General features: G+C 37.1%; 1 protein-coding gene across 1 annotated transcript; it reads right to left on the bottom strand.

The window, feature by feature from the left end:
* Positions 1 to 74,093: 74,093 nt before the first annotated feature.
* Positions 74,094 to 130,675, bottom strand: LOC145669087 (sodium channel protein Nach-like). Its single transcript, XM_081737438.1, has 6 exons — positions 130,654 to 130,675; positions 127,964 to 128,242; positions 121,585 to 121,650; positions 92,830 to 92,920; positions 90,451 to 90,557; positions 74,094 to 74,239 (listed from the first exon to the last, which is right to left on the bottom strand). Exons 1-6 carry the CDS (start codon positions 130,673 to 130,675, stop codon positions 74,094 to 74,096), a joined length of 711 nt encoding a protein of 236 aa, XP_081593564.1.
* Between the last annotated feature and the right edge of the window lie 13,504 nt (positions 130,676 to 144,179).

Below are 144,179 nucleotides of genomic sequence, written 5' to 3'. Positions count from 1 at the left end.
CCACCCAACAGAGGGACCCAAAACTAGCGCCAAATAAAAATGCTAAAAATGTGCTCCCAGAAAAGCATCAAAACAAAAAATGTGCTCAATTATTTACCGCCGAAACAGGGTTGCAAATTAGGGGGCCAGCGTAAAGCTAGCCCCGCCCACCCAACGGAGGGACCCAAAACTTGTCCCAAATAAAAGTGCTAAAAATGTGCTCCCAGAAAAGCATCAAAACAAAAAATGTGCTAAATTATTTACCGTCAAAACAGGGTTGCCAAGTTGGGGGCTAGCGTGAAGCTAGCCCCGCCCACCTAACGGAGGGACCCAAAAGTAGTGCCAAATAAAAGTGCTAAAAATGTGCTCCCAGAAAAGCATCAAAACAAAAAATGTGCTAAATTATTTACCGCCAAAACAGGGTTGCCAATTTGGGGGCCAGCGTGAAGCTAGCCCCGCCCACCCAACGGAGGGAACCAAAACTAGTGCCAAATAAAAGTGCTAAAAATGTGCTCCCAGAAAACAATCAAAACAAAAAATGTGCTAAATTATTTACCGCCAAAACAGGGTTGCCACGTTGGGGGCCAGCGTGAAGCTAGCCCCGCCCACCCAACGGGGGGACACCAAACTTGTACCAAATAAAAGTGCTAAAGATGTGCTCCCAGAAAAGCATAAACACAAAAAAATATGCTCAACTATTTACCACCAAAACAGGGTTGCCAAGTTGGGGGCCAGCGTGAAGCTAGCCCCGCCCACCCAACGGAGGGAACCAAAACTAGTGCCAAAAAAAGTGCTAAAAATGTGCTCCCAGAAAACAATCAAAACAAAAAATGTGCTAAATTATTTACCGCCAAAACAGGGTTGCCACGTTGGGGGCCAGCGTGAAGCTAGCCCCGCCTACCCAACGGGGGGACACCAAACTTGTACCAAATAAAAGTGCTAAAGATGTGCTCCCAGAAAAGCATAAAAACAAAAAATATGCTCAACTATTTACCACCAAAACAGGGTTGCCAAGTTGGGGGCCAGCCTGAAGCTAGCCCCGCCCACCCAACGGAAGGACCCAAAACTAGTGCCAAATAAAAGTTCTAAAAATGTGCTCCCAGAAAAGCATCAAAACAAAAAATGTGCTCAATTATTTACTGCCAAAACAGGGTTGCCAAGTTGGGGGCCAGCGTGAAGCTAGCCCCACCCACCCAACGGAGGGACCCTAAACTAGTGCCAAATAAAAGTGCTAAAAATGTGCTCCCAGGAAAGCATAAAAGCAAAAAATTTGCTCAATTATTTACCGCCAAAACAGGGTTGCCAAGTTGGGGGCCAGCGTGAAGCTAGCCCCGCCCACCCAACGGAGGGAACCAAAACTAGCGCCAAATAAAAGTGCTAAAAATGTGCTCCCAGAAAACCATCAAAACAAAAAATGTGCTCAATTATTTATCGCCAAAACAGGGTTGCCAAGTTGGTGGCCAGCGTGTAGCTAGCCCCACCCACACAACGGAGGGACCAAAAAATAGTGCCAAATAAAAGTGCTAAAAATGTACTCCCAGAAAAACATCAAAACAAAAAATGTGCTCAATTATTTATCGCCAAAACAGGGTTGCCAAGTTGGTGGCCAGCGTGTAGCTAGCCCCACCCACACAACGGAGGGACCAAAAAATAGTGCCAAATAAAAGTGCTAAAAATGTACTCCCAGCAAAGCATTAAAACAAAAAATGTTCTCAATTATTTACCGCCAAAACAGGGTTGCCAAGTTGGGGGCCAGCGTGAAGCTAGCCCCGCCCACCCAACGGAGGGACCCAAAACTAGTGCCAAATAAAAGTGCTAAAAATGTGCTCCCAGAAAAGCATAAAAACAAAAAATATGCTCAATTATTTACCGCCAAAACAGGGTTGCCAAGTTGGGGGCCAGCGTGAAGCTAGCCCCGCCCACCCAACAGAGGGACCCAAAACTAGCGCCAAATAAAAGTGCTAAAAACGTGCTCCCAGAAAAGCATCAAAACAAAAAATGTGCTCAATTATTTACCGCCGAAACAGGGTTGCAAATTAGGGGGCCAGCGTAAAGCTAGCCCCGCCCACCCAACGGAGGGACCCAAAACTAGTCCCAAATAAAAGTGCTAAAAATGTGCTCTCAGAAAAGCATCAAAACAAAAAATGTGCTCAATTATTTACCGCCAAAACAGGGTTGCCAAGTTGGGGGCCAGCGTGAAGCTAGCCCCGCCCACCCAACGGAGGGACCCAAAACTAGTGCCAAATAAAAGTGCTAAAAATGTGCTCCCAGAAAAGCATCAAAACAAAAAATGTGCTAAATTATTTACCGCCAAAACAGGGTTGCCAAGTTGGGGGCCAGCGTGAAGCTAGCCCCGCCCACCCAACGGAGGGAACCAAAACTAGTGCCAAATAAAAGTGCTAAAAATGTGCTCCCAGAAAACAATCAAAACAAAAAATGTGCTAAATTATTTACCGCCAAAACAGGGTTGCCACGTTGGGGGCCAGCGTGAAGCTAGCCCCGCCCACCCAACGGGGGGACACCAAACTTGTACCAAATAAAAGTGCTAAAGATGTGCTCCCAGAAAAGCATCAAAACAAAAAATGTGCTAAATTATTTACCGCCAAAACAGGGTTGCCAAGTTGGGGGCCAGCGTGAAGCTAGCCCTGCCCACCCAACGGAGGGACACCAAACTAGTACCAAATAAAAGTGCTAAAAATGTGCTCCCAGAAAAGCATCAAAACAAAAAATGTGCTCAATTATTTACCGCCAAAACAGGGTTGCCAAGTTAGGGGCCAACGTGAATCTAGCCCCGCCCACCCAACGGAGGGACCCAAAACTAGTGCCAAATAAAAGTGCTAAAAATGTGCTCCCAGAAAAGCATCAAAACAAAAAATGTGCTCAATTGTTTATCGCCAAAACAGGGTTGCCAAGTTGGGGGCCAGCGTGAAGCTAGCCCCACCCACCCAACGGAGGGACCAAAAAATAGTGCCAAATAAAAGTGCTAAAAATGTACTCCCAGCAAAGCATTAAAACAAAAAATTTTCTCAATTATTTACCGCCAAAACAGGGTTGCCAAGTTGGGGGCCAGCGTGAAGCTAGCCCCGCCCACCCAACGGAGGGACCCAAAACTAGTGCCAAATAAAAGTGCTAAAAATGTGCTCCCAGAAAAGCATAAAACAAAAAATATGCTCAACTATCTACCGCCAAAACAGGGTTAACAAGTTGGGGGCCAGCGTGAAGCTAGCCCCGCCCACCCAACAGAGGGACCCAAAACTAGCGCCAAATAAAAGTGCTAAAAATGTGCTCCCAGAAAAGCATCAAAACAAAAAATGTGCTCAATTATTTACCGCCGAAACAGGGTTGCAAATTAGGGGGCCAGCGTAAAGCTAGCCCCGCCCACCCAACGGAGGGACCCAAAACTTGTCCCAAATAAAAGTGCTAAAAATGTGCTCCCAGAAAAGCATCAAAACAAAAAATGTGCTAAATTATTTACCGCCAAAACAGGGTTGCCAAGTTGGGGGCCAGCGTGAAGCTAGCCCCGCCCACCCAACGGAGGGACCCAAAACTAGTGCCAAATAAAAGTGCTAAAAATGTGCTCCCAGAAAAGCATCAAAACAAAAAATGTGCTAAATTATTTACCGCCAAAACAGGGTTGCCAATTTGGGGGCCAGCGTGAAGCTAGCCCCGCCCACCCAACGGAGGGAACCAAAACTAGTGCCAAATAAAAGTGCTAAAAATGTGCTCCCAGAAAACAATCAAAACAAAAAATGTGCTAAATTATTTACCGCCAAAACAGGGTTGCCACGTTGGGGGCCAGCGTGAAGCTAGCCCCGCCCACCCAACGGGGGGACACCAAACTTGTACCAAATAAAAGTGCTAAAGATGTGCTCCCAGAAAAGCATCAAAACAAAAAATGTGCTCAATTATTTACCGCCAAAACAGGGTTGCCACGTTGGGGGCCAGCGTGAAGCTAGCCCCGCCCACCCAACGGGGGGACACCAAACTTGTACCAAATAAAAGTGCTAAAGATGTGCTCCCAGAAAAGCATAAAAACAAAAAATATGCTCAACTATTTACCACCAAAACAGGGTTGCCAAGTTGGGGGCCAGCGTGAAGCTAGCCCCGCCCACCCAACGGAGGGACCCAAAACTAGTGCCAAATAAAAGTTCTAAAAATGTGCTCCCAGAAAAGCATCAAAACAAAAAATGTGCTAAATTATTTACCGCCAAAACAGGGTTGCCAAGTTGGGGGCCAGCGTGAAGCTAGCCCTGCCCACCCAACGGAGGGACATCAAACTAGTACCAAATAAAAGTGCTAAAAATGTGCTCCCAGAAAAGCATCAAAACAAAAAATGTGGTCAATTATTTACCGCCAAAACAGGGTTGCCAAGTTGGGGGCCAGCGTGAAGCTAGCCCCGCCCACCCAACGGAGGGACCCAAAAATAGTGCCAAATAAAAGTGCTAAAAATGTGCTCCCAGAAAAGCATCAAAACAAAAAATGTGCTAAATTATTTACCGCCAAAACAGGGTTGCCAGGTTGGGGGCCAGCGTGAAGCTAGCCCCGCCCACCCAACGGAGGGACCCAAAACTAGTGCCAAATAAAAGTGCTAAAAATGTGCTCCCAGAAAAGCATCAAAACAAAAAATGTGCTAAATTATTTACCGCCAAAACAGGGTTGCCAAGTTGGGGGCCAGCGTGAAGCTAGCCCCGCCCACCCAACGGAGGGAACCAAAACTAGTGCCAAATAAAAGTGCTAAAAATGTGCTCCCAGAAAACAATCAAAACAAAAAATGTGCTAAATTATTTACCGCCAAAACAGGGTTGCCACGTTGGGGGCCAGCGTGAAGCTAGCCCCGCCCACCCAACGGGGGGACACCAAACTTGTACCAAATAAAAGTGCTAAAGATGTGCTCCCAGAAAAGCATAAAAACAAAAAATATGCTCAACTATTTACCACCAAAACTGGGTTGCCAAGTTGGGGGCCAGCGTGAAGCTAGCCCCGCCCACCCAACGGAAGGACCCAAAACTAGTGCCAAATAAAAGTTCTAAAAATGTGCTCCCAGAAAAGCATCAAAACAAAAAATGTGCTAAATTATTTACCGCCAAAACAGGGTTGCCAAGTTGGGGGCCAGCGTGAAGCTAGCCCTGCCCACCCAACGGAGGGACACCAAACTAGTACCAAATAAAAGTGCTAAAAATGTGCTCCCAGAAAAGCATCAAAACAAAAAATGTGCTCAATTATTTACCGCCAAAACAGGGTTGCCAAGTTAGGGGCCAGCGTGAATCTAGCCCCGCCCACCCAACGGAGGGACCCAAAACTAGTGCCAAATAAAAGTGCTAAAAATGTGCTCCCAGAAAAGCATCAAAACAAAAAATGTGCTCAATTATTTATCGCCAAAACAGGGTTGCCAAGTTGGGGGCCAGCGTGAAGCTTGCCCCACCCACCCAACGGAGGGACCAAAAAATAGTGCCAAATAAAAGTGCTAAAAATGTACTCCCAGCAAAGCATTAAAACAAAAAATGTTCTCAATTATTTACCGCCAAAACAGGGTTGCCAAGTTGGGGGCCAGCGTGAAGCTAGCCCCGCCCACCCAACGGAGGGACCCAAAACTAGTGCCAAATAAAAGTGCTAAAAATGTGCTCCCAGAAAAGCATAAAAACAAAAAATATGCTCAACTATTTACCGCCAAAACAGGGTTAACAAGTTGGGGGCCAGCGTGAAGCTAGCCCCGCCCACCCAACAGAGGGACCCAAAACTAGCGCCAAATAAAAGTGCTAAAAATGTGCTCCCAGAAAAGCATCAAAACAAAAAATGTGCTCAATTATTTACCGCCGAAACAGGGTTGCAAATTAGGGGGCCAGCGTAAAGCTAGCCCCGCCCACCCAACGGAGGGACCCAAAACTTGTCCCAAATAAAAGTGCTAAAAATGTGCTCCCAGAAAAGCATCAAAACAAAAAATGTGCTAAATTATTTACCGCCAAAACAGGGTTGCCAAGTTGGGGGCCAGTGTGAATCAAGCCCCGCCCACCCAACGGAGGGACCCAAAACTAGTGCCAAATAAAAGTGCTAAGAATGTGCTCCCAGAAAAGCATCAAAACAAAAAATGTGCTAAATTATTTACCGCCAAAACAGGGTTGCCAATTTGGGGGCCAGCGTGAAGCTAGCCCCGCTCACCCAACGGAGGGAACCAAAACTAGTGCCAAATAAAAGTGCTAAAAATGTGCTCCCAGAAAACAATCAAAACAAAAAATGTGCTAAATTATTTACCGCCAAAACAGGGTTGCCACGTTGGGGGCCAGCGTGAAGCTAGCCCCGCCCACCCAACGGGGGGACACCAAACTTGTACCAAATAAAAGTGCTAAAGATGTGCTCCCAGAAAAGCATAAAAACAAAAAATATGCTCAACTATTTACCACCAAAACAGGGTTGCCAAGTTGGGGGCCAGCGTGAAGCTAGCCCCGCCCACCCAACGGAGGGACCCAAAACTAGTGCCAAATAAAAGTTCTAAAAATGTGCTCCCAGAAAAGCATCAAATCAAAAAATGTGCTAAATTATTTACCGCCAAAACAGGGTTGCCAAGTTGGGGGCCAGCGTGAAGCTAGCCCTGCCCACCCAACGGAGGGACACCAAACTAGTACCAAATAAAAGTGCTAAAAATGTGCTCCCAGAAAAGCATCAAAACAAAAAATGTGCTCAATTATTTACCGCCAGAACAGGGTTGCCAAGTTGGGGGCCAGCGTGAAGCTAGCCCCGCCCACCCAACGGATGGACCCAAAACTAGTGCCAAATAAAAGTGCTAAAAATGTGCTCCCAGAAAAGCATCAAAACAAAAAATGTGCTCAATTATTTATCGCCAAAACAGCGTTGCCAAGTTGGGGGCCAGCGTGAAGCTAGCCGCACCCACCCAACGGAGGGACCCAAAACTAGTGCCAAATAAAAGTGCTAAAAATGTGCTCCCAGGAAAGCATTAAAGCAAAAAATGTGCTCAATTATTTACCGCCAAAACAGGGTTGCCAATTTGGGGGCCAGCGTGAAGCTAGCCCCGCCCACCCAACCGAGGGACCCAAAACTAGTGCCAAATGAAAGTTCTAAAAATGTGATCCTAGAAAAGCATCAAAACAAAAAATTTGCTCAATTATTTACCGCCAAAACAGGGTTGCCAATTTGGGGGCAAGCGTGAAGCTAGCCCCGCCCACCCAACGGAGGGACCCCAAACTAGTGGCAAATAATAGTGCTCCCAGAAAAGCATCAAAATAAAAAATGTGCTCAATTATTTACCGCAGGAATAGTGTTACCAATTTCTAGCCGATCCATCTAATACCAAATTGTAATGCTAAATTGACTCTCAAGTTAGATATCAATTTTTCTAGTAGAAATATTTAGAGTGTATGTAGGTATGTACATTTTGAACTCGAATGGTTTTTCATTGGTTGTCGGGAAATCTTGATGCAAAAAACTTTTTTTCCCTCTGAAATTAGTTTGAAGGGATATATTGGCAGTGCATAAGTTTAATAATTATTTTTGAATTTTTTTTATTTTTTTTTACCACGTCATTTCACGCTTACCACGTTTAACATAATGCATACATGCTACAGTGATAATTTGTTTATAATAACTAGTTAATGGTAGTATCTGTAAAACGTTAATTTAGTCATCTTTGCTACTGCATGTAGTACATCGTGTATTAAGAAATTCTTTAAATGAATATTCCTGAAAACGTCTTAACATTTACTTATCGTACTTTTCAGTTTCATTGTTGAAAAAAAAATGCTTTTTCGTTCAATAATCCCTTCACAGCGGCTCACCCTCCACTTATCTAAGTGTCTCACTCCCCTCTGAGTTATTTTTTCTACTGTAGGCCCACTTACAACAATTCAGTTTATTGGAAGAAGAAACTTGAACCTCAATGTATATAGAGTATTACAGGTAGCACATTTTCTGCTATCCAGAGAAAAAATTACCCAGAATTCTTGCGCGACGTGACGTCACGTGGAAGAGAGCACGAAACAAACACATTGTAGGGAATACAGTAAGCGGTGTCGATGCGTGAAATTTTTAAAGAATGGGTAATTATTGAGACAAAAATGAATAAAAATAACTTTGTTGTTGCTCAATGTCCGAATTGAGAAAGAAAGAATCCATGTATAACATAGCACCCCTTTCCAAAAATGTTGATACAACGACAGTGAGTTTCTTGGTGTAAACGCGCAGACAGAGTCGATGTAAACAATGCTAATATTTATTTTATTCATTTCTTACCGAAAGATTGTGAGACAGATTTACAACACGAACTTCATAAACTACCTGTAAGAAAAAAAAGTTCCGCCCTCATGCAATTTCTTTTCTGCATATATCGAGGTGAGGTGACTTTAGTTTAGCGTCCCGTTCAGCAGCGAGGCTATATGAGACGTGGACCTACTGATTAACGTGGAATCCGAACCACATGAGCTCCCGCCGGAAATTGAACCCGGGTCTCCCATCTGCATATATCGAATTGGTATGGAATTGTTAAGAACGAACACACAGGAGCATCATTTAGGGGGGCAGGAGGGGGAAAATACCCCCCCAAGAGTTTGAGTAATACATATAATTTAATCGATTGCAGGGGCGGATCCAGGGGAAAGATCGGGGCGACTAGACTGCTGGAGGCTCGTGCTCACTAATTTCATTGGGGGTGGAGGCGCGGTGGCTCAGTGGTAGAGCGTTCACCTCCGGTGTTGAGGTCCCTGGTTCGATCCCAACTCGCGCCGTGTGGACTTTGTGGTGGACAAACACCGTGCTCATGGGTTTCTCGGGGTTCTCCCGGTTCCTCCCACTTTCTTCATTCCACCATTTCATTCATTTTTCATAAACAGCGTCTCCTTTACCTTACCGGCAGAATCGTGGGACGTAAAACTTAAAGATTTCATTTCATTTCATTTTCATTTTCATTTCATTGGAGTACACGTTTATTGGGTTTAGGTTCATTACACTCAATAAAGCTCGGGCTTACTAATCTGAATTACAGTAAGGGTCACTACCATTAATGACCTCGTGTTCAATAACGTCAGTGGGGCTTGCAATGAATTTATTACTTTCAGTGGTCACTATTCTCGTTAAGGCTTGCTCTTACTCAAGCTCAGGCTCATATCCGTCAATGAGGCTCGCGTTTACTCGGTCTCGGTCTCACATCCTTCAGTGAGGCTCACTCTCACTAACCTCCTTGGAGATCGCGCACCCTAATCTATTTCGAGCGAGCACGCGATTAGTTAGGTTCGGGGTTACTGATCTTAATTAGACTCTTGCTCACTCGCGCGTGCTATCTCCCGTCAACTGGGCTCGAGCTCACTCATCAATGGGGCTCAAACTCACTGACACCAGTGTGTATTAATGTGGGCTCGGGTTCCATATTTTCAGTGGGGTTCGCGCTATTGAGGCTTGCGCTTTCTTGGTCTAGGACTCACATTCTTTAATGAGGTTCGAACTTACTAGGCTCCTTGGAACTCGCGCTGTCTAGTCTCCTTTGGTCACGCACTTGCTTGGATTCGGACCCACTAATCTGGATTGGACTCGTGCTCACTTGTGTTGGCTCACTTCCGCCAGCTGGGCTCTTTCCCACTACCATCAATATAACTCGAGCTCACTGATACCAGCGCGGTTTTCACTAATGTGGTTCATTACATTTGGTGTGATCATGCTCATTATTCTCGTAGAACCTCGTGTTTATTTGGCCCCGGGCTCATATCTTTCAATGAGGCTTACATTAACTAGATTCCTTGGAGCTCGTGCTCTCTGATCTCTTTCGGGCAAGCGCTTACTTGGGCTCAGACTTCAACACTCAGTGGGACTTGAGCTCACTGGCGTTGGTAGGGCTTGCACTCATTTTTGCTTCAGCTCACTTTTTCATTCAGGCTCGTGCTTAGTCAGGTTCTGGCTCAGATCCTTTAATGAGACTTACAGTTATTAGCCTCCTGGCACTCGCGCTTACGAATCTTATTCGGGCACATTTTCCGTGAACTAAGCCTAAAATATAGTAGAAACACATGTAAAAACAAGAACATTTATTTGAGCAATCTCAACCTAAAAAAATAAAGCCCAAACAATGAAGAAACACAGTGCAAGGAAAAACAATTAATGCGTTCCGGGTTCTGTGACTTCTGAGGGCTGCAATTAGAATTATCACTAACATTTCCTATCAATATCCATAAAACAATAACAATGAGTGGATGATAACATTAATATAAATTTATTATAATATAGCAATTTACCCTGCGTATTTGTAGTGTTAGAATTAGTAATATTTTTGTCTCTATGTAGTTTCAACAATCAAATGAAGTTAGAATATGCTCGGAATATACAAAAAGTATATGCTAAAAGCAGAAGACGCGATTTCCTCTCTTCCGCTTGACGTCACACTTCCAGCGACCAATGCCAGTTCGAATCGCATATTTAGCAGCCCCTGCTTGAACCTCAAAGGTACTTCGTGAGTGACTTGCAAGAGTTCTACACGGTTTGCATTGGTTGCTCTGTAATAATTTATCGTAAATTGGCATTGGCAGTAATGAAATTTATATTCTTTCCTGGATAGCTTAACAATTTAATAAAATATAATCTTATATACCCTGAGAAATTTTTCATTATGATAAACAATAACGATACTACAGGTTAACCGGTTTAGGTTCGGTTTAAGGTTTAAACAAATCTGTCGGTTTATTTCAGAAACCAAACCATATTTCGATTCGACTAGAAAACGGACACACGATTGAAACTTTTCCTGGATATTCTTAAATCTTTAGAAAAAAAAAAAAGAACTGAAAAATGTAATGATTTCGTTCAGGTTAAGTAACTTTGAATCTTTTGTTTCATTTTGGAAACGAAATTACGATTTCTCAGTTTTTTTAAAGAGTATTTTTGCTATAACACATATCAAGAAAAAAAATAAAACCTTTTTTCTGGTTTTCGGTTACCTCTTTGAAACAGGTTCATATTAGAAAACTGCACTGTGGTTTACGATTCCAGGAACCATCCAGGAACCAATGTCGGGACCATTTGGTTGTAGTGCGACATCTTCAAATCTGAATTTTAACTAGCTTAGAATTTGGTCCAATTTTTGACCATTTTTATCCAAACCAACTAACATTTTGAACCATTCAAATAAACGAGGGAGGACCATTTCAAAATTTGGCCTTTTCGATACCTGTTATAGGACATCTTCAAATTCCAATCTTAACCTCTTCGGTCCTGAGCATATTTTTGATGATAATTGCATGTATTACTGTATTTGCTCCCATCTATAGCTTTGGCTCGCATACATGTGATGGCAAGAAACGTGTGGCGGTGTTGTGAGTGTCGGGGTTCTATGTCTCCTGTAGGCGACATTGGGACTCAGTGACTCAAAATTATCTCCTACTATGGTTATGTCTCCTACAGGAGACGTGGGGAACGAAGAGGTTAACCAGTTCAGAATTTAGTCCAATTTTTGTCCAGTTTTGTGTAACCAAGAAAAAAAATACTATTCAAATTAACCAAGGAGGGCAATTTCATAAATTGGCCACTTCGTTCAGCTGTAGCGCGACTACTTCAATTTCGAATTTAAACTAGCTCAGAATTTTGTTTAGTTTTGTCCAACCAAGAAAAAATATCATACCACTGAAATTAACCGAGAAGGATCATTTCAAAATTTGGTCACTTCGATTACCTGTAGTGTGGCATCTTCAAATTCGAATTTTTCTAGCTCAGATTTGTGTCCAATTTCTGTCCACTTTTGTCCAACCAAGGAAAAGAATTGAACTATTCAAATAAATGAGAGAAGGTCATTTCAAAATTTGGTCACTTCCATCACCTGTAGTGTGACACATTCAAATTCGAATTTTAACTAGTTCAAAATTTTGTCCGTTTTTGTTCACTTTTGTCCAACCAAAAAAAAAATCGTATCATTCAAATAAACGACGGAGGGCCATTTCAAAATCTGGCCACTTCGATCATCTGTAGTACATCTTCAAATTCAAAATTTAACAAGCTCATAATTTTGTCCGATTTTGGTACATTATTGAACCATCAAGAAAATGCTTTGTACCATTCAAATTAACAAAGGAGAGGTATATCAAAATTTGGCTACTTTGATCGCCTGTAGTGCGACATCTTCAAATTTGAATTTTAACTAGTTCAGAATTTAGTAGTCGAAGTGGCCGAAATTTTAAAATAGTACTCCTTTGATAATTTGAACGGTAGGTTAATTTCATGATGGTACAAAAATGTACAAAAATTGAACAGAACTCTGAACTAGTTAAAAGTCGAATTTGAAAATGTCGTAAAACAGGTGATAGAAGTGGCCCAAACTTTGAAATTTCCTTCCCTCCTTTCTTAATTTGAATGGTACAAAATTGTTTCCTTGGTTGGACAAAAATGAGCAAAGACTGTACAAAATTCTGATCTAGTTAAAATTCAAATTTGAAGATGTCGCAGTACAACTAAATGGACTTCACAATGTCTTACAAAGTTGGTGTGGAATAATATCCACTTATATAAATCAATTCACCAATAATAAATACTTCTTAAAAAAAGAAGTATACATCACACAGGGTGAGCCAAAAGTCTTAGGGTAGTTGAATTAATTCCAAAATATGCAACAGTTAGGAATGAAATGTCACTAGTCATGTTACCTTCAAAGGAGAAAACGTCACAGACCATATTGCGTTTCCAGCGGCCATTCTTATATTCGCGATCTTGGATTTAACTTCAAAATTTCAAAAAGGAATGGATGTGTGTAGCACTAAATTTTCATCTTCCTTCACCTTCCTTCATCTAGTACCAGAATTTTCTCAGAAATTCAGATCTGTAATTGTTTTTTGACTAACTCTAACGGTTTTTACGATATTTAATGTTTGTTTCGTTTTCTCTCGTTTCAGGTTCACTAATTGAAGATTGTCCTCACCAAGTCAGAATGCATAGAGATTGTAAAGTTGCACCCGCACAAACTGCAATTATTTCAGCATCTTACTGAAGATGACACTGATCGTCAAGTACAATTTGCAGAGTGAGCCACGCAACAAATTCAAGAAACACCGGGTTTCGCACATCACATAATTTTGTCTTAAAAACCTGTTTTGTACGTCAATGGCGAAGTTAATAAGGAAAACCATCAATATTCGTCCTATGTCAATACGCATTAGATTTATTCCAGCAAAATGGTAGTAACACCGAAGGCAATGGTATGGTGTGGAATTTGGGGAAAACGAAGGGTCCTTTTTCATTGATAGGACTAATGCAGATGGCTATCTGCTATTACTGCAAGAGGATTGCTTCCATCACGGTTATCCGAAGATGGTAATTTTCCCACATTCTTCCAACAAAATGGGGCTCCGCCTCGTTAGAATTTATCTGGATCAACAATTTCCGTGGAAATGGATTGGACGGAGGGAACTTGTTGAGTGGTCCCCACGTTCACCTGATCTTGACGCCTTTAAATTTTAATCTCTGAGGCCACGTAAATTCGACGGTTTACGCAGTGAAGATATGGGATGTTGATATCTGAAGAGCCGAATCCGTAAAACCATATACTCTTTCCAGATTGAAGTGTTATTCAGAGTTCATACAGAGAGAGAGCACTGATTAATATTGACGATTGAACAGAATAAGCAGCATGTGAAACACATATTGTAACGACAAGTGATACGTGTTTCTCATAAATGTCTCAAAAACAATTAGAAATAGTCAGTGGCGTATTCAGAGGGGCTTCCGGGCTTAATCCTCCCCAGAAATTATATTTACTATATCAAAGTAAATTAAATATCTTGCAGAATTTTCACATTTCCAGAAACAAAGTTAGCAGAGCCCCCTCGAAACAAAATCGTAAATACGCCACTGGAGATACTAAAAACAATATCTGAATTTCTGAGAAAATACTAGAGCTACATAATGTGTCTTACATACCCCTTCCCATTTGAAATTTTGAAGTTGAATCCAAGATGGCGGATATCAAGATGGCCACCAGGAACACGGTAAGGTCTACGACAATATCCTTTGTATATAAAATGCGTATCTGTTTCACCCCACTATGTTAAAATTTAAAAATTTACTCCACTGACTTAAGAATTTTGGCCCATCCTGTACAAGAATTCACTCTAGATACAAATTGTTGCTAGCGCTCTTTCTACCGCAAACAGCTCGGAGAATAGTCAAGTGGTTAGGATTCTTCGTTAGCAATCGGGGGTCCATGGTCCCGAGGTCGGCGATACTGACCTGTTTCTCCCAGACTTCTTCGTTACAATAGGCGAAATCTTTAGCGGTACTAGAACTAAAGAACATTGCCGCCTCCTCTCCACTTCCTGAAATATCATCATTTGCGCAGTGTTCTAGTATAAAATGGCCACTGAGCCTATATACGTATATTAGCTCAATTCAAGCATTACATTTAAATATTAGCATCTTACCTCTCAGTTAGGTAGGTGAGGCTATTACACACTGACCCACAATTTGACGAACCTTTTTGTACAGTAAAAAACTGAGCACATTTTTTGTTTTGATGTTTTTCTGGGAGCACATTTTCAGCAATAATATTTGGCACTAGTTTTGGGGCCCTCCATTGGGTTGGTGGGGCTGGCTTCACGCGGGCCCCCAACTTTGCAACCCTGTTTTGGCGGTAAATAATTGAGCACATTTTTTGTTTTGATGCTTTTCTGGGAGCACATTTTTAGCACTTTTATTTGGCACTAGTTTGGTGTCCCTCCATTGGGTGGGCGGGGCTAGCTTCACGCTGGCCCCCAACTTGGCAACCCTGTTTTGGCAATAAATAATTGAGCACATTTTTTGTTTTGATGCTTTTCTGGGAGCACATTTTTAGCACTTTTATTTGGCACTAGTTTTGGGTCCCTCCGTAGGGAGGGCGGGGCTAGCTTCACGCTGGCCCCCAACTTGGCAACCCTGTTTAGGCGATAAATAATTGAGCACATTTTTAGTTTTGATGCTTTTCTGGGAGCACATTTTTAGCACTTTTATTTGGCACTAGTTTTGGGTCCCTCCGTTGGGTGGGCGGGGCTAACTTCACGCTGGCCCCCAAATTGGCAACCCAGTTTCGGCGGTAAATAATTGAGCACATTTTTTGTTTTGATGCTTTTCTGGGAGCACATTTTTAGCACTTTTATTTGGTACTAGTTTGGTGTCCCTCCGTTGGGTGGGCGGGGCTAGCTTCACGCTGGCCCCCAACTTGGCAACCCTGTTTTGGCGGTAAATAATTTAGCACATTTTTTGTTTTGATGCTTTTCTGGGAGCACATTTTTAGCACTTTTATTTGGCACTAGTTTTGGGTCCCTCCGTTAGGTGGGCGGGGCTAGCTTCACGCTGGCCCCCAAATTGGCAACCCTGTTTTGGCGATAAATAATTGAGCACATTTTTTGTTTTGATGCTTTTCTGGGAGCACAATTTTAGCACTTTTATTTGGCACCAGTTTTGGGTCCCTCCGTTGGGTGGGCGGGGCTAGCTTCACGCTGGCCCCCAACTTGGCAACCCTGTTTTGGCGATAAATAATTGAGCACATTTTTTTAATACTTTTCTGGGAGCACATTTTTAGCACTTTTTTTGGCACTAGTTTTAGGTCCCTCCGTTGGGTGGGCGGGGCTAGCTTCACGCTGGCCCCCAACTTGGCAACCCTGTTTTGGCGATAAATAATTGAGCACATTTTTTGTTTTGATGCTTTTCTGGGAGCACATTTTTAGCACTTTTATTTGGCACAAGTTTTGGGTCCCTCCGTTGGGTGGGCGGGGCTAGCTTCACGCTGGTCCCCAACTTGGCAACCCTGTTTTGGCGATAAATAATTGAGCACATTTTTTGTTTTGATGCTTTTCTGAGAGCACATTTTTAGCACTTTTATTTGGCACTAGTTTTGGGTCCCTCCGTTGGGTGGGCGGGGCTAACTTCACGCTGGCCCCCAACTTGGCAACCCTGTTTCGGCAGTAAATAATTGAGCACATTTTTTGTTTTGATTCTTTTCTGGGAGCACTTTTTTAGCACTTTTATTTGGCACTAGTTTTGGGTCCCTCCGTTGGGTGGGCGGGGCTAGCTTCACGCTGGCCCCCAAATTGGCAACCCTGTTTTGGCGGTAAATAATTGAGCACATTTTTTGTTTTGATGCTTTTCTGGGAGTACATTTTTAGCACTTTTATTTGGCATTAGTTTTGGGTCCCTCCGTTGGGTGGGCGGGACTAGCTTCACGCTGGCCCCCAACTTGGCAACCCTGTTTTGGCGATAAATAATTTAGCACATTTTTTGTTTTGATGCTTTTCTGGGAGCACATTTTTAGCACTTTTATTTGGCACTAGTTTTGGGCCCCTCCGTTGGGTGAGCGGGGCTAACTTCACGCTGGCCCCCAACTTGGCAACCCTGTTTCGGCGGTAAATAATTGAGCAAATTTTTTGTTTTGATGCTTTTCTTTGAGCACATTTTTAGCACTTTTATTTGGCACTAGTTTTGGGTCCCTCCGTTGGGTGGGCGGGGCTAGCTTCACGCTGGCCCCCAACTTGGCAACCCTGTTTTGGCGATAAATAATTGAGCACATTTTTTGTTTTAATGCTTTTCTGGGAGCACATTTTTAGCACTTTTATTTGGCACTAGTTTTGGGTCCCTCCGTTGGGTGGGCGGGGCTTGCTTCACGCTGGCCCCCAACTTGGCAACCCTGTTTTGGCGGTAAATAATTGAGCACATTTTTTGTTTTGATGCTTTTCTGGGAGCACATTTTTAGCACTTTTATTTGGTACTAGTTTGGTGTCCCTCCGTTGGGTGGGCGGGGCTAGCTTCACGCTGGCCCCCAACTTGGCAACCCTGTTTTGGCGGTAAATAATTTAGCACATTTTTTGTTTTGATGCTTTTCTGGGAGCACATTTTTAGCACTTTTATTTGGCACTAGTTTTGGGTCCCTCCGTTAGGTGGGCGGGGCTAGCTTCACGCTGGCCCCCAAATTGGCAACCCTGTTTTGGCGATAAATAATTGAGCACATTTTTTGTTTTGATGCTTTTCTGGGAGCACATTTTTAGCACTTTTATTTGGCACTAGTTTTGGGTCCCTCCGTTGGGTGGGCGGGGCTAGCTTCACGCTGGCCCCCAACTTGGCAACCCTGTTTTGGCGATAAATAATTGAGCACATTTTTTAATACTTTTCTGGGAGCACATTTTTAGCACTTTTTTTGGCACTAGTTTTAGGTCCCTCCGTTGGGTGGGCGGGGCTAGCTTCACGCTGGCCCCCAACTTGGCAACCCTGTTTTGGCGATAAATAATTGAGCACATTTTTTGTTTTGATGCTTTTCTGGGAGCACATTTTTAGCACTTTTATTTGGCACAAGTTTTGGGTCCCTTCGTTGGGTGGGCGGGGCTAGCTTCACGCTGGTCCCCAACTTGGCAACCCTGTTTTGGCGATAAATAATTGAGCACATTTTTTGTTTTGATGCTTTTCTGGGAGCACATTTTTAGCACTTTTATTTGGCACTAGTTTTGGGTCCCTCCGTTGGGTGGGCGGGGCTAACTTCACGCTGGCCCCCAACTTGGCAACCCTGTTTCGGCAGTAAATAATTGAGCACATTTTTTGTTTTGATTCTTTTCTGGGAGCACTTTTTTAGCACTTTTATTTGGCACTAGTTTTGGGTCCCTCCGTTGGGTGGGCGGGGCTAGCTTCACGCTGGCCCCCAAATTGGCAACCCTGTTTTGGCGGTAAATAATTGAGCACATTTTTTGTTTTGATGCTTTTCTGGGAGTACATTTTTAGCACTTTTATTTGGCATTAGTTTTGGGTCCCTCCGTTGGGTGGGCGGGACTAGCTTCACGCTGGCCCCCAACTTGGCAACCCTGTTTTGGCGATAAATAATTTAGCACATTTTTTGTTTTGATGCTTTTCTGGGAGCACATTTTTAGCACTTTTATTTGGCACTAGTTTTGGGTCCCTCCGTTGGGTGAGCGGGGCTAACTTCACGCTGGCCCCCAACTTGGCAACCCTGTTTCGGCGGTAAATAATTGAGCAAATTTTTTGTTTTGATGCTTTTCTTTGAGCACATTTTTAGCACTTTTATTTGGCACTAGTTTTGGGTCCCTCCGTTGGGTGGGCGGGGCTAGCTTCACGCTGGCCCCCAACTTGGCAACCCTGTTTTGGCGATAAATAATTGAGCACATTTTTTGTTTTAATGCTTTTCTGGGAGCACATTTTTAGCACTTTTATTTGGCACTAGTTTTGGGTCCCTCCGTTGGGTGGGCGGGGCTAGCTTCACGCTGGTCCCCAACTTGGCAACCCTGTTTTGGCGATAAATAATTGAGCACATTTTTTGTTTTGCTGCTTTTCTGGGAGCACATTTTTAGCACTTTTATTTGGCACTAGTTTTGGGTCCCTCCGTTGGGTGGGCGGGGCTAACTTAACGCTGGCCCCCAACTTGGCAACCCTGTTTCGGCGGTAAATAATTGAGCACATTTTTTGTTTTGATTCTTTTCTGGGAGCACTATTTTAGCACTTTTATTTGGCACTAGTTTTGGGTCCCTCCGTTGGGTGGGCGGGGCTTGCTTCACGCTGGCCCCCAAATTGGCAACCCTGTTTTGGCGGTAAATAATTGAGCACATTTTTTGTTTTGATGCTTTTCTGGGAGCACATTTTTAGCACTTTTATTTGGTACTAGTTTGGTGTCCCTCCGTTGGGTGGGCGGGGCTAGCTTCACGCTGGCCCCCAACTTGGCAACCCTGTTTTGGCGGTAAATAATTTAGCACATTTTTTGTTTTGATGCTTTTCTGGGAGCACATTTTTAGCACTTTTATTTGGCACTAGTTTTGGGTCCCTCCGTTAGGTCGGCGGGGCTAGCTTCACGCTGGCCCCCAAATTGGCAACCCTGTTTTGGCGATAAATAATTGAGCACATTTTTTGTTTTGATGCTTTTCTGGGAGCACATTTTTAGCACTTTTATTTGGCACTAGTTTTGGGTCCCTCCGTTGGGTGGGCGGGGCTAGCTTCACGCTGGCCCCCAACTTGGCAACCCTGTTTTGGCGATAAATAATTGAGCACATTTTTTTTAATACTTTTCTGGGAGCACATTTTTAGCACTTTTTTTGGCACTAGTTTTAGGTCCCTCCGTTGGGTGGGCGGGGCTAGCTTCACGCTGGCCCCCAACTTGGCAACCCTGTTTTGGCGATAAATAATTGAGCACATTTTTTGTTTTGATGCTTTTCTGGGAGCACATTTTTAGCACTTTTATTTGGCACAAGTTTTGGGTCCCTCCGTTGGGTGGGCGGGGCTAGCTTCACGCTGGTCCCCAACTTGGCAACCCTGTTTTGGCGATAAATAATTGAGCACATTTTTTGTTTTGATGCTTTTCTGGGAGCACACTTTTAGCACTTTTATTTGGCAATAGTTTTGGGTCCCTCCGTTGGGTGGGCGGGGCTAGCTTCACGCTGGCCCCCAACTTGGCAACCCTGTTTTGGCGATAAATAATTGAGCACATTTTTTTTAATACTTTTCTGGGAGCACATTTTTAGCACTTTTTTTGGCACTAGTTTTAGGTCCCTCCGTTGGGTGGGCGGGGCTAGCTTCACGCTGGCCCCCAACTTGGCAACCCTGTTTTGGCGATAAATAATTGAGCACATTTTTTGTTTTGATGCTTTTCTGGGAGCACATTTTTAGCACTTTTATTTGGCACAAGTTTTGGGTCCCTCCGTTGGGTGGGCGGGGCTAGCTTCACGCTGGTCCCCAACTTGGCAACCCTGTTTGGCGATAAATAATTGAGCACATTTTTTGTTTTGATGCTTTTCTGGGAGCACATTTTTAGCACTTTTATTTGGCACTAGTTTTGGGTCCCTCCGTTGGGTGGGCGGGGCTAACTTCACGCTGGCCCCCAACTTGGCAACCCTGTTTCGGCAGTAAATAATTGAGCACATTTTTTGTTTTGATTCTTTTCTGGGAGCACTTTTTTAGCACTTTTATTTGGCACTAGTTTTGGGTCCCTCCGTTGGGTGGGCGGGGCTAGCTTCACGCTGGCCCCCAAATTGGCAACCCTGTTTTGGCGGTAAATAATTGAGCACATTTTTTGTTTTGATGCTTTTCTGGGAGTACATTTTTAGCACTTTTATTTGGCATTAGTTTTGGGTCCCTCCGTTGGGTGGGCGGGACTAGCTTCACGCTGGCCCCCAACTTGGCAACCCTGTTTTGGCGATAAATAATTTAGCACATTTTTTGTTTTGATGCTTTTCTGGGAGCACATTTTTAGCACTTTTATTTGGCACTAGTTTTAGGTCCCTCCGTTGGGTGAGCGGGGCTAACTTCACGCTGGCCCCCAACTTGGCAACCCTGTTTCGGCGGTAAATAATTGAGCAAATTTTTTGTTTTGATGCTTTTCTTTGAGCACATTTTTAGCACTTTTATTTGGCACTAGTTTTGGGTCCCTCCGTTGGGTGGGCGGGGCTAGCTTCACGCTGGCCCCCAACTTTGCAACCCTGTTTTGGCGATAAATAATTGAGCACATTTTTTGTTTTAATGCTTTTCTGGGAGCACATTTTTAGCACTTTTATTTGGCACTAGTTTTGGGTCCCTCCGTTGGGTGGGCGGGGCTAGCTTCACGCTGGTCCCCAACTTGGCAACCCTGTTTTGGCGATAAATAATTGAGCAAATTTTTTGTTTTGCTGCTTTTCTGGGAGCACATTTTTAGCACTTTTATTTGGCACTAGTTTTGGGTCCCTCCGTTGGGTGGGCGGGGCTAACTTAACGCTGGCCCCCAACTTGGCAACCCTGTTTCGGCGGTAAATAATTGAGCACATTTTTTGTTTTGATTCTTTTCTGGGAGCACTATTTTAGCACTTTTATTTGGCACTAGTTTTGGGTCCCTCCGTTGGGTGGGCGGGGCTTGCTTCACGCTGGCCCCCAACTTGGCAACCCTGTTTTGGCGGTAAATAATTGAGCACATTTTTTGTTTTGATGCTTTTCTGGGAGCACATTTTTAGCACTTTTATTTGGTACTAGTTTGGTGTCCCTCCGTTGGGTGGGCGGGGCTAGCTTCACGCTGGCCCCCAACTTGGCAACCCTGTTTTGGCGGTAAATAATTTAGCACATTTTTTGTTTTGATGCTTTTCTGGGAGCACATTTTTAGCACTTTTATTTGGCACTAGTTTTGGGTCCCTCCGTTAGGTCGGCGGGGCTAGCTTCACGCTGGCCCCCAAATTGGCAACCCTGTTTTGGCGATAAATAATTGAGCACATTTTTTGTTTTGATGCTTTTCTGGGAGCACATTTTTAGCACTTTTATTTGGCACTAGTTTTGGGTCCCTCCGTTGGGTGGGCGGGGCTAGCTTCACGCTGGCCCCCAACTTGGCAACCCTGTTTTGGCGATAAATAATTGAGCACATTTTTTTTAATACTTTTCTGGGAGCACATTTTTAGCACTTTTTTTGGCACTAGTTTTAGGTCCCTCCGTTGGGTGGGCGGGGCTAGCTTCACGCTGGCCCCCAACTTGGCAACCCTGTTTTGGCGATAAATAATTGAGCACATTTTTTGTTTTGATGCTTTTCTGGGAGCACATTTTTAGCACTTTTATTTGGCACTAGTTTTGGGTCCCTCCGTTGGGTGGGCGGGGCTAACTTAATGCTGGCCCCCAACTTGGCAACCCTGTTTCGGCGGTAAATAATTGAGCACATTTTTTGTTTTGATTCTTTTCTGGGAGCACTATTTTAGCACTTTTATTTGGCACTAGTTTTGGGTCCCTCCGTTGGGTGGGCGGGGCTTGCTTCACGCTGGCCCCCAACTTGGCAACCCTGTTTTGGCGGTAAATAATTGAGCACATTTTTTGTTTTGATGCTTTTCTGGGAGCACATTTTTAGCACTTTTATTTGGTACTAGTTTGGTGTCCCTCCGTTGGGTGGGCGGGGCTAGCTTCACGCTGGCCCCCAACTTGGCAACCCTGTTTTGGCGGTAAATAATTTAGCACATTTTTTGTTTTGATGCTTTTCTGGGAGCACATTTTTAGCACTTTTATTTGGCACTAGTTTTGGGTCCCTCCGTTAGGTGGGCGGGGCTAGCTTCACGCTGGCCCCCAAATTGGCAACCCTGTTTTGGCGATAAATAATTGAGCACATTTTTTGTTTTGATGCTTTTCTGGGAGCACATTTTTAGCACTTTTATTTGGCACTAGTTTTGGGTCCCTCCGTTGGGAGGGCGGGGCTCGCTTCACGCTGGCCCCCAACTTGGCAACCCTGTTTTGGCGATAAATAATTGAGCACTTTTTTTTAATACTTTTCTGGGAGCACATTTTTAGCACTTTTTTTGGCACTAGTTTTAGGTCCCTCCGTTGGGTGGGCGGGGCTAGCTTCACGCTGGCCCCCAACTTGGCAACCCTGTTTCGGCAGTAAATAATTGAGCACATTTTTTGTTTTGATTCTTTTCTGGGAGCACTTTTTTAGCACTTTTATTTGGCACTAGTTTTGGGTCCCTCCGTTGGGTGGGCGGGGCTAGCTTCACGCCGGCCCCCAACTTGGCAACCCTGTTTTGGCAGTAAATAATTGAGCACATTTTTTGTTTTGATGCTTTTCTGGGAGCACATTTTTAGCACTTTTATTTGGCACTAGTTTTGGGTCCCTCCGTTGGGTGGGCGGGGCTAGCTTCACGCTGGCCCCCAACTTGGCAACCCTGTTTCGGCGGTAAATAATTGAGCAAATTTTTTGTTTTGATGCTTTTCTTTGAGCACATTTTTAGCACTTTTATTTGGCACTAGTTTTGGGTCCCTCCGTTGGGTGGGCGGGGCTAGCTTCACGCTGGCCCCCAACTTGGCAACCCTGTTTTGGCGATAAATAATTGAGCACATTTTTTGTTTTAATGCTTTTCTGGGAGCACATTTTTAGCACTTTTATTTGGCACTAGTTTTGGGTCCCTCCGTTGGGTGGGCGGGGCTAGCTTCACGCTGGTCCCCAACTTGGCAACCCTGTTTTGGCGATAAATAATTGAGCAAATTTTTTGTTTTGCTGCTTTTCTGGGAGCACATTTTTAGCACTTTTATTTGGCACTAGTTTTGGGTCCCTCCGTTGGGTGGGCGGGGCTAACTTAACGCTGGCCCCCAACTTGGCAATCCTGTTTCGGCGGTAAATAATTGAGCACATTTTTTGTTTTGATTCTTTTCTGGGAGCACTATTTTAGCACTTTTATTTGGCACTAGTTTTGGGTCCCTCCGTTGGGTGGGCGGGGCTTGCTTCACGCTGGCTCCCAACTTGGCAACCCTGTTTTGGCGGTAAATAATTGAGCACATTTTTTGTTTTGATGCTTTTCTGGGAGCACATTTTTAGCACTTTTATTTGGTACTAGTTTGGTGTCCCTCCGTTGGGTGGGCGGGGCTAGCTTCACGCTGGCCCCCAACTTGGCAACCCTGTTTTGGCGGTAAATAATTTAGCACATTTTTTGTTTTGATGCTTTTCTGGGAGCACATTTTTAGCACTTTTATTTGGCACTAGTTTTGGGTCCCTCCGTTAGGTGGGCGGGGCTAGCTTCACGCTGGCCCCCAAATTGGCAACCCTGTTTTGGCGATAAATAATTGAGCACATTTTTTGTTTTGATGCTTTTCTGGGAGCACATTTTAGCACTTTTATTTGGCACTAGTTTTGGGTCCCTCCGTTGGGTGGGCGGGGCTAGCTTCACGCTGGCCCCCAACTTGGCAACCCTGTTTTGGCGATAAATAATTGAGCACATTTTTTTTAATACTTTTCTGGGAGCACATTTTTAGCACTTTTTTTGGCACTAGTTTTGGGTCCCTCCGTTGGGTGGGCGGGGCTAGCTTCACGCTGGCCCCCAACTTGGCAACCCTGTTTTGGCGATAAATAATTGAGCACATTTTTTGTTTTAATGCTTTTCTGGGAGCACATTTTTAGCACATTTATTTGGCACTAGTTTTGGGTCCCTCCGTTGGGTGGGCGGGGCTAGCTTCACGCTGGTCCCCAACTTGGCAACCCTGTTTTGGCGATAAATAATTGAGCACATTTTTTGTTTTGCTGCTTTTCTGGGAGCACATTTTTAGCACTTTTATTTGGCACTAGTTTTGGGTCCCTCCGTTGGGTGGGCGGGGCTAACTTAACGCTGGCCCCCAACTTGGCAACCCTGTTTCGGCGGTAAATAATTGAGCACATTTTTTGTTTTGATGCTTTTCTGGGAGCACTATTTTAGCACTTTTATTTGGCACTAGTTTTGGGTCCCTCCGTTGGGTGGGCGGGGCTTGCTTCACGCTGGCCCCCAACTTGGCAACCCTGTTTTGGCGGTAAATAATTGAGCACATTTTTTGTTTTGATGCTTTTCTGGGAGCACATTTTTAGCACTTTTATTTGGTACTAGTTTGGTGTCTTTCCGTTGGGTGGGCGGGGCTAGCTTCACGCTGGCCCCCAACTTGGCAACCCTGTTTTGGCGGTAAATAATTTAGCACATTTTTTGTTTTGATGCTTTTCTGGGAGCACATTTTTAGCACTTTTATTTGGCACTAGTTTTGGGTCCCTCCGTTAGGTGGGCGGGGCTAGCTTCACGCTGGCCCCCAAATTGGCAACCCTGTTTTGGCGATAAATAATTGAGCACATTTTTTGTTTTGATGCTTTTCTGGGAGCACATTTTTAGCACTTTTATTTGGCACTAGTTTTGGGTCCCTCCGTTGGGTGGGCGGGGCTAGCTTCACGCTGGCCCCCAACTTGGCAACCCTGTTTTGGCGATAAATAATTGAGCACATTTTTTTTAATACTTTTCTGGGAGCACATTTTTAGCACATTTTTTGGCACTAGTTTTAGGTCCCTCCGTTGGGTGGGCGGGGCTAGCTTCACGCTGGCCCCCAACTTGGCAACCCTGTTTTGGCGATAAATAATTGAGCACATTTTTTGTTTTGATGCTTTTCTGGGAGCACATTTTTAGCACTTTTATTTGGCACAAGTTTTGGGTCCCTCCGTTGGGTGGGCGGGCCTAGCTTCACGCTGGTCCCCAACTTGGCAACCCTGTTTTGGCGATAAATAATTGAGCACATTTTTTGTTTTGATGCTTTTCTGGGAGCACATTTTTAGCACTTTTATTTGGCACTAGTTTTGGGTCCCTCCGTTGGGTGGGCGGGGCTAACTTCACGCTGGCCCCCAACTTGGCAACCCTGTTTCGGCAGTAAATAATTGAGCACATTTTTTGTTTTGATTCTTTTCTGGGAGCACTTTTTTAGCACTTTTATTTGGCACTAGTTTTGGGTCCCTCCGTTGGGTGGGCGGGGCTTGCTTCACGCTGGCCCCCAAATTGGCAACCCTGTTTTGGCGGTAAATAATTGAGCACATTTTTTGTTTTGATGCTTTTCTGGGAGTACATTTTTAGCACTTTTATTTGGCATTAGTTTTGGGTCCCTCCGTTGGGTGGGCGGGGCTAGCTTCACGCTGGCCCCCAACTTGGCAACCCTGTTTTGGCGATAAATAATTGAGCACATTTTTTTGTTTTAATGCTTTTCTGGGAGCACATTTTTAGCACTTTTATTTGGCACTAGTTTTGGGTCCCTCCGTTGGGTGGGCGGGGCTAACTTCACGCTGGCCCCCAACTTGGCAACCCTGTTTCGGCGGTAAATAATTGAGCACATTTTTTGTTTTGATTCTTTCCTGGGAGTACTTTTTTAGCACTTTTATTTGGCACTAGTTTTGGGTCCCTCCGTTGGGTGGGCGGGGCTAGCTTCACGCTGGCCCCCAACTTGGCAACCCTGTTTTGGCGGTAAATAATTGAGCACATTTTTTGTTTTGATGCTTTTCTGGGAGCACATTTTTAGCACTTTTATTTGGTACTAGTTTGGTGTCCCTCCGTTGGGTGGGCGGGGCTAGCTTCACGCTGGCCCCCAACTTAGCAACCCTGTTTTGGCGGTAAATAATTTAGCACATTTTTTGTTTTGATGCTTTTCTGGGAGCACATTTTTAGCACTTTTATTTGGCACTAGTTTTGGGTCCCTCCGTTTGGTGGGCGGGGCTAGCTTCACGCTGGCCCCCAACTTGGCAACCCTGTTTTGGCGAGAAATAATTGAGCACATTTTTTGTTTTGATGCTTTTCTGGGAGCAAATTTTTAGCACTTTTATTTGGCACTAGTTTTGGGTCCCTCCGTTGGGTGGGCGGGGCTAGCTTCACGCTGGCCCCCAACTTGGCAACCCTGTTTTGGCGATAAATAATTGAGCACATTTTTTGTTTTAATGCTTTTCTGGGAGCACATTTTTAGCACTTTTATTTGGCACTAGTTTTAGGTCCCTCCGTTGGGTGGGCGGGGCTAGCTTCACGCTGGCCTCCAACTTGGCAACCCTGTTTTGGCGATAAATAATTGAGCACATTTTTTGTTTTGATGCTTTTCTGGGAGCACATTTTTAGCACTTTTATTTGGCACTAGTTTTGGGTCCCTCCGTTGGGTGGGCGGGGCTAACTTCACACTGGCCCCCAACTTGGCAACCCTGTTTCGGCGGTAAATAATTGAGCACATTTTTTGTTTTGATGCTTTTCTGGGAGCACACTTTTAGCACTTTTATTTGGCACTAGTTTTGGGTCCCTCCGTTGGGTGGGCGGGGCTAGCTTCACGCTGGCCCCCAACTTGGCAACCCTGTTTTGGCGGTAAATAATTGAGCACATTTTTTGTTTTGTTGCTTTTCTGGGAGCACATTTTTAGCACTTTTATTTGGTACTAGTTTGGTGTCCCTGCGTTGGGTGGGCGGGGCTAGCGTGAAGCTAGCCCCGCCGAAATTAATCTTCTAATTTCTTGGTAATTTGAAGAGCACATTTTTTAAAATTTTGTGTTTTGTGAAGCACATTTTTAGCACATTTTTTTGGTACTGTTTTTAAAAAATGTGCTCAATTGGGATGGGCCAGCTTCACGCACGTAAACCATAGTAGTTCTAAGTAAACTCCCTCCTTATATTAAGTTGCAGTCTCTCATACGGTGAATTTCTTTCACGACGCCAGGCGCCCTGACAATTCTTTAACGTAACAATCGGGTTTTTGATATTATTGGACTATATCCACTGGACATCCACTATCGCTGTTACATTCCAGTAAACGTCGTGCGTTTCCACAGTTCCGAGAGCTATAATGTAGTATCCAAAATTTCTCGGTTCTCTCTCTAACTCTCTCACTAAACTTCAGCAATGGTTTGGCTTCTTTTACCTTGGATGTCAGATAAAATAGCGTTTTGAAACCATACTATTACAAATTAGAGAACTGTGCTTTGATAAGTATTTACGAATATGAATTTTCAGTCCCCTTGTACGCTGTACACTTTTGTCACATATCATTTTGTTAAAGCCCAGAATGGAAAGTTCGATCCTTCAAGTCTATGGCTGTAACTTGTTTCGTACAGATCGTTGTCAAAGGGAGATGGGGGAGATGTGTGCATTTGTAAGAAATGACATAAAATGCAAAGTCATAGACAATTCTACACCTGAACACAACAATATTGAATATTTGTTGCTTAAATTTAATATTAATCATTACAAAATAGACATATGCATTACCTATAGATCTTCTAGTGCTCGCATGCTATCTATGATTGAACAAGCCTTTTCCATCCACTTTCTAGCCTATGAAGATATCATAATTTCAAGTTATATTAATGCAGACATTAATAAGATAAACGATGCGGAAAGAAAACATACATTAGCAATGGAGGAATGGATCAACCTTTTAACACTACACATCACACTAAAAGTCCACATTCCTCGATAATTCACATTGCAGTAAAACCAAGCAAAGTAATGTAAACGGTGTGTTAGTTGGATTCCTTCCTGTTTTGCCTATTCCCGTTTTGCCTACTAGCCTTCCAGCAATATTTATCAACATTTCTAAGTTATCAAGATTGTAGGCGAAACAGGAATTCCTGATTTGCCTATTCCTGTTCCGCCTACTGTTAAGACAGAGGGAAATTTTTGAGTTACGGACTTCTAGCTTTATATGAATTCAGGATATTGATTTAATGCAAGTCACCAAAGGGAAGTAGAAACATTTTAGCATGAAATAAAACTAAGTGATCACGTTAAAAAAAGGAAAAGTAGAGAAGTATTATGTTATTACTATAAACATGTTCATTTATTTGAATATTTTTCACTCATACTCAGTTTTCCAAATGTATGTAATAGGATATAGTATCAACGTAATCCATTAAATCAATAGCTCTAAATTTTAACTTCTACTTCAAAGTATTAATTCGCTGATCTAAGCATTTGTGCTTCAACTTCTGTACTTTTGGCCGGTTCTTTACCTGCAGCAAGAACATTAGACTTTCATTCTCCTGCTGTTCTTGCTTCAATAAATCCAACAATGTATATAAATATATTGGGATGATAATGAGACAATTTTCTATTCAGTTTTGAATGCTATCCTTCAACACTTAGTCGTTCTTGACCATTTGTCACATTTGTTAACATTCCATACAATGCAGTAAAAGTAAATTAGGAGTAGGGTGACTATGAAATTTTCTTCCCTCTTCCACTTGGCTGTTTCACTGTTCATTTCTGAAATCTGACAAACCAACTCTGTGCTTATTATACTACGTTAATCTGTGGCTTGCACTACGATAGCAATGACCCCTCGAAATAATAATAATAATAAGAAGAAGAAGAAGAAGAAAAAACTAAATGCCACTGTGTTGTGCCTTACAACAAAGAAATGAACCCGTAAATTTTTTGAAATGGTTGAATTGGATCCTCGATTACCCTGTTCGTCATCTTAACCACGAAACGTCTGGCTTCAATTGACTTTCAATGCGGCTCGTGCGAATGTATACACCTACCTGACAATTTTATGGGCAAATCTCCAAGATTAATGTTGACTTTGCATCTGAGTGTACATTTTAGGTAAGTCTTCTCACCATTACGCCTGCCAATTCGTAATGATCTTTATACTCAAACAGTTTGTTTCCACACTTAACAAAGGGTTAACAAAGTTCGATATATCTGTCAGGATGAACAACTTGTTAAAAAAATATTCTGACAAAACACTCAGAAGGCAATTCTATCTACAATTGTAAAAGATGTGCGGCACGAGCCCAGGAAATTTCCGAGCTTCAAAAATTCTGAGCTTTTATGCGTCCGGAAAAGGTTAACAGCACTATATATGGAAGTAAGTGCATTAACTCAGTTTTTAATTGCTATACGTCATATCTTAAATCACAACGGAATAGACTAATCATGATGCATAATGTTGCTAACACTACAGGTTTACCTCCTGATAAGGAAAAATATAAAACTGCTAAAAAGATATACAGAAAAAAAGAGATAAAAAGCAAAAATTACTACAAATGAAAACCTCATAAAAAATCAAAGAATACATGTGCAGCAGATTGGTCTATAATTAAAAAGGAAATTGGAAAACACGCCAAGGCGCCATGTCAATGTTCTTAAACGAATTTAATGAATATTTTGTGAATAACATAACAGAATTAAATGATTAATCAAAAGATGAAAACTGTTTCTCCGAAAATCAGAATGAAGTAACATTTAGGCAATTCTTTCATGGACTGCAATTAATGCCAGAACAGTTTTAACAGTCGGTAGTAAACTGAAACCTTCAAACTGAGGATTCCTAAGGACTTTCTAACAACTTGTTTAAAAAAAAGTAGTTGATTTTATAATTGAACCTTTAGTTTACCTACCTAGGTATAAAGATAAAAGTAGTACTTGCATGACCTGATCGCGTTTTGGACTTTGACCCCGAAATTTGCGACGTCATAGGGTAAAGGTCAATGACCTTGGGCCGGGGTCTATAACCTAGTAGTACTTAGGACCACCCCCTATAGATTTTGGCAGGGGTACCTTCGTTCACACCCTAAAATTTCGCAGGGGTACATAGGAAAACCCCTTAAATTTTGGAAATAGCCAAATCTAAAAATTCGGTATGATAGCCTACCACCAGGGTATGTACCTTTAGTACTGAGGTTCATCTTGATCCCTTTTATGGATAAAAAGATTGCCAAAAACATAAATTTCGGGGGTTTTGACCTAATTCAACCCCTTTGTGTAGGTTTTATCACCCTATATAGTTATATGGGAGTGTACAGCGGTCAATTCCCTTTCATACGATATGGTTATATTAACGCACCCCTTTAAATTTTTGGGAGGGGGTACCTTGGCCCACATTTAAATTCTGGAAATTCTCCAATTTAAGCATTCGGTATTATAGTACAGGACTTCAATATCTATCATGATAAATTTGGATGGTCCACCTCGTTCCCTTTTACGGGTATAAGATTGTCGAAAATTAGTTCGCTCACGTGGTTGGTTTTGACCTAAGTTATCCCTTTTTATGAGATCCAATTATCTAATATGATTATATAGGTATGTATAGGGGTCTATTGTCTTACATAAGACGTAGGATTATTAGTGCACCCTTTTAAAATTTGGGAGGGGAACTTGGCCCACCCCATTAAGTTTTGGAAATTGCAAAATATAAGCATTTGGTATTATAGTATAAGACATCAGTACGTATCACTATAAATTTGGGTGATCCATCATGTTCCCTCTCATGGGTAAAGAACTACCAAAAATCAAATTTCGGAGGTTATTGACCCATTTTATTTCATTTGATATTACCTTATATGATTATTTGAGCATGTATAGGGGTCTATTCTATTTCTTAAGATATAGATACATTGGTGCACCCGTTGAAAAATTTGAAGGAGAACATTGCTCCCCCCACCTTAAATTTTGGAAATTGTCAAATGTAAACATTTAATATAGTTCTATAGGACACTAATATCTATTAGTGATCTATTTTTCTCTTTTATGGAAAAAATATATTAAAAATTCAAATTTCGGAGGTTATTGACCCCCTTTGATGCGGTTTTGTTACCTTATATGAACATATGAATGTGTCCAGGGGTTTATTTTCTTTTGTAAGGCATGAAAACATCGATGCTTTGATCTTAGAGTTTGGTAGAGATACATTGGCTCCCTCTTAAAGATAGTAAATTGTCCAATTTGGTATAATAATATAGGTTCTTATAAATTTTGTTCCTTTCATGGGTAAAAATTACCAGAAATGACCACGTGACTCAATTTATTCCCTTTGATAAGGATTTAGCACGTTATATGGGTATGTACAGAGTTTTATTACCTTTATATTTTTATGTTCCCTTTTAAATTTTGTTGGGGTAAATAGAACCATTCCTTAAATTTGGGAATTATCAAATAACAAATTTCGGTAAACGTTTTCTAGGACCCTTTGAAAAATGTTGGTGTCCCTCTTATGGCAAAGTATTCAAATTTCGAAGGTAATTGACCTATTTTATCTTCTTTGATACTGTTTTATCATTGAATGAGTACAGGATTTATTACTTTTTCATAAGACACAGGTGTATTTGTGCGCTAATCTTAAATTTTGGGAGGGGTTCATTTTTTATTGTTAACTCAATAATTGGTAGTTGTTCTTAGAATTGGGTGGTATCTCATTCTTTGGGTAAATCATTGTCAAATATTAGTATGATCACGTGGTCAGTTACTGACCTAGGATGGGATTAGGAATCCAGGACACTGATACATTGAAACTGTGTAGGGTAATTTGAGAATTGTCCAAATGAAATTACGTCATTGGTTTTGATTATTCAACCCTATGGGCCAAATATAAACGTAAGCAATACGATGTACCACGTGATTGACCTTGATGAGGTAGTGTACAAGGATTCATTTCCTTTGTTGTGGTATTTCTTAAGTTTGAGTACACACTTCTAGAAAACAGTTGGTTCTGCTAAGGTAAACAATTGACTGTCATTATTGACCTTGTTGAACATATAATGATATGGTTAATTCTAAGACTTAGATATATCGAGAGAGGTACGTAGGACCATTCATTAAATTTGTGAATTGTGATAAACATAATTTTAACCTAATGCGCGAAATTTGAAACAATATTTTGAGCTTTAGTCACAGCTCATAGTCTAAGAACATTGGTGGTGGTTGATTCGCCCTTGAGGTTTAGAAATGTGGTAGCTAACTTTATTGAACCTTATGACATAGTCTAAAGGCAATACTTGCTACAAGACTGAAATTTAATCACAAGGTGATGTAATCTCACACTAGCAAAGTTATTGTTGATGCAATTTGATTGGATGATCACTATCTTTCGTGCAATCTGATTGGTTGATCACTATCTTTCACGCAATCTGATTGATTAATGATTTTCAAATCTTGGCTGCATTCAGTTTTAAGTTTTGTTTAACATTTATCGATTACTGTTTAAAAATTTTGCTTTCAACATTTTCGTTCAACATTTTGCACTCACTGATAACTTTGATCAAAACCGTTTATTTGTAAATCAAATAGTTTAAAACCAGATAAACTATGACGGTTAACCGTGAAAGGTAAAATTATTTGTTTGAAAATATTTTGCTTGAATTTTTTGAATTTTTTTCGTTTATCAATTTTTGTTCGAATTTTTTGTTTAATTTTTTCGTTTCAAAATTTTTTTTGAAAATTTTGTTTCGAACTTTTCTGTTATAAACTCTCCTGTTTCAAAATTTTGATTGAAATTTTTTTTGTTTGAAATTTTTTGTTTGAAATTTTTTCGTATCCAATATCTTAGTTTGAAAATTTTTTGTTTAAATATTTTTGTTTCAATATTTTGTTTCAAAATTTTGTTTGAATTTTTTTGTAAACTTTTTGTTTGAAATTTTTGTTTGTAAAATTTTCGTTTAAAATTTTTAAATTTGTGCACTCATTGGTGCACTCATTGGTCCGTGTAACGTGGGTTCCTGTCACCACGGCATGGCGCGTCCTCAGGTTGCGGATCGAGGAGAAGGCCTCTAGATATAGAGGTTAGCTGCGAATATACTGAATAAGCAGTCGCGGACAGACGACTAGGAGTGGTCCTCCAGCTTGGGGGTTTGGGTAAGGCTAACACCCTATTCCTGTAAAAAAAGGTACTTGTTCAGAAACATTCACAAAAGCCTCGGACAAGGACTGATAACTTGGCACGACATCAGCAAAAGAAAATGGACATGAGATTTGGAACATGGAATATTAGAAGTCTTTATAGGGCAGACGCGTTAAAATCTGTAACGAGTGAGTTAGAGAAATACAGGATGGACTTAGTAGGAGTTCAGGAAGTTAGGTGGGAAGGAAATGGATCTGAGAATTCCGGAAATTTTACGTTCTTTTACGGGGAAGGAAATAAAAATCACCAGTTAGGAACAGGGTTTTTCGTTCACAAACGAATATTACCAGCAATTAAACGGATTGAATTTGTTACTGACAGACTTTCTTTTATTACTCTTAAGGGACGGTGGTGTGATATTATTGTTTTAAATGTACATGCTCCAACTGAAGATAAGGATGACGATATAAAAGATAGTTTTTACGAAGAACTGGAACGGATATTTGACCAACTCCCGCGATACCATATGAAGATTCTATTAGGGGATTTCAATGCGAAGGTAGGACGAGAGGATATTTTCAAACCGATTATAGGGAACGAAAGTTTGCATAAGGAAAGTAATGACAACGGTGTTAGACTCGTGAACTTTGCAACATCCAAAAACCTAATCGTGAAGAGTACAAAATTCCCACATCGCGACGTTCATAAATACACTTGGACATCACCAGACGGAAAAACACATAATCAAATTGATCACGTTTTAGTAGATAGAAGAAGACAATCTAGCATAATTGACGTCTGGTCGTTTAGAGGGGCTGATTGTGACACTGATCACTACCTGGTAGCAGCGATAATACGGGAGAGATTATCGTTGAATAAAGGGAATACTCAATGTCCGAAAACGGAGAGATTTAATTTAAAGAAATTAGAAGAGAGCCAGGTAAGAGAGGAATACCAGATTGAAGTTTCGAATAGATTCTCGGTTTTAGAAGACTCGGAGTGCACTAGTGTTGAGGATACTTGGATTGAAATTAGAGATAGCATTAAAAGTTCAGCAATAGAAAAATTGGGACACGCGGAAATACGTAGGAACAAACCATGGTTCGACCAAGAATGCATTAAACTAGCAGAGAAGAGAAAACAGGCAAAATTACGGTGGCTACAAAATCCGAATGAAATAACTACACAAAATTTCGCAGATATCAGGCGGGATACTTCCAAAACTTTTAGAACAAAGAAACGGGATTTTTTGAAAGCTAAAATTAAGGAACTTGAAGATAATAGTAAAAATAAAAATATTCGGGACATGTATAAGGGGATCAGCGAATTTAAGAAAGGCTATCAACCTCGTGCCTATATATTAAAGAAATCTGACGGGACAGTTCTCACTGATACGAATAGCCTCTTAAATAGATGGAAAGATTTCTTTGACGATTTGCTGAACACGCAGCCAAAAACTAATGTGCGTGGAGAAAAGGAGATACACACCGCAGAACCGTATATTCCAGAACCCAATAGAATAGAAGTGGAAGCCGCTATAAAGAAATTAAAGAAACACAAATCTCCGGGTGTAGATGAAATTCCGGCTGAGTTAATTTTAGCTGGAGGCGAAAAATTGTGCAACAAGATACACAAACTCATTCTCCTTATCTGGAACAAGGAAGAATTGCCACAAGAGTGGAAAGAGTCAATCATTGTTCCAATTCACAAGAAAGGCGACAAAACTGACTGTAATAATTATCGAGGCATTTCTCTTCTGTCAACATCCTATAAAATCCTTTCAAATATTCTGTTAGCAAGATTGACCCCATACGCAGATGAAATTATTGGAGATTATCAGTGCGGATTTAGACGAAATCGATCAACTATCGACCAAATATTTACCATTCGCCAAATACTCGAAAAGATGTGGGAATACAATACCCCGGTACATCAACTATTTATTGATTTTAGAAAGGCATACGACTCGGTTAGGAGAGTAACATTATACAACGTTCTTACAGAGCTTGGAATACCGAGAAAGCTAATTAGATTAATTAAGATATGTTTAAGTGAATCCCAAAGTAAAGTCCGGGTAGGAAAATTTTTGTCCACGAGCTTCCACGTCGAAAATGGCCTGAAACAAGGAGATGCGTTGTCGCCATTATTATTTAACTTTGTGCTGGAATACGCCATAAGGAAAATCAAAGATAGCAACCAGGGCCTAGAGTTGAACGGCATTCACCAGGTTATGGCATATGCTGATGATGTAAATTTAATAGGGGATGATAGGAGAACAGTAGAAATAAATGCAGAGATCTTATTAAACGCTTGCAGGGACATGGGTTTAGAAGTAAATGCAGAGAAAACTAAATACATGGAAGTGCGTCGGGACCGGAATACGGCAAATTGTGGAGGCGTTAAAATATTAAATAATACTTTTGTTAAAGTGGATACTTTCAAATATTTAGGATCAATATTAACAGACGAAAATCATATTCACGAAGAAATTAAATGTCGACTAAAAGCAGGGAATTCGTGTTACTATTCGGTTCAAAATCTCTTGTCGTCGCGAATTCTGTCAAGGAATTTGAAGCTTAAAATATATAAAACGATAATTATGCCTGTTGTTCTGTATGGTTGCGAAACATGGTCGCTTACTCTGAGGGAAGAACATAGACTGAAAGTATTTGAGAACAGGATCCTGAGAAGAATATACGGGCCCAAGAGGAACGAGAATGGGGAATGGCGGAAGCTTCATAACGAGGAACTACATAGTTTATACGGTTTACCCAACATTGTTAGGGTCGTCAAGACTAGGAGGCTTAGGTGGGCAGGTCATGTAGCTAGAATGGAAGACAGTAGAAACGCTTTCAAAGTCTTGACTGGAAGACCAATCGGAAAACGACCATTAGGAAGACCTAGGCGCAGATGGGAGGATAATATTAAGATGGATCTCGCAGAGATAGGAATACACAGTAGAAACTGGATCCAATTAGCTAAGGATAGAAGTCAGTGGAGAGCTTTTGTGAACGCGGCACTGAACCTCCGGGTTCCATAGGCCATAGAGTTAGTTAGTTAGCACTCATTGGTAAAGAACCGTTTCATAACTGTTTACAACGAAAACATCTGGCACCACTCTTTATCATAATGTAATAGTACACGTCAGAACATGGGGTTAAACTTGAAATGAAAAACACAATTCATTGAAATGGATCATTTTATTACACTGCACTGATTAATCACATACATCCATACAAGATAAAGGATCTGGATATTGTCGATAGAATGTATTTTGAACTTCTTGTACTAGTTTGTCTTTAGCGTATAATTTTAATTCCAACTGAAGTCTTTTAAGGTCTATTGCAATGTGAATTGGTGGAAACTCAATGCCCATTTGATCACAAATAAACTGTTTATCAATACATGTATGCACCCACGAACGATGTTGACAACCATCACACCATTTATACATATGCTGTACAATATGCATAACACATTTCTCAAAATAGTACTTTTTCATGAATATACTTGTTTTGTTGCATACTTCCACTGCATGTTTAACACACTGGAATACATTGATGAATTTGGTCAATTCCGTTTTAGATACACCACGTTGCGGGCTTCATGCAATGTACTCTTTTTATGTAACAGCACAATCTTCTTCTCGAGGACTCTATGTAGCACAACTTCATGATTTGAGCCTAATGATTTGACTATGGTCACATTTAGCTCATCATGAAAATAATCATTCATTTTGTCGACTCGTGAATATATTTGCCATTCTTCAAAGTACAGTTGTACACCAAATTGTTCTGCTTTGCCCAATCGTACCACAGGTTCAAACGTTGTAGCACAGATACCAACCATGACATGCTTTGTTTCAAATATATTTATTGGATAATAGCTTGCGAAGAGGAATTCTTTATCGTTAGAAGTACACATCTTTCCTGCTGATACCCACTTGCTCGAATGATTTCATGGGCTAACACGGTATTTGCTGATTTCATAGTTATTGCTGACGTCATTGGAAAGAAATGTGCTAACCAAACCAAATTCATAGATCGCATTCAGTGATTAAAGATATCGACATACAGCTACGGCTGACGTCATTGAAAAGGAAAGTGCTGACGTTTGAATTCATGATTTCATCACAATTGCTGACGAAACCAAATTCACAGATCCGGCTGTGTACTAAATTCAAATTGATGACTTCGACCCGAAAATCCTTTTAGCATAAAGATACAGATCCAATGTTTAAGAAGAGTAAGAGATCTTTTTTTGAAGCTTCTATGGGTAAATGTCTTTCTGGTAATATAATATCCTTATCATTTTCAAGCTTCACTACGATTCTTAATCCAAACTTTGTAGGGATCATTTGGCTAGCTAAGAATCTATAAGGTACATTCTGTTGTAAATCGGTAAATGATTTCATCACAACAAGTGAGTTTAGAAACTGCAGAAAAGTAGCCATGATGACGTTATGAAGAATACTATCTCGAACGATGATGCAAAACTGGTCACATTGCATTACCATGTTCTGACGTGTACTATTGCATCATGATAAACAATGTTGCTAGATGTTTTTGTTCTAAACAGTTACGAAACAGTTCCTTAGCAATGAGTGCACAAACTTAAAAATTTGAAACAAAAATTTTCCAAACAAAAATTTCAAACAAAAAGTTTACAAACAAAATTTTTTTAAAAAATACCAAAAACTTTGAATCAAAATTTTTAAACAAAAAGGTTAAAACAAAAAAAAATTCAAACTAAAAATTTGGGAAAAAATTTTCAAGCAAAAAATTTAAAATAAACTTTTAAACGAAAAATTTAAAAGGAAAAATCCAAACAAATCTTTAAACAAAAAATTTCAAACAAAATTTAGAAGCGAAAAAATTTTAAACAAAAATTTTTATACGAAAAAATTTCAAACCAAAAATTTTCAAACAAATAGTTTTACGTTTCACGGTCGATCGTCAAACTTTATCCGGTTTTTAACTATTCGAATAACAAATAAACGGTTTTGATCATATTTATCAGTGAGTGCAAAATGTTGAACGAAAATGTTCAAATCAAGACTTTTAAACAGTAATCGATAAATGTTAAACAAAACTTAAAACTGAATGCAGCCAAGATTTGAAAATCATCAACCAATCAGATTGCGTGAAAGATAGTGATCAACCAAGAACCTATATTATTATACCAAATTGGACAATTTACTATCTTTAAGAGGGAGCCAATGTATCTCTACCAAACTCTAAGATCAAAGCATCGATGTTTTCATGCCTTACAAAAGAAAATAAACCCCTGGACACATTCATATGTTCATATAAGGTAACAAAACCGCATCAAAGGGGGTCAATAACCTCCGAAATTTGAATTTTTAATATATTTTTTCCATAAAAGAGAAAAAATAGATCACTAATAGATATTAGTGTCCTATAGAACTATATTAAATGTTTACATTTGACAATTTCCAAAATTTAAGGTGGGGGGAGCAATGTTCTCCTTCAAATTTTTCAACGGGTGCACCAATGTATCTATATCTTAAGAAATAGAATAGACCCCTATACATGCCCAAATAATCATATAAGGTAATATCAAATGAAATAAAATGGGTCAATAACCTCCGAAATTTGATTTTCGGTAGTTCTTTACCCATGAGAGGGAACGTGATGGAACACCCAAATTTATAGTGATACGTACTGTCTTATACTATAATACAAAATGCTTATATTTTGCAATTTCCAAAACTTAATGGGGTGGGCCAAGGTAGCTCTCCCAAAATTTAAAAGGGTGCACTAATAGTCCTACGTCTTATGGAAGATAATAGACCCCTATACATACCCATATAATTATGTAAGATAATAGGATCTCATCAAAGGGGATAACTTAGGTAAAGCCAAACACGTGAGCGAACTAATTTTCGACAATCTTTTACCCATGAAAGGGAACGAGGTAGACCATACAAATTTATTATGATAGATATTGAGGTCCTGTACTATAATACCGAATGCTTAAATTGGAGAATTTCCAAAATTTAAGTGGTGGGTCAAGGTACCCCTCCCCAAAATTTAAAGGGTTGCATCAATATACCCATGGCTTATGATAGGAAATGAACCCGTGTATATGCCCATATAACTTTATAAGGTAATAGGACCTCATTAAATGGATAAAATGGGCCAAAAAGCAAACACGTGGTTGTACTAAAATTTGGCAATTTTGTACCCCTAAAAGGGAACGAGATGGACCACCCAAATTTATAATAATATATATTAGGGTCCTATACTATAATACCAAATGTTTAAATTGGGCAATTTCCAAAATTTAAGGGGTGGGCCAGTGTTCCCCTTCCCAAAACTTAAAGAGGTACAGCAATGTACCTATGTTTTATGATAGGGAACAACAACTATACATGACCATATAACCATATAAGGTAATAGGAACTCATCAAAGGGGATAAAATGGGCCGAAAACCTAGCATGTGGTTATACTAACATCTGGCAATTTTGTAAACCTAAAAGGGAACGAGGTGGACCACCCAAATTTATAGTGATCTATATTACGGTCCTATACTATTATACTAAATATTTAAATTGGGCTATTTCCAAAATTTAAAGGGTGGGCCAAGGTACCCCTCCCAAAAATTTAAAGCGGTGCATCAATATACCCATATCTTATGAAAGGGATTGGACCCCTGTATACGACCAAATAACTATATATAGTAATAACACCTCATCCAATGGGTTACATTGGGTAAAAAAACAAAATTTAACATTTTGGCAATTTTTCACCCATGAAAGAGAACGAGATGAACTCCCAATTCTATTAGGGGTACATACCCTTGTCGTATGCTACCATATCATTTTTTTAGATTTGGCAATTTCCAAAATTTAAGGGGGTTTGTTGTATGTACCCCTGCCAAATGTTAGGGGGTGGAGCATGTTACCCCGGCAAAACCTAAAGGGGGTGGTCCTAAGTACCCCTAGGTCATTGACCCCGGCCAAAGGTTATTGACCTTTGACCTATACCGTCACAAATCTCGGGGTCAAAATCCAAAACGTGATCAGGTCGTGCAAGTACTACTGTAAAAAAGAAAATTCTGTCGCTTTTTGTGGAGTTGTGTTTTTATTTGGTCCTTACACCGTGAGTTGAATGCAAATGGAGATAAATCGGAGGTCAGTTGTTGGTGTGGGTATAACTAACATACTACCTGGTTGTGACCATTCAGTTACACCATGAACTTATGTAAGGTCAGAGTGAACATGGGACCTCCACAGAGTGTCATAAGGGCGTGTATGTCGTACGAGTTCAAACTGGGCTCAAAAGCCGCTGCAAAGGGGCGGAAGATATACCAGGCCTTTGTTGAGATGTCGTGACTACACGGACAGTGCAGCGATGGTCTAACAAGTTTAAGGACGGTGACGAAACACTCGAAGACGAACCACGTGCCGGAAGAACAACAGATGTACAAAAAGAATATCTTCAGGCAGCAATTCAGGTGAAGAGTGGCTAGAGATATAAAGAACTGAGACTACAATTCAGTATGAGTGGAGAAACCATTCGGCAGCACCTCCATCAACTTGGGAAGGACTACAAGTTGGGTCGATGTGTCCCACATGATTTGACTCCGAGCCAGAAGGCAACGCAAGCAGACACCTGTGTTTCTTTGCTGTCTTGTTTGAGGAAGGAGCCATTACTGGACAGGGTGTTGACACGTGATAAGAAGTGGGTCCTGTAGGAAGCTTCACAGGGCCGTCATCTTTGGTTACAGTCCCATGAACCGGTTCCAAAACAGCCGAAACCAGCATATGGACTAGGGAAAGGTCCTCCTGTGTGTTTGGTGGGCTGCTCGTGACATCATGCATCGGGAACTGCTACGAGCTGGTCAGAGCATCAATGCAACTCTGTACTGTCAGCAGTTGAGCCGTGGTCAAGAAAAACCTAAAACTCAAGAGCCAGCACTTCTGAATCACAAAGGAGTCATCCTGTTATAAGACAACGCTAAGCCCCACCCGGCTAAGATGATCTGGGAGAAACACTATTGAATCCGCCATACTCCCCGGACATGGGACCGTCCGATTATTACCAGATCCATTCCTTGAACAATCACCTTAGAGGTCGCCAATTCAAATCCGTAGTATACACTTGATACCTTCTAAGCTTCACGGTCTACAAAGTTCTACCGCGATGGAATCGGTGGTCTTGCAAAACGTTGGCAGAAGATCTTACATGCTGTTGGGACTATTTTCGATGTTTCAGTTGCGCCTTAGGTCACATATCGATGTTCGAAGATGGTGGGTGAAAAGGAGATAAAACTTTCTTGGTTTCGTTAATATTATATGATGTTACGAAATAACTGAATTCACATTAAAAATAAAATTCCCAAGAAAAATCCCAAACTCAAAAATATCCCTTCATCTTAACAGTAGGCGAAACAGGAATTGGCAAAACAGAAATTCCTGTTTCACCTACAAACTTGATAATGTAGAAATGTTGATAAATATTGCTGGCATTCTAGTAGGCAGAACAGGAATAGGCGAAACAAGAAGACACCGTTAGTTGTACCAGGAATACCTAACCTCAATCTTTTATTTCTTTCATACTCAGAACGTGTTCTGAAATATAACCTAAAATTATATCGTACAGAGTCTAAAAATCTGGTCCACGTAATTACATTTTATGATGAAGTCACTTGGAAGTGGGCTGACATATTACTAATTCCTAATTTGGGTGATTTCTTTTAATATAATAAAATGTTTCTTTGCTTATATGTCAAACATGCGCCCGTTCGCACTGTACTAGTTAAATGTCAACGTGCACCGTGGATGAGTTCTGTAATAAGAGATTATATGTCAACCCGCGATTCATGTTTTCCGAAACTCAAGAGAATACACAATACTGAAGACTGAGATAATTACAGAAAGTGTCGTAACAACAGAAAAGAAATGTTAGCAAATAACACAGTACAGGTATTTGTAACCTTAACATAAAACTTTAAATGCTAATGAATTATGGTAAAATTTTCGGAGACAAGTAATAGGAAGAAAGCAAAGAGAATTGAATATCTCAGACTGTAATTTAGATTATCCGAATTCGCACTTTGCATCTGGCGCATGAAACAAAACATTGCTACCAAATATAACCTCGCGTCTCGGTCCAGTGATGCACTTTTTTACTATTGAATCATTGAATTTACACCTATAGAGGAAATGTATGTTAAAAATCGTTTGTTTCCTCCATTCGTTAATGTAAAAGTACGATGTTGTCAAATCCTACCGAAGAAAGTGTGAAGAACAGCATAAAATTTCTATTTATCTGCAAAAGGTAAAATTTCTAATAATCTTTTTTGTGTTAAGTGCACTTATATTAAGCCTAATCCATAAAAAAGAGGGGCCCAGTAAACTCCCACCAATAATAAAATACGCTACTTAAAGACGTTACCAAGTTAAAAATAAAGAAAAGTTATTTAAGAGAGCTGAATATATCCATTAAAAGCAAAGCATTAAGACCTTCTGCTGAATATGTTATAAGCATAAATGGTCCTTGATAATGGCAACCAGGAGTATCGAAATATTGGCTATTAGTTTTCTCAGAAATATAAAAAAGATGTACGAAGTTTATGGTTAATATATATTCTATTAACTCTATTAGTAATTACGGTATAAACTGATTTTATTTCAACAAAACTGATTATCCCTCCCTACAATTTCCAAAGTCTTTAATCAATCTGCTGATTTTAAGTAGGTGTTAAAAATAAAATTAGACCGTTACGTAAAACGTTAAAAATTATTATTCATAAGTGTGTCATAATAGTTACGCCGTACAATACTTTATATATACGGAGTGGAATATTTATCTTGATACGCTATTTTAATTTTCAAACTAATAGCAAAAAAAAAACTGAAATTTTGTACCACGCAAACATCAACGAGAAACATCAATTTATATATAATGTAAAAAAGCTACTTATCCCCACCAAGACTTCCTCATCTGCTAAGCATTAATATGTATATATGTATGTGTAGTTAGAGAAGTATTGCAAAACAAATTAAATTATTTTATAAAATATCCCTACAAAAGTTTTACAAGCAAACTAAATTTCCTTAACTTTTTCCGGATTTCCATGACGGTGGGAATCTTGAAATTGTATTTTTTCAAGAGCCTTTATTTCGAAAAACTGCTTATATAAGTACATCATACAATTGCATAGATACTTTTAAATAGATACAAACATCATTATGTTTATAGGAATTTGATATCTCACACCGTTCTGGAAACATGGTAAAAACTGGTATAGTTTGGAACACTGCTTAAATTACGTAATTCTTGTAATTACAATACTCACAAATACGCTAATTGATGCAATGTATCAAACTTTATTATTTTTCCATATTTCTTGAATGGGTTGAGAAAACAAACTGAAGTATATACTCTGCTCTTTAAGCCTATTAACAACTATCTACGTAACTGGATGTGATAGTTGTCGAAATATTTTTCGAAATAAAGTCCTTTGAAAAAAATCAAGTTTTGAATTCATTGTAACTTCGTTCCTACTTGCTCGAAATGCATTGTATGATGACCGTTGTATTCGATATGAAACTCTTTTGGATTACCTCGTTCGTGTCATCTGCGCTCCCACTGTTGCGAAACCCTCCCAAATTCGGCTGTTTTTCGATCTTTGTGATATTCTCGCCTTCTGTTTGCAACACTGTGTAAGAAGTGTGGTATTGTTAGTTTCCGTTTTACATGTAGGTTCAAAATATGTAACAACCTGACGTAGTGCTATTTGAGAAATATAACTTTATGTTGTGTTCGCAACTTGTCAGTCTGGTAATATCACATGTCACACAATATCCCCGTGTAGATATTTGCATGATACGAAGGTCCAGCTTTATGTACCTATTAGATTAAAAGATACAAGGGCATATAAAGATGAATAGGTCTAATATAGCTTGGATCATGAGTCACTTTTATAACTATAAACTAATAGGTAAAAATAGATTTAATAGAACGAATATTAATTTAAAGTTAAAATTTTACTTGCGTAAGTATCAAAGTATTTGATCATTTCAATTACAACAATCATCCTCTTACTTCTTTTTATGAATTTCTTCCATCGTAGGGAAATATATCGCACTTTCCTTTTTATTATTATTTCTCCCGAAAGGGTAACCCAAATTCAGCTAAAGTGGACAAAAAAGAAGTAAAAATTTTGAAAACAAATTAACAACTTCACAGTAAACAGTACTAGAAGATGAGTGTGAAGAAACAATATTTATCGTGTAGTTGGAAATAAACCTTGTATAATAATAAAATAAATATAATACTTTGTCAAATTAAAACACGTGAGCCAAGCACTATAAAAAGTAGTGAGTCTACTCCTATCATATGCCCACTATGAAGATATAATAACACTCTTAGTGTATGTAGGCACTCTTTCGAGCTAAAAGTGGTGTATGTAGGCACTCTTTCGAGCTAAAAATATGTTTGCTGCTCAGTTTCAATTAGCCTATATTTTTTTTTAAATTATCGTAGGATTCACGAAAAACCACCTCTATACCTACACATCAGAGTGGCGGTGGCTCACTAGCAGAGCACTCGCCTTTGATGCGTGAGGTCATTGGTTAGATCCCATCTAGCACCAAGTGGATTTTGTGGTGGACAAACAGGGTGCACGTAGATTTTCTTCAGGGTTCTGCCGTTTACTCTAAATTTCATCATCACAATCTTCTTTAGCCTTGGTGTATAAACATGAAAATTAAAAAAATATATAAACTTCATGTCAACGAATATTTAGTTTCTTTTCATCTTGTACATAACTTCGGGTTTGATCGGAGTTCATGTGGTCCGTATTTGAGTTAAACTGTAGGGCAAGATTTTCCATTAAAATTCTCCAAAATGTGGGTTTAACCCTTTTAATTTCTGGCCATTTTGGCGTTTGTCTTCAGTCTCAGATAAGCAGCGACAGTATCACCCCTATTTAGTCTAGGATCATGGTTCACAGCTCGCTTTTTTCAGAATGTAACAGCCTTTCAAATAGTACCACTTACATGTCCCTATGATGTACTGGAGGGGAAATATTTCAGGGAAAATCGGGATTTTTGGGACTCTTTCAAAAATATATTTGGAGTCTTCTGGGCCCTACATGGGTCTACGCACAAGACTCTTTCTTTTTTAAAAAATACTACTTAGTCTCCTAAACAACTGTACCAAATTTTGTTCTCATAGGTTGAATAGTAAGGGATGGAAATTTCTTTTACCTCCGCGGGAAACCATCAAAAATGCACCCAAAATATACCTAAAAACACAAAATATATGTTAAAAATTTATTGAGATGTCCCTATTTACCACAGTATAATGGTTTATAGCTCGTTCTCTTCAGAATAGAGCAGCCTTTGCAAAGGTACTATTCAAATGTCAGCATGATGCACCTGAGGAAAAAAAATACAGAAATCCCTATTTTTCTTTAAAAAATTCATCTTTTTAAATTTTGTGGCCCCCTGGAGCGGGGTGCGAAATCATTTGAAAATGGTGGGGGGAAGAAGTTCAGCAATCCACACGAATGCTTCGTGGAGCCTCCAAAAAATTGAAATATTAATGGATTATTATTATTATTATTATTATTATTATTATTATTATTATTAATAATAATAATACGACTACTACTACTACTACTACTACTACTAATAATAATAATAATAATAATAATAATAATAATAATAAAAATAAATGTGCAAACTAGTCGTCATTGTTATTTAAAAATACTTTAATGTTATTTATTCATTTAACCAAAATTGGTAACTTATCTACTGCATTTAATATACACTTCGGTGCGTATGGTCCAGGGTTAGACTCTCGTGGGAGCACAGTATCATATTGCAGACTGCATTCACGAAAATAGCAGTAGAGATCTATAAGTAAGAAATAATCCCGACCGATGTCCTAACCAAGCATTAGAACTACTAACTTGAAGCGCTCCACCTGGCCAGCCATAGATCCTCATGAGCTGTAGAGTCAGAGTATAGTTTTTATTATTATTTATGAAATTCTCGTTTCTTCGCTACGTACGTAATGTTTCAGTTTGGTCGTTCAGACATACGGTCACCTTTGTAAGTCTAAATAACAATATGAATCTATATTGTATTATTAACAAGAATATATTATTATAAATAACAGATATGTGTCACATTAAATTCAATGCAATATACATATTACACACAAAATTCGGTACTTGACTGTTGACAACATGAAAAATGATAGGTATTGTTAAACATTAAACACAACACGTCCGACCGTGTTTAGAACTTTCGGTATTAAGTGGAGAATAGGGGTAGTTTGTATTATTTTGGCTCAATAGTTAAGAATGATGACATCGGAACGGAAGAACGGATGAAGCACTTGAAATAATTCGTTTAATATACTGTATTTAGCATTTGTTCCAGTCGGGTTTCTATAATGCATTACTGCAAATATCATAGGAGGAAGAGATGAACATAAACACCTTATTTTCAAATACGTGAGCCCATCTTATCCTTAAAAATCCGCTTTTGAGGAGAAAAGGGGACAAGCTCTAAATACGCAGTCAATATGTAATAGTGACATCGTAAATTTTAAATTTTAAAAAGGATTTAATATATGGGCTTCCACCATAAATAGGTTCTACCAAGCGAAGTGTGCTATTTTTGACATTAAAGATGAGTAACAACATTTGCTAAACATGTTAGTTTTCTTCCTGAGTTATATACAAAGGAAAAAAATTCTTGACCTACAATACAGCATGTAGTAATAATGTAATTAGGTATTATGATTTATAGACAAGACAGGAAGCAGTAGCTAGTTCAATAAAGCACTCCCTGGGTTTATCATTAGTTTGGTCATTTAAAAGGACAATTTGAAAACCATGGAACTTGAAAATTCTGCTGAGTTCTCCAAGATTTAAAGTTCTTAATATATATATTTCAGATTATATCGATAATCAAACTCAAGTTATATATTTGAAGGTGAAGTGTCCCTACCTATTGAATAATCTTGTGTTTTATAACGACAAATATTTTCCCTAACTTTCAATACCTTGCACTTCATTGCAGTTTACTTTATTATAAACTATTATTTAATTTATTACAGAGTTTGTCACATTATCTTCTACATTTACACGTATAAATATATTCCTTTGTTTCAATTATTTACGTAAAGAAATGTGGCGTAGTGACATTTTGAACTGCGCTCTCTGTTTTGTTTAGAACTAAAAATGAGTATTTTCTGTCTAAAGAAAAAATGATTTTAGTTGTATTTAGTTCAAGAAATAAAAATTATAAAGGGCAATGCGCTGACCGCACTCAAAATAACTGAATTTCATCTCGTTGATCAATGCCGTTTATGGATTAAAATTGAAAAAAAATTCAATATAATTTTCAGCTGTAAACCTCGTCATAGTTTTTATTAATATTAAAATTAGAACGGTCTTTACGTTTGTAAAATCCTACTTCACCTTTTTCGCTTAATAACAAGAACAACAACAAAATTTGTAGAATGTCGAATCAATTACAATTGCACACCAAGTTTCGAACACGGGTCATCTGGGTGGTAGTTCTGTACGGATCCAATGAACTACGGAATAACGTAGCAAAAACTCCCTACTCTGTAAATATATATTGCTAATATTCGTAAGTTTCAAGCTTGTAAAAGAACGTAGCTGTTTTGTCTTTCTATTAAGGTTTACGATATTTCTAACGTATCTTGTCTGAACTGCAAAACGAAAGATAATACATTCATCGACTTTTTATGGTTAGGGATTGGCCCTTTAAAACATTTAATTATATCGAGAGGTGATAGAAAGATACTATCCCTCGAAAAACATGTATTTTCTTTTGTGACAGATGATAATAGTACTTCAGGTTTGACTATTGAATTCATATAGTTTGGAAAACTTCGTTTCACACTGTGAAACGATACTCATTTCGTTTAGTTTGGTATTGGTACTGGTAACTCGCGTAACATATGCAACAAGTTGACACTCTTAGTCATAGATTAGAAACATGTAGCAATACACGTTGAAACCGAACTTGGCTAAGTTCAACTACTTCTGGTTTGAATAGGAATTGGTGAAAAATATTCTTGGAGGAACACTTTTCTACGACTCTGAATTGATTGTAAAAAAGCCGTATCTTGATATCTCCTATTGTTTTGATTCCTGGAAACAAGAATTGAAGTAGGAAACAATAACTAAATTGAACCACTTCCTGTTATTCATAAAAAAAATAGCCTTTCTTGATCTATGGAAAAAAGAATTGAAATAGGAAGTAATAGTCAATTTGAACCACTTTCTGTCCCGGTAGGATGTTGACATTAATTATGCTATGTTGCCTTGAGAAGCTAAATCGTTTGGAGAAAGATGTTCTCGCTATCTGTTACTGTTTTCGTTGTATGGAGAGGAACGTTCAAACAGAATATGGCTAATTTTAAAACAATTCTGCTTTGATCAAAGCTGACACGGAGAAGGAAGAGGCTATTCTTGTGACGATGAATCGATTGCAAAAAGCCACTTTTTAATATCTTTTACCGTTTTCGCTCTACGGAAATCAGTATTGGAACCGGAAGTACTAGGAAATTTGAACAATTACCAGTTCTGGTACAGTTATATGGATAGTAACGATATGTTTGTTGAGAGTCTGAATTTTTGCTTCAAACTGCTTCTCGCTATCTGCTGCCGTTTTCGTTCTATAGCGATACACGTTGAAACTGTTATTGAAACCAGAAGTTATAGTAAATTGTAACTACAGCCGAATTTATTGGAGTATTGTACACATGTTGTCTTTAGACTCTAAATCGTTTGCAGAAACCACTTCTCAATATCCGTTATGATTTTCTTTATATATCGACAAACGTTCAAACCGGAGATGGCTAATTTGAACCAATTCCCGTTTGAGTTGAAGAATAACGAAGGAAAAAATATTCTTTGGAGACTGAATTAATTGCATAAGTCCACATCTTGAAGCATTTGCTATTTCTATTAGGCGGAAATTGGAAATTGAAACCGGAAGTAATATTAAATTTCAACCATTTATGGTTTCGGTAGAATATTTTGGATACTCTTTATACTGACTCTAGATGGTAACTCGTTTTCAAAAATCAGTTCACGCTATGTTACCGTTTCATGCTATGACGATAAATGTTGAAACTATTGTTGAAACCTGAAGTAATAATAAATTTTAACAATTTTCAATTTTAGTAGAGTATTGTGAATGACCATGACATGTTGCCTATATACGCGCAATCGTTTACAAAAAAGTTTTCTCCTTGTATGTTGCCGTTTTTAACTATGGGTTAAATGTTAGAACCGGAAATTGCCAATTTGAACCAATTCTGGCTTGAATATAGAGTTAACGGATGAGATGGAACCTATTCGTTGGATGCAGAATCAATGGCAGAAAACCATTTGTCTATATCACTTACTGTCTTTGCTCTGGTATCTGTCGACAACAGAGCCCTGCAAGGGCCGGGAGAGCCCGATTGGCCTGGAACATGCACGGCTCGGCCGTGCCCTGCCCGTCTCAAGTAATATCAAAGTGGACCGGGCCGAACCGGGCCAGGCATATTCCGAACCGAACCGGGTCTGGCATATTCCAGGTCGAGCACAAATGTTATAGGGCCGAACCGGGCCCGGCTACTCTTAAAGACGAATCGGAAAGTAATGTTATCAGCCTTTTCTTAAATGTCCTTCACTATCCCTGCCTTTGCCGTGTTCGTACGGTCTTACTGTCAGCCTATGTTAATCGTAAAGTGTTTGGGAAACTAACTCTTTATTCAAGGCTGCAAGGTACTGTAATACTACTACTATTACTACTTCTTCTACTACTACTTCTACTATTATTACTAGGACCACTGCTAATACTACTACTACTGCTACGACTTCGCGTCAGAGTTGACATGTCTGGTGGTAACAAATTTACCTTCTAAGTACAGAAAAAACGGAGAAATGCTAGCTATTATGGCCGTTCTGCATTGAATGTGAACCGATGCTTGATCTACGAGGGACAACGGTGGCTCAGTAGGAAAAACACTCGCATCTGGTGTTATAGGTCGTCGGATCAATCACTGCTTGTGCTATGTGAGCTTTCTAGTGGACAAACACCGTGTGCTTGGGAGTTTCGGGGGTGGTCCCGCTTCCTTCCGCTGTTTTCATTCCACCAATTCATCCCATCATCATCCATACGGCCTGAGCCGTATTTACCTAAAGAATGTATGATAAAGTCATGTACTTGACATACTAAGTAGAATGAGGCACGCTACCATAAGACCACGGAGGCCAAAACTGTGAACTGGCGTGCTCATAAGATCACTACAATGTGTAGTAATGTTCAATTAGCAAGGCAAATTCTAAATACTGTTACATGTTCCTGTATTGTTTATAGTATCATAATAGAAATATAACAAAATACAATGATCAAATAAATCAAGATGCCATTGTCGATTAGGTGTTCCTGGAATGGTGGCTCAGTGGTTGAGCGTTCATCTCTAATGGATGGGGTCCCTGATTCGATGCCAGCTCTCGCCAAGTGAACCTTGTGGTGGAGAAACACCGTGTGTGTGGGTTTCTCGGCGTTCTCCCGTTTCCTCCCACTGTATTCATTCCATCATTTCATTTATTTATCATCATCACTCCTTCCTTTAACCTAGCCGGCATAACTGTGGGACATAAAATTCAAAGATTTAATTTCATTGTTATGTTTTCGTATTACTTGTAATAGCAGTAGTGGTATTCGCTGTCGTATTATTATAGTAATGAGTAGTAGCAGTAGTGGTAGTAGTAATAGTAGTAACAGTGGCAGCAATAGTAGTATTAACACTAGCATTCGTAATCGTACTAGTAATAGTAGTATTAGCAGTAGTAGTTGTAGTATTAGTATCACATACAATGCAGCAGTTTTACAAATCTTCTCTCTTACTCGTAATGCACTAATGAGAGTAGTATAAGACTTTTACGTCCATGCGCTGTATTATTGTATAATAAACATGGCTGGACAGATCAAGCACATATAACAAATAGACAGACAGAATAGGGACATAGAAAGAAAACCTTGGGTAACCTTTAACACGATTTTCCCATTCGAGAAGGACAAATACACATTGCAATATTATGACGAATTATTTCTCATTCCTCATTGCATACTGAAGGATTTACTTAACTTATCAACTTGGTTGTTCCCAGGCCGGTTACGCTCGGCCCGTTGAGAGCCCGACTCGTTTGTGCCCGGCCAGTTTAGGGTCCGGCCCGTTTGTGCTTGTTCGTTCTCTGCCCGGCTCGAGATTCGGGCCGGGCCGAATCGGGTCGAGCTGGGCACTGAATACAGATCCATTCAGGCCGGGATCTTTTGACCTGGGTTTGTAGAGCTCTGCAACTTTAGCTACTTTTATGCACAGCATAGTTTGGAAGTTTAAAACCTGCCCTTGGTTCCATAAATATTATTAACACTAACATATCAATGATACTCTTGTGTATAATTCAAAAAGTTAGCCGTGAAATTTAATCCAGATTGGAATTAATTGTGGAAAGGCCTCTTGCTATAACAGATTTGTGGGTGTTCACGTAAAACCAACACAATCTTTCTATTTTACAAGGGGTGAAAATGCATAGGTCATTTCTGCTGTATATCAACTTCACGGAACAAAGCGACTCGTGACTTCATGAAAAGCCATTTGTTTGTTCTTGAAGGTCAATAACAACAAATTAGCTACTACTAGTAGTTCACGCGACCTATTATTTCGTTAGAAGAGACAGATTCAACAGACGTGTTTACGTATAAAAGACTAATGTCCTCCGGCACTTAGTAGAAGCCTTAACTAGGTGGAAGCAACATAGCAACGTTCGATGCGAAACAACGCTGTTTGTTCTATCTGTTGTGTGTATGAAGCACGAGTATCCTTGCTTGTCTGTCTGTGTGCGACCTGGGGATAAGAGCAGTTGACATAAAGTTACTAAATTTTGATCACGGATACTTTTGTCCATGCCCCACACTAGGACGAAGCGTTTTTTAAAAAAAAATCGAACCAGGGGTCTCAGGGGACGGGTGCGTTTACAAGAACAAGTAATGACATTAGAAAATGGCCGATATTTATATTGAATTCATAGCTTTCACGGTCACTGAGATCAATGGTGACACTTCCATTAGCGATGACTATCAAAATCAGCTACCATTGCATGCGGGCCGGGGTCACCGGGGGAGAGGGGTTACCGAGACATGTAAAAATAATCCAAAATCACCTACATTTGTGTCAAATCCATAGTTTCCACGGTCCTGAAATCAATGTGACACTTCCATTAGCAATGACTCAAAATCGGCTACCATGGTGTGCGGGAAGGGGTCACAGATGGGTCCGAAACACGTAAAAATAATTCATAATTCTGTATTAGTGTCAAATCCCTAGTTTTCACGGTCGCAGAGATGAATGGTGATTCTTTCAGTGGTGTTGGCTTCTAAATACAGCTGGGGCCGCGGTGGCTCAGTGCTAGAGAGTTCATCTCTTGTGCTTGAGGCCCTGGGTTCGATCCCAGCCCTGCCAAGTGAACTTTGGGGTGGACAAACAGCGTGCGCGTGGGTTTCTTCGGGGTCCTCCCGTTTCCTCCCACTTTCTTCATTCACAATTTCATTCATCTCTTATCATCACTATCTTCTTTAGTCTAACTGGCATAAGCGTGGGACGTAAAACTCAAAGATTTCATTTCATTTCATTTTTTCTAAATATAGGTCCCATCGCCTGGGGGCCAGAGGCGTTCTTTTTAAATTTCGAACCAGGAGGTCTCAGTGTCTCTTGATTTTAATCTACAGGACAAATGCTTTTAATGAAAACATGGGGTCTGTTGGCGTAGATGACTAAAGGCCGTAAATAGAATTCAGACTTCAAGTGTAATTGCGGTAACTGACCGACAATGGCTGATTTAACATGTTTGATAACAGCGCGTGTAATAGCTGATTTATAAACGAAGATGATATAGCGTGTATAGATAAGTGGGCAGCGTGTGTGACTATTGTTCTAAGGATTCTGTGTTCGAGTATCACCCTAGAGTGAATTACATTTTCTTTCAGGGAATTAAACATTATAAATGATGTTCGCGTTCGATACTGAAAGAGAAAAGGGAGAAACCCAAGACAGTTACAAGTTGCGTGGGGAAAGACGCAGACTGTTAAAATTTAATCCATCCCCATGTCTTTTGCTCTCTCCTGTCCCTCTTTCCTTTTTTTCTCATTTTGTTTAGTTTTCTATACTTTCTCGTTCTCTGCATGATGCGTATTGTTATTTTCGTTTTCTTTGCATTAATTCCTATCTCTTAGAACTTAACCTGAATGGAATTTCTATAGATTTATCTCGTGTTTTTTTCCCTAAATGATACTCTCAGATAGTAATACTTTTCCCCCAAATGGAAGTATATCCTGGCATGTTATGTTTTCGGACATATATTTGCTGTCATGTTGGTTATCCAAATATCAGACATACAGTGAAACTATTCGGCTAATGAAAAAAGCAAGCATTTCTTACATATCCAACCTCCAGGTTCTAAAGTTCGTAGGTGTACCATGTCTTACATACACTTGCAGCTGAAAGGGACGCTAAACTTTATATCAGCTCACCTCGTGAGATATTCTCTTTTCTATAATTTCTAAACCACTTTTCTCTCTTTGAATCCTCTCGTCGCCCTTAGGACACCCATAGGTTCAAACTAAAATTTACTTTATGGTTGGAGGATGCAAGGCTACCGTATAACCCCTATGGGACTATGGTAGTGAGTTGCGCAGTTTGAGCAACACGCACGGATAAACCACGCTTACATTTATATTTATTAAAATCTCATATTAGGACTTGCTCTGCAAGACAAACTTATAACAAATGCGGCTTTTAAAATTATGTTCTTCTTCTTCTTCTTCTTCTTCTTATTATTATTATTATTATTATTATTATTATTATTATTATTATTATTATTATTATTATTACTATTATTATAGCAATAGCTATATGAAGCAATTATCTCTGCCACCTTGGTTAATACACACTACTTATCAACCAGTAGTTGTAGAAATGAGTCTTTTGCAACAGGGGTTCTTAGCTCAATCGGTAGAGGGCTGACTCATGGATTCAAGGGTTGCGAGTTCGAGACCAGTCAAAGTCAAAAGATTTTTTTCTGATTTAATCCTTCAGATGGAAATGTTTTTCTATTGACTTTTAACTCGAATTCTGGATAGAGATGTTTGGATGTGAAAGAAGTATACTAGAATATAAGAAAAGAAAGATTAATTACGTGGTACCTTTTGCAATTTTTAACTATATTTTCACCTATCTACGACATTTCTGAAAGTTCAGACTTCTATATCTCCTTTTCGTTTTCTTACGTGTTCTTTAACTACGTAATCCCTACACTTATTTCATAAATCACATATACATATATTACAGATGTATCTCTAATCTCTACATCATGTCTGGAGATAAATGTTTTTACAACACGATACAGAGACGATTAATAAAAAAAATAATACGATCTACGATATCAGTGGTACATGCTGTGGAGTTTAACTTAACATATAAAACAATAAATAGAAAAGCTGAGAATACGAATCTTTTCAAAGATGACAGTACATTGATGCTTCAAATATCTGCCTTTACTCCCTATACCTATGTTAATTCCCAAGTCAAAATAAAAACTCTTTAAAATTAATCACAAATTCTTATACAACTATCCCTTTCTTGGAGTACCGCGCGGTCACATACCCGCCACGGCGAAGTAAAGATACTTTTGGAGAAGATGATACAAATACACATACGTCAGAAGTCCCTAAAGAACATGGAGAATTGCAACGAAACTTTGTATTGGACCTATTTGCAAAACAATAAATGAAATGTGTTTTAATTTTTGCGGAAAAACAGTGTTGGGGCATAGGCCCCATCCAAAAAAAAGAATTAATAATACCGTAATAGCGAAGGAAGAAGTGGACCGAAGGAAATGATTTTTGTAGATATTATGTACACCCTATGTAAAATAATCCCTTTCGTGTTTCTCAAGTGACCCTATTAGTTTTGCTTCAAATTTGGCAGACGAGAGCAAACTGGAAATAAATCGACACGTATTTTTGTTTATGTGCAAAAACATTCTAAGGGTTAAAGGTGCCTCCTGAAATACTATAAAATACGCTATACTGTTGTGCGTGTAGTTGATCTGCCAAATTTGAAGAAATCGGATGGAGACACGACACTTGTGAAACACGAAAGGCAATATTTTACATATCGAATATCTACATACAATTTAATTCGCTTCGGTTTCCTCCTCACGCCATTCAACGCCTTGGTCCACTCAACAGTTTTTTTTTCTTTCAGGAAAATACGAAACACGTATTCCCTAATCTTACCTCCAAAATATTTGTGCACATTTCGTTCACTTTCGTCCAATTCTTTTTGCCTTAAGGGGTCAATTTCCAAAATTTTGGACGGGGACTTTTGATCTAAAAAGCGTTTTCCCCCGAAAATAAAAAAAAACATTCGTTTAATTTTTGCTTATTGTAAATACAAAACGTTTCGTTGCAATTGTACATGTCCTTTACATACATCTGACATACTGTTACTTGCACTTTTGATATTTCTTGATCAAAGTTTTGGACGGATCCCTGCCCCACCCAACCGTTTTTTTTTTCAGGAATATACGAAACCCGTACTCCATCATTTTACGTTAACAATATCAGTGCAGAATTTCATTGACTTTGGTTCACTTGTATTCGCCTTTCGGGCGTCAACTTTGAAAATTTTTGGTTGATCTTTTTGCCCCCTAAAACCGTTTTTCCGGGGAAAATAAAAAAACCTATTCGTTTATTTTTTACGTATTGTCCATACGTAAAGTTTCGTTGCAATTCTTCATGTCCTTTACACACATCTGACATACTGTTTCTAGCACGTTTGATATTTCGTGATCAAATGTTTGGAGGGGTCCGTGCCCCACCCAACCGTTTTCTCCATTAAAATACGAAACCCGTATTAACTCATTTTATCTCTGCAATATCTGTGAACAATTTTATTCACTTTGAATCAGTTATTCTTTGCCTTTCGGGTGTCAACTTTGAAAATTTTGGGATTGTTTTTTATATTAAACCTTTACATTATGTAACTTTTTTCTTTTTTTATGAGATTCTTTTTTCGGGATGGGAGGGGAGAAATCCGTTATATCCTATTATATCTGTTTCTTGCCATTCATCTTATTTGAACTGCTTAACTAAGATCACTTTGTAACTTTTGATGTCATCCAACTCCGTCACAATAATAAAATTGTGATTCTTAACAATTTGATTTATTCTTTTATTTGCAATTTGCCACATTAATATTTGTATTCATTTCTTTCATTTCGTATAAGGAATCGCCCCCCAAAGTTTGTCGGTGGACTTACCTACCACCCTAGATATATATATATATATATATATATATATATATATATATATATATATATATATATATATATATATATATATATATATATTTACATCAGCTAATGCTTCTGGCAACAAATACTATTCGAAGCTTTCTTGCACCCACTGGAAAACGTGAAGTATATTAATATTTATTTGCATATATTGTTATTGTAGACTGTTCCCATAATGCCCACCGACTTCGATTTTACAAAATTTGAGAAATAAATTTCACTTTTTATTTAGTGGTCAATTTGAAGGCATTTTGTTATACTACCATTAAGAAACCCATATACATCATATTACGAATCAATCATTATGGAACAATCTCATTTGTGACACGCAGCAGTGGTACCAATCTTTGAAAGTTTCATTTACAACTTTTTTCTTTTTTCTTTTTTAACTGATTTTGTGAGTAATGGTGCATTCAGTATAAAGGTACAACAAGATATTCTCTTTCTCTCTCTCTGTCCCTGTGTGTGTGTGTGTGTGTGTGTGTGTGTGTGTGTGTGTGTGTGTATGTATGTGTGTGATACCTTACAGGATACAAGATCTCGAGGAAGTGTGTAAATAAACCGGACAATTTCTGTTATGTATGTGGGGAGCTGATATTTAAATCACAACGTCGATGTTTTACTCCACTTGTGAGGAAGTGTTATCAGTTATATTTTGGTTGCTGTGTAGGAGACCAGGATAAGAACTGGGTTCCTCACTACATTTGTTGTACTTGCGTGAAACGTCTAACTGGGTGGGCAAATGGTGGACGAAACATGAACTTCGCAGTACCGATGATCTGGAGGGAACCAAAATATCATTCTTCAGACTGCTACTTTTGTATGACACAGATAAAAGAAATAAGCAGTAAATCTAACCACACAGTACAGTACCCTAATTTGCATCAGCAATTAGGCCAGTTCCACACAGTGCAGAATTACCTGTACCGGTACCTCCTCCTCATCTTACGGTCAATCAGGATTACGTACTTGAGGCAACTATTGAAGTTCCAAATGAAGATGATGATCCTACTTATGTAGGAAGCACATCTACATTGGATTCCCATCTGATAACTCCGGGTGAACTAAATGACCTCATACGGGATTTAAAACTCTCCAATACACAGACAGAACTTCTTGATTCTAAACTTAAGGCTGGAATCTGCTACATCGTGACACTAAAGTGTGTATTTTTCGAAACCTTCATACAGAGTTTCAAAACTACTATTCTCAAGAAAATGATTTAGTGTATTGTAATAATGTCTGTGCTGTGATGGATACACTTGGACATGCACATGTAAGTACAGAGTGGAGATTGTTTATTGACTCTTTGAAAACTAGTTTTAAGGCTGTCCTTTTGCACAATAGCAACAAATTTCCTTCAATGCCTTTGGCTTATGCAACTAATATGAAGGAAACTTATGAAAACATCGTAATAGTGTTAGAAAAAATTCAGTATGAGAAATACAAGTGGACCGTTTGCTGTGATTTACAAGTCATTTCTTTGTTAATGGGTTTGCAGCTGGTTATACGAAATATTGTTGTTTCCTCTGCGAATGGGACAGCAGGAACAAAGCGGAACATTACATCAAGAAGGAATGGCCAACGCATGTATTAACTCCTGGACAGAAGAATGCTGTTTATTCCTCACTGGTGAGCCCTGATTAGATAATTCTACCTCCTCTTCACATAAAGTTGGGGCTCTTCAAAAACTTTGTTAGGACAATGGACAAAAGTAATGCAGGATCTTGTTACCTCAAGGAAAAAATTCCTCGGGTTAGTGACGCTAGGGATTTTTGTAGACCCCCAAATAAGATGTTTGATTCGTGACCAAAAATTTCAGGATCTCTTAACTCTGGTTGAGAAAGCAGCTTGGTGTCCATTTAAATGTTTAACAGAGAATTTTTTAGGAAACAAGAAAGCCCCAAATTACCGTGAAATTGTGAGTGATTTCCGGCAATCATTCAATGAAATGGGTCGCAACATGTCCCTTAAAGTACACTTTCTAGACTCCCACCTGCATTTCTTTCCTGAAAAGCTTGGTGCTGTTAGTGATGAGTATGGGGAACATTTTCATCAGGACATTTCCTCCATGGAGAAGAGGTACCAGTGACAGTGTAGTTCAAAAATGCTAGCTGATTACTGTTGGACACTTAAAAGAGATGTTCCAGAAACCAAACACAGAAGAAAGTCGACAACTAAAACATATTAGTTGAGGTAAGTAAGTGTCCATTTATTAAGAAGATACCACTCACTTCTTTTGTATTATTTATTAAGTAGATATAAAATGGTGACACGGTGTATACATCATTGAAAATATGTTTTATTTCAAATCCAATAAGATATAAACCGAGCTTATATTGTAATTTTCGTGGAAGTTATATGTGATTTTATCTGCACTAATGAATATTGTAAAATGAACAGTACACATAGCATATTTTTTATATAAATATGTTTATTTCTCTAGATAGAATAATGCTATTCTTATGAAACTTAGAGGGCTTACTAAGTATAAATCAGGCTAACATACAATATAATTTGTGCGTTTATATACCTAAGGTACCCAAGCTACAAGTATGAAAATGGTTTAAAAAAAAGAAAAAAGGAAAAAGAACAGAAATTTGAGGGGAAATTTTCCGAAAACACCTCTGTCACGGGAAAACTGAGGGTGATGGAGAAAAACTGATTGCAGATTCGAATTCTACGTGAAAAGTTCTATTAGAATCAGGCATTTTCTTTCGTGTGCCAGAGAAAAAGATTTTTTTTTTTCAACTAGTGCAATAGGAACCATTTTCAAACTCATCAACCGTTATTCAAACCGGTTAATGTTGATCGCAGATATTAAAAATACTCACATCCGTATATTATTTAATACAAACGAAAATTTTACCTGCACATTTCTGCACAAACGATGTATAAACGATCGCGACAATTTGTGGTTCAATCGAACATGGTGGGGCTAGCACTTAGACAACTCCCCTTTTTTTCGTTCTGTCCACGCATCTGATAGCTTAGAAAAAAATTTTCGCCTGCGCATTACTGCTCAAACGATGTGCAAACAAATGAGATGATTTTCTTTTGAATCGGACGTAGGGGGTGCTACCAATTAGGTAGCCTATACTTTGTTATCGTTTTGGCGCGCCCGCAATTGTGTACAAACGAAAATTTCGCCTGCAAATTTCTGTACAAAACCGTAACAAACAAGTGCGACAGTTTGTGGTTGAATTCGACATGGTGGGAGGCCTATCAATTAGAGAGCCCATAGTTTGTTATCGTTTTGGCGGGGCCACATTTATGTGCAAACGAAAATTTCAGCTGCACATTTATGTACAAAGGCGTACAAACAAGTGCGACAGTTTGTGGTTGAATTGAACATGGTGGGAGGGCTAACATTTAGACAGCCCCCACTTTGTTTTCGTTCTGGCGGAGCCCCTAATTGTGTACAAACGAAAATCTCGCCTGCACATTTCTTTATAACTATATTCAAACGATTGCGACAATTTGAGATTCAATTGCACATGGTGGGAGGGCTACCATTTAGACAGCCCCCCACCTTTGTTTTCGTTCTGAGGTCGCCCCTAATTGTGTACAAACGAAAATTTTGCCTGCATATTTCTGTACAAACGATGTACAAACGATTGCGACAAATTGTGATTGAATTGAACATGGTGATTGGGCTATCACTTAGAAAGCCCCCCACTTTGTTTTCGCCCTGGCGGCGCCCCTAATTATGTACAAACGAAAATTTGGCCTGCACACTTCTGTACAAACAATGTACAAACGATTGCGATACTTTGTGATTCAATTGGACATCGTGGGGGGAGCTACCACTCAGACAGCTCCCCACATTGTTTTCGTTCTGGCGGCGCCCCTAAGTTTGTTCAAACAAACATTTCGCCTGCACATTTCTGTACAAACGATGCACAAACGAATGCGACAACTTGTGATTGAATTGGACATGGTGGGGGGCTACCACTTAGACAGCCCCCATTTTTTTCTGTTCTGGCGGCGCCCTTAATTATGTACAAACGAAAATTTCGCGTGCACATTTCTGTACAAATGAAGTACAAACGATTGCGACAATTTGTGATTGAATAGGACGTGGTCGGGGGCTACCACTTAGACAGCCCCCAATTTTTTTCGTTCTGGCGGCGCCCCTAATTGCGTGCGAACATACATTTCGCCTGCACATTTCTGTACAAACGAAGTACAAACAATTGCGGCAATTTGTGATTCAATTGGACATGGTAGGGGGCTACCACTTAGACAGCCCCCATTTTTTTCTGTTCTGGCGGCGCCCCTAATTGTGTACAAACGAAAATTTCGCCTGCACATTTCTGTACAAGCGAAGTACACACGATTGCGACAATTTGTGATTCAACTGGACATGGTGGGAGGGGCTACCACTTAGGCATCCCCGACTTTGTTTTCGTTCTGGCGGCGCCTCTAGTTGTGTACAAACGAAAATTTAGCCTTCACATTTCTGTAGAAACGATGTAGGAACGATTGCGACAATTTGTCATTGAATTGGACATGGTGGTTGGTATCACTTAGACAGCCCCACTTTGCTTTCGTTCTGGCGGCGCCCCTAATTGTGTAAAACAAAAATTTTGCCTGCACATTTCTGTACAAACGATGTACAAAACGATTGCGACAATTTGTGATTGAAGTGGACATGGTGGGGGGCTACCATTTGGACAGCCCCCACTTTGGTTTCGTTCTGAGGTCGCCCCTAATTGTGTACAAACGAAAATTTCGCCTTCACATTTCTGTAGAAACGATGTACAAATGATTGCGACAATTTGTGCTTGAATAGGACTTGTTGGTGTGGGCTACCATTTAGACAGCCCCCACTTTGTTTTCGTTCTGACGGCGCCCCTAATTGTGTACAAACGAAAATTTCGCCTTCACATTTCTGTAGAAACGATGTACAAATGATTGCGACAATTTGTGCTTGAATAGGACATGTTGTTGGGGGGCTACCATTTAGACAGCCCCCACTTTGTTTTCGTTCTGACGGCGCCCTTAATTGTGTACAAACGAAAATTTCGCCTGCACATTTGTGTACAAACGATTGAGACAATTTCCGATTGAGTCTGATAAGGGGGGGCTGTCTAAATGGACGTCTCCTTTTCACCTCTACTGTAATTAAATTCTTCCTCGAGAAAATCTGTAATCAACACTGTCAGTAGCTACGTCCTCGACTAATATACCTTAACAAGTACAGCTTTATTTTCGTATATTTTTCAACAGTTAACCAATTTAAAACTATCGCAAACAAGAATATGTAGTCAACTTCTTAAATACTTCGCTCGCCGAAACACGTTCAGCGCGTGCAACAAGCAAAAACAACATGTTTGGCGTCTCACAAATGGAAAAGGGGGAAAAAAGAGAAGGAAAAGCAGCACGGCAGTGCCTTATCGCAGTCAGAGCTGACAACATAGTTTCGGTCGTCACTAACGCGAATAGACCTACTAGCGGTGTACAAGAGTTATACAGTTACCATATACGTTGTGCCACAGTAGCGCTACAGGCGGAATGTGCACGAACTACAAATGAATATGTTTCTTACAAGTATCCATCACTGTTGAACCCTCTTTACATTCTACACATCAATTTTTCTCCCACTTTTTGACCTTGACAAGCAGAAGTACCAGGCTTTCCGAGTTCACAACCATAATCTGTTTGTGTACAGAGCACGTTTTCAGTTCTTCGAATGACCCTGCGCGCGAAGAACAGGGGTGATGATCGGGCTACCGAATACGGCAGTCAGAGACACCCGGTTGCAACTTTAAATGTAAAATACAAATATAGAGCCTTGACAATGCCGTGAGGATGAATATATATATTTAAGTGATATATTTTAATCTAATTAGTTTATATAAGTTGTCATGCATTGCGGAAAATAGAAACTTATTAAAAGCATTGACGCAGATGGGAATCGAACTCACAACTTTACGATTTGAAATGCAACTTCTTACCACTGAACTAACACAAGCACTCTTCGTAACATGCATCTAACGATGTATAACGAGCTCTCAATACAATGACATTCATATGCAGTGCAAACACCTGTTTTGTTTTGTTTTTACTTTTACTTTAGTACTCAGGAGAGAGTTATGTTCTATGTCTTAACTTGCAGCTTTCTTTTACATATGGAAAGATTCGTTTACGTATTTAAATGTTCAATTACGCATGGAGAGCTAAATGACAAACAACCATGTGCTGACATTAATACAAGATTTCGAAATATTGTATCTTTAAGTATTTCAATCACTGTTGCTTTTTCTCTACACTTAGTAGCAAGTTTTATTATATTTAGAAGAAGATAAACACTCTGCAAATTTTTTCCCGATTGCAAAGGTTAGCTTTGAGGTTCGAACCTGATTTACTTTTTCCCTTAAGGTATCCGAAGTTGGACTTAGAAAAGTTTTGTCTCAAACTAGTAATAAAGAGTGCTTCCATCCTTTATGACACAAGTTGTGCATACAAAATGCCTTCTCCTATTGATTAGCGAGTTTTCGATTAATATAAGTTGTTAGAGATGTTTAATAAGTTTAAGCAGAAAACAAATCTCAAAACAAAACCTGTCGGTTTTTGGGTATAGAGAATAATTCACAAAGCAATATAGAGGGGTAAAGACTAATTAATAAATTGTAGTTTCATGTCATTTTTGTAGCGTGCTTTGGATAGAACTTACAAGCGATTATTTTCTAAATTTATGTCAAAAATTAGAAATGACACAAGTTGTGGCACAGAATTGCATTTCTTCGTATAGAACAAGAGATTCAATAGGAGGGGACTTAGTGCACATGCAAACGTTTTCCGTATTTTAAAATCCTATTACAAATGTAGAAGAGAACATCATCCGAACTTTTGATATTAGAATTATATAGTAAAAATTGCATTAAGTAAATCGACAACCATGGGTATCTCCAAAGCTGATTAATAGGAATAGTTCTTCGTAACTGTAAATAAGACATTAACAGGCACTTACAATTGTTTGCAACATGTATTTTTATCCGGCAATTTCGAATATTTATCAATGTTCTATATAATTTTCAAACATCAATCTTTCCATCCCATAGAATTACTAAAAACACAAAAGGGGTGTTAGAACTGAAAGTATTAGTCTCGCTGTAACAATTCCTTCTATTATGAACATATGGTGTTATTACATGCATTTCCATTTGATTTCGTAAGATATTTTTCTCATCAAATTATTGTTACTGAGACTATATACAACAAAATCTTATTAATCACTCTTGTATGTTTCTGTCAACAGGAATATGAAATTAAATGCTCTGCTTTATAAAACTAATTATAGTGGCAGTGGAATTGTCAGATGAAGAAATAAATTCGTAGAAATAAATTCGTATTAGTTGAAATACATTGAAAACAATAGGAGGTAATTAAATCTTTTTAGAAGGGGAAGAATTAATCCAAATATAAGTCGAAATCCTTTAATGCAGATCTGCTCTAATATTATGTTTTTGGTAGAACATACTACATACCACCACCATATCTTCATCTCCTTTCGGAAGCAAATTCCTCATTATTTTAAAGCGCAGATATCATTGTAGCACTATACTGAAATCCTTCATATATATTAGAGACAAACCCACCAATCTTACTCACCAATCCCCAAAAGTAAACAGTCTCTTTAGCAGATCTTACTAGTCGTGCTGCGTGCCTGTCTGATGTCCATAATTGTAGCAAATAGGGAGGATATTTGCAGATTATAAACTATTGTTACGATTTAAGTAGAACTTTAAAATTCAATTCTTTCAAAATAACAAGAGTGCCATAATATTTACATTTGAGCATTAATCTGTGTTGTATTTCTACTGTAAAATATATGACGATTTAATTGAAATTTATAAATATGGTTTTTGAAATTAATAGAATAAAAAAGAACAATGATGATAATAAAGATGAAAAGTTTTGCTCTTTATTATTAACCTATTGCTGGTAACCGTTTTAGATATGAGCATTACAAAATCCGATCTCTCTACTAAGAAAAATACTTACCTGAAATGTATAGCTGGATAAAACCTTGTAATATTTATTAAAATTTCATTAATTTCATGCTACATACATAAATATAATACAAACGTAATTGAATTTAAATTTAACGCTTTTAAAAATATTACATTTATATTTTTAATTTATAGTGCTGCACTCCACCCCGTCAAATTGACAACCTGGGAGTTCCGGCATTTTTGGTTGGTTGTGAAAATTAATTGAGGGGTTGAGCGCAACTATGGTCTAACCCACATTTTTTAAAAATGGAGAAAAATCGAGTTAAAGGTAATCACATGTGCTTTTTGCATAATATACCAAAAGCAACCACAAGTGGTTGAATGTGTCATACATTGCACACATATATATTGTATAAAAATACATGTGTTTAAGTTTAACTTGACTTCTCTCCATTTTTAAAAACGTGGGTTACACAGTGTTGCCCTCATCCCCTCAATTAGAAAATGAAATGAAATCTTTGAGTTTTACATCCCACGGTTATGCCGGTTAGGCTAAAGGAGACGGTGAAGATGAGAAATGAATGAAATGGTGGAATGAAGAAAGTGGGAGGAAACGGGAGAACCCCGAGAAAACCCACGCACACGGTGTTTGTCCACCACAAAGTTCACTTGGCGGGGGCTGGGATCGAACCCGCGACCCCAAGCACCAGAGGTGAACGCTCTACCACTGAGCCACCGCGGCCCCTCCCCTCAATTAGAAACTGACACTTTTGATGGCACATACTCCCTATCTGTCTCCAGTGGCGCCTATAGAGTAGATCCTTTGATTTCTATCTAATGTATCGAGTTTTCACTCAAATTTTAATGAGTCACGATTTTTGCGTCATTCCTTTCATTTTCCTTAACTTGGTGCTTTTTCTGCCCAAGCCCGCTAATCACATATTTGTTAATATACACGACTAGTTTTCTTCTTCATTTTCAGCATACCTTTACGCACAGCATGCCATTTACCCGTTAATTGAACGCCAAAGTCACCACTTTAGAACCAGACAAAAACCACGGAGGACATATCGACAAGGGGTATTTGACACAAGGTTAGGATAGGTGCAGGATCGACGAGAGAAGCGGATCGCACCATTGGAGAACAACCAGCTCCATAATTCAAGAATACCATTCTGTAGGTTTATCACCGCAGACATATTGAGCTTAATATAAGACTAGTGGAATGAATATGTAGAAGAACTTTCTCGTAAAAGGCGCATTGTCAAGAGAAAAACTCGACGCCCCTTGCAGATCAACAGGATAGAGATCCAGATGTTGACTGACTCCAGTTTATCCAGGCTCCTCCAGAGAAACACATTCATCGTTCCAGATGACCAGTACGACGCCAGCCTCCTTGGAATATTAGGCTAGTGCTCATTTCTTTATCTTAATCATGACCTATCTCTTTCTCTCTCTCTCACCTATTTTCCCAACCAGTCATTTTCCAATTGAAACATTTGAATTTGATTTAAATTCAAACATAATTTTAGAGTTAAGTACCGTGTTGTGCATCAGTTTCATCCCCAATTTTTTGCGTTCATTTAATAAGTATTCTAAACCACAACTGACGGCACAGCCACAGCACAGTAGGATGGTTGTCCATAACTATCTTAATTATCCGTAATTATGTTTAGAATATTATTAGCGTGTGACAATAGCAATCAAGTACTAATTATTTTATATTTTCGTTAGTAAGGTAGATTAAAATAATCTTAGGGAACGCGGTGGCTCACTGGTAGAGCGTTCACATCTGGTACATGGGGTCCCTGGTTCGATCCCAGCTCGCGCCAAGTGAACTTTGTTGTGGACAAACACCACGTGTGTGGGTTTCCTCGGGGTTCTTCCGTTTCCTCCCACTTTCTTCATGCAACTATTTCATTCATTTCCCATCATCACCGTCTCCTTTAGCCTTGCGGGGGACGTAAAACTGAAAGATTTCATTTTTTCATTTTTTTTAAATAATCTTATAGCTATGAGAAGTTAAATTAGAAAATGTATAAAGTCAATTACAACTATAATCGAGTATAAACCTAATATTTATTAAATCTATAAATGAAATAAAATAATACTTAAATTAATATATAATTAGTTAAATTATGTACAATGTCAATGATAAATTGTACTGTGGATAATATATGAACAGCAATTAACAGAATAAACAATAAATTAATGTCATATTCGTCTTTATAATATAACTTTAGTTAATACGTCAGTTAAGTAAAGGTAAATGCCTAAACAAAAATAAATGGACTAATTTCCTGATTGCTATTTGTACACAACAATAGGAATTTTAATTTAAAGTCTGTATTTTAAATATAAACTTGTCATAATCAAAATTATTAGGTTAAATTCTTCGTGTTTGTTGATCGATAAACAGCAGAGAACTTATCACTAGTCTAGATTATAGCAAATTGAAAATTTAGTATATTGTTGATTTCTTATACCTATTCAGCGTATGTATTGTCGTAGACTTAGAAAATTGTTTATTTGTCAATAATTATGATTAAAAAGTCTTATTTAATGTGAACTAACAGATCTCTTAAGAGACAATTATAAAGATCGATTTTTTTAAAAAAAATCCAGCTTTGATACTTAATTCCGAAAATACATTTTAGAGTATTATTTTGCACGTCAAACTTGCAGCTTTTATTAGGTATTGGCCTTATTGTGATGGAGACAAATAGCCACGCTTTCAACGCCTCCACTCATACATTTATATCAATATTCATTCATTCATACATTAATCGAGGTCTAAATATTTGGAATCTCTAACTCTAGAAAGGTGCAACGTAGGTCTCGACTAGAATTTTTAACTAAGAGTTTAGTTTTATATTCGAGTAAGTTCTTTTAGCAAATCTAATCATGATCTATGATTCATATTTGTGAAATTCTAAATTTAACATTTTACTATGTCTCAGCATTAGACTTAGGATTTCTGTGATTTGTAAACAAATTACTGATTTTATATGAGACGTTAAGATTGAGTGATAGCCTTTAAAAACAGTTGTGTGGGAAATTGTAACGCAACAGATAGTGATTTTAGTCATTTAAGTAGCATACTCCACTTGAAATGTTGAATTTAATCTGCTTTGCCTTGTATGGATTATTAGATTATGCCTTATATGGATTGGTAAATTTCTATATTTTTTATAGATCAACTATACAGCTTATTGATACTGAGAACTTCCCTAGTAAAAGTTCAAATGAACCCCTCACTACCTTCGGAATGGCAACTTAGATCGTTATGTCCAACATCAGGCCCATTGCTTCGGAAAACACTGTTATGATGGGACTCACATTATTCTTGTGTAATCTTGATCAATAAATCAGCGTTTGATAACTGAACAAAACCTTGGAAATTCCTGTACGTCTGATAGAGGAAATGTTTACAGGTACAGGTGTGGAAAAAAGGTGAAAAACGCTAATTTGTTGTATTCATATAATTCGCTAGGGTCGAAAACTAAAGAACTATTTCTAATGATCTAATAATAATATTATTACCTATCTTAACAATTATTTTCCTAAGTAACTCAAATGTCAAAGGATTGAAAGCATGTGCATTATTTCGTTGCAAACTAAACAGTTTTCGAAATATATGCCGGAGTCTTCTAAACTTCACGCTGTATCTTGTTTGTATTACACGAAACTGGCTGAACCCTTTGTAATATAGATTAGAATATAATTCGTACTAACTTCAAACTCTTTTTAGTATGATACATTGATAATATGGTGTATCGTAAGGGATTATGTGGGTTCAAACTATCGAAAAAAATAGTTACTTTTAGTTTTCAACATTACATTTTCATATAAATGTGTATCCAAAAGTGGAGAAGAGGCCTGAAGTATCTTCCATAAACGTATTTTCTCCGGTATTCTAGATAGTAATCACTAAATATTTATCTAGAATATACTATAATAGGATTGCAAGGTAAAGAGAGTAAATATTTTTCTATATATTTAAACTAAATTAGAATTGGGTGACTGCAATTTTGATGTTAATATAAAAGAAATGATATGGAGCTTTGTCATTCGACCAACTGAAAAAGCGAAAAGTCAAATTTTCTTTGTGGTGGGAAAAATTAATTCTGATCTTTGAAACTACAGCCTACTTATTGTATAACAAACAAAATTATTATAAGTACCAGATGCAAAATTGTTTATAATACTTAAGATATTTATAATATCCAAAACTTATTTCTTATCAAAATGTGATATCACGCCATTCTTCCATTTTATCTTCATTTGTTCAATCGTTAGTGCTCTTATTGAGTAGAAGCCAAAATGTACACAATAATACTGCAGATTTCCAATACAAATCACTGATTTGTTTACGATATATTCTTTAAGATAGAACCAAAAAGTCCTTTTCTCCTTGGGTACTAGCTTAAGCTTTCCGTGTGATAAAATTCCAGCAGGCTTTCCCTATGGAAGGGAGTCGATCACTCTCCAGTGAATTTACAGTAGTGACATATGCTCAAAGTTTTATGTGAAATATTTAATCTTGGTTTAATGTAATTTTACTGGCGTAATGTCCATTATCACTAAAGAAAACTAATTTCTTAATTACTAATTCGTCTTATTGCTGAATATGCAAAGTTTGAGGTGTAATATCATACCATTTACTATTATATAGGATTTTAAGACGTTTGAAAGAGTACACAGCGCAAACTGAAATAATAATGAAGACATCGTTCCTTATAAACGTTCATTTTGCTAGAACGTGTTTATTGGCATATGCCATTATGCAGTGACAAAGCTAAATCATGTGTATGGGTGTAAGTATTTTCTAATGGAGAACAAAACATAGTTTAAGTGTCACTTAAAATAACTGATGATGTTTAAGATGGGAAATTTTTAAGCTTTATTTTTTGGCATTTTTTGTTCAAAGACAAATAAAGTATTTGATTGTAACATCGAAATTAAGTGTGTTGAAATAATAAAAAAAATATTTTGTGAATTTTTAGGTTTCGAATTGTCTTAATGTTTAAAATCAGAATTAGCTGAAACTAGATATAACAGAATATTCCTTCTTGTGCAAAGAATGATTTCTCATGAAAAACAATATAAAAAAGTTAATTTGTGCTTATGCTAAAACCAATTTATAAGTTGAAACTTAAAAAAAATATTATTATGCTGCAACATTAAAACACTTTATTTTCAAATTCATACATGTCTATTTAACATCTCATAGACATGTGTGTTAAACATGTGTACAATATCAAATATGTTTGTGTCAAAAATTACTATATGTTATTAGATGACAATACATTATAAATTTGATACATATTTTTAGTTTAAAGAACCAATCTTTAAAAGTACAGGAAATATTATTACTATGAAATATTGATTTTCATTCTACATTGTACGACACAACATTTGAGGGAAAAAGGAAGATTTTTTGTACTGTACTTATATACACAGGAGAAAACAATAACGTATTTTCACAAATTCATCCAGTAAAAGTAAAATATACCATATTTAATAAATACTCGCAAAATGTTACCTGTAATTTAAAGTGAAAATACGTTACATATTTCTCCCACATTTATTTAAAAGAAAACACAATATAGAGAAAAATATTCACATAGGCATAGCAAGGCTCTTTAAAGACAATTTGTTTACTAGTAAATAAGTTAAAGTGAAATAGCAAAATCATGAAATAAAAGTATAATCATCTAAAGTTACACTCCTCTTACTCGTGCAAGTCAGTATTAAAACTTATCCAACTTTAAAATTGATCAAGGTTTCAATAACAACGTTAAATTTGTTATTTGAATCACTTGTGCTTAGGATGAAGAAATAATGAAAATACTTAGCTGTAGCTAAAATCATTGTAAACAGTTGCCTATTTGTCACACAAAGAGAGAGACGAAGTGTCAAAGTTTAAAAGGTGTAAGCTGGAGATCTAAAACTTAATGCCATTTAATGTACCGAAGTCTTTTAATTAATCTTAAGCAGAAATCTAGTTTGTATTTGAAGTGCAAAAAGCTAAGGAACCCTGAAAACTTGTATTACTATAGATTTAAAATTAAAATTAAAAAGAAAATAAAAGTGAAATAAAATATCCAAAATTAGAGGAAATGTGTCCACAGTGTGAAAAAAATTAAGGCACGGATTATACAAAAATCTTATTTAATTTTAAAAATATTTAAATTTGTGTTTTTTTTTTGGATAAATATAAGAAAATGACCATATCTTCCAAACAATTCCAAATATTCTGGTAATCACATCTTTTTAATTGTACAAGCTCAAGAGCAATTGAGTAGGAGATATTTCTAGTACCATGTATCACCACTTTTACCTTGACGATAGCGGAGGTGCAATATGACATAAAGTCCACAAGGTACAAGAAGCATTGGGAATTCATAATGCATTATAATCGCTGTAAACCCTCCTGTACTTCTCAAAAATAAGTAGATGCACTATCCAGAACATACACATCTGTTTCAACAGCATCCCGAATGTATAAATGAAATTAAATAATTAAAAATGAAAATGAAGTGAAATCTTTAGGTTTTATTTCCCACAATTATGCGGCTAGGCTAAAGGAGACGGTGGGCGCGAGCTGGGATCGAACGAGGAACCCCAAGCACCGGAGGTGAACGCTCTACCACTGAGCCACCTCGCAGCATCCCGAATGTGTTTAATAAAATTGACGTTGAAGTTTCTTTGGGTCAAGCAAGCATCTTCACTTTTGCGGAATGCTTTTCAATAACTCAGCCGCGATTCTGAAGCTACGGACTAGCAAAAATTCTTGCTGAGTATATAAGTCACCTGAGAAGTGTTAAAGGCTAATAAAGAATACTCTTCCAGCAGGATCCCCAACGTTAGGGACAGTGTCAGACGTACTAGAGTTTTCATTTCGTCCCACTTGAACAGTCCCCAAACGATGATACTGACACCACGAATTGAACTGTACTGTGCTGGGAAGAGGGATCCATTGCCTCATGCGGTTGAACACGTACTCGTACCTGGTCATAGGAATGTATTAATGGATACCCCGATTCATCTACTCAAGCGACCTTACTTTATGCTCTGAGTGTCCAATGGCAATGTTCTTTTGCCCATCTCAGTCGTTGTAACTTGTATTGGGTGTTGAGCAGAGTTACTCTAATGGAACGCTTGCTTCTGTATCATATGGAAAAGAGATGGTTCTTGATAGTGCTGCTGCTCGCATATCGTTGATGTCCAGCACTCCATTGAAATATGAGTTTGCACTGTGGCCAACTGTACCATCCGAGCTAACCGAATGTTCGTGGTTTGGTACGAATGTACGTTCTCTCTGTAAACTTTTGACTTGTTCCGAGAATGTCAATAATTGAATTGTCAGTGAGCATGTATATTGAAAATATTATAAAATCTGAATATACTTTTAAACAAATACATTTGTTTCCAGTCGAGACTGACTTAGTAGAACCTATCTTGGAAAACTTTTATACGATTGATGCAATTGAATTGATTTATGTACTGTCTCAAAGATGCTAGTTATATTGGAAAAATTTTGAAGGACGAATAGTTTAGAACTTGCTATCAAAACTTGAAACATGGAAAGCTGATAATGGCACAGTTTCAGGCTTTCTACCTTGGCCATAGATGAGAAGATTTATCTTTGTAAAAAGTGTTCATTTTAGTGTTGGTAAATTGTCTGGGTAAATTCGATTGGAAAATATAGGTACGTATTAAAATTTGCAGAAATGTAGGAAATTAGCCTAGATGTAAATATTATGCTCCTTCTCCAAATATATTTCCAAATGTCAGTTGAGCTACCTAAAGTCAGTTGAGCTACTTTGATTGGTATGAGGTAATTCTTTAAGGGAGAAACGGACATGTGCAAGACAGGACAATTCCTTTAAATTCATTCGTGTAATTCGATGCAACATGTTTATTTTCTTTGATGTATTCTAAACAAGAACACTCAATGACAGTTGCTATTATACAGATAAGTAACGATCCGACTGACAACAGGTGAGAACATTGATGCAATTTTATGTCTGGGAAGCTGAGCTTCATGTCATAACTATGTGACATTTCGTGCTCAATGTTTCATTTACTATACAATTTGTTATTATGCTCTATTTAAGACAAACATAAAATATAATTTTTGTCAAAATATTAATAAATTTACTAGTACATTACACCTAATTTTATGTATACGAAGCATTCAGAGTACAAGGGAATTATGCCCAATTACCAAAGATGTGAGAAGGTGACATGAAATTTTTTTAGTTAGTTTAAATGTATGGAAATGTTATCACTGTGTTCAACATTATTAGAGCTACTTACAATATCTGGACTTCAGTTTCCCAACCTCTGAGAGGAGCATAATTAGAGATCTGAATATGAAATATGCCCAAAAGCGACAAAATAAAATGTCTTGATTCACTTGTACTTTGAACGCATCAAATGAAACACCGTATTATAGTATCACTATTCTAGAGTTGACACAACGACTTACATAAATATCTATATACAAAATACGAGAAACGAAGTATATGTTCTCATCTGGAATTAACAATACATGCATTTACTACTGACGGTTGAAATGTTAGTTTTATTGTGAAAAAATATTACTTTTATTTTGTTATTTCTGCTGCTCGAGATGGTTGTCATACATATATGTAAAAGGTATTTTCAGCAACATATATTTTACGCTTTTGCATTCGGTTGGAATGCTTTCGTCATTGTTTTGAAGAACAAAAAGAAACGATAATTGTTAATTTAGGAAATATTGCTCACTGGTAGAATTGAGGGGTATCTTAGTAGACGACGAGCGTTTATAGTCTGTAGGTCATGCGGGTAGAAATAAGTAAGAACACATATTTAAAAAGGAAAGTCGAGGGCCTTAGTTTAGGAAGAAAGAAAAGGAAGATTGTTAAGGCGTTTAGGACTTTGGATGTGTGTTCCGTACCTCAGATCCTGGACGCCAATTGGTCGTCTCCATGTCTTAGTCTCTGTACCAAATTGGCGTGTGAGTTGGAATAGATCTCTCCTGCTGTTGCTCACATTCGCTTCTCGTGTGCTTCTCCCCTTTTCCGGGTCCTGGGACGTTTTTTACGATCCAAAGAAGGAAGATGGCCGTCAAAAATACGGAAAACATCGGAAGTACGCACGTGTAAGGATTGAGGAAAGTGCAAGGTAAATGGAATTCTAGACTTATTTAACAATTTGTCAACAGTTACAGAACAATTCGGTTACGTAAGTTACGTAAAATTACAAAGAATGAAGAATGGGGAATCGTCTGCTAAAGAGAATTTTGAAATGTTTGCTGACTGTATTATTATTCCAAGTTATCACTGTTTTTCATCATCCACAGAAAATAAAGAAAATAAAAAAGTAGAATCGTTATTAGATATTGAATTGTCTTTATACTGAATACTAATAATATGAGGAAAATCCAATATCTCTAGAATATAGAAACAATTTTCTCATTTGAAAAAGTCAGAGGATATCAAGACAATGTGCCAGTGGAAAATGATTTTGTCGATAGTAGTTGTTTGCTCAAATACATAAATATTTTATTTAAAGTTAAGGAAATATACGTTGATAAATTAAGTTAGAAGTTATTTGATTTAGAAAACAGCAATTTCGAATTAATGTATTTTTTCCCTAGGCAGATACTTAGAGTTGTGAATTTGCTTATTTGTATATTTATACATCAGCAAAAATAATCTAATGTGCTGATTATGACTTTAAAAGAGTTGCGAGCTTTGTCACACGCAGGTGTTGAAATAATAGACCACTACGTTGTCATCGACATGCAGGAAACATTTTACAAGTGTAATTAAAGATATTGTTTTTTATATTTCTTTGAATTAATTACATAAACAGTTATTCCTAAGTAGTTGGCATTCTTCATTTTAATTAGACGTATCCCTTCATCATGTAGATTATATGCTACTTCAATCTTTTCGCCACAAGCGTTTTACCACCCGTTAATGTCCAGTAAGTAAACACGGGACGAATCAAGATAAAGTATATCACTTCCACAACACTCATAACACTGGCTCCTAGGAAAAGAGATATCACTCCGCCATAATACACTGTAAGGAAAAGAAGCATAAGTAATACTACACTCTAATAAGCCTTGCCATGAAGTACTTATGTACTATTTAATACTATTTTGTTTATATACCATTTAAAAGTATATTATTTACGGAAAGATGACATTCGACTTGTAGTCACGTTGCGAGTGGGAATTATGCGACATTTCTTATACATAAAGTTACGATCTGCCACTTACAAATGAAAGCGTGTCTTCATTCACAGATCCTCACTCCCTTAAATGTCATATTTTATATGCAAAAGGCCACCTTAACTTACATATATTTACGCATATTAACCGTACGTAAATTAAATTGGACGTACAATATTTCAGGGATAAGTTTGTACATGTACCTAACCTAGAAATCAAACTGAACACCCAAATAAAAATAATATAATTTTCAGAAAGGTCAGGATTTTTCAAGTCTTCTTCCAAGTTTATGAATATAACCAAATATCATTCGAAATCCTTCCTCGTCCTACCACAATGACGTGTGCACTAGGAACCTAAGATTTTTACCATAGAAACAGAAGTTTCCTAAGTTTATATGTATTCAGTTATTTATTTTCGTTCGACCTGACTGAAACAAGAATAAACTAACACGGAACGGACATGAACGTGTCATTCGTACATCCGAATTAAACCTAGTCCATTCGATAAACATAACAAAGATATGTTCATGTACAAAAAAAGGTGTACTGTTAGTATAAAGAAAATCGTAGACTCGCATTAAAATAGCTAATGCATCTACACTGTTCATTTGAAAGTCATGGCTTATAGTTTATTTCCTTCAAAATGAAACAAACTTTCCAAAGATGCTATGTATTGGATATAATAACGTACTTGAACAGGGAAAAATGGGAGAATGTCGGAATGATTCCTTCCAGAAATCCCTTCAATCAATTTTGGACCCCTTTTGAGTGGCGCTGGGTATAAATACACAATCCAAATATATCTCAAATAATAGTACAGGAGATAAGAAGTGTGTATACTAAGTTTCCTATTGATAGACGTAATAGTTGTGAAGAAAAATATTATATACCAATACACGTTTTCCTCTCATATCTACTCTGGACGGATGGGAGGGATGTCTGGACGGAATTTTCTCGACATTGTTACGCTGTCCTCATGTGACCTTACCGATGTAAGCATGGACAGTTGCACAGGGTAAAGTGAACCCAGTCGATCCCACCCCACCAGAAAAGTTAATTGCTTGCCCCAAAAGTATCAAATTGTAATAAATCGAGTATTTCACTAAGTTCTCCATTCAGATTAAATGAAAGCTCTTATGAATAAATATGTCTTTATAGGAACAAGTCAAACAAACGTGTATACAATGGCTTGACAAAACTGGAACAATTGAGTTTTTATCCACCACATACATGTGCAGCAAGTGCGACTTACCGCCTTCCATTTAAATGTCCAAAGAATCACAGAAAAGCTATTGAACTTCACAATAGCCCTCCTATTCAGCATGAATAATTCGGAGCACAACCTTACTATATCACTAACCACTAATCCAATTCATATTAAACAAGCGGAGTGAAATAGCACATTTTCATTACAAAATCTGCTCTAATCGTCGTAACAATTTGGTTTTACTTTAATATCCAATTCTACACTTGATATCATGTTCTACTCTTGATATCACCAACTTCAGTATGAATTGGTGTCTTACGTTTTTCACATACCTCTTGGTTTAGTTCGACAACCAAACTCCTGGCGGTGCTAATTAACTATTAACAACAGAATACTAAAATCGCAACTTTGATACTATTTATCATTACCTTTTCCTTATCTAAATGAATTTACGACACGTAACAACAATGCAGCGCCCATGATTTCTTAATGACTCTTAATGAAGTCTGGGTGGCGTTGGTCTTGTCGTCTAAATCAGTTCTTAACTACGACCCTCACCTTCTACTTACCTATTAGCATTCACTGAAATCACTCATTCGATAATTAAAGTAAATGAACTAAAAAGAGTTAAATTTCCCCATATACACTCCAACAATCACACTTTGGTTAGTCTAATAGTTAACTAGAAGTCTTAGGTCCTAACCAGAAACCAAATAAGATAGTTCGTAAAAACCCATTCGACGAGTTTATTTAGTTAATAATTAATTAATTGATAACAATTTAACCAAAATATTAAACAAACATACAAACTCCAAAATATATATAAACAACAGATGCATAAATATACGAACTTACAGAAACTGGAATAAATACAAATATTCAAAGTTACAATACAGAAATTCAATTTCCTTCCATTGAATGCTTTGTCCAGATATCTTCTCCGTCGTATTCATTTTTCCTTTCACAATTTATAAGATCCCAAATTCTATAACACATTGGATCGATCCTGACAATAATGCACATTCATATTGATGATAAACGCTTGGCTCTACCACAGTGATCTTAACGAAAGCATTAGTAGAAAAATACGAAACCAAAATGAACAAAACAATAACATTAAATATATTTTGTTATTATAGAGTTAAAACCGTGTAACATGGGTTCCTGTTACCACGACATTGCGTGTCCTCAGGTTGCGGATCGAGGAGAAGGCCTCTAGATATAGAGGTTAGCTGCGAATATACTGAATAAGCAGTCGTGGACAGCCGACCAGGAGTGCTCCTCCAGCTTGGAGGTTTGGGTAAGGCTAACAACTTCATTCTGTAAAAAAGCACTTGTTCAGAAATATTCGCAAAAGACTCGGACAAGGACTGATAACTTGGCACCACTTCTGCAAAAGAAAATCGACATGAAATTTGGAACATCGAATATTAGAAGTCTTTATAGGGCAGGCGAGTTAAAATCCGTAACGAGTGAGTTAGAGAAATACAGGATGGACCTAGTAGAAATTCAGGAAATTAGGTGGGAAGGAAATGGATCTGAGAATTCCGGAAATTTTACGTTCTTTTACTGGGAAGGAAATAAAAATCACCAGTTAGAAACAGGGTTTTTCGTTCACAAATGAATACTAACAACAATTAAACGGGTTGAATTTCTTAGTGACAAACGTTCTTTTATTAATCTTAAGGGACGGTGGTGTGTTATTATTGTTTTAAATGTACATGTCCCAACTGAAGATAAGGATGACGGTATAAAAGGCAGTTTTTTACGAAGAAGTGGAACGGATATTTTACCAACTTCCGCGATACCATATGAAAATTCTGTTAGGGGATTTCAATGCGACGGTAGGACGAGAGCATATTTTCAAACCGATTATAGGGAACGAAAGTCTGTATAAGGAAAGTAATGACAACGGTGTTAGACTCGTGAACTTTGCAACATCCAAAAACCTAATCGTGAAGAGTACAAAATTTCCACATCGCGAAGTTCATAAATACACTTGGACATCACCAGACGGAAAAACACATAATCAAATTGATCACGTTTTAGTAGATAGAAGAAGGCAATATAGCATAGTTGATGTTCGGTCGTTCAGAGGAGCTTATTGCGACTTGTTAGCAGCGATAATACGAGAGCAATCATCGATGAATAAAGGCAATATTCATTGTCTGAAAACGGAGAGAATCAATTTAAAGACCTTAGAAGAGAGCCATAAAAGAGGAATACCAGATTCAAGTTTTGAGTACATTCTCGGTTTCAGAAGAATCGGAGTGCACAAGTGTTGAGGATACCTGGATTGAAATTAGAGATACCATTAAAATTTCAGGAAAAGAAAAATTGGGACACGCGGAAATACGCAGGAACAAACCATGGTTCGACCAAGAATGCATTAAACTAGCAGAGAAGAGGCAAAATTACGCTGGCTACAAAATTCGAATGAAATAACAACACAACATTTCGCAGATATCAGGAGGGAAACTTCCAAATCTTTTAGAACAGAGAAACGAGATTTTTTGAAAGCTAAAATTAAGGAACTCGAAGATCATAGAAAAAATAAAAATATTCGTGACATGTATAAGGGGATCAGCGAATTTTAGAAAGGATATAACTACGTGCTTATATATTAAAGAAATCTGACGTTACAGTTCACACTGAAACGGATAGTATCTTAAATAGATGGAAAGATTTTTTTGACGATGTGTTTAACACGCAACCAAAAACTAGTGTGCTTAGAGAAAAGGAGATACACACCGCAGAATTCATATTCCAGAACCCAACGGAATAGAAGTAGAAACCGCTATAAAGAAATTAAAGAAACACAAATCTCCGGGTGTAGATGAAATTCCGGCTGAGTTAATTTTAGCTGGAGGCGAAAATTGTGAAACAAGATACACAAACTCATTCTCCTTACCTACAAGAAGGAAGAGTTGCCACAAGAGTTGAAAGAATCGATCATTGTTTCAATTCACAAGAACGGCGACAAAACTGACTGTAATAATTATCGAGGCAACATCCTATAAAATCCTTTCAAATATTCTATTAGCAAGATTGACCCCATACGCAGATGAAATTATTGGTGATTATCAGTGCGGATTCAGACGAAATCGGCCAACTATCGACCAAATATTTACCATTCGCCAAATACTCGAAAAAAAATGAGAATACAATACCCCGGTACATCAACTATTTATTGATTTTAGAAAGGCTTACGACTCGGTTAGGAGAGAAACATCTACAACATTCTTACAGAACTTGGAATACCGAGAAAGCTAATCAGATTAATTAAGATATGTTTAAATTATTCCAAAAGGAAAGTCCGGGTAGAAAAATTTTGTTGAACGAGCTTTCACGTTGAAAATGGCCTGAAACAAGAGATGCGTTGTCGCCATTATTATTTAAATTTGTGCTGGAATACGCTATAAGGAAAATCAAAGATAGCAATCAGGGCCTATAGTTGAACGGTCTTCACCATGTTATGGGATATGCTAATTATGTAAATTTAATAGGGAATGATAGGAGAACAAAAGAAAGAAATACAGAGATCTTATTAAACGCTTGCAGGGACATGGGTTTAGAAGTAAATGCAGAGAAAACTAAATACATGAAAGTTCGTCGGGACCGTAATACAGCAAATTATGGATGCGTTAAAATAGTAAATAATACTTTTGATAAAGTGGATAGTTTCAAATATCTAGGATCAATATTAACACGGAAAAATCATATTGACGAAGAAATTAAATGTCAACTAAAAGCAGGGAATTCGTGTTACTATTCGCTTCAAAATCTCTTGTCTTCGCGAATTCTGTCGAGGAATCTGAAGCTTAAAATATACATAACGATAATGATGTCAGTTCTTCTGTATGGTTGCGAAACATGTTCGCGTAGTCTGGGGGAAGAACATAAACTGAAAGTATCTGAGAACAAGATCCTGAGACGAATATTCGGACCCAAGAGGAACGGGAATGGGCAATGGCGGTAACTTCATAACGAGGAACTACATAATTTATAAGCTTTACTCAAAATTGGTAGGGTCGTCAAGTCTAGGAGACTTAAGTGGGCGGGTCATGGAGCTAGAATGGAAAGAAGTAGAAGAACTTTCAAAGTTTTGAATGGATGACCAATCGGAAAACGACCATTAGGAAGACCTAGGCGCAGATGTGAGGACAATATTAACATGGATCTCGTAGAGATTGGAATACAAAGTAGAAACTGGATGCAGTTAGCTAAGGATAGAAGTCAGTTTAGACCTTTTGTGAACGCGGCATTGAACCTCCGAGTTCCATAGGCCATAGAGTTAGTTAGTTAGGGTTAAAGTTAAATACATTCGATCTATATTTCACTGCGGAGGTAGTGGTATGACAGTCTCCATAAATGACTTATTTCACACAACACGTACATTCTCTTTCTCAGCACCAACATATACAATATTAGTTCTTTTATATCACATTTTAATTAATTCACAGTGGTTGAGGACGATGAAGGTTGGCCAATATTGCTATGTGAAGGTAATATGGATATAATTCTATGAATTTTAGTTAATTCTTAAAAATTTATTAGATTCTGTGCTTAGGTATTATTCTTCATCACTTGATATAGTTACTGCTTTTGACAATATGTCGAACACATTTTCAGCTGTTTCCAGCTGACTTACACAGTCTGTATACTTATTACTACACGGATATTGACTTGATACATGGTTCACTGTGACTGAATAGAGCAACTGAAAATGGACCGCTGGCATTGTTTAATTTGTTTATTGTGATGGTTACATCCAGTATGTTGTTTGATTCATTTATTTGTTGGAACTACGTAAGTCAGCTGTCTAGCAAGCTTCTATTTGCAATAGATACTCGTTTCTGCGTATATATAAGTTACATACTGTCTTTGTCGTCTGATTGATAAAGCACACAGGTGTTGCCCTCTAGGAATTTCTCCAAAGGTGTGTTTTCCACCTGCTCTTCAGTGGACAAGCAAAGGAACGAATAGTTCTACACACTTTTCTATTCTAAACTTGTTCCAGATTCAGACTGGAGTAAGAATGTATTTGAACTTGAATTGAAATCGTTTGGCATTATCAACATTTGAATCTTTTCTCCAAAAAGGTACAGTTTATGCTGAGTGAAGAAGTTTAAACTTGTTCTTCAAAAGCATAAAAGACAAAGGAAGTGCGGAACTCTTGTAGACAAAATAAATAAGTTTCAGTTCGGTATCGTTCAAAGTCGTAGTGACTTAAATTATCTTGCTGAATATGTAAGTGGATTATATTACACTTTTAATCGACCCATCTGCAGCAGAAATAGAATATGTGATGCTGATGGAAAAATATGTGTATATTATTTACTATATTTTGGAAACTTACTGGCTTAAATATATCTGTACAGGATTAGCAACGACGTGATACTAATTAAGGAATATTAATACTTAAAACAAACTAACAGAGCACAAGAATATACCACAAAAGATAAACAATTACTTATCGAAACTAGAGGTAAAATAAAACGAGGTCTGACAACGAGACTTGCGTGTCACTCAACGATTTGAATCAAACTTGCATACTTGTAGAACATCGACACATATTTTTTTATTTCGGCAATGGCGCGGGTTTAAGGGTAGAAATCACCTTCTGAACGTTAGGGGTGGTCTCCAAGTATAGACAGAAAGCAACCATTTAATGTAGAGGAAATCATACTGCCAGGGGGTGGAGGTTAGTAGAGCTAATTCAGAATCAGATGTCAAATTTACAAAATTCAAAATGGCTGATCCAATATGGAGATTACAATGGACATTTCCTTTTTGACCAAAGATTGTAATTTAAACACACCATTGTGTGGAACTAGTCTTCAATATACCACATACCAAAAATCTCAGAAAAACATTGCTTCGTTACGGAGATACAACGCTTCAAACACTAAAAATGAGCTGCTTACGTCACGGCAACACAGACAAAGGTTTTTGGCGAGACGTCACAGGTCTGTATCGCTTTGTGAGTTGCATTGGAAGCTTCAGGGAACCTCTCCATATTACAGTTTCTTACAGCAAACTAGAAATAAATTTAGTAGAATAGTGAAAGGAAAAATGGCAAAATAAGTAATACATTTACTGTATATAAATATAGTGTGGTAATAAGACCTATTTTCCTAGTTTGAAGTACATTAATGGGCATTTGTAACGTTCTATCATTACAGATATTTTAGATATTTGTACACTTACGCAGGATTACTTTACTATTGTATTACCCCCAAAACATTATATCAGCATGTCTAACCATTATATCAGTTCATGCAGATTGAGAATATCTAGGCCATCATATTATAGCTTTTCTTTATCTTGAAGATTTGTCGTGAATCTCCATGCTATTATAGCCTACTAAGGCTACAAATAAGCACTTTCTTCACCAAAAAGCTCTTAATCCCTTTAAAAGTATTCATTTCCTATTACATCGTTCCATTTTTTCTACTATTTACCCTGCATATTAGCAGTTGATCACCTCATACCACTGCTACAACTATTCTTATCTTAGTGCTACAAGTATCGTATTATGCAGCGCTTTACTTTCTTACTATATTTCTACAGAGGAAATACTATTGCGGTGGTTTGAAGCTGAGGAAAGCTGTAGCGAATAAAGGCAGACAGATGGTTAGCCTGCCGAAAGACCATCATAAACAAGATAAGTGCGCGCAAATTTTTCTTGTGACCTAGGTGACGTTCTCAAACCTAGGCACCATAATAATACAATTTCATGCATGGGCCTTCATAATTTTACTTTTGATTTAACTTATTTAGGAGCGAGACTCCTATTTCCAATCGCCCTGACTACCTGACGTTGAGGATTTTTCAAACCTGAAAAAGAGGAATATTCATTATGTGTTGCTTATGTTGTTACTTTGAAACTTCAGCCTTTTCTTTTCAATAACCTCACAGGAAACAGTGTTCTAAGTATACAAACATAAATTTATTTATATTCTTTCTCCCCTTCAGATAGGCTCGTATCCAAGGGAGGCAGCCCCCCTGAAAGCTTCAAAGAGGCTTGCAAATAAACTATAATATGTTGATGAACTATAATATGGTTGGATTACCACCCTAACTTGTACCGGGTCCCCCTACATTATTGGTGCCTTTACAAGCCTGCCCTCAGCTCTTAGATGGTAAATGTTTGGTATATGGTAGTACATTTGCAAAAGATCATATCGTGAAAGTATTGTGTTTTGTGTTCTGAGGTTCACAAGTTAAAAAGAAGTCATAAAAGCAAACATTTGAAGAACTCAGCATTTGATAAGTGTCGTCCAGTAGATTGATTTCTGTTATATTGTTTCACTCAATGGAACGGAATATTGTGTTTATTACTCACCATGACATATCACAAACATTCATTATCAAAGGACACAGTGGATCAATAGTGGAGCGCTCACCTCTAGTGTGAGAGATACCTGGTTCGAATTCAAGAGATATGAATTTGTGGTGTACAACATCGTGTCCGTGAGTTTTCTTGCGATTCAGACGTTTCCTCCCACATGACCATTCCACCGATTCTTTTATAATCATTCACTCTCATTAACCATCTGTCTCCCTTTGCCTACAGGACATATTCGTGGAACATAAAAGTAGCAACTTCATTTTATTTTATTCAGTAATAAACCACTGCAATTTGTTTGTTATTATTACTGTGAGACCACATCTGTTTATTTGTCGATTTAAATGTTAACTCATGTACAAAAAGCACTTGTAAATGTACACATGGAGTAATATAAACCATTTACGAGTATGTTCCATGGACTAAAGAAAACGACAGTAAGCACGAAAAAATGAAATAAAATTGCTAATGTGGAAAGTAGTTCGAAAATAGCACTAGCAAATTATCATTATGCTCATGAACATAATTATCATCGTAAGTTTGTGAGTCCTTGTGTTGAACTTAATAAAAAATTTAGATTATTTTTACTTTGAGCAATGTAACTTCATGTATTAATTTCCTTGAGCTTCTTCCTGAGCGCATAACTATCGAATCCATGATGAACTTACATATAAGAAATTAGCACTCTACTATCAAATAACTATGATTTTATATTGTTGATTTTTTTCTTAAAAATGAATAAAATTCGCTTCGTGAGGTCGGTGGGTGACCCAACATGAGAATATTAATTAGTTTCTTACCTCAGGCTGGAAACAATGTCAATAATTTAGCAAATTAGTACACTTCAACTTTGTTCTAAGCTATTCAAGTATATTCAAATAATGGTAATAAATAAATAAATAGCTTGCTTTTTATATTAAACTTTAAATTCTGTTACTTTTCTTGTTCTTTGTCTTATTAGCAACGTCGTACACATTTGAAGAACATGCGTCGTATCTTTTGCTAAGCCGTTTCACTAGTGAGCGACGCAGACTTTTTCCCGTGTACCTACCTGTGACGTACAAACATGGTGGTCGTTGTTTTAAGCGCACAACTAGCAGACCGGAATTCAATCGCAAATTTCGACTAGCTAGAATCGTCGCATGAGCGAAAGGAAATGTTCTTCGTAATCAGCTAGCTCCGAAGATTTTTAGAGCAATAAAAAAATCAGAGGAAATGTCTATTACTAAAAGTCTTCTGGTTCGAAAACCTCTGCAGTTAGCCAAGAACAATTATAGTTGCAGCGATTACTGCGAGAAGGTTGCAGATCGATTTGAAACCCCTTTCTGCATTTATTTTAACGGGATACTTGATCAAAGTGAGTTTCTGCATGTCTAACTATTCGGGGTGCTTATTTATAGCGAATCCCCTCGCGTGCACCACGTCAGGGTATACAACGCCGTTTACTCCAGTCGGCATTGGGTTATATGTCTTTCGTTTTCAGGCCGCGACATTTCGCAACAAGGCGTTTCCTTAAATTTTAATTCTGCCCGTGTCAAAACTCTCATTCACTGGACGAACTAGCATTGGCCATGAAGCAACGAAAATTGTCTTTTATTACAATACTCAACCAATCGATGGTTAGATTTAATCAGTCCTTATATAATCGAGTCGAACTTGTGGTCTATTTTTCAGCCCTTCCTGGCGGGAGCTCATGTGATTCGGACTTCACGTTACTCAGTAGGTCCCGTCTCATATAGCCTCGCTGCTCAAAGGGATGTTAAACTCAAAATCAACTGAACCTACTTTCAGCCTCACTATTATATTCAACAATCCATTTTAACGGTAAAGAAAGTGAAGACGAAAATGCCAAACCTACTGTCCAAATTTAGCGCCTTTTCCGTTCTTCAAGGTTTAACATGGGAACCAAATATATTATAAATCACTATAAATAAGCACCCTGAATAGTGAGAGGTGAGGGAGCACATTTTAAATAAGCACCCTGGATAGTGAGAGATACAGAGACTCACTTTAATCAACCATCTCGTTAAAATAAGTACAGAAAGGTATTCCAGATCGGTCTGAAACCTTCTCGCAGTAACCTCTGCCAACATGTTCTTGGTTAGCTGCAAAGCATTTCAAACCAGAAGACTTTTAATAATTGTAATCTTCATATTGTATCCGCCATTTTGAACTTTGTAACTTTGACATCAGATTCTGAATTAGCTCTACTAAGCTCCCCCTTCTGGCAGTATGTTTTCTTCTACATTAAATGATTGCTTTCTGTCTATATTTGGAGATCACCCCTAACGTTCAAAGGATGATTTCTACCCTTAAACCCGCGCCATTGCCGAAATAAAAAAAATACGTGTCGATTATTTTTCGATGTTCTACAAGTATGCAAAGTTTGATTCAAATCGATGAGTGACACTTACGCAAGTCTCCTTGTGAGAGCTGTAGTTCTAAAAACACTGCAATTTAGTATCTCTATGACATTAAAGAATCAGGGTCTCACCAGAGGGTGAAGTGGACAATAGGTAAAATATCAGAAATTTATGTATGGTCACTGATCAGGCATGTGTAAGGATTTTAGGAAATATATATTGTAAGGTCCTTGGTTCGTTTATTTAAGTTAATCTTCAAAATAATTCAACGCGTTTAACACTTTCTTAACTGGCTTTCAATATTTGACCATGAGAAGTGTACATAATTAACTTTCCTGCACACCTAACAAGATATCTAGACCTTTATACACACACTTATTTACTCGTCAAGATGTCTACGTACATGTATATTTATTTATATCGTTGCTATAGTAACAACAACTCTTATTTTAGTTACCGATTACACAAATAAAATCTCAGAATCTCTAAATGTCTTTCTTTTCTTTATACATTATACTGCTCACATAATTCGCCTCTGATTCCTTTCTGTAAATAGGCACAGATTGCTAATGAAACATACAACGTTATCGTTGTAGATGTCGCCTCGAACGGGACTTCCATAATAGTTTTACTATGAAGGAAAGAACCCTGGGTTAAAACCATGAAACATTTATCTTTTGAATAGCCTTCACATATATAATATCACCTTTAATACACATATTCAACTTTTCCATTTATATATAATATACTATAACATAACACATTTTTATATTTGTCAATATATCTCAATATTAATAACGACGCATTGCAATTATCATAAGTAAGGCTATTCACAAATTAAACCTAACTGGTAGTTTTCTTCTAGGGTACAAAATTAACCATTCCTTCATATACAAACGACACTATTTACAAACAAAGGATCTTCATAATATTAAATATTGATAGGATCAGAAGTCAACAAAGTTGGAACATATAAACGCATTGATGGTTATCATTTAATACATTAATAAACTTTTGAAAAATTAAGAGATTCGATATTCATTATTCTTACTCTTTCCATATAATAAGGTGCATTTATTTGATATATCTGTCATTACTTTCATAAGTTTACATTAAAATTACGATCTTTTATTTTCAAATATTCATAATATTCAAATAAGTAATTATGAGATAACTGCAAAAAGACATGGAACACAAACATCAAACATTTTCTCAATTAAAGCTCTTCAGTAATATTTTCAGTTAACTGCCATAAATTAACTTCGTCAATACTCCGTAAATAATGAGTTTTACCCATAATCAAAATATTTCATAATTACGTATGTTTTCAACGTACATTTTAATAATAAATCGACTGCAGAACATATTAACCATAGACGTAAGCAAGGGTCAATTTAATACAAATCCATCGGACGCCTTTTTGGCAGTTCCAGTTATACGTTCGAAGGGTTCATTTAAGGAACATTGTATAGCACAATCTTGTGTACGTGCTTGTCTTTCATAGGATGATACCATATTTTGATTCCTATTTACGAAATTCCTGCCATCTGCAAATTGATTTTGTGAAGATCGGCGGCAACTATTATTTCTACTGAAATTCCTGTTGTTGTTTCTGAAATTCCTAGCTCCATTTCTATAGTTAGGTTGCGTTTGATTTCCGGTACCATTATAACTACTAGTTCTATTATTGAAACTACGAACATTAGAATCATTTTCAGGTTGTATATCTACATTACGAACTGGAGCATATTGTGTTTAATTACGTGCATAATTACCCTGACCTCTATCCTGCATTTTATTGTTATTCTGAATTACAGACTGGCTCTCATAACTCTGAATGAGCATAATTAAATGATTGAAGTTAATGAACTGAGCCGACATTAACAACTGTTGTAGTCTAAATGGCAATAAGATCCTAATTGAAGCTATAATTCGGGATTCCGGATGTATCGGATTTAATGATCTTAGCTCATGATATGTCGATAGTACAAATCCAGTAATACTACGGTGTAACTTTGGACTATAGTGGTTCGTTCGCAAAACAGCATCTCTATTTGCTATCATAAAATCGTTTTCATAATTTGACAAAAGAGCATTCTTAAAATCTGAATACGAATGAAGACTACCTCTAATAGCCTTAAACCATGTTAAGCAAGGTGGCAATAAGATATGCGGTAATAGTTTTAAGAATTGAGACTCATTTACACCCATGAGCTCGCATTCATCCTGGAATTTTTCGAGAAATGCCCTAGCGGGTATATCGTCTAGCACGCCACTAAACTTTGTGAGCGACTTTACTTCGCTAAACCGCAACTATTTACCTGTGGATGTCTTCATATCTCTACTGGAGATGTGTCTGCGCTTGGATGTTTGCCTCACTCGTTCTTCTCTGTCACTACTCTCTGCACCACTGGATGATCTCTCAAATTCCAATGTTGTTCTTGGAGGATGATCAGGTACCCAACCTGTGGCTATAGGATGACTCATGCCTTCGGTATCCTGGAATGAAGTTCCGGGAATACATCTTTCTTTGATGAAATTAACCTCATCTCGCAGTACTTTAATGTGGTTTTCATGGGCGTTGATTGTTGATTTTAAAACATCCATGGATTCTTGCATTTCTGTGCTTCTTTGTACAACTTTTTCTATCTTCTCTTCGTACTTCTCGAATTTTTCCGCCACCTGGAGGTTGATCTGATTTAGCTGATGTTGCACATGCTCCCATCTGTCTTCATTACGTTGGTTCAATTTCACTATTTCTGTTATCGAAGTCGTTGGCTAACTGATTTAATTTCTGATCCAATTTTTCATCCACATGTTGAATTTGTTGGTCCAGTTTTTCTTAAATTTGCTCGGACTGGTTTCGCATTTGGCCCTTGATTTGCTCGGACTGATTTTTCATCTGTTGTGCCAAGTCTTTTAGAATGTCAGCCAAATTGTCACTTGGAGTCAATTCCGGATATACACTCTGTTCACCAATCATATTATTACTTTCCGTACTCATGGCCATATTTCGCTTAATTACTTTTCCACTTTGCAATATAGTAATATTAAGGTCGCGTTGAAAGCTTGCCGTTTTTACTAATCTTCGAAACGACACTTATATAACTCCCGTGGTGAGGCACCAATTTTTGTAAGGTCCTTGGTTCCTTTATTTAAGTTAATCTTCAAAATAATTCAACGCGTTTAACACTTTCTTAACTGGCTTTTAATATTTGACCATGAGAAGTGTACATAATTAACTTTTCTGCACACCTAACAAAATATCTAGACCTTTATACACACACTTATTTACTCGTCAAGATGTCTACGTACATGTATATTTATTTATATCGTTGCTATAGTAACAACAACTCTTATTTTAGTTACCGATTACACAAATAAAATCTCAGAATCTCTAAATGTCTTTCTTTTCTTTATACATTATACTGCTCACATAATTCGCCTCTGATTCCTTTCTGTAAATAGGCACAGATTGCTAATGAAACATACAACGTTATCGTTGTAATATTAAATTGGTTAATATACAGAGTAAACCTTTAAAGAGAAAACTCTATGATGATTTATTCAAAAACAGCTTGGGCACCGAATCGTAGATATTGTATTGATGTTCAGAGCCCATTGCTAACTAATTCATCCTTTAAAGATATTTTGATTGTAAGAGATGGCGTTAGTAGATATTCGTTTCTTGAACCCGTGAGGCAGCCTAAATCTAGAGTTATCATTAATAACATTAAGAAATTATGATAACACTATGGTTGGATAAATAGTCTAGTTTCAGAATGTACTTCCTATTTGTTGATAATAACTCTGAAAGTTATCTTTATAGCCAAAATATAAAAAAATAACTACCAGTATTTATAATTCTAGTCTAAATCCAGTAGAGAGAATGAATGTATTAGGGAAACAGGTTTTTGAGATGATATATTAATGAACATCAGACTCAGTCGTCTAAAATTCTAAATAAAGTTCAATTTACTCTTAATAGTAGGAATATTAGTGAAATATACTTAGATGGAAAATGATTTATGTTACTTGATAGTAAGACTTTTGAGTTAAGTTTTTTTTAGAAATTAACAGAATAAAGGACAGATAGCAGATATTATTTCTATAATAATCATGTAAAAAAAGTAGCAGGTATATAAAAGTAAGAGAATTCTATTAATTTTCCAAATAGTAGACGAGGAATATGAAGAAAGGTTCTTTGTATAAGAAATACAATCTAAATTACATGTAAAACTTTTTGGCTTGTTGGGTGAAATGAATTGATAATCCTAATATTAACATTAAACGTCAAGCAACATATTTGAAGAAATATATAAAAAGGAGGAATGCAGACGAAGCTAACCTAACCTTAGAAAAATTAATATAACAGAAAATTAAAAGATTTTAACATAATGAACAACGAGTTACATTATATAAAAACATAATCATTTTGTACATTGTAAGAAGGACAAAGAAAGGAAAGTATGTTCATATCTCAGTAATTTTGTTTGCATAAGAGTAATATTTAGAATTTTTATTCTACAGCTTTTATATGATCCCGGGAGACCATTCTCTACTGTAAATGCTCGTCGTGGAAGAGCTTGGATAAAAGAGGCGGTAGGGCCTACCTTCCTTTTAACCTACATGGCTGTTCTGAGGTTTATCAAGATTATTTCCAAACATCAGTAACTGTATTCTTCTTATGCCAAAAGTGACTTATTATACATATATCTGATGTTTACAGATCGCTAAAATTTATAGGTTTATTCTATGTTACTGATGAATTGTGTTTAAGGAAAGTGGCGAAGAAATGCATTAGTGCGAACAAATAAACTCATTTAAAAAATCTTCGAATTAATTTTCCCCAACCCCAAGAATTAAGGGAATCACAAATATTTCTAAATAATCCCAAGACCAGATCAAACAATCTGTCGCTCTACGCTGTACTTCCAGAATAATTATTTTTACGTCATTGACTAGTTGACGTCATTGACAAACTTAACCATGGAAATCACATGGTCTAGTATTTTGTGCTGCTATTTCACATTTAATTGGAGTATCTTAACAAACCAATTATATCCAGCCATAATTTCCATCTATTATACGTATTCGTAAAATTATTATAACATGCTGCATGATTCGAGTACATACCAAATATATCCAAATTATCTTTGCTTACAGTCAATGTTCTTCTAAATTTAGCTGCTTCGAAAGTAAACAGAAATCCCGATGCATGTTGGTACTTTTCCCATCCATATCTAAACAAGAAAATATCATATAAATGTAAGGTTTACACTGGTAAGAAAAGTTTTTCATATTATCTAAAAGTAACGTAATTTGTATAAAATTTATATTTCAACCTTCATGATATGATTATTGAAGACTTGTTTTGGATCATGCTGCTTATTTAATTGTCTCTATGAATAAACTGATTACTACCAAGAGAAGATTACAAAAATTTCTGTTAATTTTATTTCAACAAGTATGCATCTTGATAATTCTCTCCATTGTCCGAAACATTTGGCAGTATATATAGTCTATTATCTGTTTCAATTGCGTTCCAGAAAATCAAAGCAAGGGAATCATTTTCTGGTAACGCATAGAGCTGAAATTCTTGGGAAATAAGATGATTCTTTCCTTATTTTTTTGTGAAGTGCAGTATGAACAGTTTTGTTTTCTAAATTTTGATAGATGGACCAATATATTTTACTTGAAGTTTAAACGGCTTTAGGATGCTCCTATCTGGAAGCTCCATCGCACATCGTAATTTTGAAACATAATTGAAAGTGTAATTTCATCATTATCTCCGTGTTTTTTTTTTGTCCCATCATATATTTTCAGATCCAATATTTAGTGACAGTATGGTTCAAATATGTTCGAAAGTGTTGTTCAACATGTACAGGGTGGCTCAAGGAAACAGGAAATTTGGAATGTTAGAGTTGGGAACACTACATTGCAGGCAGTTTGGAACTTCGCGTAGTTGTTGTGAACGCGTTGGCATTTAGTAATCATACAGCTTTAGAGCAGAGCAGCATTAGAAAATGCTATCGTCGTGAGAGTGTTTTACAAGTAGGATGATGATATGATTAATCCGAAAAGAGTATTTCGACAGCATCTGCAGTTAAGACGTCATGGATTAGTCTCATCTGCTCACGAGATTACAACTTGAGTGCGTAATTTTCAATAAGCTGGTTCAGCTTTGGGAAATAATCCGAAAGGTGTTATTCGAACAGTACGTACCCAGGAGAACACTGCAGCTTTTTGTGTTTCCGGCTTTCGCCGCTCCGTTCGACAACATGCATCTGCGCTAGATATTCGGTTATAAATTGTGCAAAGAATACTGGAAAATTAAAGTTTCACCCCTTTAAGTTACAGATTATGTAGAAATTACATCCATGAGACACTGTGTGGCGTAGGTAGTTTACTGAATGAGTTCTTGCTAAAATCAACGACAATTCGAATTTTCTTAACACTATGCGAGTGTCAGACGAAACTCCTACTACCTTAACATACACTATACGTGAACAAACATAATTTCCGTTGCTGGATACAGGAAAATCCTTCCGAGCTCCAATAAATAGCGCCAAGTTTACAGTATGGTATAGAATGACATTACCCAAACTACAGAATCGTCCACTCAGTATTTTGATATACTTGAAACATTCTTTACACTGAGAAGCCAAGATCTTAATGTTAACATCGAGAACATGTGGTTTCAGCAGGACAGAGCAACATCACATACTGTTATTATTTGGACAATCCTACCGAAAGGAAAAGGTATTTTGATATCGGAGAGCGCTAAACAGATCTCACTCATCTCGGTAAAAGTTTGATTCCAGTGATGGCAAAAATCTCGCACAGGTAAAATGATGCGATCTTAGACCCAAATAGCGATGTAAGGCGTATCAATATAACCGGGAGGAGGTGGGGATCAGATCGATATTGTTTGAGGTATCACTGGACGATAATGCGGTTGACAGTTTTCCCGAAGTTGGCCTTTGTTGGCCTGTCAGGAAGCTCAATACTGCGGACATTGATCAAACAAATTATGTTGGTCTGATAATAGTAATGTTCAATACAAGAGAGCCTACAGTGACAATAACAGGGAGAGTTACAATGGTCACTAGCGAATCAGACTTGCATCTACTCTGTTAACTAGTTAATTGTGAGTTAAAAGTGTAACACATCCATTAATATAATGTCTAGGTCGCCCACTAGAAGGGAAATGCACTTGTATCCTTTCAAACAATTAAAACACGAAATGTGAAACTACAGGGTATCTACTTCAATGATTCAAAAGCAAGTTTCAGAGTAATAGTAGATACCGTGGTGGAACTGTGTGATAAATGAAAATGGATGATTTAAATAGACGAAAGTTTAGGACAATCCCAGCCCATAATGTAGAGGTAGTTCTGACTTTTGGCCAGAAGAGTGTTTGTAAGTAACCATACTTTGCTTACTCCCCACACTTGTTTCCTTCCTCAAATAAAAATCGTCCATCAGCTCATAATTTTAACAAAGATGACTTACCTAAGAGACTGTCTTTTTATAATGTACCAAATTCTCAAACAGGTCGGCAAGCAGTTGCATTTCTCCACTACTTCTGATGAATAAATTTTGCCTAGAAAATGTAGAAAGTGTAATGGTAAATAGTAACTGGCCAGTAGAGGTAAGCTCGCATTTTGTTCAAATATTTGAAGCACTGGAACGCACTGAACTATATATAATGTATATGAAATCAAGTTTTATACGAAACCCCACTGAAGTCAAATAAGCAATAGCCACCACTTATATTTACTCTTACAATCATTACAATCATTACAAGTTCTTAATCATTAACCGTGATATAATGTAATATGATATACTATAATTTGAAATATAAACTTAAAACACGATATTTAGATCGCATACTTTTACGGATAATTTATTGACTTTGCATATGATCAATATTTGGATGTTGTATTCGTGTTATAACAAATGGGAGATAACTATTTAGTGGTTGAAACCGAAGTCTCTGTACGGTTGAGTGATAAGAATTTTATTGTAGTTGGATTGTAATGGATTCTTTTTTGCAGTCATAATTAGAATAAAAAAAAATAATATGGTGATTTGTCTCGACCTTTGGGCTTAGAGATAGTTTATTATAAAAATATATTACCACGAACTTGTTTACGATAATTTTGAAGGGGTAAATAAATATGACCTGTGGAAACTAAATTATATTTATTATGAAGAGAGCTACACACAAGGTAATCTACTGAAAAAGTTCAGTTGCTATCCTATAGCGAGATATACTTGACATATTTGGGGTCACACTGGGAACGAGAAATCTAACAATCCACACAAACTAAGCAACGGTCATGCAATTAAAAGAATAACTTTAAACTTAAACGTAACATGTACTATAAACATTATTGCTTTTTCACTCCGTATTATGATGCTTACGTCGGTGTAAGCTAGCCTTTTTCAGTATAACTTTTATATCTATATCTATTTATTTATCTATATATATATCTATATATGTATATAAATATATATCTATATAACAATCACCAGATAGAGCTCAGATCCTATTTTATATTGGATATCTAACAATAACAATAATTGAAAGGGTTTGGAAAGGTATCGACAAGTGCTTGTTTAGTAGGTACCATCCCACATTTGCCTGGTAGGACTGAGGAAAACCCTGGAAAACCTCAGTCAGAATGGTCGCAGCGGGAATCGAACCCACAACCTCCCGAAGGCAACGCTCCACCACTTGAGCTACTTCCATATATTTGAGTCATATATGTTCCATATATGTTCCACTTCCGAGAAAAAAATCAAGGTAAGTAACAAATGTGCAACTTAAGGTTGAAAATGATTCATAATATATGAAGGGCTCGGTGCAATAAGGAGCTAACCCTCACTTTTGTCAAAATTGAGATAAACAGTGTACTACATTAGGCATGAAGGTCTGCTTCATTCATCAACAGATGGTGCTTGTGCTGTGTCGTCATCGCGCGCAATCACGTGATATCCTTCTTGAGAAGAAACGTACAAGCGGAAAGTTGTGTGCAACAAGGTGTTAAGCCACAGGAAAATGTCAGTTATCGAGAATGTTATGCAGAGCACCTCCGCACATATTAGTGTTTCTGATGAAGAAGATGGCCCCCTACTCGGTGAAAACAGCTTTGATGACCCAGAGTATGTGTTTGGAGTGTCAAGCAACAACAGTACCGACTCTGAGGTAAGAAACGAGTTTTATTTTTGTTATTTTGTTAAAATGTTGGTTAACACCTTATTGCCTCAGATATAGGCTTGTAAAAAACGGTCTTTAAGTGTGAGTTTTTACGTGCATCTTAATACGCAAATCAATTCCCTATGCATTCGTCAGGACTCTAGCGAGTTGGTACAGAAAAATCTTGAACTTTTTCTGATGACAACAGCTGCTAATATAATGAATGTTGGTTAGCGCCATATTGCTGAAATAATTAACCACAAAGAAAGCGACATTACACATGTACATGTTTCTCTGATTATGACAAATTCTGACAATGTAGCGTCAAGAACGGTGCTGTAAATGCTATGAAATGAGAAAGGTAATAAAGCAATCATGTCAGGACAGTGTTGCCACAGTCCTAGGTCTGAAGGGAGCTGAAAAATAGTACCAAATTGAAACAAAAAGGGTTGAATTTATTCCAGTGTAATACATGACTCTGTAACACGAAACTAAAATAAGTAAATTTCTAGACCTCCCCCCCCCCTCTTTCAAGGGTCCAAATCAACGCGTCGATACAGATCTATAAAACGGAGAAATGTTCGGGTATCTTTATATACGTCAATATGGCGTAATTAGAAACAACTTACCGCGGTAAGGCAGGAATTATGTCAATATATTTTTCGTGCTATTTTCGTTTGGTGTAAAATCTTTGCAACGACGCATAAATTATAGACTTATTTGAGCATAGGCTGGTTTTCTTCAGAATATTCAACACTTGGTTCAATGTATTTGTGTGTTATTGTTATTATTATTATTATTATTATTATTATTATTATTATTATTATTATTATTATTATTATTATTTTAAGAATATATTTCCACAACACTGTTACTTTCTCGTCTAGTTCATACGGGGCTCGGATGCGCCAATGTATCGTCATTTATTTCCTGGTATAGTTTCTAGCGTTAAGCGATGCAACGTCAAAGAATGAATGTCCAACAGCATTTTTTAAGAGTCCAACACACAGTATGAGTACTGTAAAATGTAGGAAAAGTCTTATTGACATTTTTGAAAATGTGAGAAGTATTTGTTACATTGGGTACAATTGGGTACAATTGTACCAACTTTTTCACAAAAGGGGATGAAAATGGGCCGTTGAATGACAAAGTGCTGAATTTGGAACAATTGTACCAAGTGTGACAACACTGTGTCACGATAAATGATCAGAATTGTTTTGTCATTTTCAATAATGAATTTGTTTCGAATATTTATGATTTTCGAGTGGATTGTACAGTCAGTGACAAAAGTTCTTTCCATTTCGTAAAATTATTTTGGGAATAATGCTAGTGTGGCTGGAATGTACAGAAAATTACAGTCTTTTCAATTTGCTAAAAATGTATTCAAATTTCCCTTACATTCTGAAGTTATTTACGAAACAATTTTCATCAAATGGAAATAATTTTTGTTACTGACTAGGATTTTTGCTAAATTTCGCGCACGCAGAATAGCAGTGGGGTTGAGACGTCATATCGGTTTAGAAATACAGTAGATTCAATAGCACTATGGCCAGAATATTTTCATTAGGTATTTCTAATTTCCTGTTGTAAAGAACCTAGTGTGTATTTATTAAAATCGTACTCTTATCCTTTTCAGAATGACCTTCACATCACAAGGACGACAGAGGGATCTCCAATCAAACGTCCTCCAGCCAGAAAGAGACGATGTGAGAGGGATAACTGGGAGAGAGTGAAGCGTAAGAGAAGAAGAAATAAAGGGGAGCAATATACCTCCAGTCATTCGAAGGATGTTGTTTCAGCCAGGAAAGTGGGTGAACCATGTAAATGTCCAAAAAATTGCTGGAAAAAATTAAAGGGGACATAGAGTTTATTTTTCATTCATTCTGGGACTTGGCTGATTATGCAACACAAAACACCTACCTCATGCAAAATATGAGAATTCAGAATACGAAACGTTCCTACACAAAAGGACAATCTTCGAGGAGATCATTCACGTTTTCTTATAATTTGAAAATTAATGGTGTAGATGTTAGTGTGTGCAAGAAGGCCTTTCTTGCAGTTCATGGACTTCACCGCAGCAGAAAACGAATACAGCTACTTCAGGAACAAATCAAGGGTGGAAACATCACAGCCAAAAGTGATGGAAGGGGTAGGCATCACAACCGGCCAAATGCTTTTACAGAAGCCAGTTTGGAATCTGCAAGGAAGTTTATAACATCCATACCGAAATATGCCAGTCACTACAGCCGGAGCCAAAACGCGAACAAGCAGTACCTGGACTGCGATCTCACGATAAATTCTCTATATGAGACAAAGTATATTCCGTGGTGTGCATCTCAGCAGACAACGTCCATTAGTTCTGACAGATTCCGAAGGCTTTTTTGTGAGGAATTTTGTATAGGGTTTAAATTACCTAAGTCAGACACTTGTTCCTTTTGCGACTCGAATAAAATAAATTTGGATCATGCTAAATCTGTAAATGACGAAAACGAAGCCAAACAGTTAGAAGCCAGTAGAGCGCTACACCTAGCTAGGGCAGAAGCCGCTAAGGAGAAACTCACCTATCTCTCACAGCTTGCTTCTTCAGATCCTACGAAATATCATGTAATCTGCGTTGATTTACAAAAGACCCTCCCAACTCCAAAATTAACGGTTGGTCCTGCTTTCTACAAGAGAAAACTCTGGAGTTATAATTTCGCAGTTCATGATTGTGGCTCGGACATTGGCTTTATGTTTCTCTGGAGTGAAAATATAGCTAAACGCGGTTCCTCTGAAATTTCTAGTTGCATACTTAAATACATTATGGGAAATAACGTGCAAAGTGAAGAACTTCATATTATTAGTGACAATTGCAAAGGGCAAAATAAGAATTGGACCTTGATTGCCTTATATGAAGCACTGCTTCGGTGTGGACGATTTAAGAAAATTTTTCATCATTTTCCAGTCGTAGGCCACACACAACTGCCATGCGATCGTGATTTTGGCCGCATAGAACTGTACGCACGTAGGCATCACCCCATTGTGTATACAACAGATGAGTGGGCACACGTAATCAGCAGTGCCAACAGAAAGAAGAAATTTCATGTAACTTGCATGCAGCAAACCGACTTCAAGGATTTCACACCACTTGTGTCATCAATTTCCAAGAAAATAACCACAGACACCAAACAGCCTCTCAAGTTTTCAGATGCAGCCGTGTTTAAGATGGAATCAGCTACTCCCTATGTTTTGCATGTAAGCTATTCGTACCAGAAGGAAGCACCTGTATGGACTACGTGCAACCTAAAGAAACGAGGCCGCCCACAGCCAGAAGTGAACCTCAACGATTTGCCATGCAAGTACCAGGAAGGAATTCCTATAGATATCCGGAAATACTCTGATCTAATGTCTCTGTTGGAATGGATCCCCCCAATATACCATAATTTTTATCGTAGCCTTGTTCCGACGGAAGTAGCTGGAGAAGAGTGTGTAGAAATGTTGGATGGACTTGATGATTGATGCATAAGAAGGGTCAACCTTGGTTGAATTCAATGTAATTTGTGACCTGCAATAATATGCCACTATTTCATGTCAGCGCTAAGAGCATTGTGACTGACTTACATATTCATTAAACTTGTAAAGTATTTAGTTTTCCTTACATACTTCAGTTTGATTTTTCATTATTATGTATATTTTTTGTTCACAATATAATTCTTGTGCATTTATGTTAGTTGTTATCCCACAGAACTGACTCCTAAAATTCTGATGCAATAAGGAGCTAACCAACAATGAGTAATATTGAATTACAAAAAGAACAAATTCAACCTCTTTTCATTTTAATTGTACATAATTGTATGTCTTTATATAAACTAGAAACTTTAGTGAAGCTTTTCGAATGAACTGCACAACATAAAAATAATAATTCCGATTTATGGATTTTTTCAAACTTTCAAAAGCTATTATCTCGGAAACAACTTTTTGAGGGTTAGCTCCTTATTGCACCGAGCCCTTCATATATTTTTAGACCGTTGACAATAGTCCGCATGGCCATTTTAACGTTTAGCATTGAATAATACATAGTAACATTTTTCAAACTATTGCGATTCAACCCGGGACACACTGTATTTAAATATGATTCGTCTTCTGAGACATATGAACAATACAGCAACGAAAATGTAAAGAAAATAATCTAAAGAAATATGTCGTCAATTGGTGGGAAATTAGGAAGACATATTGAGTGCGTTAGTAATCGCAATATGAAAACAGATTAAAGGAAGAGCGAATCGTATTCACTGTACATTATTATCTTCGTTTAAATGACTTTTAGAAGAGTAACTTCTTTATATATGAGAATGTTTATATGTAGTTAGGCCTATCTAGTAAGCCTAACGCTGTACGCAAAGTTCTTGTTGAAATATTTACAGTGTCACCCACAAGGAAAATGAACTCTTTCAGTTTAAAGCCCCACAATTATGCCTGTCAGGGCAAAGGAGACGGATCACCCACAAGGAATTTGATACATGTAACAATTTCACAGTCTTGCTTGTAACAGAGCAGTTACGTTTTCTAAAATTTTATTGCCCCCGCCAAGTGAACTTTGTGGTGGACAAACACCGTGTGCGTGGGTTTTCTCGGGGTTCTCCCGTTTCCTCCCACTTTCTTCATTCCACCATTTCATTCATTTCTCATTATCACCGTCTCCTTTAGCCTAACCGGCATAACCGTGGGACGTAAAACTCAAAGATTTCATTTCATTTTTCTAAAATTTTATGATTCAGCTCATGGCAATTGCTATAGTTTTAACGTAATCGTTATACATCTTTTAAACAACCCTCGTATTTGGAGGAGGATTTCTTAGAATTAGCACGCAGCAAAGACAAAATTCTTGGAAATCAAAAGGAGCGAAGTTTCTTGCTCACAAGTCTTTCTATGTCTGTGTGTGGCTGCTTGCCCACTTCTCTCTTCGCACAGCCTATTTTTTTTTTAATGAATTTGTCTCATGCTCAGTTCTTTTCCCCCTCCTATACAAGCTGAATCGCGAGGCAAAGGGGCAACACCAAACTATATGCTATAATTTGCATATTTAGTGATAAATAATAATAATTCATATTGCCATTTTTTTAAATATGGTTAACATACTAACCAATTACCTCCTATCAGAGAACCAACTACCTAAAAATTGAGCGTTTGATAGGAAGAATTTTTTGGCACAAGAGTGTATTCATACGCGTTCTTTGTCTGTGCTAGAAAGGCAATACATACGAGACAGCAGTGAGATTTTAGGAGGTAAAGACTCACTGGTGGTTACTCGTTACTCTCACTCAACGGCTTGTTTTGAAATTTTTGATGTTTAATACTAAGATACATAAATAAGTAATGTGCTCTGAAGTTTGAAAGTGCATTTATAAAATGTACAATTGCGATATATGTCCAAAATATCTTAATGACTTCATACTCAAAATGTGACTACGAAGTTATCGGCCAACTAAGAAGAATTGTGGATGAAGTTTTATTCTCTCAATGGCACCGAAGGCACTGGAACAAGGGAAAACGTCCAAGGACCCCTCCAAAAGAATTACTATCAGTGAAACTGTATTCTCGTAATGGTGATAGGAAACGAATAAGGTTCTTACTTCGAATAATGATTGCGTATTTCGGTGAATGAACTTTCGGAATCATTTGTATTAATCGGTACTGTTAATGTTCGTGTTCGTCCGCAAATAGCAATCTTGGGCCTACACTTTATTTGCTACAAATATATTATTGGTTTGTATTAAACGTATGTGCTTCTGATGACCGAAGGCTAAAATATATATATTAAAAATATATATAGCGAGTGTAAATTTTTGTAGCGAGTGATATGATGCTAAAAGTAAAAAGTTGTGTATATTATGATGATATTTCCTTTAGCAGGATAAGTAATGTCGTCTTTTCCATGCATATATTTATATTTTTTATTTTTTGTCATACCGATGGTGCAGTTAACGTAGCACAGTGCAAGGATACATTTATTTCCCTATTCAAACATTAGGTGCTTAATTATGCGTTTTACGACTCTTAGGAACTTCTTTCCCGAGGTTATAAGAGACGTTCGAGAACACGAACGTAACATATATGAGACTGTTGGCGAGGAAAGTTCTTTTCATGCTTTCCACAATATTATGGACTCGTCAGTGACGGCGGGTACACGGCTCAGAACCCTCATCTGTTTCATTTTGACCAACCCCCCTTCACGAACCTTATAGCACCCTGAGGTACACAAACTTAAATTCAGTCAAAGCAAAAAGGCAATGTTAAAGTGCATAAGTAAAGTTACAGACTTAGATAGAATGTGGTAGAGGAAGCCTGTGCACAGATCAAAGATTGTGCTTGGATGGTAAAGTGAGGTAAGTGATCAAAGTGGTGATTTTTGCTTATTTCGAAGACGAGCTATGTGCTCAGAAGATTAAAGTTTGATGTGTGCTCAGGAAGATTAGTGCTCAACAGGAGCTATGTGCTCAGATCTTTAAAGGAAGCTGTTTGCTCAAATGAGCTTAGTGCTCAGAATTTTATATGAAGATTTGTGCTCCAGGAGCTTAGTTCTCACAAAGAACGAACATGACCCTGTCATCCGAACATCCGAATCAAACATAACCCATTCGATATACATAACAAAGATATGTTCATAAACAAAAAATGAGTTACCATAGACAACGGAGTACGTTCTCTCATAACTCTCTTATTATAAAGAATCGTAGATTCGCAATGAAATAGCTATTGCATCAACACAGTCCTTTGGAAAGTCATGGTTTATAGTTCATTCTCTTCAGTATGAAACAAGCTATCCGGAGATGCTATGTATTGAAGCCCATAACGTACTTGAACAGGGAAAATTGGGAGAATGATGAGAAAATTCTCTCGAGAAATCCCTCCCATAAAGATATAGTAATGCAAGAGCATTACTAAGTAAGGCAAGTCCGTGGGATTTGGAATGAAGCAATTATATAGTTAGTGACGATGGATAGGTAATGAACTACAGAATCATGTACTACCGGGTGTTTTCACTCAAAGTGTGGACGATCCGGTGTATTACATTATACTTCTAAAATGGCCGCTAATACCGACATCGATGTCTTTTTAGCCCTATACAGGCTAAAGTTCCCAACCGAGTTTCATGGAAGATGCCTCATTGTATTTATTTTGGCCAGTGCATGTGCCTTTTGAATAGATAATTACCAAATAAATAGTTTCACTACTCCAAAAATTAAGAAAACTATCAAAACTGAGGTAGGATTAAATAGCTTTTCCGCACTTCAATGGGCATACCAACTAAACTAGTGAATGAACTTCAATAAGTGTCTCATTATCCCTATGGCTATTATTTATATATATATTGCATACATATTTGCGAAATAGATAATTTTATTTATTTACAAATTTAATATATAATCGGCACAATTTAATCTTTTAAAAGATATGTAGTGAAATATCAAGAACAAAAATGGTCTGAGGTATAAAATGTTAACAAATCATTATGTCGAGAAAGGAAAACAATAATAGATATTTGACTTAATAGTCATTATATGAGAGCGACAGTTGCATTTGATCATTGCTCATTTCCACTCTTGTCACAACGCTTTTCCTCGACTCCATATTTGCACAATTCTGTACATTTAAGTTATCGAATACGGCACTTGCAACTGACACAATTGACGATACTTCGTCTTTTGATGCATCCGCAACGTAACAATTTTAAAATAGCTTGTGGAGCGCATAGTACATGACTCATGGTAGAAAAATATCCATTCCCCCTCCTTTCCTATCCAAACGTAGATGAATCAGCGAGATTCTTTTGCGGAGGATGAGCCTGTTGCCAATCCATTATTCGGTAGCGAGTTCTTAAAATGTGTTGGTGTACAACTGGCTTTTTTGGCGGCAAATTTTAACTTTGAACGTCTTTTATGGTAAACAAAATGAAATGAAATCTTTGAGTTTTACGTCCCACGGTTATGCCGGTTAGGCTAAAGGAGACGGTGATTATGAGAAATGAGTGAAATGGTGGAATGAAGAAAGTGGGAGGAAACGGGACAACCCCGAGAAAACCCACGCACACGGTGTTTGTCCACCACAAAGTCCACTTGGCGGGGGCTTTTATGGTAAACAACCACCACCGGAGCTAACCAATCTCTGAAAATTCTTTACCTTTTAAATACATGCAAAAAATAATAACCTTTCTATCAATTGTTCCTCTTCAGATGTAAAAACTTTTTGGCCAGTTTAATCTATGAAATGATTCTAGAACATTTTCTTCAAAAGATTCGAAAACGCCCGGAAAAGATTATTTTCCTCTGTTCTTGAAGCAATCTACTGTGTCTTATCCAGGCAGAGAATGAAATCTAATAATGCTATAACTTGCTCCGGATTAGACAAGAGTAAATACGACTAACTTCTATTGATCTCCTGTTAGCTAAAGTTCCGGTCGCAAACATACTGTCTAACAAGAGGAGATGTAACCACCAGAATAACGGAACAAACAGAGTGTATCTGTTAATAGAAAAATGCTCGAAAGGTTTATAACTCTTTTTTGAGAATGATAAATCCCGTACTTTCTAAAGGAAAAGAAGTAATTAATATCTCAACAAAACTAGTTTTTTTCATAAGTTATCTAGAACAACACAATAAGAATGCCTGAAGAAGAACTTGAGATGTACAAGGTTTTCAAGCAAAAAGGGATTGAACAAGATAAACGTAGTTTATGGGCACCAATGATAACAGCCATCTTCAATTAAAGTTCACAAAGCTCACAAAGTTGAATTGACAAAATTGTCGGATATAGTATTGCAGTTAAAGACAGAACTTCCTCTGTTCACTACGTTACATACTGTTTCCAGAAATTACGCCCTATATCGATCTGTAGCAATGTCTCAGTGATTATGGGTTTTCAGCTTCCCTGATCAATGTTTAATTTAGACGGATCAATGGTTTCTCCTTCCAAAAAGAGTAACGATGAAAATTCGTGAACGCCTTATATTGCCAATCTCTGATAATAAAAATCAACAACATTAATCTATATACAATGGACCAGCAGCTCACTCTCTGACCAGCTTGTATTATTGTGGTGGTTACAGTTTCTCACATGAGACAGTGTGTTAGCGACCAGAAGTTGAGCAAATAGGAGGTCAATAGAACTTAATCGTGTTTACTCCGGAATAACATCGGGGTGTGTAAGAAATATTAAAGCCTTTTCAAATGCCTATCTATTGATAACTTCACTCAAAACTAGTGACGGGTAAATTCCCGGGAAGATCCCCGAAAATGGAAATTTTCCGGGAATTTATGTACAATCACAAATAAAATTGCACTCTATTATTATATTATGATTTCAAAGTTAAATTCGTTTATATATCACAGTATATTATTACTGTTGTCCCCAGAGGAGTCTTTAAAATGTATATTCTAAACAATGTTATGTTATTTTATTATATTTAGAGAGTATGCATAAATGGATATTTATTTACAAAATGTTCTAATTGTGAAAGTAAATATGAATCAAAAATGATATTGGAGGTCCACATACGTTTAAGCCGCTAAAAAGTTTAAATTTACATATAAGTGGGTTTTCTAAACTTAACTCTACTTTACTGATATAAACATATTAATTTTTTAAATGTTATAAACAATTTAGCATAGGTAACTGCCAGAAGACACATGTCCCACCATTTTGTCAACATTTGCGCATAAATAGTATGTTCACAATATTTGCATGATACTTTCTTATCTTTATAATTTTACATGTAATATTGCCACACATGATCTTTGTTCCTGCCTATTCCTCAAAATTTCATGCGTTAATTCATATGTAAGAGAAGTCCGAGTACTTTTTCAGAAATTAAAGTCAGAGACAGGAGACAGACCGACGTCTATTACTAACGGTAGTTCAGGGTCTATTAATAGTACTTCATCTCTATTTCTACGTAATTCTACATTACTTTACAAAATGGTTCCTTTTCATTATTTGTAAATTAATACTTTGCTACTTTTGGCTATTGTTTAGCTTTGGTGTGCCAGATTTTGCACCTACGTTTTACGATATTCTATTCCGACGCTGTTGTTTTATGGCTTCATACGTTAAATTACGTTACCAACATTAAATTCAGACAGCATTGCCGAGCGAGCGTTAGCGAGTGAAGGCGGGGTAGAGCCCCGCAGGGCACGTTGTTTTCTATCTTCGTTAGCAACAATTGACTTTCTATTCTCAAATAAATCACTTCCACTCACCTTACGGTTTGTACAAATCCCCTACTGCCCTAAAAATTGTGTTCGATACTTTCTTGACTACTTGAACACCACTATCAACTCATTTGTTCCGTAAATGGTCCTACTTTCTGCTAGTTTTGGGCCCCCATTACCAAAAATTTACCCTATGTTTTAGTGTAAATGGAAATGAAATTTAAAAAGTCATATTATTAGTTATATAAAGTACCGTCAAAGAATTCTAATTTTAAACCTCCAAATTCTTTAAAGCCTAGAAGTAAGTGATAATATATTAAAATAAAGTAATTTTTCATATAGTTCTTATTATTTGGAAGATAAAGTAAAGAAATGGAAATAAATTCCTTCCCGAGAAGCATTATCGCCGATCCCACGAGGTTCGTCTATGGCTGAAGTAGCACTTTTATTGGCCACATACGGATGACGTCACAAAGATTCAAGTTCAACTTGGTACTATGCTTGTTGCTTTCATTTCTCTGTTTTGTGTGTGTGTGCGTGTTTAAAAACAGAAAGAAGAGATTATCAATATTATTCCTTGTGAAATACACTGCATTATAATTCTTGATTTATATTCACATCTTACGCGGTACAAATAACTTATCCTTAAATAAGTCTTCGTCCAAATATGTTTATAAAAAACGCTCTTCACATGAATGTTATTATTGTCTACAATTTTAACATTTTTATTAGATCACAGAGACAACATTAGCTGATCGTACACACAATGAATACACTGGTTTTTGCAGAAATCGCGCACTTTGTAATACATCTTTTGATTTCAAATTTAGAATATATACAGAACTTGGGTTCCACTCAATTGATGATGTAAAATCGAAAACGTGTTGATCTTGTTACTTTTACCATGTACAAAAATGTTTCTCAGATTACATTACACGCTCCATTTCGTCTACATTTGCATTCAAAAGTAAGTCTGGTTTAGAAGTATTCTGCGGCAAATAACGTTGTAGTGTCGTTATTGATAAGCCATGCTTAGTTCAGTTGCACGAGAAATGTCCAGAAACTTAAGCTAGATAGCCATTATTAGCTAGCATTCTTTATGAACCACATAAGATTACCAACTGGAACATACAATGTAAATTGCATTATATTTCGTTGGAGTTTTGTATCCCTTTCAACACCAAGGTTATAATGAGACGTGGACCTACTGCTTCACATGGAATCCGATATCCGAACTACATAGGATTACGCCGGGAATCGAATCCGGATCTCCTGGGCCAAAGACACGTACGTTAACGATATAGCCACGAGATAGTTCCAGGCAATGTAAAGTTAACACTGCTTTTCCTTAGAATGAATATATTTGGTCAATGTACATCGCCTTAAACTTTAAACCAGTGGTTCCCAAGGGCCAGCCTCCTGAAGGGATCTTGAAGAAGAAGCAAGGAATCACAAGGTGACTACAGACTAAATAAACTATAAAATTGTCCCCCCAAAAAACAGATGTGACGTGTTTAATATTTTTCTTTCTTTTACTCCCATTCGAAACTTTTAAGAAATTAAATACTTAATAAATATAAACAGATGAAACAAGGCGAGTGGTTTGAGGCTTGGAGACCCGTTGAGCAGCAAAGCTTTATGAGACCTGAAGCTACAGCTTAACGTAAAATCCTAACTACATAAGTTCTCGCCGAAAATCAAAATCAGGTCTCCCGCGACGAAGACATCTATGCTAATCATATAGCCACGAGGGAACTAAAGATGAAAATATGGTTATTATTGCATTATCGTTATTATTATTATTATTGAAGACTTGAGATTTCAATGCTGAATCTGAAATCAGACAAAAAAGCACATATGGTCAATGCGTTGGAGGAAGGTTAGCGAAAAGTATGCAGGTTTTAAGAAGGAGGCGCCAGATAAACGGTTGGGAACCACTGCTTTAAACATTATTACTTACACTTCATCAGGTTTGGATTTCGAGAGGGCGATCGCCCCCGAGAAGAGAAAAATTTCTTATTTTATATATAAATAAAATCCACCCCAGAGTTTGGAACTCTTAAAAGTAGCTCTAAGTAACAGTATTACAACCCACCGCTCACAGAAATCCGTCCTGGATCCGCCCCTGCGCTTTATAACCTCGAGCTTATGCTTCTGCTTCGCCCTGCTCTTGTTCGGAATTCATGTAAAACTAACTCGGTGCTCCACTCAGCACAGATTGACCTGTATTTTACGCACTTAATGACATAATTGCACCAAGAAACCATTATCAATAAAGACACGACCATAACATCTGTTACAAAATATTTCTCCACGTCCAATTCACGTACGAACTGCAGGACTTCATTTTTTAAATTTTCTCTTTATGAAACTCGTAATGTTTAAATATGCCTATTCCATCAGCGGATTTCCATTCTGCGATGAATACTTTCAAGATAGCATTTGCTTTATAATCCACTGGGAAGTGTAGGGGTCTACTAAACCAGACACCTGAATGGCACATGGAGTGAGGTTAAGAGCAATGATAACAGATCTGAAAACACTAGCCTTAAAGCACCGTAGACAATTGTATGTTGCATTTACTGCAGATTTTGAAACCGCATTCCAAAACCTGACAATTTACAGGTAAGATGTAGTAATTTAGACTTGATTTTCAATTTGAATTTAGCATTCCTTTCAGCAGAAGTCTCACCAGCTTCTGTCGGGAGTCGAACACGGACCTCCTGCGCCAAAGGTGAGTACGCTATCCACCTACCCATTAGGAAGCTATATGCAGTAATTTAGAAACGAAGAGCATTTGTAAGGAACTAGCTTGTCTATACACTGAACCATGTAAGTTACAAGCTTATAAACAACAACACTAGACGTATTCGGCGCGGGAGACCTGAGTTTGTTTTCCGGTGAGAACTTACGTAGTTAAGATTTTACGTTAAGCTGTAGCTTCAGGTCTCATAAAGCTTTGCTGCTGAACGGGACTTCAAACCTCAAACTATTCGCCTTGTTTTCGTCTGTTTATATTACTTAAAAGTCTGGAATGGGAGTATAATAAAGACAAAATATCAAACACGTAACGTCTGTTAAGTTTATTGACAATTTTATAGTTTATTTAGTCTGTAGTCAGCTTGTGATTCCTTGCTTGTTCTTCAAGTTCCCTTCAGGAGGCTGGCCCTTGGGAACCACTGGTTTAAAGTTTAAGGCGATGTAAAGTTGACCCTGCTTTTCTTTAGAATGAATATACCTTTTAATGAATGATTTATCGTTACAGCCAATGTTTAAAAAAATGAATATTCTAAAGAAGAACTCAACCAATTAGGATATAAAACAAAAACGACTGAAACTTCATATTTAAACAAAGTTACATAAAAAGTAACTAATACATACATTTCATATTTCTTCTTTCTTTTCATGTACCCTTGGGAAAGAAAACGTGCAAGGTCAGCGGCTCAAATCTGTCATCAACATTGGGGGGCGGAAGGGTAAGACCGTTCCCATGTTTTTTTAGCGATGTTCAAAATATTTATGAAGTTGAAAAACTATGCTGTTGAGGACCAGGACAGGCGAGCAGAGTTATCTTCAACATTAGGAGGCCGACACATTTGAGGCTTATAATGGGAGACATCAATTTCATCTCACTTTCCTTTGTGGCAATCGGAAACAAATCATCACATTTCTCTCCAAAAAGCACATTTCACATCGGATTATTGGGGGGACAGTCCCCTCGGTTCCAAGATTGGAGGGGACAAGTGTCCCTCATACTCCCCGGGATTTACTCTAGGGTCCAAGGTTGTAAAAATAAAACAAAGAATTCATGAAATTTGTTTAAAGATAACCAAGAAAGATCTGTAGCTTCTTCACCCACCGCATTTGAACATCAATATATCATCTAAGACGTATCTTGAATATCAGAAATGGTCCCCATCAGCATCGACGACCTTCTGCCAACGTTCTGGAAGACCATGGATTCCATTGCGGTAGAACTTGGTGGGCAGTAAAACGAAGAAGTTATCAAGTGCATTTTGCACCTCTACTAGGGATTCGAATTGACGTCCTCTAAGGTTATTTTTACAAAGAATGGAACATGTGATAATTAGATGGTGCAATGTTCAGGAAGTAGACAGATCCAATAGTGTTTCCCATCCTAGGAGTAGAATGGTGTCCCGGGTCATCCGAACCATGTGGGGCTTAATGTTGTTTGTCCTATAACAAGAGACCCCTTTGCAATTCAGAAGTGCTGACTCCGGAGTTTTGAGTTTTTCTTGAACACGGCTCAACTGTTGACAGTACACAGTTGCATTGATGCTCCGACTAGTTGGTAGAAGTTTCCGATGCACGATTCCGTAAGCAGTCTAGCAAACGCATAGGAGGACCCTTTTCTAGTGCAGTGCTGGTTTCGGCTGTTCATGGGATGGTAACCAATGTTGACGGCACCGTGGAGCTTTGAACAGGACACACGTCTTATCACATGTCAACATCTTGTCCAGAAGTGGCTCCTTCCTCAGACGAGATGCAAAGAAACCCAGGTGCATTCTTGCGTTGCCTTCTGGCCAAGAGTCAAATCATGTGGGACCCATCGACCAAACTTGTAGTGCTTCCCATGTGGTCAGAGTTGCTACCGAATGGTTTCTGCACTCACACTGTATTGTAGTCCCAGTTCCTCACATGTGTGGCCACTGTCCACCTCAATTACTGCCTAAAGATCTTCATTTTGTACATGTGTAGGTCTTCCGACACGTGGTGGGTATTCGAGTATTTCGTATTACCGTCCTTAAACTTGTTAACCTACCGCTGCACTGTCCACAGAGTTATGACACCCTCCGCAAAGACCTGGCATATCTTGCACCCCACTTGAGCCCAATTTGAACTCGTACAGCATAGAAGCCCTTATGACTCTGTCGAGATCCCGTGTTTCCTCTTTACTTACGCAAGTTTACGGTGTAACTGAACTGCCAGAACCAGGTATTATGTTGGATATACCCACACAAACAACTGACGTCGGCCTTATCTCCAATCACATCAACTCACGGTATGAGGGTCAATGTAATACAGGCCAGCACGAAAAGCAACGGAACTTTCTCGGTTATCTTTATACATCCATAAACAGTCAATAAATAATAAGGAACATTTATCTTTATGAAGCTCATATGATTCAGATCTCACTTTAGTTGTAGGTGAACGTCCAATATAAGCTCGCTGCTGGAAGGGTCGTTAAACTATAATCTAGTTATTTATGAACAAAATCATCAAAAATATTTTCAAGAAAATCGCCAGAAAAAGTATTTGTTCCCAAAATTAAATACCCCTTATGAATTTTCTCAGGAAAAATTAATAGTTTGCTATTGTCAGGTTTTTAAAGAATTTTTAAAAATAAAATACCAACAAAATCGCGGAAGTCATTTTTGAGAAATTTGTCCGAAGACAATAACTCAAGGATTAATTACTTTTGTGTTTTTCCAGTGGAGTTATTTATACCACGATATGATGTTGTTAGTGAAATAATGATGTAAGAAATATAAACTAAATTGTTTGAGCAGTTTTCGAAAAAGAATCTCAACCTTTTACATTAACCTGTTCTTCTCTTGGGGAGGGAATAAAGAAGGAAAAAGCCTACGAGAAAAGTATCAGTTGAACATTTTTTTAGGATCTGTTGATCTGTAACTCCTTTAGGCGCAAGTACATACATCGGAAAGAACGAGAGGAGGAAAATATATTCTAAAAACGTTTTTGATACTTGTAGGAGGTATCAACGTGTAAATGCATTGCGTGAAATATCCAATTGAGGCTCCTAGGATCAAAAAATACTACATACATTTTTTTTACCGAAATTGAGTTTTATGTTGTTTGTTATGTTTCATCTGAAGGAATACCATGGAAACAATATTTTGTTTAGAAACGTAATATATCATACAAAAAACTAGTTCAAATATGGGACTTTGTAAGCGTATATGGAGATTCACTGCACGTTTTGTAAGATTGCTAGAAACTAAGTTAAATGGATGTGGTGGAGTTTGATACTAGGCGCCACAATTCAACTACTTTTCACGATTATTATACTTCTTTTTGTCCCATCGTGTTCGAACCTATATTATGAAAGTTGTAATTTATGTTAATTATGATGTTATATTAAAAGAGTTATATATCTAGAAAAGACAGGGGATATAATATTGAATAAATGATTTTGTACTACATGTTATCATTTTTCAACCAACTATTTTTTTTTTTTTAAATTTAGAGGTCTTACCGCTTGTGTATTTAACGTCAATAAATTTACCTACATCAAGGTGCTATGATTATATATAAAATATGTTTGGAAAATAATCATGGATTTATTTTATCACCAAAATGTAGTGACCCATTGTAACAGAAAGCGTAAAATCAAAAAAGGGCAGAATTGTCGATAAAGTCTAAATTTTAATGCACTGATCTTGCAAACTATTTTTAAAAAGAAATTTTTACTCTAGAAGCATTAGAATTCTAATTTTGTCTAAAGTATGAAGAAAATAAACGAAAAGTACGCTATTGTAAAAGCATGAGATTATTTCATGCTTTTACGATAGCGTTCAAGTTCTTCTCAAGAAACCTAAAAATTTCCAAGACTATCGAGAATAAGCAAAGTTACAAAACAATTAATGACTTTATTACTAAATTAATTGAAACGGGATTTAAGCTACTATAGAATCTGGTCATTATTATACCCTCAGAGCAAAAAAAGATATTTTATGACTTTTTGAAAACACTTTCTTGTTTTAACTGAAAAAATATCACATATTTAATGATGGACCGTCTTTGTGGCTAAGGCGGGTAGGTAAAGAATGCCAATTCACCCCTGCTTCCTAGCCTTTATCCATCAGATGAAATAATTAACCCTAGAAACACCAAGGTATTTTACATACAGAAATGCCCAAGGTGGGTCCGTTGGACCCATACTTATCAATACATGATAGTAATTTGATTTAAAGGATTTTTAAAATAGAATATTAGTGCTTTACAATGTTTAGGTCAGGTTATTAGGTTAGTTTCGCTTAGGTTAATTTTAGTTTACACTAAAAAAGCTTTGTAAGTTATGAATGTAGTACCTTCTGAAAAGTATATTACTAGGAGTATATAAGTATTTTTTCTTACTTGTATTATCTGGAGAAGTATTGCAGCCTTCACAGAATTTAAATCGTATTTCTGGACACTTCTTAAGTTTCTTTAGGAGGGCATATAATAGAAAGCAAACATATGGTAAGTGTGAAACTCTTTTCGTTTCAAACGAAATTCCGCTACAAAACGTATAATTGAGAAAATCGAAAATCAGAAATTTTCCCTTCAGTAGTCCTTGTTCCAAATTCAATTTAGTAATAAAAATGTTTCTGCCTGGATTTCAAAATATAATTTCATAGTTTGATATAATATAATATGTTGATTTCTTGACAACAAATTATGAATTTACGCAGAAAATCACACCAGCAAATTATTTACTTACAACGAACGCACAGACGCTTTACAACAGAATGTTCGTTACACACGGTCTTGCATACTTCGCACTGTTGCTTTTGTTTCTGTGCTATCTTCGTTGAACACAAGAAACACCTTTTTTGGCAGTACCATGCTGATTTGAAATCTTTAGGGTTTTCAATCTGCCTTTAACCAGAATTCTTGTTTGCATTTCTTGAATTTACTTTGGAAGCCCAACCTGATTTATTTTCTTCAGATGAGGAAAAACTAAATTTCGCCCCAATTCAGTCAAAAACTTGAATTGGCTTCTGTTTGGATTGGATTGTTCCCAATCAGGATTGAGATTCATCCACACAACATATGCGGCAAGAGCAGCAACATGAGGTCAACGGTTGGTTTCTCTCCTGCAGGAAAATTAATGTAACACCTGATCCAAGGTCTCTACACCGCCTTTCGTTTCACTATAGTACAGGATTATTCCTGGTTTGTTTTCTTTCTCCACTACAACACTGTCGTCGAGATGCATGGAAGATAATAATAAAACACACTTTCTCTTTTTGGAACATAGGAAAGAAGAGTAAAACCTTCATAGAAAAACAAACAGTGAAGAATTCTCCTCTTTCTTCTTATCTGCTACGAATTTTTCGGTACAAATGACTTGTTTTTTCTAAACGTTCATACCATTGTCACTTCATCTTTTAACAGGTCTTTCGCCAAATTGAAATCAGTGAAATAATTATCACAAGTCACATTTCTATGACTTATAATAACGTTCAATCAACTGAGTAACCACTCGTGCTCATAGGCGGAGTTATGGGTGGGCATGGAGGGCATTGCCCCCAAACTTTTTGACAAAAAATAAAAATGTCACCTGTAAGATGGCCACCTACCAAGACGTCCGAGACCAACCAAAAGGTCTTCCTCACTCCCCGCCCAGGAGACAATTTGTAGCTAGGAAAATGTCCGTACTCCAAGTCCTGGTTCAGCCTTTACGTCGTTTTTTTTAAAATACAGAATGCTCTTGAGAGGGTATGAGGTTGCTGAATCACGAGCCCACCATAATGTTATCCAATATTTGTCCGGTGTAGATGGGATATACATTTTGAGCGATCATCGTCCGCGAAATGAAACCAATTGTTCATCAACAGTAATATTAACCCCAGGCAAATAATGTTTCTCAAGAGATTTATTGACTTGTTCCCACATATCCCTAATTGGAAGCAGTAGTGTAAAATGATCGATCTGGGCTATAAGAACTCATATTAGAACATACTAGAACAATCCAAGTTAAGCCTGATCCGAAATACTCGATAATCCACTGTCGCACAATAAGTGATGACCCACGTACCATCCAACCATGGAAAAGCGAACACCCCGAAAACTCGTTCTCTTTTACGACCCCATTTTAGGGGGGTAATTGGTTCTCTTTTAAGAGCACTTTTTGGCGGTGTATTCGTTCTCTTTTATGACCACTGTTTCAACCCCTATTTTAACATAAGACTAAGAGGTAGACAAATTACATAGGTAATAAAAGAGTTTGACTTATTTTTCCAACCCTTTTGACATAAGACTATGAGCACATAGCAGAGCTAATAAAAGAGTATGTCATATTTTTCACCCCTATTTTAACATAGGAAGAATTGCATAAGAGAATGAACGTATAATCAAATCAGAAATTACACAGTAACTACGAACATCTATTTTCGCAACCCTCTATTTTAACCACTATTAAATGTAGCACATATTACATAAGCCTATGAACTTATATTACAACTTCTATTTAATACAGCAGAGAATATGAACCAATAGCAGGAGTGTACTAGTTCCCTTCTATCAACCATAATCAGCTCATCAAAGGAAGAGAAAAGTTTTCGAAGTTCCATGTTGCACACCATCTATAAAAAGTGCTGAATTATTCTTCCCGTTGCTGCAGATATTTAAACTTCTCAATATTAATGCACTTTAAATAAAATAAAAAAAAGTTCCGCATGCGTTACCTAACATTTGTGTTTTTAGTATAGTGAGGGTCCTAAGGTACAGTTTATTGAGCGCAAATTTTGTTTTTTATATAACACAGGCCACTTTACTCAGTGTGGAAGACAACGGCTATTAACATTATTATTGTGTAATTTTATTAGACAAAAGTTGCTTACATAGTGCGGGAGAGGCAATTAAAATTTATTTAGCAATACTACTTTAAAGTGGCCCTTTCTGTGGGTGACACAAAATATACAAAATATAGCACTACAAAAATAGACCGCACAAATTTATTCTTTCGTTTATTTGAATCCCCCAGAAAGGTACAAATGCTGAGCTAGTTAAAATGGATCTTCTTTGCTTTTCTTCTGATTGGTACAAAAATAAATTTTAAAATAAAAAATAAAATAGACCACCCAAATTTATTCCTTCGTTTATTTGAGTAGCACAAAAAGGTACAGAAATATTGAGCTAGTTAAAATGGACCTTTTTCGCTTTTTTCGTGGTTGGTACAAAGCTAAATGGGCAACCCAAATTTATTCCCTCATTTATTTGATTAGTACAAAATGTTAGTTGTTTCCTTTTTCTGATTGCTACCAAACTGAATAGGTCTCAAATATATTGCTTCGTTTATTTGAGTATTACAAAATGGTATAAAATTCTGAGTTAGTTAAAATGAAAATTTTTCGCTTTTGTTTCGTTAGTACAAATTTATTCCTTCGTTTATTTGAATACCACAAAGGTACGGTATAGAAATTCTGAGCTAGTTAAAATGGCATTTCGCATTGGTACAAAATTAAATAGGTCACTCAAATTTATTCCTTCGTTTATTTAAGTACTACAACATGATATAAAATACTCAGCTATTTAAAATGGTAATTCTTCGGCTTTTTCTGGTTGCTACAAAATTAAATAGCCTACGCAAATTTATTCCTTCGTTTATTTGAGTAGTACAGAATGGTATAAAAAACTCATCTATTTAAATGTACCTTTTTCGCTTTTCTATCTTGTTAGTACAAAAGTAAAGAAATGTTCACTTTTTCCGGTTTTGTACAAAGTTTAATAGGTCACTCAAATTTAACCTCTTTGTTTATTTGAATAGCACAAAAAGTATAAACTTGTGAACTAATTACAATATGCCTTCTTTGCTTTTCTTCTTATTGGTACAAAAGTTGAATAGACCACTCAAATTTATTCCTTCCTTTATTTGAGTAGTAAAAAAGTACAGAAATTCTGAGCTGTTTAAAATGGTCCTTCTTCACTTTTTCTGGTTGGTACAAATTTATTCCTTCCTTTACGTGAGTAGTACATAAGTTATAAAATTGTCAGTTAGTTAAAATGGAATTATTCGCTTTCTCTTCTGGGTTGTATAAGTTTATACCTTTGTTCTTTTAAACAGAACAAAAGGTATAAAATACTGAGCTAGTTAAAATGATCCTTCTTTGCACTTTCTCGTTGGTACAAAAGCAAATATACCACTCAAATTTATTGCTTCATTTGTTTCAGTAGAGCAAAAAGGTATAACATGCAAAGCAAGTTAAAATGGCCCCTCTTCTCTTTTTCTGGTTAGTAGAAATTTATTCCTTTCTTTAGTCGTGTAGCACAAAAAGTATTAGCTAGTTAAAAGGTATTTCTTTGCTTTTTTCTGCTTGGTACAGAACTAAATAGGTCACACAAATTTAACCCTTCGTTTGTTTAAATATTACAAAAGGTATAAAATTCTAAGCCAGTTGAAAGTGGTCCTTCTTTGTTTTTCTCGTTGGTACAAAAGGAAATAGAACACCAGAATTTATTTATTCATTTTTAAATGACACAAAAAGGTTATTAATCTTGTTAAAATGGATCTTCTTTGCTTTTCTTCTGATTGGTACAAATATAAAATACACCACTCAAATTTATCCCTTCGATTATTTAAATAGAATGCAGAGTTAGTTTAAATTATACTTCTTCGCCTTTTCTGGTAAGTACAAATTTATTCCTTTGTTTATTTGAATAATAAAAAAGCTATAATGGGCCTTCACTTTTTCCAGTTGGCACAAAAGGAAATAGTCCACTCCAATTTTACTCATTCTTCACTTTTCTTGGTTGGTACAAAATTAAATACTCCATCTAAATTTATTTCTTCGTTTATTTGAGTAGTACAACATGATATAAAATTCTGAGTTAGTTAAAATGGTCATTCTTGCTAGAAAATTGAAAAGTTCATTCAAAAGTGATCCTTTCGTTTGTTTAAATAGTACAAAATGGTACATAACTTCTGATCCAGTCAAAATGGTCCTTTTCACCTTTTTTGGTTAGTAAAAATATATTCTTATGTTTATTTAAATATTACAAAATGGTATAAAATACTCAACTAGCTAAAATGGTCCTTCTTTTTTCTGGTTGGTACACAAAGTAGAACACTGAAATTTGTTCTTTCCTTTATTTGAAGAGTACAAAATGATATAAATTATTCAGCTAGTTAAAATGGCTTTTTCCGTTGCTACCAAATTCAATAGCTCACTCAAATGTATCCCTTCGTTTGTTTAAATATTTCAAAATGGTCTAGAAATTTTGAGCTAGTTAAAAATGGCATTTCTCGTTGATTCAAAATTGAATAGACCATTCAAATATATTTTTGTTTTATTTAAATAGTACAAAATAATATAAAATACTCAGCTAGTGAAAATGGACATTCAGTTTTTCTCGTGGGTATAAAACGTAGAAGACCTAAATTTATTCTTTCGCTTATTGGAGTGGCACAAAAGGTATATAATCATTTTCCGCTTTTTCTGGTTAGTACAAATTTACCAGTTTATTTATTAAAATAGCACAAAATGGTTTAAAATTATCACAAGGAAGGGTCTCGCAGTGGCTCCACTGAGATCCGAACGAGACAATTGTGTTAGCATTTGATATGTTATAACTAGACGAATCCCAAAGTTATACGTGCCACCGGGCGAAATATTGTGAGTTACAACATATTTTGTAATATAAAGGCTACAAAGCTGGCAGAATAGTTTGAACCGAATCATTTGTTCGGAAATGGTTGGGTAAATGGAAAACTCGGACAATATGTATTCCATCATTTTCAAGGAGTCACTTTTTGGGATAAAAATGTTTGTCCCAGGGTCCTGGCAGGGTCCCAAACGGGGTCCAACTCAAAATTTAAAATGGCAAGGTGGGTTAAGTGGCACATCGTTTGAAATCTGTTGTAAAAAGAAACAAAATGCAGCAAGTCTCGACCCTCAACGACAACCCTGTGCAAAATGGCGACGGGTGGAAATGTAAACAAAAACTTAATTGAAAAGTCGATGGTCACCCCTATAAATCGGAAACGGTGAGACAAATATGAAAATAGGAAAGGAAGTGTGGCAATATTTTCATAGTGCAACAATTTAAGTTAAAGCGTCGTTGTTGCAATAGTTGATGACATCTTACTAAATGTGGAAACTGTACCTCAATAGCTGGCTTCGTTTACAAATTATTCCGGTTTAAATATTTGACCTTTGACCTCGAAGTTAAATACCTTTGGGGAATGTAGTACTTGATGACCCATTACTAAATATGGAAACAGCACCTCAATATGTGATTCCCATTACGAGTTATTCTGTCTTAAATATTAGACCTTTGATTTCGATGGTCAGTACTTTTGCGTCTTGCACTAGCTGACGACTTATTGCTGATTCTGGAAACAGCAAATCAATATGTGGCTCCGTTGATGACTTATTCGGATTTAAATATTTTACTATTGATTCGATGGTAAGTACATTTGCGACATGCAGTAGTTGATGAGGTATTACTAAATGTGGAAACAGCACCTCAATATGTGGCTCCGTTTACGAGTTATTTGGATTTAAATATTTGATGTTTGACCTGGATGATCCGTACTTTTGGAACATGTAGTAGTTGATGATTTATTAATAAATGTGGAAACAGCACCTCAATGTGTGGCTCCGTTTAAAAGTTATTTCGGTTTAAATATTTGATCTTTGACCTCGATGGTCAGTAGACATGTAGTAGTTGATGATATATTACCAAATGTGGAAACATCATATCAATACGATATCCGTATAGAAGCTATTAACGTATCTGACCTTTGACCTGAGTGGTCAGTAGTTTTGGTATATGTAGTACTAGATGATTGCTTGTGTAATTTCTGCTATGTTACATAGGGGTTGATAGAAGGGAACAAGTGCACTCTTGCTATTGGTTCATATTCTCTGCTGTATTAAACAGAAGTTGTAATATAAGTTCGTAGTTTTATGTAATAAGTGCTATGTTTAATAGTGGTTAAAATAGGGAGTTGCGAAAATAGATGTTCGTAGTCTCTGCGTAATTTCTGATTGGATTATGCGTTCATTGTCTTATGTAATTTTTCCTATGTTAAAATAGGGGTGAATATATGACATACTCTTTTATTACCTATGCTATGTTACATAGTCTTATGTAATTTCTGCTGTGTTAAAATAGAGGTTGAAATATGTGGTCATAAGGGAACGAATACACCCCGAAAGTACTCATAAAAGAGAACGAATACACTTCTAAAATAGGGTCGTAAAAGAGTACGAGTTTTCAGGGTGTGCGATTTTCCATGGTGAGATAAATTACTCAGCTAGTTAAAATGGCATTTCTCGGTGGTATAAAATTCAATAAATAGGTCACTCAAATTTATCCCTTCGTTTGATTAAATAGTACAAAATGGTCAAGAAATTCTGAGCTAGTTAAAAATGGCATTTCTCATTGGTTCAAAATTGAATAGACCACTCAAATATATTCCTTTCTTTATTTGAATAGTACAAAATGATATAAAATACTCAGCTAGTTAAAACGACATTTCTCGTTGGTACAAAATTGAATAGGTCACTCAAATTTCCCGTTCGTTTGTTTAAATAGTACAATATGGTCTAGAAATTCTGAGCTAGTTAAAATTGGCATTTCTTGCTGGTACATAATTGAATAGATCACTAAAATATATTTCTTCATTTATTTAAATGGTACAAGAAGATATAAAATTCTCAGCTAGTTAATATGGACCTCCTTCGCCTTTTTTTAGGTTAGCACAAAAAGTACATAAAGCCAGATCCACTTAAAATGACATTTCTCGTTGGTACAAAATTGAATATGTCACTCAAATTTATCATTTCGTTTGTTTAAATAATACAAGATGATATAAAATTCCCATCTAGTTAAAATGGCATATCTTTGCTTTCTTACTCAATAGTACAAAAATAAACACTCCATCCAAATTCATGTTTTCGTTTATTTGAATAGCCCAAAAGGGTATAGAAATTCAGAGCTAGTTAAAATGGCGTTTCTTTGATTTTTCTCGTTAATACAAAAGTAAATGAGCCACTCAAATGTATTCCTTGTTCACTTTTTCTGCTTGGTACAAAATTGAATAGTGACCCTTCTGCTATGTTACGTAGTCTTATGTAATTTTTGCTATATTAAAATAGGTGGAAAAATATGCCATACTCTTTTATTAACTCTGCTATGTGCTCATAGCCTTATGTTAAAAGGGGTGGAAAATAAGTCAAACTCTTTTATTACTTATTCTGTTACATAGTCTTGTGTAATTTCTTCTGTGTTAAAATAGGGGTTGAAAAATGTGGTCATAAGGGAACGAATACACCCCGAAAATACTCATAAAAGAGAACGAGTACACCCCTAAATTAGAATCGTAAAAGAGTACGAGTTTTCAGGATGTTCGATTTCCCATGGTTAGATGGTTCGTGAGTCATGGCGTATAGTGCGACAGCAGACTATCGAGTACTTCCGATAGGCAGGAACTGATTTTTCTAGTATGTTCTAATATGATCTCTTGTGGCCCAGATCGATCATTTTTACACTACTGGTGCCAATTTATCTTTCTTCCTTCTCCCACTCTTACTATTTTTGTCATCAAATCGCAGAAACCTTTAAAATAATTGAAATTTATTTCTACTCATTGTTGCTCGAAAGAGTGGAGGTCCAAGTTTTGAATTCAAAAGAATACTTACATCAAAGTTATTCCATTTCAATGATCCTGCTTTTAGCAGGAAACCTATGAAAGGAAGGATTTCTTGTGAGTCACATGGTTTCCATACAGTTGACTTATCACCCAGTACTCTAATAGCCTCCTCGTTTGTGTGCTGAACATTTCCTTGGATGATGTCTGTCCCAAAAAAAAGCAATTGGCAACTATCTTCTTGATTCTTTACTTACTTTGACGGAGGTAACACAACTTTGTTCAATTTTGATTTCACAATATTAAAACTTTTTGTTCTACTAGAATTAGAAGAAGTTTTCTTCCATTCTACAATTTTAGTTCAATAAACATCACTCGTTTCTGATATATTATTTCCAGCATCATCCGATTCAAAACTACTACTCTCTGCTGAAGTCACACTTACGGGATTGCTTTCACTATCCTTAGGAACATAGCTCTCGTCTTCTGCCATAAAATCTACAAAGTCAATGTCCGCGTCAGTAACTTCGTCTAACAATTCAGGAATTTCTTCTGAACGAATGCAATTTCTCGCCATTGTGCAACAAGAAATTAAATTTTGTCAACAGCTGCATTGCCATTGGAGTGAAATGTAATACAAAAAGAAAAGCAGCGGGAAACGATCTATGGGTGACGATCTCATTGTTTCCAACTCCGATAGCAGCCAGAGTTGACAACTCTGTGTAAATCCAGTGTTGCCTAGATAGTGATATTCACAATGATAATCCTCGATTAATGTATAAGGGCCCAATGGACCCACCCTGGGTTTTAATGTTACTATTTTGCTAGTACAGCCTTGTATGAAAATCAAAAACAGATCTAACCTTCAAAATCAGGCGAAAGAAGCAGAAAAGTAAAATATAGTTGGCACAAAAACCATTAAGGCTGGCGAAATACAAAACAATCTAAACACAAAAATGTAATCGACGGGATCCTTTGGACTCACTTTGTTGTTTTTAGGATCAATTTATGTTTTTCACGGTAAACATATGTTTGAAATCCCAACTTGAATGACTCAACTAATTTTCAATTGCAGCTGATAGAAGCACAATCTTGTACCAAATAATAGCTGTTGTTAGTGATTACGATCTGAGGCCAATCCAGGGACTAAATTTTCATATCTAACCCTAATTGGTTATAACATTTCCCGGTATCTCTTACCAGTTTGACTCTATGTAGTTCAACGGTAAAACAAAAAAGGGTTGGTTTCTAACAGTCCGATTTGACTAGAAAATCGAGAAAAGAATCAAACTATTTTTGAGCCAATGAGTCCATGTATATGTACATATAAATATTTATATCTCTGTCTTACCGATTTTCCTTTGAAATTTGCAGACAGACTGACGAATATTTTTAATGCCACTGATACAGTAAGCTTAGTATACATTTGAAGTATAACATGTTGAAAATAATGTTTTGAATCTGATGGTTGAAACACTACTTACATCACTAATCAGGAAAATGGAAAGGTTATTGTTTCGATAATAATACATACTTGCCATTTTCTTGATACATTGTAATCCCTCTAAATTGCATCTGGTGTTCAGCCTTTGAGAAGGACCTAAAATTAGAAAACAACAAACCATTTTTACCATAAATTGGTTTGTAGGTTAATATTTAAAATGTACATATAACTATTTTGTGATAAAGTATTTAAACATTAATATCCTGTTGTTTAACATAGGCCAGTAGTTAAGAGCCTACATAAGTAAAACTTACGAAATTAAATAAAATTCCTAATGCTAAAGAACAAAATCTTAAACACTGGCTAGCACAGTTTCGTACTTTAATCTGTACTTCTATACTATTATAAAAGGTAGTAGAAGTGGGTGACTTATCATCGCCCAGGCCATACTACGGTAGGTAGAAACGAGAAATTTGGAAACAGAATTCTCACATCACGATAGTAAGGGATAAGGAAATATCCATTCTAAGAGAGTAAGGTGGGGTTCAAAATTCATCCCAAGAATAATGTATTTCCTGGGTTACCGAAATTATAGGGATAAATCTGAACATGAACACATGATTAAAAATAAATAAAATACTCCTGATTCAGCGTTTTCAAAAAATCTGCTTCAGACGATTAACATTCGTAAAACGGCGAAATTTCCTTTTGATTAATCGGAAAGTACCGAATATGTAGGTTTGTCTAAGTTGAAATTCGATATGTAGTCTTTTAATTATAAATATGGACACAAGTATTTCATTGTTTCTGATAACACCGATGGAAAGAGAGAAAAAGGAAGATGTGACTAGCGAGAGGTACAACAATGGAATCTCATGATTCAAGATTAAAAGGTTCTTAACCCTTGTACGTCCCTCGATTTTTGCATACACATAAGTTCCTCTGGGTCAAACTGGACCCATTCACTTTTTTATGTTTCAATTTGTAGTTTACACTACATTTATACATGCAATAGTCTTGTGACTGGTTTGTGTCAAATGTAACAAAAGATGGGTTAAATCTACTCTAGACAAACGTCACTGGTGAGGGTGATGTTCTCGGCTCCCTATATTTTTAAATATATATGTTCCTGTCGTCCTCAAATATTTAGAAATAATTGTTTGTGTACAATTGTTTTATTATTCACCGAAATTTAACATGCCAGAGATGCCCTTGCATCTAGAACACTAAAACATCACACACACACACACACACACATATATATATATATATATATATATATATATATATATATATATATATATATATATATATATATATATATATATATATATATATATAAATATGTTTTGACTTACAATGTTCTGCTACAAGCAGGTTTTATTTACGTTACTTTGTGATTAGGTTAGGTCATGCATTCCTGTTAACTTTTATCGAAAACCCCTGAGAACAAAATCCACGTAAATGATAGTTTTCTTTTATGCTACTTGAAACATGTGAACACCCATTTTACTGTTTTTGACATTGCTCACAAATCTGATTGAAATGTCTCTTACAGATAAATTTGTTTCACACACTGTATTTGATCGTAGTTTTGTTGTCTGCTCTCTTTCGCATGTGGCATATACCTCGCAACATCAGAGCTACTCGTCGTTGGATGAACACACTTCTGTGTCTCTCAACGGAGCGATCGTAGGATTTCTTGGGCTGCACTTGTTCTTAGCACATTTTTGTTTGTTTGATGTAGTTTTGAGTTGAGTTTTAGTTTAGCGTCCCTTTCAACAGCGAGGCTATATGAGACGTGGACCTACTGATTAGCGTGGAATCCGAACTACATGAGCTCCCACCAGGAATCGAACCCGGGTGTCCCACGACAAAGGCGCGTACGCTAATCGCTTAGCCACGAGGGAAGTCTTGATGTAGTTTTCAATCAGACCTTTCCAAAGAATGTTCATCAGACAGGGAAGACGAAGACAAAGAATCCTGCACTAATAATTGATCCTCCGTTTCAGATGTCATTTCTTCATCGTCAGAAAAAGTAAGAAAGTTTTGAATTCTTCTAGTGTCAAAGCAGTCATTTTAGACACCAAAATAGACTGTAATTACTGCACAACGAGGAAACAAACAATACTACGAATAAAAACTAATCCAAAAAGAACCTAAACAATGTTACCAGTACAAGGGAGCTGAAAAAAATTAAACAATTTTGCCAGTACAATATACTGGAAGAAACTAAATTATTCTCGGACAGTGCAATAATAATAATAATAATAATAATATTAATAATAATAATAATAATAATAATAATAATAATAATTTTAGGATTGTTTAGTGGAGGTATTATCATCAGAAATCCATTCAATAATGATTTTTTAATCACTTAAATATTCATTGAACTAATGGGTCTAAATGGAGCCGAGGAACTTTGTGTTAGTTTTTCTACTGTGACGTAACAGGATGGAGTTTTGAATCGAAATTTTTACAAAACACACATTTGGTAAAATAAATAAAAGTCACGAAGTATGATGATCACAGCTCACATAGTGTCCGAGATAATCAAGTTGAAAAATCGCTTTGGGTCAAAATGGACACGAGATACGTAAGAAGGTTAAGGTAAACTTAAAATGTGAAGTTTAGCGTCCTTTTTGTGAATTTACAAAACTAACTCGGTCTTCAAATTTTACTCGTCATTTCGCCTATAAGTTATTCGTAGCTCTAATACTACATAGAACGTTGATAAAGCATTAAAGAAATGACAGAAATTACAAATAGTGATCGAACTTAAAACTCTAGTCAGAAGAACGACTCCATTCAAGGTGTCATATCACCTTCGTATCTAAAAGAAGACCTGGGTTCGATTCCCGGCAGGAGCTTATTGGTTCCGATTACACGTTAATCAGTAGGTGACGTCTCATATAGCATTTGTGCTGAAAAGGACGTTAAACTCAAAATTAACTAAACCAAACTAGAAGAATTGTGAAACGAAATTGATTGCTGTTACCAGCTAAGAAAGATTTCTACTCCATTTCTTGTCGTAAAATAATAGTTGTATATGTAAATCCATAAAAGTCATAATATTATTACGTTCATGTGTAAAACTAAAAAGCATGTGACATAAAGGGTATCTCTTCTGTTATTATCAATAGCGTCAATTATGTGATTTTTTTCCTTCTTTTGTCGTTCTAGTAATAATAATAATAATAATAATAATAATAATAATAATAATAATAATAATAATAATAATAATAATAATAATAATAATAATAATAATAATAATGATAATAAATAGACTATTTTCTTCAGAAACTTATTACTTTAAGATCTACAGTTTAGAACTTTGCCGACGACAACACACTGGATATAGTTTATATAAAAACCGAAAACATTACTAACTAGTCTATTATCCACAAGTTGAACTGCAAGAAATGAAAATATTTCTTCGCGATAATGTGATTATTTAAGTGAAATATTATGTTTCAACACAATTCCCTTTTCTTATCTTCTACTTGTTCTCTTCAACCATAGGTTGGTGGGCAAAATGGAAAGTTTAAAACTTTTCTCTCCTTTGGGAGCGCTGTTTTATAACTTGATAATGTCTCATCTTCGTAACTGCGTCTAGATATTCTATCCTTGGTTTTCTTATTCTTGGTTTCCCTTCTGCCTTTCCTTCTATCAGCACGGCGATCCAATCGGAGTGCCGAATAAGATGGGCAAGCATGTTGTTTCTTCTTTTTTCAATTATCTTCATGATCTGTCGTCCTTCGTTAGCCTCTCTTAGTACATCCTCATTCCTTTTCCTTTCGGTCCATGATATGCGCAGCATTCTGCGCCAACACCACATTTCAAATGCTTCCAGCTAGGATATTTCAGCTTTCCTGAATGTCCACGTCTCTCATCCGTAAAGCGCCACGCTCCATACCAGTGTCTTAATAAATCGTTCACGAACGTCCAACGACACATTTCTTGAGGATAGTAGTCCCCTTTTTCTATTGAATGCTTGCCTAGCCTGCGCAATTCTGGAACTTGCGTCTTGTTCACTTCTTCCATCGGAGGATATTAGATTTCCTAAATAGGAGAACGTCTTAACGCCTTCAAATATCTCTCCACTGGTTTTCTTCTTATTTATTTTAATTTTTCATGTTTTTCCATTTGGTCGTTCAGGTTTGAAAGTGCTTAGGGGAATGAAGCATCGCAACCAGAAATGAGTTATGCTGTCCCGTTCCAAAGGTAAGACGCCCCAAAATCTCACCCACAGGATGTGCTTCACATGTTGCCCGTCCATTGCAACACACAACCGGAGTCTCTTAATCCAGTCCTCGTGAACACGTAACAACACAGCGAAAGATATGCTATAACAGGCGTCCTGAATACGTCCCTATAGATGTGCAACATCCCTAATCTTTTCCTGATACACCGGGTGCTTTAAGATTTCCCATAAAAATTGAAGGGAGTGAGGCCCGGCAACCGGGTTGGCCACTCCACAGGGCCTCGACGACCGATACAACAACCAAGAAAATGCAGATCCAAGCATTCCCGCACAGGTAGTGCATAGTGCGGTGGGGCACTATCTTGCTGAAAATATCCCATCAAGGTGGCATCCGGGCGGAGAAGCAAGGGAAACACTAACTCCTGTAACATGCCCAGATGTCGGACACCATTTATGGTACCAGGAATGAATAAGGGTCCTATGATCGGCGTGTTCCATACGCCACACCCACCATAATATGAGCAGGGGTAACCCTCTAGCAGGAATTGGTCACATGTGGGTTTGTACCCGAACAATATCGCATGTTCTGTCGATTCACTTCCCCATCCAAATAAAAGTTTGCCTCGTCTGTGAAGAGAACGCTGGTTGGGAAATACGAGTCTCGGTCATATTGCAACAAAGCCCAATTGGCGTATTCCATGCGACAGTCTGGATCATCGTCTGAAAGTTTGTGGATAAGCTGCAGCTTGAAGGAATGTCACTTGTTCGTATGGAGTATCCTCATCACGGAAACACGTGGTACGCCTGTTATCGCTGATAGTTGTTTTGTGCTCCGCTTCAGACTTTTCACGCTCGCTTCAAGCACCATTGTGGATGTAACCTTATCTGTCGCGGTTCCTGGGGGATCTGACCGTGGTCTGTCGGCAACACTACCAGTTACACTTAATTTCCTAATGAGGTAGCTAACGGTGTTGTGGCTTATTGCAGGTCTTTCGGGATGGCCGCGTTGATGTCCTAGACAATCACACGATTGCTTCTTTCCCCAGACATTAGAATGATCTCAATTTTTTCCTACTTTGTCAGTGCCATCTCGCTCTACCTGCAATGAAAACAAAACCTGTCAAATTTGGGGCGTCACGTCTTTGTTTGCAGCGTTAGTTCCATGTCGCTCTCCCTCCAAGGAAACATAAAATAGTCAACTATGGGGCGTCTAACCTTGGAGCGAGACATGATAACGCATTTCTGCTTACGGGAGTGGATTTCCCTTAAGCAAACAGTGTTAAGTGATGTGTCTCATGCCTACCTTCCAATTTGAAAATTTAACCTGAATCCAAGATGGCGGTCATCAACATGGCCGCCATTCAGCACGCGTGGATCAATCGGTAGCTCCTTTTCCGAAGTCCGCCCTCTGCTACTCAGATTTGCTTTAATCATGTTTCTTTCCAAAATAATCCACTGTACTAAGACTTATGGACCAATCATATGTTTAGTTGTTTGGCATATAATACATTGCTAGATAAGTTGTTTGCACCTGGAATGTGACTAGATCATTAAACAAGTGATCAAATTTTCATTTAAAAGTCACCAACAAGTGTAGTATCGGAAACAATTCTTTTGTTCCTAGCATAAAAGTTCAAATCACCTTGATTTACTGGCTTCTTACCGAAATTTCCTACACAGCAGATATGCAGATATGTTTCTCAAAACATGTAGTAAATTAAATGTTGTGAATAGCTTTGTCACCTATGCATTGCAAGAAACGTGATATATTAAGGTAAATTATAACCGGATCATTGTTTAAAAATTATAAATGTATGCATATTCATTAAGAATACAAATATGATTCAAATGTTCAAACATTTCTTCTCATATTACAGCAAACTTGCAAATATATGTTTTATATTTTGGATATAAATCTTGATCTTTTGTAAAGTGGAATTTTAAAGGATTATTTACAAAAAGTTCCATACTATAGGGATAATTTTAACAAAGTTTTCTAATCAGTTAGCTCTGACAGCAGTAAAGAAAAAAATTGCTATAGAAATAGCATTTGGAACGGATATGTGAACAAACATCAACAATATAAGAGGAAAAAGTATGAAACGTTTGTAATTACAAATTATAAAATATTGATTAAAAATATGTTACAGATATATTCCAAAGTAGTTTTAGAATGAATAATACTAGACGTTTAATAAATTGCAGTGTGTTATCGACAAAGAAAGAGAGTGACCTACATAAATTAATATATTTAATTTGTACCTGGGAAAAATCCTGGTTTCACTTCCGTACAATTACATAAATCAACTTCCTTCTCGGCATAGCATTGGAATGTGCAGGCAGGCCGAATGTAATACCTAAAAGCCCACAATCCCTCTGTCTCATCTGCAAATCTACATTTCCTCAAACTAATCGGAACTGAAGCTTTTACTCTGTCCTCAACAATATCTTCGTAATGTACAATATGGTTTTCTACTCTAATAGAAATGGGTGCAGCAGCTCTTTTTACTGCCGTAATTGAGTTCCAAGGTAATCCTATACCTGGAAATACAACAATCTAGGAAAAGAAAAAAGCAACGGTAAGTAATACAAATATTGATTATGCAGTTTAGGGAAGAATAAGGTTCTATTTAATAGAACACAATGGAAGATGCTAAGTAGAGCTTGGTTCATTCTGTTCATAGACTATAATTAGAGCAATAATCTAGTGCGTGTTTTAAGTTTTGTGTTTTAAGTTTCTTGAATTAGTACTTTTACAAATGTTTCATAAATATCTTCAAGACTTTTTTATACATTTCACTTTTATGGTGTTATTATTTAGGTTGTTGGTCTGAAACATGTTCGTGAAAATTAACTCTTAAACGTTTTTGACTTTCGTGAACTTAGTTAGGTACATCATCCTTAGATTTTACTTATAGACGGTGGGGCAAATAAAAGTTTCCCGGAGAACAGAGTTTCAGGATACAAAGAAACACTTCAAAAGAAGGGAAATATTTCGCTAACCTGCTTATAGCAGATATTGAAAATGATCACCATTCATTTTGAATTATCCCATGAATGAAAATGTCCACAATTTCAGGTGTTTGGAATATTTCATGCCTTGTTCAAAACAGATCCTGCCTAATGCCATTTTCCGACTAATCGTTGCATTGCACTCTTTGCTGAAACTTTGACATAATGAAATTCAAGAGCAAACAACTGACTACACTCTGTCCACGAATTTGTTTTCACGCAACTTTCCACAACGAACAGCCTTTGCTGAACTGTGAGTATAATCTTTACCTGTGCACTTCTCAACTCACACTGACACAGCCCGCACTAAGATATGAAGCAGTGATGTGTGTACAGGTCACGTGACGTGCTTCCATGCATATGTTCACTGCCAATCGTAGCCGCTTGTCCGGGTCACTTTTATTTGCCTCACCCTGTATAATTAGGCGGCGTTATCTGTCAGCTCATTGGTTCAAAAATCTATTCTAATATATTTTAGATGGTCGTTAATTCCTTTGTTTGAAGTGTAGTTTTGACTATAAAAAGCTTAATAGGGATTCCCTAGGGCAAACATTGGATTAAAATAATACGTTAGTATGCAGGTGTAGAATGGACTAAACAATAAATTGTATGGAGAGAGAGAGAATGGAAGTAAATTCATTTATGTTAAGAAATAACCTTTAATTAAATTAATTTCTGTTATATTATATACGCAGAGTAATATACAAATACTTTATGATATTGTATTGTATTTTGTAATTTCTGAAGAGTATTAAAAGGTGGAAGTGATATTTTGAAAAGTCAGTTCCTTTATAAATTTAGATCGGCAGGTGAAGTTACTATGTATTTATGTATTAATTAATTTGTATCTATATGTATATTTATCTATCTATCTATCTATCTATCTATCTATCTATCTATCTATCTATCTATCTATCTATCTATCTATCTATCTATCTATCTATATTCAACCCGTTGTTCTTGTTGAACCCTTATATTTAAAAATTACATTTAATGTGGCATCCACCCTTTTATAATGACTGTATACGGTCGTCGTATCATTTTCCATGCCTTTTCTACTCTTCATCCTTCAGTCTGCTTCTCTACAGTGAACTTATACGGTCGTCAGTTTAAATTCTGTTCCTAATGCTCCTCATGTGCCAAGTTACCAAGAAAGAAAATTACTTAAAAAAATTGCACTGTTAACCATAAAACATACGAAATGTGAAAAACGTATAAATTTTTGATTCGAGTACCTTTCGCTTGTAGCGTTTAGATCGGAAACTGTATACGTATATGGCACACAGCGAATCCATAGTAGCGGCACTGTTTCGCTGTAGGAAAACTTCCTAATGACAGTAATGATACGCTATATTTTATCCCTTAAAATGAGCCCCTGGCATTGGGGGCGTTGTTTTTGTTTCAATAAAAGAAATTTTCATAAACTAATGAACCATATTCGAAAATTCTTTCGCTGTTGGAAAACTTGTCTAACGCCAGTGATGATAAGCTACATTTTTTTCCGGAAAATGGGTCCTCGGGCACTGGAAGCGCCATTTTTGATTTATTATATACCTAGGTATACGTATATCATTTTTTTAAACTATTCAACCGATTTCAACAATACAGAAAAACACGGACACTGAGCAAAACAAGAAGTTAAAAAATGTGTTTGTTTGGTCTACCATAATGGATCTTTTATAGCTCCGTGCGTCCTTTCACCAGAGATGGAGTGGGTCAGTGGATCGGTGGGTCAGTGGGTCAAGTTTTATGAGTGGGTCATTGGGTCGTGGGTCAACAGCATGTGACCCACTGTGACCCCAAACCCATCATGATTCACTGCGGCCCACCGACTTAGTCTGATGTACCGACCCACTCTGCTCACTGCATTGTAGAAAGTATTTTGTGAAGACTGGTAAATTTGTCTACGTTTTACTTTCAAGACCTTCATTTCCCTTTACCTAGAACCACCACGGGGGTCATTTTGACACCTACCTATTTAATTGGAAAATGAAAATGGAATCTTTGAGTTTTTCGTCCCATGGTTATGCCGGCTAGACTAAAGGAGACGATGATGATCAGAAATGAATTGAATTGTAGAACGAACAAAGTGGGAGGAAACGGCTGAACCTCGAGAAAACCCACGCAGACGGTGTTTGTCCACCACAAAATTCACTTCCTATTTATTTTACCCTGGATAAAAATGCCTTTTTGATTCTTGTTTATATTTTTTATCAAGGTGTAGTATTGATGTCCCCGAAACAATTGTGAATAACCATTGATGGTTGTTTTGAAGAACGTGTTTCACTGTTTGAGAATGATGGAGTCTTTAGATAGTAAACGACTTACAGCAGCGAAGTTTCTAGCACAATTACAGAATATTGACGATAGTGCTTCTGGTGATGAGGACAGTAACAGCTGGATTGAAAAGGAAGATGTTACAGATCTTGAAAAATAAGATTTTTTCAGTAGTGATGACAAAGAAGTCAAAAATACTGATTCTGATTCTGATTCAAGTGAAGACTCTGAGCAAGGGAATTCTATTGAAATTACTGGTAGACCTAGTGAACTCCGGATCAGACTGTGTGGACGGATGGATGTAAACAACAAGACAAGTGAAAGATTACAAACACATAACATAGTTCGTATCAAATCGTAAGCCACGTCACTCGTTACGTGTAATATGGATGATGCTTGTGCAAGTGCATTCAGACTGATTATAACCGATACTCTACTGCGAAATATAAAGTGTACAGAAGTTGAGGACCGTCGAGTTTTAGATGATCCTAACTGGTCAGTCTCTGTCGATGAGTTTGATGCAATTATTGTCATGCTGTGTTTCCGTGGAGCAATGAGGATGAAGAGCGTTCAGTGTAAAGTGTCTCTGGTCTCGAAACTTGGCCTGCAGCTTCTTTCGGAATATCGTACCCAGAAACAGGTTTAAAGAAATAATGAGATTTATAAGGTTTATCTCAAATTTAAGAGCAGCGAAAGACGTAAAACTCACAGGTTTTGCTTATTTTCTGATATTTGGTATCAGCTGACTGAAAATTCCCGAAGGTTCTCCAATCCCCATACTTATTGCACTATTGGTGAGCGGCTCTTTCCAATGAAATCTAGCGGTCGATTTATTCAGTTCATGGGTACCAAGCCGGATAAATATGGGACAAATTTGGGATGCTTGTTGAAGTGAAGAACAAATATATGGTGAATAGTTTTTCATATCTAGGAAAAGATAGAGAGAAGTCAACAAACATCCCTCTTACTTAACATGTAGTTTTCCATCTTTTGAAACCCTTCATATACTCGGGATTGCATGTAACTTGAGAGAACATTTTTGTGTCTCTACATCTAGCAAGGGAACTAAAAATTAACGGAATAAATTTGCTTGGTACTATCCGAAACAACAGGAGAAAAGTTCCAGCTTCCGAACGTTTCCATAGTAAAGATTTGTATACCACAGACTACTCAAAACTGGGAACGATATCACACTCATCACATATCAATGCAAGAAACACAAAGAGTACTGATATTGAGCACCGTTCACACTAACGTACCTATAATGAGTTGTAACGAAAATAAGAAAACTGAAAATTTTGTTTTACAACCAGCAGAAAATTTTTGTAGACATTGTAGACCAGATGGATAATAAATATTCTGTCAAGGCTTTAGAAGAAAATAACCGGTATAGCTCTTTTATAACCTTCTTGGTTTGGCCACCATAATCTATCATATCTTATACAAGTGTATTACAAATAGGCATATTAGTAGACAGAAAATTGGAAAAGTTCTGTCTTCTCAAGTTGGCAAAGGAACATTCTGAGAAAGTAAGACAAAAGTGTGTTTTAATAGATTTGCCAGCAGCATCATCAGCTTCTACCGGGAAAAGGAAGAAGTGCCAAATCGGGACATGTAGCGGAAACAGTGCATTGAAATTTATACCTATATGCTTCAATGTAATACAGTACTATTATCAAAATTTTGATTTACTCTTGAAACTTGTACTCATTTATATACTCGCATCTTATATTTTTAAATAACTGCGTAATCTATTTGTATAATAAATGTTCCTGAGTTTATCTTTAAACAGATTTAAAGTGTATATTTATTCACATAATGTCCAACATTTTGGGCGTGGGAGACCATGGTTTGATACCTGGTTAAAGGTAGTGTGGATTCTAAAGCATATTAATTTTTATATCAAGTCAAATCAAGTCTTGGTTGAGAAAGGAACGCTAAATGTTTACCCAAAAAACTTCTAAAACACAAGGGGTCAAAATGACCCCTTTGGTAGTTCTTGTATAATTAATTTCCTGGTAGTTCTAGTGTTAAGAGAATAAATGAAGGGAGAGAATGAATTTTTTCTGGTCTATATTAGCACTAAAAACACAACAAATTGTATTAACAAAATACAATGCACATCGTATTAACTTATATACATTAGCCTATGTAATGAACCTTATCATTCAATAGAAGTTATATGTAATATACCTTCAGATGTAATACTATTTTTTTTTAAAAGAAAAACTTGTAGCATTTCATAACATTGAGTTTTAACACAGATAGCCTTCATACAGTACGTAAAATCAGAAAAGCAAATATATATGAAGTGATTACAATGTTCAAAAAAGCACTATATTATTCTAAATAATTCCTGCTTTCCATATTTAAGTGTCTTGAATAACTCCGCCATTTTTCTTTTTTAGCCCATTGATTTATACGAGGAAATCTTCCTCTGTTTCTTTGAGATTTTAAGGGTTTTACTTTTTATTATTCTTCTTCAGGTCTATTTAAATGTCTCTTACTTTGTGGAAATAAAATTCTGTGTTGTATGTTTTTAATATTCATAAATGACATCTAATTTAAATAATAATATATTTATATATACTAAAAGATCATTTTGACAAAGCAAGGGACATTTAAATAGATATTCAGAAGAAATCAGTAAAATCAGAACATCAAAAATTTTATTCATTTCAAAGAAAAGGAAGAATACTTCCCCTACAAATCAATGGGATAGAAAAGAAAGGAGGCGATGGTACTGAACCTCACCGTTAAGGAGCTTGTACTCTGAGAAATATAATTACACTTTTTCTCTTAGCTGATTCCAATCAAAAAATAATAATAATAATAATAAAAACAATGTCAAACAACAGTTGTCTTTATAATTGAAGAAAACTTCAAACCTATGAAATAGTAATGTAGAATTTAAATAGCTCAGAATCAGGATTGTGAGAATATAGAGAGGTATAGAAAATTTTACAACACTGTATAGAAAAGATGAAGTAATAATAAAAAAGAATTCAACGACGAAAACTGGGATAGGGAGACTAAGGTAATATTGGCAAAACAAAAATCAATTTCAAAGCCGAAAATCCCATCCCCCAGAATTATAGAATCGGACAACTCTAGCTGACAATAAGATTACATGGAATGGAGCACAATAATGCTGTTATGAAAAAAAAAAAGTACTTAATCTAATTAAAATGGGAAATTTTTTACAAAATGTTCTGATTGAATGAAATTCACCCGTTCTAAAAGAAAAAAAAAACTGTAGTCCCACATATATCCTACCACTCTTCACAAATATCTTTAAGGATGTTAGTACAGTACATATAATTTTTGTCAATACTCCCCGTTAGTGGCGTAGGGAAGGGGGGCCCAGAGCGGCCGGGACCCCCCAAGGAGGTCCGATAATGTAGTTTGATGTTTGTAATTTTTTATATATTTTTATGTTTATATATTTTTTGTTTGGAATTTTTCTATATGTACACCTTGTCTCAAAAAGGTTGAGCGCATTCCTCATTGGTGTTTTGAGGCAAAAATTTTCTAAGTCCAGCTTCGGGTATCTTCGGAAAAAAGTAAACCAGGTTCGAACCTCCAAGCCAGCCTTTGCAATCGGGAAAAAGTTTGCAGATGTGTTTTTCTTCTTTTAAATATAATAAGACTTGGTACCAAGTGTAGAAAAAAAAGCAACATTGATTGAAATACTTAATGATACAATATTTCGAAATCTTGTATTAATGTCAGCTCATGCTTGTTTGTCATTTAGCTCTCCATACGTAATTGAACATTTAGATACGTTAAAGAATCTTTCCATATGTATAATAATGCTTAAAGTTAAGACATACAACATAATTCTCGCCTCAGCGTTTGTAGTGGATATGAATGTCATAATTTTCTTGAGAACAGTTACATATGTTTCGCTAGAAGCATTTTTCCGAAAGTCTTTGTGTTAGCTCACTGGTAAGTTTGAGTTTGCCGTGAGCAGCGGTGTAGTGAACATCGCTGTGGTGTGCCTCAGATCTCAACGAGCTTCTTACGTTCGTTTGAAATTGTTTGAGTGTTTAGTTTGCTGTACTCAGTCGTGTGTTCTCCGTAATAGGAAATACAGTGTACCAGTGCAAAATAACAGTTCATACCAGTGACAAGCAGTTTATTGAATATAGTACCCAGTTTTGTTGTTTCTTGCCATGAATAACCTTCGGAAAAATACTGTGCGGCTTGCATTTGACAAGACGACACGAAATATCCGGCCTTCGGTTGCGCTCATCCAAACTTGGTTAATTAACGAGTTACAGTTATCGATACACGATCTTGAAGCTATTCAACTTCACAATGATGATTATAGCTTATATTTAAAATTTAAATCGCAGGAAAATGTTGACACATTTTTACGACGACACCCGGAATCACTGGATTTTCGACATGAAAATGGAACAATAAGTCAGGTCGTACTTTCAAATGCTAGTATACAGTACACTCGTGTACGGATTTTGGATCTCCCGATGGAAATTAGTAACGATGAACTTAGTGCCGTCCTTTGCCCTTTTGGAAAGATCATGTCCATAAATGAAGAAATGTGGTCGAATACCCTCCCTTTTCCCATTTACAATGGCAATCGTATTGTGCAAATGTGTTTAGGAAAACATATTCCCTCAAAAATTGTGGTACGAGGTTGTCGTGCTACTGTGATGTATCAAGGTCAACCACCCACGTGCTTCATTTGTCTGGCTCTTAACCACGTTGCAAGTTCCTGCCCTCGCAAAACGAAAGCTCAGATGCCTTCCGTTCCCGTAACTGGATTTAAGATGACCGAACTTTCTACTGGAAAAATGTCCACCACTCCGAACTTTTATCCATCTTTTAGTGCAAAAACCATGACTAATGAGCCTAATGCCCAAAATATGGAATTGGAAAACACTTCAGTTGCCGAGGATGTTAATCTCCATGCTGATAAGGACTTCCCCCCTCTTTCAAGTCATTCTGAACCACTTGCCACAACAGACCCAGAGGAACGGAAAGAAGATAGTGGTGTCACCTGTGAGCACCCTATACAACTACGAGAGCCACAACAAGCTGTGCATACTGTTTCTTCGTCTGAGTGCCCACAAAAACAAGAAGAGTCTGTTAGCTCTCCTTCCCCTTCCCCCTCCACTGTGGTAGTTCCTTCTCCCCCTTCAGTGGCTGTAGTGAGTGACCCAGTTTTCAAAAAAAGGAAAACAAAAAGGTTGCAAGACAATGTATCGAAAACAAGTGAGTTGTCTGTGTGGAATTCTCAGACTGTATCGCTGCCAGCGGCAGTGGCACGTGATAACATAGCAATAGTCAATGAATAACACGTTGCTCCGTGTATACCTGTCGATTAACACCATGGCCTCACGCAACAGTCAAAGCAAGTGTTCCATGTAAAGAATTCCTTACTCTTCAAGGGCAGGAATGTTACTTGTTTATACTTGAGAGGTAAGAAGCTCCTATTGTCCTTCGATCCACAATACATCGCTATCGTTGGTGTTTACATTCTATGAACATAACCATAGTGTTCACTAATGTGTCGGGAAGTCCAAGGTTTTGCAGGGAAGTGTTTGCCCTGTATTGTTTATTTATTTTTTTAATTGTTTATACATTGTTTATGCAAGCAATTCCTAATTCCAATTCACGATCCTATCTCTCGTTAAATATTCGAGGGATTTCTAGTGATAGTAATCGTAATCTATTACGTAGTTTTATCATGCAAACATCGGCTGACTTCATATTACTGCAAGAAGTAGCGTTTCAGAATTTTGACTTCTTGCCTATGTATCGAGCCTATGTGAACGTGGGCCCTCAGCACCGAGGTACTGCCATCTTGTGCAAAAGAGGTGTCGAGGTTAGGAATGTTGTGTATCTTCCATCTGGCAGGGGTATCGCCGTAACTTGTGATGGTCTTAATCTGATTAACGTTTATGCCCCGAGTGGTTCAAATAATAGGAATGCCAGAGAACAGTTTTACAATGAAGACATTTTGCCCCTATTTCCCACTATTCCCACAAAAATAATATTGGCTGGGGACTTTAATGTTGTGAATCGTGGGATAGACACTACCTCGAAGTTCATTCCTTCCCCTGCTCTCCAAAAATTAATTTCCTCCCTTAAACTCAAGGACGCTTGGGTTCAACACCGACAGGATCTTCAGTTTACCTATAAGACTCAAAATATGTCTAGTCGCATTGATGTCATACAACACCTGACTTAATCGCTTCTGTCACCGATATTCATTTACGGATTATACCATTCAGTGATCACGCAGCAATACTCTGGACATGCAAATACAACCTAGGTGTTTCGGTTACTTACGGAAAGACGGAGTGGAAATTAAACAATCAATTACTTAATCATGTTGAAACGAAATGCATCTTTCGTCTGAAATGGGAGTACTGGCTCCGACAACGTCATTACTATCCAACTTTAAATGAATGGTGGGTTAAATACGTTAAGCCGAAAATACAGAGTTTTTTTAAATGGCAAGGTGCTGAAGTACAAAGAGAAAAACGAGAAAGTCTCGCATATCTGTATCGAGCTTTCCAGGAGTTATGGTTCCTTCCCAGTTCACAGCAAAATATGATAGCAATTAACAAAACGAAGGCTTGGATCAAACAAATCCAGGCTACTTCGGTCAGAAAATATGCCCATAGCCTGCCTCCTGGTGGTTGTCTCCCTGATGAACATATTACCCTGTATCATTACATGGCTCAACATAAACGTCGGGTTGCTAAGGTTATTGACGTAATAAAGCATGATAATCGAACGATCACATCCCTCCCCGAGATACAGCAGGTATTTTTCGATCACTATAGGAACTTGTACGCCAAACATGACGCACCTCAAGATGGATACCAGCAATACCTGAATCTCCCCCTTCCCGTCCTTTCGGACAGGGAGCGACAGTGCTTAATGTCGCCCATCACAGAAGAGGAAATAAGTAGGACGCTGGCTCAGTGTAATCGTGATTCCAGTCCTGGGGCAGATGGATTATCGTATGCATTCTATCAAAAGTATTGAGATATAGTCGGGAAGGACATGCTTGCCCTCTATAATGAACTATTACGATCTCCGAACTTTCTACAAAATGAGGGTCACGTGATATTTCTTCCAAAATCTGCAGACGTCACAGATGAAACACACTATCGGCCTATAACTTTGTTAAATACCGACTTAAAATTGTTCACCAAACTTTTAGTGCAGAGCCTGCGCAATCTCTTTGCTGATAAAATTAGTCCGTTTCAAGCAGCGCTCAATAAAGAAAAGAATGTGTATTATGCACTTACGAAGATCCGAGATGTAGTAGGATACTTTCTTTTTGCTAGGAAACCGGCCTGTCTTGTATCATTGGACTTTCAAAATGCCTTTGATCGCTTATCACATGATTATCTTTTTGCAGTGCTCAGTGCATATAAATTTCCGCTTAGCTTCCTTAACATCATACAGCAACTGTATAGCACGGCGACAGCTCGACTACAGATAAATGGTTTTCTCAGTCAGTCCATTTCACTGAACAGCGGAGTTCGTCAAGGATGTCCAATGTCCATGTTTCTTTTTGGGCTTGCTCTTGAACCTCTCTTATATAAGTTGGCTGCGTATATACAACCTCCGCTTCACGACCTGCAAAATCTCTCCGTCACGGCCTATGCTGATGATGTGAATATTAGTTGCACGTCATTACAACAGTTTCACTATATTATTGCCCAATTACGACAATTCAGTGATATTAGTGGTGAACGTATCAATTTCTGTAAAACAAAAGTGTTGACATTTCATAACTGGACAATGGATGGCATTCCAGAGCCCTTCTCAACTATTGAAGTGGTAGATCAAGTTAAAATATTGGGTGTTACATTTTCGAATAGTGACAGTATCCATTATGAAAGAATTTGGGATCCATTACTGAATACTGTGCGCGGGCTGTGTCTCCAACAAAAATTACGCAAATTAGACCTTATCCAACTTATTTGGTATGTAAATAGTTATTTGTGTGCAAAATTATGGTATTACGCTCACATATATCCGATATCGGACCTATATCTTCGAAAACTTCATTCTGTTATTGGTTGGTTTATTTGGGCAGGACTTTATTTTCGTGTCACACGTAATACCCTTATTCTACCTTGGAAACAAGGGGGCTTAGAGCTGATTTCGATACGTGAGAAATGTAAGGCGTTTTTCTTAACCAATAATTATAAGCAATATCAATTTCCTGACAGTATTACACATCAGTGGCTTTCGTGCTGGATGGTCTCATTTCCAGCACCCAACCCCCCTAATATAGAATCCCTCAAAGACGCCCCTCTGTATATTAAAGAATGCGTACAAGGTTGGTCGTATCTACCTCTCTTGGATCCCACCAATTATTTCAATGTCAAAATTCTGGGTCAGTACTTACTTGCACCTCTGTACAACGAAATGGTTCCGCACGTTCAGCAAAAGTTTCCCACAAAAAACTGGAAGATGATATGGCATAATGTGCACAATGTCACTCTGTCAACACAGGTAAGGAGTACCTGGTATATGATTGTGAATGAGCTTGTTCCTACTAATGTTAAATTAAAACGTATTGGAGTACTACAAACGGATATATGTCAACAGTGTGCTCAACCTGATACGATTGAACACAGACTGCAATTCTGTGCTCAATCCCCTGATATCTGGAGAACGTTCACACGAATGTTAAGTGTCATATGCCGTTTACATGCGACTGTGTTTGAACCTCAGTATATACTGTTTCCAGAATATCGTTTCTTTCCGATCACAAAACACAATACTGTCACCTGGCTAATTGGACAATCACTTTTCTATATCATGGATACGTATCCGTGTGGCAATATCTTTGATTACATTATTTTTCTGAAAAATGCTTGTAAAAGATTTTCTGTACAGTGCGAAAACAAATATTTTGCTCACTACTTACGAATCTTGTATAATGAATATATGCACTGAGATGTTATAAGTTCCTGTAGTGTAACCAAATGAAAATAAAAAAAAAAGGTAAGCTGTCGGATTTCAAATCACAAGGTTGTGAGTTCGATTCCCATCTCGGTCAATGCTTTCTTTAAATTATATTTTTCGCAATGCATGAACAATTATATAAAATAATTACATTAAAATACATCAGTTGTGTATACATATAACATAATCATTGCAGAACATAGTAATTATTATGTTTAAAATATAACCTCTGAGATAGGTAGGTGTTCACAGTAGGTCTGTATTATATATGAGAATGTTAAATACAAGTTAGGAAAATCGTTCAATAGCAATAAATAAATTATGTAGTGTATTAGTTGCAGCTATTTGTCATATAGAGGGTACTTATCAATATTTATATTACAGCATATCATTTATGTTCTTGAAAAATTATTCGATGCATAAAGATAGGGTATAAATAGAGAATACAAAGTCGCAACGCTTGCAAGAAATTCATGAACCCCAAAGGTCACGTGAGCAGACTGGAATTGTCCTTATGAAGCATGCCACAGCAGAAAGTCTTTACATAGATTTTCAATTCAATTCCCATTGGCGTAACTCGGATATTTTCGTAGGGGGGGGGGGGCATGGTCCATTAGTTCTGAAAAATTGGAAGAATCTTTTAGAAGACCTTGTTATGATGTTATATATAGTCTCCCTTACCCCGCACTCATTATCAACTCCAAGTTTTTTAGTTCTAACACGACACTGTCATATAACATTTCAGTGAAAATTTATTTTTCAGAAATTTACTTAAAATTGTATATTCCCTATATTCTGATGCTACTAAATAACTACCTAAAATCTACTCTAATTATGAAAACTCATAATGTTCTATTACTGTTTTACTCGTGCAATTCTGAGCGAAAATACATTATTCTTAAACGTTAACTGTCATGCTCTCAGTTTACTCTTACACAAGGGTAAAAGTGGGTCTGAAAAAATAGGGGGACGGATGACGTGACGCCGTCTCCCGTGCCTATCTTTGCCCATTGCATTTTTTTAGAAAGTGGAGGGGCACTGTAGATAGTTTTGAAAGTGGGAGAACGGTGTCGTCCCGTGTTCCCCTTTACTTTTACCCGTGCTCTTACATCTTCTAGAAACAAAAATAAATATACAAGCAGTGACATAATTTAAAGTTATAACTTTTTAAAAATCAGTCATGGGCTATTCATTGTCGTTTACTAATGTTGCAGTTTAATTACATAAATCTTTCCAAACAAAGAAATACAATCAATTTTTATACACAAAACATTTTTAACTAAAAAAAAACAATGGTATACAAAACAGTGGTAGAAATATAGTTGGCTAACTTCCAGAACAACTTAAATATTAAAAAAAATAGAGTGAAGCAGATCAACAATACGGGAGGAGAAGACATGTAGACGGACTTGAGGGACTCGTTTTCCTATAAAAGATGTTTCCCATTATCTTTTCAATTAAATATTAAATTACAACCTTACAATTTTCGGGAGGACGTATGATCTGATGGACAAGCAGGTGTGATTGTAAAAATTAAAACAACAAACATTTAATGGAACAAAGATTTAACCAGCAGATTTGATTCATAATAATGTTGATCACAATATTTTAATAGAGAGAGAAAATATATCAACACTTGTAATATTCCTGAATTACATTATGAGCTTGTAAGCGTATTGTTGTAGTTAAATCGTTATTGTCAAACGTTGGGAAATATCATTACAGCCAGGGGACACCCACAAAGAGGTCCACCGGACCCGAACCCTCAAAAAAAAAATAATATTTTTTTAATGATTGTGATTTGTCTGTACCAGGGAGCACTCATGGAAAGTCCATCCAATTTGGATCGCATGAAATCTTAGTGACTTGACATACATATGTGCACTTCCTTAATAAAACTATACTTGACTTAACAGTGAAATTATTAGCGGTTTATTTCCGAAGAACAAAGAAAAATTTAAATATTGGCTAATCAGTAAGCGCAAGAATTTCTCTAGAATAGGTAAATTTCCCTCAAATTACTAACACTGCTTGTTATTGCTGCGATACCCATGTAACTTTTACAGCATGAAACTAAAATATCAGGTTATCAGGAACATATTTTTTTTTCTTTAGCATAGCACAAATACACTCCCTTTTCGAAAGCAAACTATAAAAATTGTTCATGTGGTGCACAACTTACGTTACTTGGAAATTATTTATGGTTTACTCGGACGCAGAATAACACCGTGTCTGTGTCTTGTAATATTGTACCCCTCCCAACTTTCGACACTCTGAACAAAAATTTCTGGGTGCGCACCTGATTACAGTGTATACCTTAAGAATGTAACTACAAACTTCAGTTCATAAATAATGCTAATAGTAATACTAAGAAGAAGGAGGAGGAAAAGCAACAAACGATATTGAATAGTGACTTTTGAATAGGTATTCTATGCGTAATTGCTTCAGTTTAGCAGTTCAAGAGTTCGGCTTCTTTTTTTCTTTCCTTTCTGCTTTTTTACTGTACCTTAATAATTTGCTCTGAAAATCGTAACTGTTCAAACATTACTACAGTATGCTATAAATAAAATAATAACAATAAGACTGATTTATCACACATATATAAACAAGAAAAATTACTACGTCAATAAGTGAATTACTTGAAACAATACAAAAATAATTTACATTAATGAAGCTATCAAATAAAAAAAATCGCATACAGCGCAAGTCGAGAGGTCGCTATACTGCCCACTATCACATTAGTAGTAATTGCGTGACTTGAGGCAAATTTTCCGCCGCCTGGAGCGTGGCGCCCGCCGCCGCCGCCAAAATTTTGCGCCCCGGGCACCCGGCGCCCATTTTTGGGGTTACATGTTATGACGTCATAGGGTCACGTGATGTTAGGTCATGCCTTTTTTGGGTTACGTGATGTTAGGCCACGCCTTTATGGCCACGCCACTTAACGAGTAGCGTTAGAACGCGAGAAACGTGCGTCACGTCGCTCCGCGAAAAGTGGCCGGGAAACGTGATTTGCAGGCTGAGCAGGAGAGTGACCGCTTGCCTGTACGCGTGTAAGTGTTTGAGCATCCAGTAAGTGAAAGCAGAATTCAAAAATTTGTAAAACTAAAGGAAGTGTAAATAAAAATATATACATAAATTTAGTGAATTACTATGGAATATTGAAGACTTTTAAAGACGACGTGGATTACTTGGGACGAAAGAAATAAAAAAATTAAAAAAGCAACGTCTGCAATTTTACTGAAGAATCAGAAAGTTGCAAGGGTGAGCAAACCTTGAAGTGTCAGTGTCCTGCTTGTCAGGAAATATTTTCTACGCAGAGGAAGTGAGTAAAATCGTGAGTGAGTGTATACAAACGTGCGTAAATATAATAAAGAAAACAAACAAATCTTTAGTTATGTAGTAAACTATAGCACGTGTTTAGTGTAGTGATAACTATTGACAAACAAACTCAAAGTGAGGAAGAACGTATTCAGAACAAGACAATAACAAGGTAAGTGGATTTATAATAGTACTTAATTTATCTTTTAGTGCAAAACGACTTTCATTCATAGTTAATTTTGGCGCCAATTTTAAGGAAGACAAACGGTTGTGGATGGTAAGCAACGAGCATTACGTTACAGTGAATCTGTTGCATACCATCTGCATAAGAGACAATTTTACATATTATAACAACAGACAGGTCCAAATTCATTAGCTTAAACGAAATTTCCCCCCTCCCTAGGGAGGCTCTCTCCTTGGGTGGTGAAGACAAAAGGGAATAAACACGGATCGCGTCATGGATCGGCGACCGATGCACTCGAATAGTTCCTACACAGAAATACTAGATCAAATGGATCAAGAACAAAGGGATATACCAAGTTTAAGACCACAAGGTAAGCCTAATCTATCGAGAACGAACATAATGGATAAATCGACTAAGGAAGAATATCATCGCAGAACGACAAAAGAGTGAGAGACTCACCAGTCAACAAGGACAGTAAGAAAAGGAAGGACGGCACCCCAACAAAAAAACAAAGCAACATGGAAGATGATGATAACGATGACAGCCAAATTTTAAGTGATGGAGAGGAGACGAAAGATGAAGATGAATCAGCCAAAATACAAGAGGAAGATTTAATAAAGGAGTATGAAACAGCTTTAAGTTTTGTAGAACAAGCTGTCAAGAAAAGTAAAGCAAGTTCGGCAATCACACGTACAATTAACAGGAAGCTGATTGGTTGGGTAA

The sequence above is a fragment of the Thermobia domestica genome, chromosome 13 (assembly GCF_964235325.1).
Source record: "Thermobia domestica chromosome 13, izTheDome1.hap1.1, whole genome shotgun sequence".
In the NCBI taxonomy this organism is placed as follows: domain Eukaryota; kingdom Metazoa; phylum Arthropoda; class Insecta; order Zygentoma; family Lepismatidae; genus Thermobia; species Thermobia domestica.
The sequence above is the reverse complement of the archived record's forward strand: the minus strand, read 5'-3'. Positions and strand labels throughout refer to the sequence as shown.

Coding starts and splice junctions, on each gene's coding strand:
- LOC145669087 (XM_081737438.1), bottom strand. CDS start 130,675: ATGACCCCCGTGGTGGTTCTAG. Junction 128,243..130,653: donor GACCCCCGTGGTGGTTCTAG/GTAAAGGGAAAT, acceptor TTGTATTTCCAG/GTATAGGATTACCTTGGAAC. Junction 90,558..92,829: donor ATAAAAAGACAGTCTCTTAG/GTAAGTCATCTT, acceptor TTTCTTGTTTAG/ATATGGATGGGAAAAGTACC.